This window comes from Zalophus californianus, chromosome 1, assembly GCF_009762305.2.
Source record: "Zalophus californianus isolate mZalCal1 chromosome 1, mZalCal1.pri.v2, whole genome shotgun sequence".
Classification (NCBI taxonomy): Eukaryota; Metazoa; Chordata; class Mammalia; order Carnivora; family Otariidae; genus Zalophus; species Zalophus californianus.
In genome coordinates, this window is record NC_045595.1 from 114,177,800 (window position 1) to 114,321,978 (window position 144,179).

Here is a 144,179-nt window from a genome sequence, read left to right on the forward strand (position 1 = left end):
AATGAGGTATTGTGAAAATCTAGTGGTCAAGTATCTAATATTTCTGAGTCAAGATAAGAGAAAAATTGCCCATTTAATGAAATGTAGGCATTCGTGATTTTTCAAGGGCTTTATAGAATGATGGGGCAAATGAGATTGTAATGGGTTCAGAAGTGAATGGGACTTGAACAATTGGAGGGAGCAAACTTCTCAAGAGAACTTTGGCTTTGACAGGAAAGGGAGGATGGTGTAGTAGCTGGAAGGGGAGTGCTGCACTTCCGTTTTAAGATAGGAAATAACTGAGCCTCTTTAAATGCTGACAGGAAGAATCACATTGAAGAATAGTTGCATAGAGGGGTACCAGGGTGGCTTAGTCGTTAAGTGTCTGCCTTCAGCTCAGGTCATTATCCCACGGTCCTGGGATCGAGTCCCACATGGGGCTCCCTGCTCGGCGGGAAGCCTGCTTCTCCCTCTCCCACTCCCCCTGCTTAGGTTCCTGCTCTCTGAAACAAATAAATAAAATCTTTAAAAAAAAAAAGGAATAGTTGGATAGAAAGAAAAGAAAAGCTGTAATTCATAGTGTGAGATTCCTGAGAAATAGCAAGAAATAGAATTCAAGACAATGGGACTGCCCTGGTTATGAGGAAAAATACCTTCTTAATCAGAGCAGAAAGGAATGGATGAGTTATATACCTGGATTTTTTTTTTTTTTAAGATTTTATTTGAGAGAGAGCGCATGTGAGCAGGGGGAGGGGCAGAGGGAGAGGAGAGAATCCCAAGTGGACTCCACACGCAGCATGGAGCCTTACATGGGGCTTGATCCCATGACCCTGAGATCATGAATTGAGCCAAAATCAAGAGTGAGTTGCTCAACTGACTGAGCCACCCAGGCGCCCCATATGTGGATTTCTAATGTGGAAGTGAGCTGAGGAGTTCCTCCCATATAGTTCTCTTTGATGCCTCTGCCCCCCCAGATAGGAAAGGCCATCTACTAAGAATGAGGGGGAAGAGGGGTCAAGGGTTTGAAAAAAAATTAAATGTGAATAGATGAAGAAAAGTCTGAAGTTGGAGATAAGTGAATCCTGAGATACTAAATCTAAATTTTTTGTGTGCTCCATCAAATGCTGTGATACAATCCCCAAACAGGGGGGTCTAACAAAGGTATCACATACATCTATCACTGTATTTACTGCTTTTTATTTATCCACTTATGACTGTGTCTATCCCCATAAAAAAGAGCAAGTGCTACATTTTAATTGGCTTTGTATCCCAAGCTACTGATTTAATGCCTAATCCAATCAGTTCTCAGATATTTGTCAAATGTAAAGATGAAGATGAATAAAGCTTGTGTTTATTTGCAATAAAACTTAAAGGAAATTTCCCCTACCTGCTGTAAGTGCTTATTATTTACCTAGGACATTCAAAGTGTTTTACATGAATCTTTTTTTTTTTAAAAGATTTATTTATTTGAGAGAGCGAGAATGAGAGAGAGAGTACATGAGATGGGAGGAGGGTCAGAGGGAGAAGCAGGCTTCCCGCTGAGCAGGGAGCCCCATGCGGGGCTCGATCCCAGGACTCTGGGATCATGACCTGAGCCGAGGGCAGCCGCTTAACCAACTGAGCCACCCAGGCGCCCTACATGAATCTTTTAAAAAAGATGTTTTAGGGGCGCCTGGGTGGCTCAGTTGGTTAAGCGGCTGCCCTCGGCTCAGGTCATGATCCCAGAGTCCCGGGATCGAGCCCCGCATCGGGCTCCTTGCTCAGTGGGGAGCCTGCTTCTCCCTCTCTGCCTACTTGTCCTCACTCTCTGCCAAATAAATAAAATCTTTAAAAAATAAAATAAAAAATAAAAAAGATGATTTTTATTCATTCGAGAGTGAGCGAGCATGAGCAGGGGGGAGGGGCAGAGGGAGAGGAAGAAGCAGGCTCCCCGCTGAGCAGGGAGCCTGATGTGGAGCCTGATCCCAGGACCCCCGGATCACAACCTGAGCTGGAAGGCACATGCTTAACGGACACACCCAGGTGCCCGTTTTACATGAACTAAGTCTTTTAAGCTGTAAAATAACCCACTGAGGTAAGCATTATGATTATTTTCCATTTTTCAGATGAAGGAACAGAAGCACACAGATAAAATAACTTTACAAGGTCCCACAAGAATTAAGAGGCAGAGCTGGGATTTGAAGCCAGATTACCAAATGGGCCAAGGTGTGAATTTGTACTGAAGGCCTCTGCAATAGCAGGAAAAGAATGGGTAAACACCACGGTGATTATCAGAATTGTTTAGACTGGGACTAGACAAAATTGAGGGAGTTCCTTGTGCTTGTTCCTAATTATTTCTAGCAACTAAAATTTGTATAATTGCTATTCAGGCAGAAGAAATCTTATGCAATTATTTCAATCAATGAATACTGCAACATCAATAACCAAAATAGCATTCTAATAATTTTGTATGACAGACAGACTAAAACAGCAACCACTCACCTTTATGATTTGGATAGTTTCTTTGTAAAAACACCTACTGAATATGATGCAAAGTTACTTCAATAAAGTACATGTTTAAAAAAATTACATCAATATTAAGATAGTAGGTTGCCTCTGCTTCATAGTATGGAAAACTGATATTTGAAAACCTCAAAAAGATCCATTTCAAGATCTTCTGTGTGTCAGATATCCAGATCTGATATTGGGTAAAACATCAAAATTGAAGAAAAGAAATGACCATGCATTGACAAGGGATGAAATATCTTTCCTTTTGATAGGAAGCATTCTATACCTCAAGTGCAATGAGGCAAATTTTTAAATTCCAAATAGAAGGATGATTTTTAGAAGTAGTCCCCACCATCAGTTTGTCAGAGAGGATGCATCATTATTATTGCAAACCTTTATAGAACTCCAGGCACCTTCATGGGGTTTATGGAGCTTTGTTTATAGGCAGATCTCGCCCTAAGAAGCTTACAATCCAGTGGAAAGATGGAGAAATGCGGATGTGATAAGAGCAATGACTGACAGACTCCACAGACTGAAAGATAACCATAAATGTAAGACACATATTACAAAATAAGTTAATGGGGATGGCAAGGGTAGTATAAAGTACTCGATAAATTCAGCTTCCTGAAGGAGACAAAGATCTGGAAAATTCAAGGTATGAACAGTGGGGTTGAGAAAACCAGGAATGCAAAAAAGACACTCCCTAACTACTGCCTATTTGCAGCTGGGCAGAACTGCAAAACATGGGGATACATGAGGAACCTGGGGATAGAACAGGAAACAACTTTTTGGTTCTCTTTAGCACCTCTGAGCACTAGTTGACTTGGACTGCAACAAGGTTACTAAACTTAAGTACCTTAAGAGCTGTCCTATGGGGCACCTGGGTGGCTCAGTCGTTAAGCATCTGCCTTCGGCTCAGGTCGTGATCCCAGGGTCCTGGGATCGAGCCCCGCATCAGGCCCCCTGCTCTGCGGGAAGCCTGCTTGTCCCTCTCCCACTCCCCCTGCTTGTGTTCCCTCTCTCACTGTCAAATAAATAAAATCTTAAAAAAAAAAAAATCTGTCCTATAACCACCCTAAATGGGTTCAAAGAAGGTGAAAAGGAAGTAACAACCAGTTTTTATAAACCAGTTATGTAGTTACAAACATGGGACACCCTGAAGACTGCACTGGGAGCTAACAGATTTGAGGCAGAATGTTAACTTTTATGGAGAGAGCACAGTGGCAGTACAAAAGGAACTGGTTGGAGGTAGAAAATACCATTAGGTAAGTTTTACCTTAATGAGTTGAACAAGGGGACAACTTGTAAAAAACAACAACAAAAAAAAAGTATGGTATTATGGCAGGAGAAAATAAGCCTATGTTGATTCCTTCCCAATCCCACAATTTATGAGCCAAAATGGGGAGGTTTTTTTTTTTTTTTTGAGATAAGAAAAATACCCTCCTAAGCTGAGTGCAAGAGCTGGAAATAGCACTGATTAGTTTGTGTAAGAGAGTGAAAAGGTTTATGTGTACAAAGGATGGGGGAAAGCTGGCTCACAAGGCTCCAAAGACAGAGGAATGAAGACAGGATGCTGAACAAATTATCCGGAAGGGAGGTAACTGGAGATTGAGAGCATCATAAAAAGGATATAGATTTAAGCAGATTATTAAATATACTTTTTTTGATTAGACATTTGTAACTGTTGTTTAGAGTAAAAATAGATGAGGAAATCTCAGGTAAAGTTAGAGAGTAACCAGGAATCCTTCAGCTATACAAAACAGAAGTACAATCTGGACAGGGAAAAGAGGATTCACGCTTTCTAGAGTAACAGAAAAACGAAAGTGAAAAGATTGTAAAAAAATTCTTCATGAATAAAACTGGAAGAACTGATGGTCTGGAAAAGCTAAGTAATCTGGAGTAGGCAGCGTATTTAGAGCTGTAAGATACAAAATTTTGGAGAGAAGGCAGAAACTGATGCAAAAATATAAGCAATGATAGGGAGTAGTGCAAGGTTCTGGTAAGAGGTAGATCAGAAAGAATCTTTCAGCTGTCCTTATTCACAAGTTACCAACTGTCATTTTTATACACAGTACAACATGGTTATTCTGAGCCAAATTTGTCACCTAAGGAGCCTGAATTTAAAGGGAATATTAAAAATTAACAGAACTGCTAGGTTAAGTCTTAGGGAAAAATACTAAATCTTTCTTGTACATTGTTGCCGTGCTAGTTAGTATGTAATTTGATGCTACAGTCAGTCCAGTTCCTTCTGGTCACACCGAAATAGACTTGACAAATCTTCATTTTTAAAGTCCTCCTTCAATTTAGGAATTTGGATTATAATAAGGCTGTCAATGTGCACCTTGATTTTGCTTAAAGGGATCTAAGTATAACTTTTATTACCCTACTTCTTTTTTTAAAAATCTATTGTGTGCTTACTTTTTTTAAAGGTTTGTAGATAAACTTTTATTTTTAATATTTTAAAGTATGGGTTGTTTATTTTAAAAGGATTTTATCTATTTGTCAGAGAGAGAGAGAGAGAGCACACAAGCAGGGGGAGAGGCAAGGAGCCCAATGAGTGACTTGATCCCAGGACCCCAGGATCATGACCTGAGCCAAAGGCAGAGGCCCAACCGACTGAGCCACCTAGGTATCCCTCATTTTTATAACTAATCTCCACTCCTGATGTGGGGCTTGAACTCATGACCCCAAGTTCAAGAGTCATATGCTCCGCCAACTAAGCCAGCCAGGCAACCCAGTTACTAAAGATAAGGTTATTATCCTTCTATTAAGAAGAAAATCATTTTCTCCGTCAAATGTTCAAAACGTCAAGTTTGTTAGGCATGGATTTGATATTTTGGGAATATGGGAACAAATGTCTGGGCAAATTTTTCTTTCCTAGTCATATTAAATTACTAGCTGACATTTAATGAATTTTGCCAAGGAGTAAAATAATCAAGAAGTAAAAAGGTACAAAAATTTACCAGATACCCTGACCTTCGAAACAGTCAACTACTGAACCTTTATACTTGGGATCCTAACTGAACTTTTATACTTAAGAAGTAAATAATTCACCAAACCTCAGACATTAACAATTGGTAACTGCCTTTGGTTGAAGCTAAACTGGTCTGTTTATAGCTCACCAACTTAATATCTACAACAAAAGATTCAATTTTGAAAACGCAAAAGAAATCAAGTAATTTCAAAGCTCTCAGGCAAGCTTTTACAAAGTGTTAGCCATTCCTGAAAATAGTTAGAAAATCTATCAACACTTTATGAATTGATTCACGAATTTAAATGAATGATTCTAGAACAATAGCTGAAGCCCAGCTTCCAATGGTATGGGAGTTGAGATCTAAGTCCTACCAGTAGCTGTGTGACCCTGGATAAGTCACCTCTTGGCAATCATTTAAAGGGGAGGGTTAATTAAGACAGTTCATTTATACTTGGAAATTCATGGACTCCTGATTCCCTCAAGCTGTTATGCTTAAGCATTTGGGGAGGAAGCTGGTCCAGAGCTTTCATTAAATTCTTATAGGTGGTCCAAAAACAAACTTGCAATATATTAAGGGATCACTTCTAAATTGCTCTAGGGTCTAAAGATTGATACTCCTTTGTGATAGGCAGAACTCTAAGATGGCTCCCAAGATTCCCTGACGCACATGTCCTTTATAATCCCCTTCCCTCAAGTGTCAGCAGGATCTGTGAATATGATAGATATTATAGGTTACAGTATAGGACAAAGGGGAAGGGATTTTGCAAGTGTAATTAAGGTACTAATCAGTTTGGCTTTGAGGTCGTCAAAAGGGAGATTATCCTGAGTCTGATCAGGTGAGCCCTCAAAAAGAGGTGGTTTAGGGCCTTTTCCAAAATCAGATTCTCCTGCAGGCCTTGAAGTGGCAAGCTGCCTTGAATTCTACAGCTGCCAAGAAACTGATTTGCCATATGAGCATGGAAGAGGACCTCGAACTTCTGAGGCTGTGGCTCTGGCTGAAACCTTGACTGCAGCCTTGTGAGGTCTTGAGCCCTGGATCTAGCTAAGCTGTACCTGGGCTCCTGGCCTGTGGAAACTGTGAAATAATAAATATATGTTGGTTTAAGCCATAAATTTGTGGTAATTTGTTATACAGCAACAGAAGACATATCACTTCTTAAATTACAAAGCTTAGCTTAATTTCTCCTGTATCTCAAGGGAAATGAGGTGATGGAGAATCCAAATAGGGTTACTCCACAAATTACATTAATGTTACAATAAAGCCCATCACTTTGTAATGCAATGATACCGTCAAAGAAACAAAAAACCTATGAAAATGCAGTCACCAGGTAAGCCTAAACCAGAAGTTAAAAAGTCTTCCAGATCTATTTTTAATGACTAGTCAATAGTTTTAATTATAGGAATGTTCTGGTTTTGGTCCAAAGAAATGTGGAAAGTACTAGTTCCACCATGACACAAAATAGAAAAAAGTATCTTTAAAGATATATTTTAGACTAGGGCTACTCACACATTTGTAATAGAACATTCTTATTTTTATACAACTTGAGAAGAGCTCAATGCTCCAAAAAAGCAGTTTAAGACATGAAAAGCCAAGAACATTAAGCTTATTAAAGGCTTACTATTCCATTTTTCCCTTCCTCACAAATAATGCACTGTGTTAAAAATGAATGAAGTTTCTTAATCAGTGGAGAATAAAACGAAGAGTTGTGTTTACATCTGCTAAGTATGGTGAACTGTTAACTGTGCTGAAACAAATTTCAGGCAACAAAAGATCCCTCCAAGCATTCTATTACAAAATCAATGTCCTGTAAGAGACCACAGGTAGAAATGAAATATTTAGACCATCAGGTAGCCCTTGTATTCACAGATGTTGGTATCATCCACAACTGGATGTATGATAGGGTTAACTATTTTATAAAATCATTTGGCCTATTATAACCTTACTTTGAGCTAGATCTATTTACTAAGAAACATGGATTATACAAAATACTGTTATGGTCAACTTCTGTTAATTTAAGCCTTCTGTAAAAAAACAAGCTTTGTACGTAATCTGCCACTTGTAGCCATGTGCTGAGGTTATAGTAATATGTAAAATATAGTTCAAGTAGTCTCTCTCAGTCCATTTTGCTAGAAGAATAAAGGAAGGCCAAATCTTGGGCTGGACAGGGAGAAAGCAGAAGCAAAGACAGTGTCACCTGAACAGACTCAGTGGGTTAGAATATTAATATGTCTATACTGAAAGTTCCAAACTTAAGAAATTCCTTCTGTTACATCGGTTCTAGGTCAAAAGCTTAAGGACAATCTAAAATAAGCCATTGATTCATACTCTAACTTTATGTTTATATTTATATATTAAAATCCAAACAGCACACACACACACCCCATGTAAAACATTGCTTTAAGTTTTAATGTTTATTTCCCCAAGACAGCCTAGCCTGCATTCTACTTGGATAAATTTTACAAGCTAGTTTTCTGCTGCTTCTAGTTTTAACTTTAACCATGTTTCTGATGACAAGGAATGCTGCAAAAATACTCTAGTTCAACAAAGAGTTATGATCACAAAATAATTTTTATCCATTCTACAGTGTTTCAGAATTACCAGTTGATTTTAAACACAAAGTAGATATAGATGCTAATGGTGGCTAATCTGGTATGTTTCTTATAGCAAACTGTTGTTCATGCAACACTTGTGCTCAAAGGGGAAGGCACAGGATTTCCTACAATGAGCCACCTTATAAAGAGTTCTTTTTGTACAAATTAATTTATGTCACATTTAATTTAGTGTGCATAACCTCAAAACTGAGGTATTATTCCAATTTATAAAAACCACTTGCATAACTTTTATGCAAGTTTTAAAAATACAAAGTTTTCTCCCTAAAGTGGCTCAAAATAGATTGTTCATGGCTGCCTACATCTAAGATAAAAAGATTCTAAAACAATTGAACAGATTAGGCATATTATTAAAGGTGTTCAAACCATTACTTGATTTGTACATCTACTCAAACCTCTTCATCGGTCTTTATTCAGCAGTACATATGCACCAAATTCCATTTTAGAAGTTTCCATATCATTTTCATAGAAAACAAAGTTTGAAAACAAGTTAACATTTAAACACAGCACGGTATTCTACCACAACTGAAACTTTTTTCTTCTTCTTCTTTACAGGACTCAACAAAATCTAAAAATGAACTATGCTGTAGATTTACCTCATGCAAAGATCTTTATGTTATCTCTGAAAATGAAAAGAATGGCTTTTTAAAGCACATTTTACTGTTTTATACTATTATGGCAACTTGTGTACTGCAACACAGTCTATTTTGAGGGAAATTTATGATTTTTTTTCATGCAAAAATCTACACAAATTAGTTCTGATGATATGGAAAGCTTTTCATAGCATCAAACATTCATCTGGTGCAAATGCACAGGGAAACCTTCCTGAAAAGTTTTCTGACTTGAGAAGCAACTAAAAAGCCATACTAGGTAAAGTAAATAAAAACTAAAAAGAAAAAAAAAGGAGGGGGGTGGGTAAAGGGAAGACGGGGAATAGAAAACACAGGCTGCAGAGTAAACCAATGTCTGCTGCTAAACCGGTCTTTGTTTTCATGTCCAGTGTACATTAACACTTATGATCTCACTTTGATGATTTACTAGGTTTGTTATCAGCCCCCTGAAGGCGAATCAAGCTTGCATGCGTTCACATACAGCACCACAACCATACTCTCGTACACAGTCACTCCAGGACTAGGAGTCTGCTTCATGAGTGAAGAGCCCTAGATTTGAAAGATGAACCTGACTCCCTGTCACTGAGCCAGACATTCATTCAACATTGTCCACTCACACATTGCTTCATAGCAAGGCCTGGGCTCGTTTTCCTTTGACTTATATGGGCATCGCATCCTCTTTTATGCTTACAAGGCTTGAAGATGACAGTACTGCACTCTCCCCTCAATTGATACACAGTAAGTCAATGTTCCTTCTCAGGCACTGAAGATCTGTGACCTGTAGCCCTTTTTACTTTGAACAACCTAAATAAGCATTCATGTAAAGTTTTCGTTACATTTTGCCACTCATTCTCACTCGCACCCACTCGCCATCTTGACCTCATTTGGGCATTTTCTGTGATTCCAAATGAAATCTTCACATTTTCTTTCCCGATTTAATGCAGCAGCAGATCCCATGAGCCAAGCTTGATGGATCAAACCTTTTTATATATATGTATATATATATATATATCTCAGTGCTGCATTGTACCTAACTTCCACAACATCTTTCTAAAACTGGAACCCTTCTGTTGGTACGTTGGCAGATGAATTGAAACCAAATGTTCCACCTTGTATTGCCTCTGGAACAAGGCTAGGATCTTCATCAATCTAAAGGAAAAAAGAAAAAGTGATAATTAGTTTTAAAGATTACATAAATAACATTATAGAAATATTCTCATTTCCATAAAAAAAGTACGAGAGAGATGATGAAAGCCAACACTATCCTACCATCTCTTTACAAAGCTGAAACATTTTGTAAAGGCTTTTTCTTACAGGACACCAAAATGAGAGGAAACGAGAGAATACGCAAGATAGGTATCTTCCAAAAGAGTGATATAGAAGTAACAAATTGGAGATGGTCCTACATCTCAAACTGAGAGGATACTCACTATAATATCCCTTTTACTTGGGCAAATAGATAAAAGTTGATGACATTAAAAAACTTAATGCTGTCACTTTTGGAGAGTAAATGTAGTCTTTAGTTAATTTTTTAACTAGCAACTGGAGACAAATGACATTTGGGCTTAGAACGGTAAAATAATAGCTGTGCTATAATGAATAATATTCTATATACTTTATATCTAGGGGTTCTTTTTTGAAATACCACAAAAATCACTGACCTATATAGTACAGTTCCTATAAATATGCATATCATCTGAATTATTCTTTTCACAATGTAAGAGATTAACAGAGAACTTCATGTTAAGTTATTAGAAATCATAAGGTCTTGTGTATATCTATAGTTGCCAATTAGGACTTCCAAAAATCCAACTTTAGAACATGTGATAAAAGCTACCCTTAAGGTAGTATGTTTTCCTGGATTTTATTTCTGATTGATTTAACTAGCATTATATTCTAAATAGGACTTAGCTTGATCATCTGTAAGTAAACAGGCCACAAATTTTCTTTTCCAGTACTGTCCTTCCCAGGTTAATGTTCAAATCATATACACTTAAGAAAATATTTAATAACATTCCATTCTTTTTTGATAATGTGGAAAAGTTTGGGGTATATGAATTATTTTTTGAAAAGTTGAGAATTATCAAAAAATCCACTGGTGGCTGTATCTAATCATAATTTTCTAAGGAATAATGGCTTTTAGATTTACTTCTCCAAAGAAGCAACATTAAAAATAAGTTAATACTTTAATTTCAACTACCATATACTATGAAGATACTTTTGTATACTACACCTTACCTTATATGGTAACCTATCTTTCTTGATGATTTACTGTTTCCATTTTATGTAATTCAAATTTATTTTTGGTCACCTACTAAAAGTAACAGTGACAATATCTTCAAATATGGATGAACTACTGTCATAAAGGATTTATTATAGAATATACCAGTATCACTGTTTTGTTTATAAATATGCTATTAAAATACAATTTGAGAACTGTAAAGACATCAAGTGAAAATAAACCCTGACTTGTCCAGTGTCAAAAAAATTCTTCTCATAACAGCAAAAAAACAACCCAATTAAAAAATGGGCAGGGGCGCCTGGGTGGCTCAACCGTTAAGCATCTGCCTCCGGCTTGGATCATGATCCCAGGGTCCTGGGACTGAGCCCCGCATCTGGCTCCCTGCTCAGCGGGAAGCCTGCTTCTCCCTCTCCCACTCCCATTGCTTGTGTTCAACCCTTTCTCGCTGTCTCGCTCTCTGTCAAATAAATAAATAAAATCTTAAAAAAAAAAATGGGCAAAAGAGCTGAACAGACATTTCTCCAAAAGATATACAAAGGTGAATAGGTACATGAAAAGATACTCGATATCACTAATAATTAGGGCAATGCAAATTAAAACCACAATGAGGTATTACCTCACACCTGTTAAAATGGCCATCATTAAAAAGACAAGAGTTAACAAATGCTGGTGTGGATATGGAGAAAAGGGAAATCTTGTGCATTGTTAGTGGGACTTTAAATTAGTATACCCACTATGGAAAACAGTATGCAGGATCCTCAAAAAAATTAAAAATATAACTATCATATGATTATTTAACAATTCCACTTCTAGGAATACATTCAAAGGAAATGAAAACACTAATTTGAAAAGACATCTCCACCCCTAGGTTCACAGTAGCATTATTTACAATAGCCAAAGCATGGAAATAACCTAAATGTCCACCAACAGATGAATGGATAAAGAAAATGTGGTATATATACACAGTAGAATATCATAAAGACTAAAAGCAAATCCTGCCATTTGCAACCAACAAGTATAAACACTGAGGGCATTTAATGCTAAGTTAAATAAGTCAGACAGAGAAAGACAAATACTGTATGATCTAACTTACGTGTGGAATCTTTTTTTTTTTTTTTAAAGATTTTATTTATTTATTTGAGAGAGAGAGAATGAGAGATAGCGCGAGAGGGAAGAGGGTCAGAGGGAGAAGCAGACTCCCTGCTGAGCAGGGAGCCGGATGCGGGACTCGATCCTGGGACTCCAGGATCATGACCTGAGCCGAAGGCAGTCGCTTAACCAACTGAGCCACCCAGGCGCCCTTACATGTGGAATCTTAAAAAAGACAAAAAAAGCTCATAGGAAAGATCAAACTTGTGGTTACCATGGGTAGAGGGTGGGGGAAGAGAAAAGTGGAGGAAGGTGGTCAAAAAGTACAAACTTCCAGTTACAAGATAAAAAAAAAAAAAAGCTATTTTACAAGTAAACCTTTCAGCATTCCTGTAAAATAAAAAGTCCTCATTCTATTTTTAACTATTAATGGCAATAAATCTGTAAAAAATAAAAAAAATCCTTATTTTTTGCCCTTAGAAACAGTAACTACTTTTTAAAATGACCTGACAGACTTTAAAATATTAAAATATTTGTTTCTGAAAGTGACATTATTTTAATTCCATTCCAAAAAATGTATGTCCTAGCTTATATTATTTCTAGACTTATGTTTATACATAAAACTAAGAAAACTATAAAATTATTAAATACATCATCTGAAGAGAAGAACTGATCAATGATCTCATAGGCCAATTTGTAGATGTCTTCATTTTCATGATTTTGAAGCTGTTCAATTTTCTCCAGTCCTGCAAGAAATTTTATGAAGTGAAACAATGGTAATATTTAAAATGTAAGAACAAAAAATTTACAATAATCTTGGGACCACATATTCCCAATTTTTGGACTGCAAATCTATGATTTTTGGGACTCTATTCTAAAGGTGAATCTTAAAAAGGTTTTATGCACAAAGATATAGCATTATTTATCTTAAAAAGTTAACAACCTGAGTGTTTAAATGCATATAAATGTTTAAGCAAGCAACAGACCCCTCTCTATTCAGCAGAGTACTATATAACCAACGTTTATAAGGAATAATAACATGGATTACTTTTGTTTGTTACAAGTTAAAAGCAGATTCTTTCTACTTTCTAGCCTCTGCCAAGTTTTTCTAATGAGCATGTATAAAAACAATGAAAATACTGGTAATTAATAAATATGAATGTTAAGACATCTATTAAGTATTATGGGAAATGATCAAGATCAATCACAGTGTTTCAGGGGAAAGGGGAATCGTCCCTATAAACACTGAGCCTATTAAATCATAGGCAGAAACATTAAAAAGAATATATAAATTTAACTGGATATGCAAATTGCATCTTGTTTTGCTTTACAGGAATAATAATTTTAAGGCTTCTGAAGTAAAGTGAAATTGCCCTTTCATGAGTGTTGTTCTTTATCTCTATTCCTTAACATGGGAGAAGTTGTTTTGGGCTCATTTTTCACTCTATACACACTACTTAGTGGGCCCGCCTTAAGTAAAAAAGAATTTAGCTAGGGACTCCTGGCTAGCTTGGTCAGTGGAGTACGTAATTCTTGATCTAGGGGTTGTTTGAGCCCCACGTTGGGTGTGGGGATTGCTTAAAAAGAAAATCTTAAAAGAAAAAAGAATTTAGCCACTATGATAAGGTGAGGACTTGTTCTTTTCTGGGCTTCAGAAACATAAAATTAAAATGCCTGTGTGATAATTTCACCAGATGTTTCATGGGTACTTAAAACTCAAAATGTCCAAACACAATTTGTTACTTGCCTTTCCCTCAAACTATTCGTTCTAATGTATTCTTACTTTGTGATAATAAACAACTTGAAATTGCAGAGAAAGCCTAGTAAGTTCCCCTTTCCCTCAATACTCTATCATCAAATCTCAAAAACCTCAAAGTCTATCTATTTCTTGAATCCTGTCATCATTTATTGTGGCCCAACCGCTATATACTGTCCTAATTGGTTTCCTGCCTCTTGTCTCCAACGGTCTCACTTCCCTGATATCCATGCTCCATTTAAACATACCAATCCCTTAGGTAAAATCTTTCAATGGCTTTCTAACACCCTGGGGCAGAATTCATTGGGGAAGCTTGTAAGATACAGATTCCTAGCCTTACCTCCAGTGATGAGGGCAAGGCTCAGATCTGGATTTTAATTTTAATATATAAAAATAACACTTTTAATAATTAAAATGTTTATGTGGGGAAAAAAAGTAGTAAAAATTTTAAAACTATGTATTTTAAACTATACTTGTTTTAAATTTTCTGGTACTCAACTTCCCAATTAGGTTCTCTATTCTCTATCTCCTGTTCCTAACTTGATCGTTTCATGTTTTCTGTTGCTCTATTTATCACTTTAGTAACTTTAAAAATACTTCTTTCTTTCAAGCCTCCGAACTCTTCACTAAGCAAATTGAAGATATGGTTCTCCAACTCTTATAGTTACTTCTCTTTTCATTTACTTATCCACATACCCTTCCTTTTGTGCTTATCTGGGTTGGTAACATTTACATTTTGTTCCACAGCTACAACTGAGTCTTCCATCTTCTATCTACATGGTAATAACAGCTGAAAGCGAAGCCATGCTGTTTATACTCTGTGTGACTCTGGCACAGAATCAGATTTGGAAACTGCATGACAGAATAAAGAATCTGCTGTGCTACCAAGCTTGTAAGACTGCAGGGGCCTGGCTGGTGGCGGTATCTCCAGCCTCATATTTAGGCAGTTTCTACCCCATACTTTTGTGATTCAGCAACACTGAACTATACTTATAATTTGCTGAATGCTAGGTCTCACCTCAGACTTTGCTCATGGTGTTATCTCTGCCTGGAACACCTCTCATCCCTTTTTACTTTATTAATCCTTATTCATCTCTCAAAATCCAGCTCAGGTGTCACTTCCTGCTTCTTCCAGGTATTTCATTTTGTTGTACATTTCTATTAGGGTAATTAGCACATTAAATCAGTTCATATTTATCTTCATGACTAAACTACATGCCTTGAGGGCAAGGACTGTGTCTTGTTTACCACTGTTTTCCCAGTACCTTAGCACAGTGCCTGTTCAATACATGGCAGCAATTCAGTTACCTAAGCATATGCAAGAAGCTGAGCAGGACTGTACATATAGAATATAGTATTTACTTTATTCTGTTACTTGATAATCTAAGACAGAAAAATACAGAAGTGCTACATTAGTCAGAAAATAAAGGCAGTTACAAAAAGAACATTAAAATGTGAAAGAGCTTATAATAAACTTACCTCCACATTCTTCTATAAGATTGGCTATGGTTTCTGCCTCATCTTCAGCCATTTTTAATATATTACTTAGTCCATCAAGTACTACTTGCACAACTTGTGCATCTTTTACAGTCAGCAAGTTGCAAAAAGGTGGAATAACATTTTGTTGGATTAGATAGGCCACCTGAAGAAGAAAACCACCATGACAAAATAAACAAGAGAATTTTGTTGGTGTACCATATGATCTCACTGAAGTAATTTTGACTTTAAAAGTTTGAATATGGAAACATGACCTCACCTTTCACATTATGTTAGACCACATTAGATTATTTTATTATTTTGTTAGAATTATTTTACTATGAGATTCCTTCTCCTTTTAATGTAGTGTTTTCTTTAACTTAGGAAAAAAACAAGTGAAAATGAAGGAATCACTCAACTTCATATGAAACACCTGCCGTAAGGAGTGCTTTCTTCAAAGGCCCCTTCCTCCCCTTTAAGATTAAAAAATTACAAAATCTGTAAAGAGGATGGATGATTTTTTTTTTTAAAGCTACAACTGTTCAATGTTATAGTATTCAATCCTCAAATACGTGGCCACCTTCAATTCACTGTTCAATTAGTTCTATAATATTTTTGCAGTATTTTTCTATAATTTTTATATTTTGTTATATTGTCATTTCCATGTACTATGTATACATTCTGCTCTGTATTCATATGTAAGTGGATTCATTGCTCACCACCAGTCTATAGCTTATCTGTGACAATTATCAGCTTATTGTTTATCAGCTCTAAATTCACCCTTTTTACCTGTGAAATTTATCTGAAACTTTTAAAACTCATTTTCTTTTGCCAGTTGGCACAACGTTAAGCTTTGTCACCCACACAACTCCAGAATGAGTGCCTCTTTAAACTTTACACCCTATGCTCCTTACATCCCTTTCCCTAATTCCTAGACCCAGTCTTTTGGTTTACATTAGTTCCTTGCTTTGCTGCTGGTAAATTTTTGTTGCTGTTTGTGTTCTTTTTTTTGTTGGTGTTAATTTGTTACGAGAATCTGTGATGTTTCATTCTGCCCTATTATGCTAAAAAGTCCTGTTTTTTCTTAATACCGTTAAATAAATAAATAAATAAACCCCTGACTACGTATGTTTTGATCTTACCATGGATTAGAAAATTTTTGTAGGCCAACATGGTGTTAACACTTCTCATCTATAAAATATAACTAAAGGAAGTCAAGGTGACACTTTTATATTGGGGAAAAAAAAAAAATCACAGAACGCCTGTTATCTTGCTATTATTTTAAGTTCCAATTTACCTGAAATCTAAATCTTAGAATTATCTGTACTGTTATTTTACCAGTTTTGAGAAATAAATAAGAGCTGAACTTACTTGATCTTTCCTCCCACTAATTGTTAAGTTACTTATGGCCCAAGCAGCTTCTTTCTGAGTGCCAAAATCCCCCTGTAAAAAAGCAAAGGATACAAATTGCAATATAGTTTAAATTGGGGAAAAATGTCATCTGAAATGACTTTCAACTGCTTATTTCCCCAGGTTTTTTCTAGCCTTTCTATGTGCATACCTAATTTTTACTTCAGAGAAGCTTTTGAATTCAATTTACCCTCAACAAAACAAAACAACAATTTACTCTAAACAATTGTAGACTCCCTTTTGCAAACTCTCCTGGAAACAAACTGACTTGGTATTACTGTTCAGTGAAATCAGATTAAATGAAGTCAGTGATAAAATAAAAGCAGTAAAAATAAATAAATAAAAAGGAAAACGTACATTTCACTTTAATCAAAGAAATATCCAGTATCCTTTTAAACACAAAACAAGGTTTTAAAAATGATAATGTCCACCATAAATGAGACTATGATATAAAAACACCACCCTCCACAGGGCGCCTGGGTGGCTCAGTTGGTTAAGCGACTGCCTTCGGCTCGGGTCATGATCCTGGAGTCCCTGGATCGAGTCCCACATCCGGCTCCCTGCTCGGCAGGGAGTCTGCTTCTCCCTCTGACCCTCCCCCCATCTCATGTGCTCTCTCTCTCAAATTAACATCTTAAAAAAAAAAAATAAAAAATAAAAACATCACCCTCCTACATTACCTTTCAAATATAAATTGAAAAAAATATACTTAAAAATCATTTAAAAAGTCATATATATGACTTAGTAATATACTTAGTAATACATTTAATAATTATATGAAGTTCTCAAAGGTGAGAATCTCTGAGAACTTACCAAGAAAATAATTTAAAACAAATATGTATCTTTCTAGGTATCATCTTAGTAGCACATACTAGTCAAAAAGTAAAAGCAACCAGAATTCTCAACAACAGTGGAATAAATGACTAATTACAATAAATCTGCTGAATGGAATAATAACCTGTTGTTAAATATAAAGACGACTAGCAACCTGGAAAAATGCTTACAATTAAGAAAAAACCTATATAAATATGAGGAATAAAAATTAATATTGTAGTGGGATATCTTTTTATGTATCAGACTGATAAAATGTAAATATCTATCAGTGAGGCTGGTAGGATTGTAAAATGGTACAATCCTTACAGAGAGGGGATGACATTATACAGCAAAATTTACATATATGCCAAAAAAACCCTAAACAGGGGCACCTGGGTGGCTCAGTCATTAAGTGTCTGCCTTCGGCTTGGGTCATGATCCGGGGATCCCAGGATCAAGCCCTGCATTGGGCTCCCTGCTCAGTGGGAAGCCTGCTTCTCCCTCTCCCACTCCCCCTGCTTGTGTTCCCTCTCTCGCTGTGTCTCTCTGTGTCAAATAAATAAATAAAAATCTTAAAAAAAAACAAAAAACAAAAAATACTAATTTCCCCAAATAAAAAAGAAATAAGTAACGTAACTGTATACATCAAGTTGGTGAGCTAATCACATATAGAAAAATTATTTCAAGTGACAGATCATTTTTAAGTATACCACTGATGGAATACATCCTAAAGACAAAACCCCTCAAGGAAATCTTAAAAGTAGTCAGGTTGTTAGTGGCAATATGATCTTGTTATTTTGATAAATTTTATATATCTCAATATATACTGTAATCTTTTTAGTTCTCATGTTCACAAAATTACTATATATTTTCTACTTTTTTTTTTTTTAAAGTAGGCTCCATGCCCAAGGTGGGGCTTGAACTCATGACCCTGAAGATCAAGAGTCACATGAGGCATCCCTATTTTCTATTTTCTAAAAACAAAACCAAACAAAATCAAACACATTATCACCCATTTTGTTCACTAGGAACAATGACAACCTTGTAGCAATTATCATCCTTAAGCCCTGAACTATGATACTTATATACTGTCTGCTACCTAAAAGGACACCCTGGAAAGTCTAAGTCAGAAAATACATAAAATAAGCTTGAGAACTGTGTCATATGCAAAAGGTAGGAAGCTCTCATCTCAAAAACTACTGGGGTGATGTAAAAAAGACACAGGTGCTAAATTTAAGAGATTCCCATTGGTTAGGGACAATCTGCTAGAAAAAATACCTACAATGGACTAAAACTTACAAAATATATATAAGAATTCATAACGTCCTAATGACACTAAAAACTCCATCCTAGTGTCCTTTTGAGGTTGTTAGGGAACCATGTTATTCTAAAAACTGAGTGAATAATGGGATGCCTGGGTGGCTCAGTGGGTTAAGCATATGATTTTTCATCTCAGTTCAGGTCTTGATCTCAGGGTCGTGAGTTCAAGTCGTGAACGGAGCCTACTTAAACGCACACACTCACCTCCCCCATAACAACAAAACAAAAACTAAGTGATAATGAGAATTTATCTTGCCCTTCTTATATGAAACATATTTCAGAGTAAACCAATAGCTGATAAAGAAAAAAGTTTTTTATTTTTTTTTAAGATTTTATTTATTTAGAGAGAGATAGATAGTGACAGAGATAGGGAGAGGGACCGTAAGCGGGGAGGAGAGGGAGAAGCAGGCTCCCGCCGAGCAGGAATCCTGACATGGGGCTCAATTCCAGGACCCTGGGATCATGATCTGAGCTGAAGGTAGATGCTTAACTGACTGAGCCACCCAGGCGCCATGAAAAAAGCTTTTTATTGAAAAATCAAAGTTAATACATAAAGAACAACAGAATTAGAAAGTCACCATTTTGCAGTTCCTGGTAAAATAAGGGATCCACACAATGATCATTAATGACTACCTGAAAACCACTAGTGAAAGATTGATGGCTAGGTTTATAACAATCAATTGGAGTAGGCTCGTAACACCTGAGCTCACTCATCAATCTGAAGAGGACAGATGTAGGACATTTGGAGATATGGGACAAACAGTATATGTCTTCTGATACAAATCATTAGGAAATACAGAGTAGTGCATTAAGCCTTGCCTAAAAAACTGAACTGGCTCTACCAGTTCATAGGAAACTAAGCCTTTACTACCAGTTTGTAGAAAACATGGAGGGAAAGAACATAGAGTTATTTTCTAATTACTGATTAATATTTAGAAAAAACCCTCATGCTGTGACTATGACATTTTAAATTGTCTCTTTCGCAAACGTTAATGTAAGCATGAGTGATGATACAGCATATGATTAAATAGCACACTTAGTTGCTGTTTGATTTTGGACAATTTATTTGTCTATACCATAGTTTCTTCATCTGTCAAAAGGGGTAATTCTTAAGCTCATGGAGTTGCAGAATTATATGAAATAATACATGTGGAGTGATGAGAACAATACATAAGCATTTATAATCAGCAGTAATAATTATGATTATCAATAGTGTGTTTTTTAAAATAGTAATAATATATTTTTAATAAATCCCAGGATAATGGTAATATTGGTAAAGGAATGATACAGAAGAAGGGTCAGGGGTTCTAAAAAGAAATGTTTTTTATATGTAAAAACTGCTAGGTTCAAAGTTTTCACATTACTACTACTTTACTGTAGTATTCGTGCCACTGTGTAGGTTCTAATCAAACAAACAGAGGTATATAATCACATAATTTGTTAAATTTAAATCCTTTTCCTCTTACTCAGATTATATACAAGATGATTTTCTTACCTTATCCAAAAGGTGTATTATCATTGGTACAAGATTGGCATCAATTACTGCTTGAACCTGCTGCTGATTTCCTGCGGTGATGTTAGAGAGGAACCACACTGCTTCCTGCAGAACAAGACCCCTTCAATATTTCTCATTAAAAATTAAAATCTGCATCTTTACTAAATTCACTACATTTGTTACAATATTCAAATGATTTTATTATGGAATGAGTTCCATAATAAAAATTTCAGGAATCTCAACTCCTCTATCCCCCCACATTCTGTATTTTCTTTAAACAAATTGTTAATGGCCCTAATCCAAGTCATGATGAACTAACCCTTCTGAAAAATTCTTGAAAGCAATGTTTCCAAACGTAAGACTCAAAAGAAGCTTGTCTGAACAAATACTAAGGAATCCATGAGCTGTAATACAGATACAAATCCCAAAACTACTGTAAATGAGACTTAGCATCCCCTTCACACAATGTGCTTTTTCTCTATTCTATTGTGATCAAGAATGTTAGCCAAAGTTGGCAAATCTAAATAGTGGATTGTTTAGTATACTTATTTGTAAGTCATTCACTGCACCACTTCTCTCAAGAGCTAAAGTGGAACCAGATGTTTGATTGCTTCATTGGTCTACCTTAAGGATCTTTTTATGCTACCCTTTACACTTTAGTGGTGCTTACTGCTTTTGCCAAGATGAAGGTAGTCAAGTGTTTCACAAGTTTCATAGATAATAAATGCACACTGAGACCAGTTAGCATGAAATAAAACAAAATATCAACCTCATATCCTATGTAGGATATTACTGTCATTTATCAGACATAATAAATTTATTACATTAATCAATGTAAAGGGAAACATTTTCTCTATTAAAAAAAATTAGTAAACAAATTTTATTCCCGAAACTATTAGTATTAGCTAATGTGAAGTATGCTCTTTTGGAACAGATCACAGGACCATGTTTAATGAACCTGTTAGAGACTGTAGGGTGCTAGGCTACTTAGGTGAGCTGTTCTTGGGTTATAATCATCGGCAATGTTGTAATCAACGGCCCGTGTATTTCTACAACAGCCTCAGATGCACTCCAATATCAGCATCACCAATCAGTGCCCCCTTTCAATAGCCTCCATGAGCGAGGACACACACAAACACACACACACACACTCTATTATCTATAAATATTAAGCTTACTTAACTCACACATTAAAATTTTCCAATCACACAACATTCAACACCCAATTATCTCTATTTCATCATTTCCAAGAGAGCCAAATTTGCATTGTTTACAACTGGTTTTATATACAGAAAATCATAGAAATCCATGTTATAAAGAATAAAATATTCTATCTTCTCTTGATGTCTAAATGACGGTTTATATTAATCATTATAGATACTTCTGAATCCCTAATTTTACAAATGAAAACTGCTGAATATTTTGTGTTACTTATTAAGTAGTATTTAAAAATACTTACTTTATTAATTTTCTCTTTGGGATGTGTCAGAAGTGCTGGGAAGTGTGAAAGAGCATCACAGTTCAAAACTACTTGTGTTTGCTCATCGGTTCCAGTAACAATGTTGCCCACAGCTCGAAGTGCTGCAGTCTAAAACAGAAGATTTAATAAGACGTTCTACTATGAAAGATACACTTTCATTCATGCCAACCTACTGTTTTTGAGCAAGTTGTGTCTGATACCGATTTAGGAACAGAGGAGTGAAGAGGACAGGGTTAAGGAGCTTACTTACATTATTGTAGAAGGCAGTCAAGAAACAAACAAGGATAATTTTTTATAGTAATTAGGGCCATAGAGACAGTAAGTACTTTAGATTTCTGATTCAGTGTTTCAATAAATTACAAACAAAAACAGTGCTCTTCTGGAGAGCAGGAACCTGCTTAGTATGAGATTTCACTATCATATGAATTTGAGTTATCAATTATTTTTTATAGTTGTATTAGGTCTTTTTCTGTCAAGTTAAAGCTTTTTGGGAGGCTAATTTTAACATTTACAAGACAAATGACTCCGTTTCCCCCTCTCAATTGAGATATAATTTATATAACAAAAAATTTACCCTTTTGAAGTGTAAAATTCAGTGGTTCTTATATATTCAAAGTTGTGCAACCATAATAGGTAATTCCAGAACATTTTTATCACATCAAAAAGGGGTATCTGTAACCATCAGTAGTCACTCCCATTTCCCCGCACCCTGGGGTGGGGGAAGACAGCTACTATGCCTGAGACGTCTCTGAATTTGCCTATTCCAGACATTTCATATAATTGGAATCAGACGTAGGTGGCCTTTTTTGTCTGGCTTCCTTCACTTAACATAATGCTTTCAAGGTCCATTCATGTTGTACCATGTATAGATACTTCATTCCTTTTCATGGCCAAATAATATTCCAGTTATACATAAATGGAATATATTTTAACTATTCATCAGTGGATAAACATTTGGTTTTCACTGGCTATTATAAATAATAGTGCCATAAACGTGTGCCAGTTTTTGGGTGAACATGTGCTTTCAGTTCTCTTGGGTTTATATATACCTGGGAGTGGAACACGCAGGATTATACAGTAACTCTGTATCTAACTTTTTGAGGTAGTGTCACACTGTATTCCAAAGATGCTGTACCATTTTATATTTCTATAGGTGTATAAGGATTCCACTTTCTCTTGTCAAAACTTGTTAATGTCTTTTTGATTATACCATCCCGGTGTGTATGAAGCGGTATTTCATTGCAGCTTTGATCTGCATTTCCTTCATGACTAATAATGTTGAACATCTTCTCATGTGCTTACTGACGATTTGTATGTCTTCTCTGGATAACTGTATTTAAATATTTTGCCAATTTGTAATGGGATCATTTGTCTTTTTATTGTTGAGTTGTAAGAATTCTTTATGTATTTTGGATCCAAGTCCCTTTTCAGATATATGATTTGCAAATACTCCCTTCCATTCTGTGGGTTGTCTTTTTACTTCCTTGATGGTCTCCTTAGAAGCACAAGTTTTTAATTTTGGTGAAGTCCAATTTATTTTTCTCCTTGGTTGCTTGTACTTCTCGTATCATATCTAAAAAATTTGCTGCCTAATCCAAGGTCATGAAAATTTATGCCTATGTTTTCTTCTAAGAGATTTGCACTTTTAGCTCTTATATTTAGGTGTTTGATCTATTTTGAGCTAATTTTTACATATAGGGGTCGTCTAATTTCATTTGTTTACATGTATATATTCAGTAGTCTCAGATCCATTTGTTCAAAAGACTATTCTTTGCTAACTGAATTTTCTTGGCATCTTTGTTGAAAATCAATTGATCATAAATGTATGGGTTTGTATCTGGAGTCTTTTTATTTTATTTTATTTGAGAGAGAGAATGAGAGGAGAGAGGGGCAGAAGGAGAAGTAGGCTCCCCACTGAGCAGGGAGTCTGACACAGGACAGGGCTCCATCCTAGGACCCTGGGATCATGACCTGAGCTGAAGGCAGATGCTTAACTGACTGAGCCACCCAGGTGCCCCAACAGGAACTGCATTTAACCTGTAGGTAAATGTGAGGAGCACTGCCAACCTAACAACACTGTCTTCTAATCTATGAACATGGATGTCTTTCCATTTATTTAGGTCTTCTTTAATTTCTTTTAAAAATGTTTTGTAGTGACACAGCTTCTTTAACAAATTTAAAAGGGGAAAGAAAAAATAAAAGAAAATTGTAACATAAAGAAACAAAGACAAAGCTACCAAATGCAATGTGTCAATTAGAGACTGATTTGGTCAAACCGTGAAAAAATATGAAGCAATCAGTAAAATCTGGATACTGACTGGGTTTTAATATTAAAATTTTAAAAATACTCTAACAGTACTGTGGTTGTGTAAAAACACATAGTCTTATTTTTTTAAATTTATTTATTTGACACACAGAGACACAGCGAGAGAGGGAACACAAGCAGGGGGAGTGGGAGAGGGAGAAGCAGGTTTCCCACGGAGCAGGGAGCCCGATGTGGGGCTTGATCCCAGGACGCTGGGATCATGACCTGAGCCGAAGGCAGATGCTTAACGACTGAGCCACCCAGGTGCCCCCATAGCCTTATTTTTTAAGAGAAGCTGTATGAAATTATATGCTATCTGGGATGTGTCAAAATAATTTGGGGGGGAGGGAGTGAGCAGGGATATAGAGGAAATCTACATGGAGGTTCATTACAATTATTCTCTTTTCCTAAATTATGGAGTTAAAGTTGAAAAAAATTTTAAAAACCTCTACTAGATATCATGTAAAGTACAGAACATTGAGAGCTGCTAAAGAAAAATTCCAACCCTATTTCTGAATGAAATCCAATTTAAAACTAATGGTGCATTCTGAAAAAAAACCAAAAACAAATACCCATACCGAGACATAAGTACCATGCTTAAGAAATGCAAACTTAATGATATCTAGTATGAATATTCTGTTAACTTTTTTTTTAAGTTTATTTTTAAGAAATCTCTACACCTAACATGGGGCTTAAACTACTACCCTGAGATCAAGAGTCACATGCTCCTCTGAGCCAGTTAGGTGCCCCTATTAAAATATTTTAAATGAGCCACAAATACACCTAAATGGCAAACTATTCTATTCCTGAATTCAGCTAAATGTTCCCTCTTTCCTTAAACAGCTTTAAATTTTTAAGGTTTGTGTTCTCCATTCCAATTGTCCATGAGTATCATCTGAAGAGCTTTTTATTTATTTATTTTTAAAGATTTTATTTACTTATTTGAGAGAGAGAGAGAATGAGAGCGAGCACAAGAAGGAAGAGGGTCAGAGGGAGAAGCAGATTCCCTGCTGAGCAGGGAGCCCAATGTGGGACTCAATCCCAGGACTCCAGGATCATGACGCGAGCCGAAGGCAGTCGCTTAACCAACTGAGCCACCCAGGCGCCCCTGAAGAGCTTTTTAAAGCCCAGGTTTCTAGGAAATATCCCAGATTTATTAAAACAGAATCTCTAGGGGTCAAGCAAGGGAAATAAATTTTTTTTTTTTTCAAGCTTCACAGCTGATTTTAATGTCCACCCAGGGTTGAGAAATAGTTAATTAGGTTAACGGTTTTCCTTATGCTACTGCTAACAGACTATAAGTCATCATATGATTAAAGCATACTATTTACCTCAAAAGCATAGGAAAGCTTCTCTATCTCCCTTTACCACTGCAGTTTGACAGTTACTACTTGTAATATTTGTGTGAACTTCTCACCCTCTCTCTTTTGGCTTTCTAGATGCAGGATATTTATATGGAAGGATTTAAAAATAATAAAAGGATAACACAAAGTTAAAAAGGATTTTATTTATTTGAGAGAGAGAGAACGGGGGAGGGAGGGTTAGAAGGGGTGGGAGAGGGACAAGCAGACTCCCCACTGAGCAAGGAACTGCCTGGCAGCTTGGTCCCAGGACCCAGGACCCAGAGATCATGACCTGAGATGAAGTCAGATGCTTAACCAACTGAGCCACCCAGGTGCCCCATTAAAAAAAGATTTTAAATAACTAAAAGGAAACAATTTAGGAAGCCCCTAAGCAGCATATTTCAGTATAAAGCCTTTATCAATCACAGTGCCAATGAAACGATGCATTAACTAAGCTCGCCCAGTACAGTATGGAGAGTTAAAAAAAAGGGGGGGGGGGAGAAAAGGAAAAGAGTAGGAAAAATGAAGAAAAATAAAAAGAATAGAAAAAAAAATAAAGTATCAGTACTTATTTCAAATGCCACCCAAGTTAACATACGAATTTCCTAGGTCTGCATTAGTAATCAGTAAACTATAAAGGAGATGCCCTGGGGTGGGGTTTTTGGTGGGGTGTAGGGAAAGGGAAGGGGAGCGGGGGAAGGTTCTTGTTAACCTATAGTGATCTTACCTCACTCTCTCCACCTTTAAAATGTGGATTTAATACCTCACTCTTTTCAAAGATATGTTCTTATTTTATTTCAAAAAGATATATGCACCCCTATGTTTACTGTGGCATTACTTACAATAGCCAAGATATGAAAGCAACCCAAGTGTCCATCGACAGATGAATGGATAAAAACGTGCTATGTGTGCGTGTGTGTGTATACATACACACACACCAATGGAGTATTAACCATAAAGAGAATGAAACCTTACCATGTACAACCACATGGATGGACCTATAGAGTATTATGCTAGGTGAAGTAAATCAGAGAAAGAAAAATACCGTATGATTTCACCTATATGTGGAATCTAAAAAACAAAATGAACAAACAGAAAGCAGAAACAGACCCATAAATACAGAGAACAAATTGATGTTTGCCAGAGAGGAGAGAGGTGGGGGGATAGGCAAAATGGGTGAAGGGGAGTGGGAGATAGAGGCTTCCAGTAATTTGATGATTAAGTCAAGGGATACACAGTACAGCATAGGGAATACAGTCAGTGGTACTGCAATAGCATTATATTGTGACAGATGGTAGCTACACTTGTGATGAGCATAGCATAACTTATAGAGAAGCTGGATCACTATGTTCTATACCTGAAACTAATGTAACATTGTGTGTCAACTATACTTCAATAAAGAAAAAAAGATTTAAAAAAAGATGTGTTATAAGGCTAGAAATATACTTTGAACTAATGCAATTGTCTATTTTTGAATGCCATGCTTAAAGCAAATTAGTGGTAAACAAAACAAAACACCTTGTATTATTATCAACAACAAACTCACCTGAACTTTAACTTCCTGGTGGCTGAGCAGAGGAACCAAGTGAGGGACTATTCCAGAGTCTATTACCATCTGTATCTGTTCATTGCCAGCATCAGTAAGGTAAGAGAGGGCCCAGACTGTATCTACCAATATCTAATGGATAAAATGAAAATTCAAACAACCTTTGAATATTTTGTCACTTTAATAATTCTTAACTATAGTTAACTTAGTTATAGTTAACTAATCTATGATTGTTTCACAACCTTCTTTCTTCTTGTCTCACCTCAATTCACTGAAATCTTAATCTGCTCTATAATACTAAACATCATCATCTATCTCTGAATGTATCAAGTATGTGCATCTTTTAGCCATATTTAGGATGCTTCACTTAAGTATGATCCCAACCACAGGTTAGTATCCAGTCTTAATTCACTAAGATACACACTACACTATACATGAAATAGGAGAAAAAGACATTGTCTTTCTCAAATGCTCACACTGAGGCGTAACAGGTCCAAAGACATGTAGTAAGTACATATAATTGTAAATACTGAATGTAGTCAACATACACAGTGATTCAAAACACTGGGGCTAGATGTATACATTCAAGTTGTTTTCTAGTATCACTGGTATCATGTAGGTATGTCTAAAGCCAGTATTTCAGTATTAGAAGTATAGTAGTTTCATCTTTTCCAACCAGTTTGCTTTGCCTTATAAAACTGGAGGCAACTTCTCATAGTGGAAGCATCCCACAGCTGCAGATCAAGACATTAAAAGCAACCATGGGTCAGTCGTATGATCCATAATAAAAAACGTTCTAGTAAAAAAAAGAAAATGCATAATTTACAGCATCTGCCAAAACTATTTATAAAAAAACCCCACTGCAATTAAATTATACTAAAAATTAAACTATTTTAAATGTTATTTTTATTAACATCAAATGAAATATTGTAATTTTAAAAAATATTTTATTTATTTATTTGACAGAGAGAGACAGCGAGAGATGGAACACAAGCAGGGGGAGTGGGAGAGGGAGAAGCAGGTTTCCCGCCAAGCAGGGAGCCCGATGCGGGGCTCGATCCCAGGACCTTGGGATCATGACCTGAGCTGAAGGCAGATGCTTAACAACTGAGCCACCCAGGTGCCCCAAAATGTTATAATTTTTAATGAACCTTATTGTGAAGTTCAGCAGGCCATTGTGTTTCATCTTTCTTTTGCATTAAATCATAATTAGAAATTATATCCAAGAGGAAGTATGACAACTGTTAAACTGTTGCATAAATAGCACAGTTACTGACAAAGACACAGGAATAATAATTGTGCCTGGAACTTTACTTCTGAAGCCTTTCTGGAATATGAACTATGTATGTATCAAAAGACAAGTCAGAAAGGTCTGAAACCTTTTAAATTCTAAACCAATGTTATGTTTAAAACATCTGAGAATCTCCTAGAAGGAGAAAACAACACTTTGCCATTGTTCCTTTCAAAAACTCAAGAAAGTTCTTTGGCTATTTTTAATCTAAAAAGAAGACACCAAATGAAAGAATTCACACACATAAAGTGGTATCAAAATATGTGAAAGAACTAAATTTCAATTTACAAATGTAAATCTTTTTTCCAGAGTCCCAACATATGCCAAAATTTGTTGATATAGGCAATATATTTCAAGTTACTTCTCCATGACTGTACATAAAATCCAGATATAATTTTTTTAAAGGGCCTAACACTAAACATCATGAATATGCTCACATCAAAATCACAATTTAAATAGACTTGAGCTCACATATACTTCTTGTATCAAAGTTAATATTCTATGGTAAATTTACTAATTATAACTACCACCGTGTAATTTCAGTGTTTCACTATGCTTTGTGGAAGCAGTTTTATTTATTTATTTTTTACTTCTTTTATGGTCTGGTTTAAGAATTTGCTGCTAAGTGTTTACCTAAGAAGACTGTATTTTTAGTAAACATTATTATATAGTAAACTACTTAGTAAATGTGCTACTAAAGAACAATGAGACTGGCTTGAAAAATTCAAGATACATTAAAAGCAAGAAAACCTGAGCTGAAGGCAGATGCAATCTGCCTTCTCTGCAAAAGGCAGAGTTACAATCTCAACTGGATTGGGGTAAACAGGTGGAAAGAACACAATACAATCTCTGAATAAGGTCAACCAAGATGTCTGGTTTTTTGGTAGAGGTATAAAGTTTGAAATTAATCTTCCGTGGAACTTAATTAAAAGTAAAATATTAAAATCTGTAATTTAATAAAAACACTTGGCACTAAGGAGCCAAACCCCAAAATGGCTTATATATATACATATATATATATATATATATATAAAGGATTCTAGACTATCAGGATCTAAAACAAAGTATCTTTAGAGCAAGGATCATGTTCATCTAATGAATTTTATACATTATGTCACTGCTCGATGTAGTATAATTCTAACTTTAATTTGTTCCATATGCTTTAGAGAGATCCTGGAAAAATGGTATTACCCTAGAAACTGAAAAGGAATGAAGCAGCTTATCAAACACTGGTCATCACACCAAGCTGTTTTTAGGGAACCAAAGTTCCTGAATGTTGCTATGCATTGTATTCCTGTGATTTCCTTTACCTGTCATACTCCTAGCTTTTCTAACACAATGATGGCGAAGCTGGTTTTATAAGCAGTCAGTTTTCCACCTCATTTATACTTCCTGAGGTGCTTTTTCCTTTGCCATCTGTGTTGGTGAGAATGAGTAAGGTATATTTATTATGCTTAAAATCTAGTCTGCACTAGTTTTTTTTCTTGTTTGGATATTTATGAGTTCTCTCTATAACATGTGAAACCACTATCAAAGTCATCGTAGATGGAAAAATATAGTAAAAATAAATTAAAGAGCAACTGATGTTCTTGGATTGATGTATGCATATGAATACAAACTCACGCATAAAGGCACAAATATTTCCTTTTATCTTTCAAAAAATGAAATATTATTAGGCCTATGTATTCTCTCACTGGCCACGCCATCAAAATGAGCTTCTATAAAAAGCTCTTGACCAATCAAAAGATATAATTTTAGTGAGAGAGATCACTAACTGGCAACTTTTAAGAACTTCCAAAACGAGTTTTTACTCCCCCCAATTCTCCACATATGCTATTGCCCATACCAAAATATAGTTAGGCTTGATTTCTTCACTGTAAATTATATTTTGTGATATAGGTAAACACAAAGTAAATATAATAATAGCAAGCCATGTTATTACAACTCTTGAAATGGAAAAATCTAATCGAGTACACGAACATTATGTCCAGTATAACATTTTCTTCTCCATGTCATAAGGGCAACCCTAGACATACATATTATACACGTAAAAAATACTCACATTTACGTCTGTGTGATGAATTAAGACACAAAGAGCTGGAAGAATCTGAAGAAAGAAATATATAGATTTAAAAACATATACCTAATGGTATCTAGTTTAGTTAAAAAACAAAAAACAAAACATCTGTTTACCTCCTGAATGGTTTCCATTGGGGGTGGTGGATCTTTGTGACGACATAAGTTGACCATTACCCAAGTAACATTTCTTAAGAATGTTATAGGAATAGATGGACTTATGAAGGAAAGTAAAGGTTTCACAACTCCAAGACTTATGACATAATCTCTACACTGTGGCCCATCACCTGTAGGAAGGAGTGATTAATTCAATAAAATACACTGACAATAAGCAATTCAGAAAACATAAAACACTGGTTCAATATGCTGCTTTCTGTATTTTAACTAGATACACTATTTAGTTTTATACAGAAGTTTTAGACAATAACCAAGTTCTCATTTTAGGTCTCTGAGCCAAGAGAAGCAACATAAAGTAGTTAAGATATTACTCTACACACTAAAAAAAACTATGTCCAAAATAAAATTAAAAAATAAACCATGTCAAAAAAAGGAGGGGATGAACCAATATCCCTAGAGGAGTGATTCCCACAGTAATTTCTGGTCCTATTAAAAAATTTTGGCCCTGTTAAAAAACCTCTGTGGATCCAGAATTCTGGGTTTTAAGAAGCCCTTTCAAATGATTCTGAAAGCAGGCTAAAGTTTGAGAATCGCTGCCTTAGAGAAATGCCAAATGTAATTTCTGTATCTATAGCATCACTGTAATTTCTAGCATTAAAGCCCTGTTAAGTATTACATTCTATAAAAGAAGACCCTTTTCCTTGCACTGTAATATTTGGAGATAAAAATGCCTATTCTTTTGGCATCCATGTATCCTAATTATTCTACAATGTCACTGGAATTAAAAACCAAAGATCAAGATGCTGCATTAATAGTTCTAAATCTAAAATCTGGTATAAAAGCAAAGGGGTGAAGGAATCTGGATACACAAAAGATAGCATTCCTAATAGCAATATACCATATGTGAAGAACAGTTTACAGAGAAATTCTCCCATTTTAAAACTCCTAATTGTGGAACTAACCATCCCCTGCATTCTATCATGGCCCCCAAAGAGTAATATAGAAGAGGTACATGAAAGTAATATCGACTACTTCCATGCAAGAACAATAAACTCTAACATCAAGGGACATTATACAGTTCAGACCCCAGATTTTTTTCCATTCTCCACTCACTGGAGGATAGCTCTTCAAATTTTTGAGTTTGGGTAAAGTTCGTCTCTAGTTTAAAAACAAATCTTGAAATATTAGAATTGTCTTTAATTATAAATTCTTCTTACAATTATGTCAGAGAAAACCTGAAAGGTAGGATAATCATGGTATTCAACATTTAATGACACTGTCTATAAGCTACAAACACCTCCTGTATGATGACCTCATGATGATAATGGATAACATTATTGTATTTTACTGTACTAAAATCCAGGAAAGATAGTAAAAATTTCAATTAAGACTCTTTTTAAGAACTGTCATTATAGAGAAAAATTGTTTTACATTGTGCATCCTCCTTTTTTCTTATTAGTTTCTATGACAATGGAGAGAGTTAGGGAATAAAATGAATCCATCAACATAATAAAGGAGGGAGAGGAGATCTATTATCACATACATATTTCCTAATTATTCAAATAATTAAGAGTTGACTATATACTAAAAAAAAAAGTTGACTATATACAAAAAGATAAGCAACAAAAACATTCATCCTGTTTATTATAGGTTTATACTTAAAACAACTATAATTTCTATAAATTATTTCACAAAAATCCAGTCCTGAAAAAAACTGTTTTTCTTTTTTGACTACTAGTAGTCATTTTTATTACACAGTATATGATAACAATTGTTGAACTAGTATTACAAGTTTTATACAAACCTATGATATTTCCCAGGGCCCACACTGCTTGCTCACAGACGTTTTGATGGGGTGAATGTAGAAGCCTCAGGAAAAGTGGCACGGCATCTGAAGGATGAAAACATAAATTAACATTTAAGTTTAAAGACAGTCTTAGAGGTCAATTACATCTCAATAATATTGAAGAAAAAAAAAAGGACTGAGGATACTATACTCTAAACCAAAAATCAATCTTTTCTTTGCTGAAATCTAAGAAAGGAACCTATCAAAAATATATTTAAAATATATATTTATTAAATGATTTTCACTACAGTAACAGTAGTGGAAAATTTGTGATCAGCAAACCACTTATTCAGCACCAAAATCTGTTTTAACATACAAATATCAAATTGAGCTAGTAAATTTTCATTCATAATTAAACCTAAATAAAATTCCAAATTAAAAATCAATTCCTAAAAATAAATAATTCATTCCTTATAGATTCAAGCATTATTCTCAAACTTAGAAAACAAAAAGGGACTCCCAACTATTGAAGTAAGTTTTAAATACAGAAATTTAAAATAACAGGAGGGTGCAGTTCAAGATGGTGGCTGACCTCACCTACCATGGACACACCAAATCTATAGCTACATATACAATAATGCTTCCTATAGAACTAGCGGAACAGCTCCTCCACAACAAAGGATAAAAAGGTCACACTGAGATGGACAGGAGAGGCAGACTATGCTCCTAACAAAGCCATGCCCTATAACCTAGCAGTGACCCACAAGCAGGAGGGATTTCATAAATATGGAGCATATCCCTGAAGAGCCAGGGGTTAGAGCCCCAAATCAGGCACAAGAACCCTTGAGACCTACACCAGAGACAAACTCCCCAAATGTCTGGCTTTAAAAACCAACAGGGTAGGGGCGCCTGGGTGGCTCAGTTGGTTAGGGGGCTGCCTTCGGCTCAGGTCATGATCCTGGAGTCCCAGAATCGAGTCCCACATTGGGCTCCCCGCTCAGTGGGGAGTCTACTTCTCCCTCTGACCCTCCCCCCTCTCATGCTCCCTCTTCTCGATCTCATTCTCTCTCTCAAGTAAATAAATAAAATCTTTAAAAAAAAGAAAAACCAACAGGGTAATGTCCAAGAGACCCAAAGGGCTGTAAGAAACCAGGACTACGCTCTTAAGAGATTACTTGCCCACATGCCCCAGGATTCAGCACAAAAGCAGTGGGCTGAAAAGTGCCTAGAGCATATGCAAAGGAGGTTCACTGGCTAAGTTTAAAGCAACTGCCTAAGGGATGAGGGTCTGCTGGACCTTTCTCCAGGGATGGAGGTACTGGCAGGCGCCAGTTTTACACACTCTACCTTGCTAATGATACTTGCACCACCCCTGTACTCTCCAGTGCAGAGCACTGCTACAGCTCCACCACACCAAACCCAGTGGGATGGCTCATCCTGGCCTGGCACGCCCCTTTGGCCCTGCCAAAACTGGCAGGAGCACAAAGGCCACATAAGGGACACCCCTTGAATGCCTGGCACTGGTAGCTGGGGGGGGGGACAGGGGGGTCTTTTGCATTTCTGGGCTCCATAGGAGTGAAACAATCTGTGGCAAGCTACCACCCCCAAAGTATAGCACAGACAGCTGACTGAAACACATGCTGTCTTCCTGTGATCATTCAAGACTGGGAGAGGTAGCTGTTTCACCTAGTACGTAAAAACAAACACAGAAAATCAAGTTAAATAAGTAAACTGAAGAAAAGAACAAAACAAAACCCCAGAAAAAACCTTACTGAAATGGAGCTAATTTACCTGATAAGAAGTTCAAAAAAATGGTCATAAAGATGCTCCCCAAACTCGGGAGAAAATGGATGAATGCAGAAAAAATTTCAACAGATAGAAAATATAAGAAAGTACCAAACAAAAGTCACAGAGCTGAAGAACACAATAACTGAACTGAAAGATACAGTAGAGGCATTCAACAACAGATAAGGACAAAGCAGAAGAAAGGATCAGTGACCTGGAAGACAATGCAGTGGAACTCACCTAAACAGAGCAGCGAAACAAAAAAGAATTTTAGAAAGTGAAGATAGCTTAAGGGACCTACAGGACAACATCAAGTGGAACAACGTTCCCATAATGGGGTCCCAGAAAGAGAAGTGAGTCTAGAGAAAGATACAGAAAACTTGTCTGAAGAAATAATGGCTAAAAACTATCTCAACTTGGGGAAGGAAAGAGATACCCAGATCTGGGAAGCCAGGAAAGTTCCAAACACAATGAACCCAAAAAGAGCCACACCAAGACACATTATAATTCAAATGTCAAGAGTTAAAGATAAAGAGAGTATCTTAAAAGTGGCAATAGAACAACAACTTGTTGTGTACAAGACAAGCCCCATAAGACTATCAGAGACTTTTCAGAATAAAGTTTGCAGGCCAGAAAAGAATGGTATGATATATTCAAAGTGCTGAAAGCACTGGCATACACATGACCAACAGACATATGAAAAGATGCTCAACATCACTAATCATCAGGGAAATGCAAATCAAAACCATAATGAGATGCCACCTCACGCCAGTCAGAATGGCTAGAATCAAAAAGACAAGAAATAACAAATGTTGGACAGGATGTGGAAAAAAGGGTACTCTCGTGCACCGCCAGTGGGCATATAAATTGGTGCAGCCACTATGGAAAATAGTATGGAGGCTAATAAAAAAACTAAAAATAGAAGAAACTAATACAGAAACTAAAAATATAGGATCCAGCAATTCCACTTCTGGGTATTTATCTGAAGCAAATGAAAACAAATTTAAGAACAGTTCCCAGTATTTTCACCATAAGCATCTTTGCCGCAAACACTTTCACCCTATAATTTGCCGTATGGCAATTATGCCATAAAAGATAAAATCACAAAAATAAAAGACATCCATTAAAAAGGACATAATGAAATATGAAACATGCATTAACAAAATTAACAAGACTTTATTGCAAAATATAAAACATCTGAATACATTTAAAATGTATGTAGATTCATGCAATTCTATGCAAATAATTGATTTTTATTCTGCAGACTGTACCTAAGCACTTGTCCTCAAAGTTTCCCTTTCATAACATTATATATATATATAATTTTTTGCTTGTTGATTCATCTCTTCATCTGGCATCACGTTTTCATTTTTTGCTAAAATTTCTTTCTTCCATAAGAGAGGTATCAGTTTCTAAATACAAGGATGCGTATTTGTAACAGCTTTGTACTGCAGTGTGAAAGTCTTCTACACTGTTCTCTGTTCTCAGCATATTACCACGTCTACTGACAGATGTTCCAAAGTTCTATGAGAAATGTGGGTTCAAAACTCTATGCCACTGTACAGACTACTACAAGGGCTAAGATTTATTTAATATAAAAATGGGAGTACTGTGTCAATGAAGACATGAAAGCAAACTGTCAGCTAGCTGACGAAACCAAGAAACCATCAAATCAAACTGTCAACCAGTTATTCTTGTATCTTTTATGGCAAAATTGCCTTATGGCCAATTAGTTATGTGAGGAAAAATGCTTTCAGCAAATATGCTTATGGTGAAACCACTTAGAACCTTTGAAGATATATGCACCCTTATGTTCATTACCAAATAATTCACAATAGCCAATATATGGAAACAACCAAAGTGTCCAATGATGGATGGATGGGTAAGATGTGTGTACATACGTACACAGACACAATGGAATACTTCTCAGCCATTACCAAAAAATGAAATACTTGTAATCAGGACATCAATGGACCTTGAGGTACTAAGTGAAATAAGTCAGAAAAGAGAGACAAATAATGTATGATTTCACTAATAAGTGGAATCTAAAAAAACAAAACGAACAAACGAAACAAAAATTCATAGATGCAGAGAACAGATTCATGGTTGACAGAGGGGAGGGCTTTTGCGAGGTGGGTGAAATAGAAGGGGGTTAAGATGTACAAACATCCAATCATAAAACAAGTCATGGGAATGAAATGTAAAGCATGGTGACTGTAGTCAGTAATACTGTACTGCATATTATGTAATTTGATAGGATGATAGGAGAAACTAGACTTACTGTGATCATGTCTTGGTGTATACACTTCAAGTCATTATGTTGTACGTCTAAAACTAATTTAATGCTATATATGTCAATTATACCTCAATTAAAAAAATATAACATCACATGGGTCTTTAGGCAGGCCAGTGATTCCTGTACCACATGAGACCTTCTGAATCAGAAAGTGGTTCTGTGGCTTTACAACATCCTTGCTTTATAACAAGGATGGAAAACACAGAGAAAGGTCTGTATCTGAACAGAATACTACTACAATGAACAAATGATTCTTCTATTTTTTCTTTCTTCTGATAGTACTTTGAAAAATGTTATTTAAGTACATGTAGATCAATCATGCTTTACTCAAAAAATCATTCATATTATATCTGGTAAAACAAGACAGATTGGCAGTGTTAAAACAAATTCTAAGGCTCCTTCTAATCTTGAAAAAGCCACATAAAACAGAAAGGAAAAAGAGTGAGAGCTTAAAACATTGTTTTGAGATTATAAAATTTACTAATCAATTATACAAAATAAAACCAAAAGCCAAAAACAAAACCCATTTAAACCCCAAATTAAGCCAGTTTTATCATGACTTAAGGTAGCATTAATATTCTATGTAATATTACAACAGAAATGTCTACATAATTAAATGTTTACTCGGATAACACCTTTGTTCCCCTTTAAAACCATATAGAAATTAATGCTTAAGATTTTAACAAGCTTACACAAGCATACTGCTTATACATGTGTGAAGAGCACTTTAAAAGTACCTTCTTTAAAATTATTAATTTCTTTGATAGAAGAATTAAATAGTATTCATGAAAACGATACACTCAGGTTATTACTTCCAATAATAATTTCCCACTTACCTCTCTTGGAACATAAAAGAAAAACAATGCTATTATAATAACTATGAAAAAATTTCAAGCCATTTTTCAACAGGACTACTTTATAAAAGATTTCTCCAAAGCATATGATGAAAATTTCATTAAGAGAAGCCAAGAGGTAGTATGGCAATGGGAAAAACACCTTTATTTCTATGATGTCCTATAAATAAAGTGTAACTACAATAATGTAATCTGCTACTATAATTAGGAAATGTTTTCAGATTTAGCATCAAATGAATTTTTGAAAATAGAAAATATCAGTCACTGGAACAACATGATCAAAATAACATACTTAAGTTGGCCTATTTCAACTACCCTGTGATTGGGTAGCTATTATTTTATAATATAAATAGCTTTATTCTTTTAAGAGAATCACTATTTTTTTTTTTTACTAACTTCTTTTTTTATGTTAATCACCAACTTACTGGACTGAACTACTGCTTGAGTCTGTTCCGAGGTTCCAGATGCAATGTTTGTCAGAGCCCATGCAGCTTCAAACTGTAAGGAAGGACTACAAAGAACAAATAACGTTAAACAGTAAGGATTTTTACACTGGCCCAAATCTAGTATCTACCAACCATTTCTCCCTCAAGCATTTTTTAAAGTATTAAATATTTTGTTTCAAAGGTATCTATCTATGCATCCAGCACTTTTTTTAAACCTCCAGTAACGGGCGCCTGGGTGGCTCAGTTGGTTAAGCGACTGCTTTCGGCTCAGGTCATGATCCTGGAGTCCCGGGATCGAGTCCCGCATTGGGCTCCCTGCTCGGAGGGGAGCCTGCTTCTCCCTCTGACCCTCTCCCCTCTCATGCATTCTCTCTCACTCTCACTCTCTCAAATAAATAAATCTTTAAAAAATAAAAATAAAAAAATAAACCTCCAGTGACTATTTACAGTATCTTCTCAGTATAAAAAGCATACAATTTCCTCAGGTGTCCCACCTATTTTTAGTAAAAACTTTTTTTTTTTAATTAAGATTTTATTTCTTCATTTGAGAGAGAGAGAGTGCACAAGAACACGAACAGGACGGGGGTGGGGAGGAGGGGCAGAAGGAGAGGGAGAAGTAGGCTCCCTGCTAAGCAGGGAGCTTGATCCCAGGACCCAGGGATCATGACCTGAGCTGAAGGCAGACGCTTAACCAACTGAGCCATCCAGGCGCCCCAAAAACTCTTTATTTAGATACCTGCATATGACTACCCAAATAGTTTTCTCAAGTACTTATCAGCCAAACTAGTTTTTGCCAATTTTCAGAGCTTAAAAGTTCAATGTATCATTCTTGGGGTGCGTGGGTGGCTCAGTTGTTAAGCATCTGCCGTCAGCTCAGGTCATGATCCCAGGGTCCTGGGATCGAGCCCCGCATTGGGCTCCCTGCTCGGCGGGAGGCCTGCTTCTCCCTCTCCCACTCTCTCTGCTTGTGTTCACTCTCTCGCTGTGTCTCTCTCTCTCTCTCTCTCTCTGTCAAATAAATAAATAAAATCTTTTAAAAAAAAAGTTCAATGTATCATTCTCAAGTTCCTCTTTGGCCTTTATGTTCACCTCTTGGGGTAAACACACCCTGCACTATCACTGGCTTTTCAACTCTTATAGCCCCTTCCTTTTTTCTTTAAAGACCAAACTACTAGAAAATCTTGTCTTCTGCAAAGGATACATTCTAAATTACCTCTTAAAATAATGTACTTACTTGTCATCTCTTTCAAGACAATGGACTAAAATAGGCAATATTCCAGATTTTATTAAGTCATCAATTGGTGGATTTCGATCACTGGACAAAAGCTTCCTATGAGAGATATACATACTCTTGTGAAATTTAATGATATATATAATTAAATTCAAATTCATATTTGACATAGAGATAACACAAGTCCTCACCCATGTGAATACCCTGCACAGCCATGTTTATGAAAGCTTAATCAGATCATTCCCCTATATAAACCAAGGAATGGCTGCATATTTACTACCCAATGAACGTAACCTCCTTGTCCTCCACAAGTTGGCTCCATCTTACCTAACTGACCAATCTCACTCTCTGTAATTCAACAATAGAACAGTTGTCTGTCTTACCATTTCAATCTCATTTCCAGGCTCTTCACATCCTATTCCCCACACTTGGAATACCCTCTTTTCTATCTATTCAAGCTCTATCTATTCAAAGTCCATTTCAGTTTGTAAGTTTTCACTCTATCCTCTCTGAATTCCAAGAACATTTACACAGCATATTTACATTTGCTGTTATCACCCTATTTTTAATATACCTTTGCCTTCTCAATTAGGTTCCAGAGTTCTTACATAGCAAGAATTATACCACATGCTTTTTCACAGTATTTTCCACAGCACATGCCACCGTTCTTAGCACAAAGTAGGAAATAGCCCAGTCTTTCTTAATCTAGGTTCCAGATTTAATAAAAGAACTTGTTTCTACTACATTGAGGACATTCTTAAAGATTTAGAAATGGCCTTCTTTCTTCTGAGTGCACAATGGTGCATACAATATCTACAAAATATAATACAGAACCAGTTTGGTGCCACTGTCTAATTGATTTGCGCTAAGGTACCATCAAGTTTTAGTCACAGTTGCTTTTCCAACATCAGTGTAAATTGTTAACACATTAGAAAAAGGCAAAGTCTTAGTATTATTGTGAAAATGGGTTTGATCTTGTATACCCATAAAGTTGTCTCAGGATCTCCTAAGGATCCAAAGACCATAAAAAAATTCGAGAATATCGGCCTTAGGGGCCTTAAGGCTTTATTTAGAACTGTTGAGAAAAGCTGCTCCAAAACTCAAATAATCAACTCTGAAAATGGGGAGCATAATGTATCAATTTCTTAATCATTTATAAATATTATTTTGCCATTTTAAGATGTGAATACTTCTGTGAATTTTCTTCCTACATAACCAAGTCCTAAGAAGTTCTTTTACCTATAGTAGGCAACACTGCTAACTCTGTAATTTTCTTATCTGTTTTAGGTTATTTAAAATGAATACAAAAAGTAGGAAAACTCTAATAAATTTTTTTTATAAAGGATTCAAATACTAGCTAAGATATTGGATGGACCAGTGAAATCTTCTCCCACTAGGAAATTCTATGAATAGGATCAATTACTTAAGTGTCTGTGTCCTACTAATAATAACACAGAGCATTACTATTATATTTATAAATACAGAAAGCAAAGACTGTATGATACTATGAGACAACCATGCCTTAATACAAAGGTCCCAGAAGTTTCTCTGGTTCCCCCTTTAAAATACAGGAGCATACAACTCGAGAACATAGATTTCACAGCAGAAATATGCAAAATAACTTAATATTCCTACCTGGAAGTACACTGGGAAACTTTATAGCCCTAAATCTTAATGTCTACTTGCCTGTACACTGTGACAGTAAGCTTATAAATCAATTTATGATTTGATTAAAATAGGGATTGTGAAAAGAATTAGCTACCTGGGAAGGAGATAAAAAAATCTTTTTATAAAATTAAACCTGTTAATAAAAAGTGAAGTTTTATGATGTTTTTCTATTAGTTGATAGCAATAACCTATCAAAACAACTCTTCCCTAGCATCTGTACGTGCTACGCAAGCTGAAACTTGTTTATTTGTGAGTTTAGAAAACTGCTACCAATTTTAATACCTAGATCAGAGAAAAAATTTTGCAGTAAACGTAGATGGTCTATGGACTGTTCTTTATTGTTTGTCATCAAAGTCAGTATGAGTGACAGTACTACTATACAGTGGAAACTCAAACAGAACTCCTGGGTAAGTTATAAAATTTAAATATGTCCTCAAAATTTAACTTACCTAGCAGCTTGAACTGCACTTAATTGAATTCCTTGGTTATCACTTGAAGCATTCTATAAAAAATTAAAACGATTTTTGATATAGATACATAATAATTAGAAATACAAATGAAGAGAGGGGGAAAAAACTCAACTTACTTGAACAATAGCTTCTAGAGAGGTATTTTGCTGTGAAAAAAATTGAAGAGAAAACTAAGTTAAAAAGTCACCTTAAAATTCTACACTTATGTAAAATTTTTCACTGGTAGTTTTTAAGTTAACAGAGTAACAATAACTTACCACTCTATAATCGCCATCTATATCAGAATCTTCACAGATATCTTCATGTGGTACATTCCTTCTCTTTAAGAGATGCTCATCTCTTTTATTCTTAAAAAAATATATATATCAAAAAAAGAACTTTAGTTAAAAAAAGCTAAATACTTTCATACAAAGGATAGGCAATCCTGTGCCTACAAACTGAAATGGGAAGTGACTTTTAAAAGTAAAATGCAAAAAATTAAACCAAATTGTGATTCAAACACTTAAGCAACACTAATTTGAGCCCCAAGCCCCAAATATTACATTTTTAATGAACCGTGAACTATGTAAAAGCAAACTAAAAAAAAATTTTTTTTGATTAAAAAAGTGTACAGTTTAAGCCAGAACCAAACATATATATTTGTTTAAAAGTACTAAACCATTTTATACATCATCTGGGAGCTTCTCTTTATCACCTAAAAACAAAGTCAAAGCAAAAGTTGGGCAATTCAAAATCAGACAAAAATCAACAATGCCTTACAAAAATCAACGGTCACTTAAATTTCACTTAAAATGTGTGGAACAAATTTAAAGATATATTCCCAACTTTTTTTTTTTTTTTACACACATGAAATATAACCAATTTTAATACTTGAAAAGTTGATTAAATTTATAAGTAGAACAAGTTCTTTTCAGGGTATAACTACACCTGTAAATAGCAGAACTATTTAGTATAACTGTATAGAAAAGACTTTCACTTTATATAAATTATTAAAGAAAAACACCATATAACTCATTTATCTCCATTTACAGAGAGTGGCCAAGTTGTATCTTGCCAACTTTAATAGCCTGCTTAAGTTTAGTCAAAACCCTTCAGTTTTCAAAAAAAAAAAAAGAAATGGTAGGCACTTGGGATTAACATACATTTAGTATCTTCTATATATCCTGTACTGTTGTTTAGAATTATGCTTGGAAGTACTCAATATTATGCAGACTCACCTTCCTTAATTCAACTACAACTTCATTTCGTTGTCTTCTCATAGTCTACAAGAAATTAAAGAAAAATATTTTTAAAAAATCACCTCAATTTCCATCACCGAAGAAAATGACTATTAACATTTTAATGTATATCCCATAATCTTTTCTTCTAGTCATATGTAAACAGTCATACTTTACTCATAATAAAGATCATATTATAGACATGATTTTCTATATTAGATAAAAATTTTTTAAAACTGTAACATTTATAAGAATCCAAAGATACAAAGAATAAAAGAACCAACCCATAAGCTCACCTCCCATATGAATCATGACACTTAAAGAAGTAATACATGTACAAGGCTAGTAAATTCACCTGCTTAAAAGGAGGGGAAGGTGTCTTCCCATCCATTCATCCTATCCATCCAGTCTTTCTCTAAATACACACTGTTAGATTTTACTGTGTTTCTGACACACTTACCTACTTATTCTGTCTTTACCTTATTTTTGTTTACTTAATTTATAGATTTTTAGAGCCGTTCCATGGTGGTATAATACAGTAGATCTTTTTCATTATTTCTAATGACCACAACATTTTTCTATCACATCCTGTAACCATTCTCTTATTTTTTAACATGTGGTTTTCTCATTTTAAGCTCACCTAACACATGGATACATGCTTACTGTAAAACATTCAGAATTTCAGAAACAATACAAGTTTAAGCTCTATGTGTAAGTTCTTCTCATTCTTTCTAGTGACTGCATATGCCTGGGCAGATGTAGAAATAGCAAGTCACAAAGTAATACTCATATGTCTAACTAAAGATCTCAAACTTATATCCAAAACCAAACTTTTAATTTTTAACAAACATACATAACTCTATCTCATCTCGCATGATTCATGTGTGAGGTGAGACCAAGAGTTCTTATTCTTTGTATCTTTGTATCTTTATTTTTATAAGCCTTATGTTACTGGTTTAAAAAATTTATGACAGGGGCACTTCGGTGGCTTAGTCAGTTAAGTGTCTGGACTCTTGATCTCAAGGTCATGAGATCAAGCCCTGTGATAGGCTCTGCACTCAGTGGGGAGTCTACTTGAGATTCTCTCCCTCTCCCCCAGCTCGTGTGCTCTCTTAAATACATAAATCTTTAAAAAAAAACAAACAAAAATTTATGACATATCCAGCATTATAGATCTACTGATAATTTCAAAGGGATTTTCAGCAAATGGCAGCTCCATACTATGCAGAGACCAAAAACTTTAGAGCCATCCTTGATTCTTTTTCTCTCACATTACACATTCGATCGTACCAAATCCTCCTACTGGTTCAATCTTCAAAACTTATCTGAAATCCAACTACATATCACTACCTTCTCTGCCACTACTCTGGTCCAACTCACCATTAACTCTCACCTAGATTACTGCAAAAGCATCTTAACTTGTACCCCTCTTTCTGCTCTTGCCCTCCTTCTCTGTAGTTCGTTCTTATCACAATAACCAAAGTAACCCTCACAGGGAATCTTAATTTTTGAGTGCTATAGTCTCCTTTGGCAATCTGGTGAAATCAATGAACACCTTCTATATAGTGTTTTTATTTTTTATTTTTTTAAAGATTTATTTATTTATTGAGAGAGAACATGAACAGAGGGAGGGGCGGAGGGAGAGAAAGAGTCTCCAGAAGACTCCACGCAGAGCGCAGAGCCCAACAGAGGGCTCAATCCCACGACATATCTGAAATCAAGAGTCGGTCGCTTAAACCAACTGAGCCACCCAGGCGCCCCCATATAGTTTTTAAAGAGATAAGAAATACATAGGATTACAAAGAAAAACAATTATATTGCTCTATAGTTGTCAAAAATATATAAATATGAAAAATTAAACTGTAATATATGTGCTTCATTATCACATTAAGTGGGATCTAACAGTGAGTGAGTCTAATAACTACCATAATTTCAAAGTAATGTTGACCTTAAATGATATTTCAAGATATCCTGCAACAATAATGTTTTAGTGGTGGTGACAAAAAGTCACAGGTAACTTTAATAACTACTGAAGTTTATTGGCTACATTATTAAATGAAGGAAACACTGTTAGAAGTTAGTGAAAATAAAGATGTGATTTTTTCTAAGTCTCCAGGTCCTCCTGAATTCTACCCAGACTCTGAGGAAGGACTCAGTAAAGAACCCCTTTTTAAGAAGTCAGTCAGATCATGTTACTCGCCTGTTCAAAACTATCAAAGGCTCTCCATTTTGGAGTAAAGCCCAGTCATTAAAATGGTTTAAGTCCACTCAAATCTTCCTAGGTTATCCCTTCTCCAATTACCACCGCTCAGACCTCAGCTCCTATCATTCTCTTGATTCACTCTGCTTTATCTGCACTAACTTTGCTATTCCTCTAACACACTGGAAATTCTCTCTCTTCAGGGCCTTCACTTATACACTATACAGCAACTCCTAAGGATGGACTCCAGAGTCAAACTGCTTGGGTTCAATTTTCAGGCATACTACTTAGTAGCTCTCAGTGCCTCAGTTTTGTCATCTATAAAATGAGGACAGTAAAAATACCTATTTCATAGGATACTATAAAGATTAAGTAAGTTAATATATGTAAAGGAGTTAAATAGCTCCTGGCACATAACAGTATATGTATTAGCTATTATTATTACTGCTACTGCTAATTCCTCAGGCTGTAATGCTCTTCCCTCACTATCTGCAGTGCTTACTCTCATCTTTCAAATGTCACCTCCATGGTAAGGTCTTTCCCTTCCTAGCCATCTAGAAACTCTCCCACTGGGTACTCTCTACTCCTCTTCTCTGTCTTATTTTTTCCATACCACTTATCACATGCTAATATGCTATATAAAATTTAATTGCTACCCTCTCCCCACTAGAACATATATTCAATATGTAAGGAATAACATAATAAATATTATTCCTTCTTAAATTGTATTGGGTAATCTCATATGTCCAGAAATCTTTACCTCAATTTTTGATCAAACCAATTTATTCAATCTCTGTTTAAGTGAACTTTTGATGATCATTTGAGTTTTGGTAGATATATATTTTAAAAATACCCAAAGAATGAAACTGGATGACTTTCTTACACCATAAACAAAAATAAACTCAAAATGGGTTAAAGACCTAAATGTGAGATCTGAAACCATACAACTCCAGGAAGAAAACATAGGCAGTAATTTCTTTGACATGAACCACAGAAACATTTTACTAGATGTGTCCCCTCAGGCATGGGAGGCAAAGGCAAAATTAAACTATTGGGACTACACCAAAATAAAAAGTTTTTGCAGCAAAGGCAATCATCAACAAAACAAAAAGGCAACCTACTGAACAGGAGAAGATAAAATGACATATCCGATAAAGGGTTAATATCCAAAATATATACAAAATGTCATCTACAACTCCACACCAAAAAGAACAAATAATCCAATTAAAAAATGGGCAGGGGAACTGAATGAACATTTTTCCAAAGACATCCAGATGGCCAACAGACACATGAAAAGATGCTCAACATCACTAATCATCAAGGAAATGAAAATTAAAACCACAATGAGATATCACTTTACACCTGTCAGAATGGCTGAAACTGAAACCACAAGAAATAAGAAGTGTTGGTGAGGATGTGGAAAAAGGGGACCCATGTGTACTATTGGTAGACATGCAAACTGGTACAGCCACTGCAGTAAACAGTATGGAGGTTCCTCGAAAACCTAAAGATGGCAATATCACACAATCCAGGAATTCCACTGCTGGATAATTACCCCCCGAAATACAAAACACTAATTCAAAGGGATCCAGGCACCCCTATGTTTACTGGAGCATTACTTTCCAACAGCCAAATTATGAAAACTTCCCAAGTGCCCATCATGTAAATGAATAAAGAAGATGTGATGTATGTGTATGTATATATGTATATATGCATACATACACACACAATGAAATATTAGGCCATAAAAAAAGAATGAAATCTTGCTATTTGCAATGACATGGATGAAGCTAGAGAATATAATGCTAAGTGAAGTAAGTCAGAGAAGACAAATACCATGACTTCACGTATATGTGGAATTTAAGAAAAAAAGAACAAACAAAAAAATACAGAAAACGAACTGTTGGTGGCCAGAGGGAGCTGGGTGAGGGATGCGCAAAACAGGTGAAGGGGATTAAGAGTACACTTATGATGAGCACATTATATTGTACACTTGAAGCTAATAAAACATTGTATGTTAACTGTATCTGAATAAAAAAAATAAACAAAAACCAAAACCCCTGCAAACTGTTTTCCAAATTGGTTGTGTAATTGTCCATCCCAATAACAGTACACGAGAGTTCTAGTCCTTCACATTATCAACATTTGAAATGGTCAATCTTTTTCATGTAGCCATTTTAATAGATATGTAGTGGTTTTTCATTTCCCTAATGATTAATGATATTGAACAACTTTTCATGTGTTTTCATTATTTATTTATTTTAAGTAGGCTTGGGCGTGGAGCCAAACGCAGGGCTTGAACCCACAACCCTGAGATCAAAACCTGAGCCAAGATCAAGAGTTGGGCACTCAACCTACTGAGCCACCCAGGTGCCCCTCATGTATTTTTCTCCTACATTTTCTTTCATAAAGTCTTTTTGAATCTTTCGCCCTTAAAAAAAAAAGAAGACTCAATAAAAAAATACAAATAAGATAGGCTGCAAAATGAATAAAAATATTTAGCCAAGTACTATAATAAAAGTTTCAACATTCACTATCCTTTAACTATTATAGCCTTAAAAGCTTAAAAAAAGGGTTTCTTTTTTTTTTTTTTTTTTTTTTTTTACAAATAAGGGAACTGAGGCCTAGAGAAGTTAAATTATCTGGCCAAGACCACAATGCTGGGAATGGGATAGTGAGGATCAGAATTCAGATGGCCTACAGAGCCAATTAACCAGTAAGCCATATTATCTCCCCCAAGTCTTAAAAGCTCAAGCCAGTCTTATAGCCTATGGTTCATACTAAAGAAAAAGTACTATTATCAAGACAGTGGGCTTTGCACTGTATCACAATACAAAAACACTAAACAACTTTAGTAGCCAACAACAAAAAATTGGGTCCTATGTCTCACACACAGAAAATACAACTTATAAAATGTACTACTTAAAAGATTGTTCAATAAAAGGTAGACTTCTGAGGGACACGTATCTGTAGTCAAAAAAAGGTTTTTATTAGTAACTATTCCACCTAAAGAAGTGGAATTAAGTTATAATGGGTTTTAACTTCTTTTAAATAAAGTAAAATGTTACATAAATATTAAATATGTACATTTACATAAATATTTTATTTACACCCAAAGAATTTTTTCCCATTACAGTGTATCTTACTAAATTTGCAGTTTCTGATAATCTGGAACTATTAATAAAGGATTTATCAAACCAATTTAACATTGTAGTAGTGACATAAGCCTTGGGCTATTCCTACCCACAGAAATTTATTTGCAAAGTAAGAGATCTGACAATCTCTTTATTACGGAGCAAGAAAGCAAGTAAAGAATTTTCTTCTCTTGAGGAAAAGCTATTACCTTCAAGGTAAACAGAAGACTGAATGAACTAGCAGAAAGACATCCTCTGCACCAGCCTGGCAGCATTTACCCATGTTTTTTATTGCAAAAAAGCAAGTCTTAAAAGTGGTATTAGATATTTAGACATTTACCAAGTCACAAGTCCAACTCAAATAGAGGACTTTTATTTCTCTGGGTTCCCACGAAAGGGGTATATAACGTTTATTTTTCTAAGTCTTTACTCATCTTAAAGAGCCAAGTTTTTATATACTACTTGCAAATATAATAGTTGTGAATTCACATGACTTACAATTAGAATTCCAAAAGGCTGCCAAACTGGCCAAAGACTTATTTATAGGCCAAAGAGCTATCTAAAGGACAAAGGCTGTAAATGGGGGGATGGGGAGAGAGGCAGAGAAAGAGACTGAGTAAGGAAGGGGTAGAGTTTAGGCAGATCATCCCGTATTTTTCTATTTCTTTGCTTATAATAAATACAAATACAAAATCCTAAATTCCGCCAAAAGGGAACAAGAAATTATCAAAAAACTCAAACAAGTGAATCTTACAGAATACAATACAGTTTTTTAATTTAACAAATAATTACTGTGTCTATCACTATCCTAAATTCTAGGGATTAAACACTTTACTAAGGACAGTGTTCAGTCCTTCCTTTTCCAATTTATGGCTACTTATTTTCTAACTAGTGGCTACTTAATTTCTAAATCACTTTTTACCAATGTATAGTTTGTCTTTAAAACTCTAAAAACTACTAACATACTGTATGAAATTTAAATATTTTAAAATTTTTTGAGTAAAATATGAGGGTTTGGCTGACAATCTCACTAGAGAAAATTTTGAAAGTTAGTCATACAGAAGATAAGGAATATAATACTTTGATTTTATTTCATACAGCCTATCTCCATCCCCTAGGAATGTTAATATTTAGGTAACAGCACCAAAAAAAAAAAAAAAAAAGAAAAGAAAAGAAAAAAATTTAAAAGACTAATCAGGCATGAGATATTCTGTGGGATGATGGGATATATTCTAAAACTGGATTGTCGCAATGGCTGCATAGCTGAAAATTTACTAAAAATCATTGAATTGTACACTTTAAGAGGGTTTTATGCAACATATATTATATCTCAATAAAATAATTTTTAAAAAGTTATATATATATATATATATACATATATATACAGAAACATACATAACCTTCCCCTCCCCACAACATGGATTACTACTGTATTATTATTTAGAGCTGGCTGGGAAGCATTTACTCAAATATTAATCACCTATTTGTCAAGCACTAGAAATACAAAGGTGGACCAGATATAGCCTATCCGTGGCTTTGAGGAGGTAGTATTTATGACAGAGAAATATAATAAAATAGTAATAAAGACTAACATTTAGCAAACATTTGGTGCCAAACACCATTTATAACACATTACTTGATTTTACTCATCTAATGTGTTATAACATGTATATACTCCTCTTGACAGTAGAAAGACTACAGTAAGTAAAGATGAAATATAAGCTGGATCTTTAAGAATAAATGAAAACTCATCTAGAAACAGGCACTCCAAGTAGAAAATGCAGCATATACAAAAAGAGGGGATTACAAAGACGGTGCATGCAGGATCTGTTGAAGAAGGTCAGAAAGAATAGAAAGGCAGGCAAGGAGCCATACCAATCAATCAATCAGATCATAATCAATCATATAAAGCTAATCTACAGAACAGTTCAGAGAAAAGTTGAGTTACTGGTGTTTTCAACCCAAATGATCACCACATTTTTAAACATACCTGGTAGGTACAATAATTGTTCAACCCAATAAACATGGTAAACCAATAAAAATGCTAAAAGTGTGTAACTACAAAAGTCTGTTTTAGGGTGTCTGGGTGGCTCAGATCATGATCTCAGGGTTGTGGAATTGAGCCCCGAGTCCGGGCTCCATGCCAGTGGGGAGTCTGCTTGAGATTCTCTCTCTCCCTCTCCTTCTGTCCCTCCCCCCACTCGCACACTTGCTCACTCTCTCTCTCAAGTAAATAATCTTTAAAAAAAAAAAAAAAGCCTGTTTTCCCATTCCTTTCCACTTTTCCCTCCTTTCATTTCCACTTGAAGCAGCCATCACAGTGCTTATTCGTGTGTTTGCCAAATATCATGTATGCTGGCAAACTGTATGCGATTAGCAAATACATTCCAACTTTGTTTATGACATTTCCCATTTATGACAATAAAAGGGAAATTTTAAATGCTTAATGTTAAATGCTTACTCTGATGATTTCTCAAGATAGTATTTATTAATAGTAGTAAAGTTCCATATGCACTACTAGTGATGGGCAAGTCTTCATAAGCAGAATCAAACTCTTTATCTCTAACAAGTAAAAAGATTACTCAAGATAGAGTACAAGGTAAGTCTGAAAGTAAATTAAACAGGAGGCGGCCAAATTTAACCGTGGCAAGTTACTGAACAGTTTAAAATACTTCTACTAAACATACTACCACTTTAAAATGATCCTCATCTAAATTATAAGCACTGAAACAATTAGTACATAAATATAATTTAAAAATCACAAAAAATGTAAGAAATCACTAACAACTGTCAACTCCAGGGGCACCTGGGTGGCTCAGTTGGTTGTGTCTGCCTTTGGCTAAGGTCATGATCTCAGGCTCCTGGGATTGGGCCCTGCATCAGGCTCCCCTGCTCAGTAGGAGTTTGCTTCTCCCTCTCCCTCTGCCCCCCTCCACCTGCTTGTGTGCACGCTCTCCCTCTCTCTCAAATAAATAAAATCTTAAGGAAAAAAAAACAGTTGTTAACTCCAAGGAATGGGATTACAACAGAGAAATGTATTAAATTCAGAAGTTATACATATCTCTTTGGAAAAGTTAGGAAATAAATATAAGAACAGAAAAAAGTTCAATTTCCAGTTTCTTATATTTGTCTGTCTTGTACAAGATGTATATATATATACACATACACACACACACACACACACACCTTCAGTGTCATATCCAAGAAATCACTGCCCAATCTAATGTCATGAAGTTTCTGTCCTATTCCTTCTCCTGAGTTTTGTTTTAGGTCTTACATTTAGGTCCTTGATCCATTTTAATTTTTAGTATATGGTGTTAAGTAAGGGTCCAATTTCATTCTTTTGCTCGTGGCCACCAAATTTTCCCAGCCCGTTTTTGAAGACTGTCCTTTACCACTGAATGGTCTTAGCACTCTTGTCAAAAATCTCTGACCATATATGCAAGAGTTTATTTCTAGACTCCCTATTCTATTCCGTAGGTCAATGTTTGGCTTTATGTCAATACCACACTGCTTTGATTACTGTAACTTTCAAGTTTTAAATTAGGAAGTGTGAGACCTCCAACTTTCTCTTCTTTTTCAGGATTGTTTTGGTTATTTAGGGTCCCCTGAGATTCCATATGGACTTTCCCATTAAATCTGTAGATCACTTTAGGTAGTACTAACATTTAAGAATAGGTCTTCCAACTCATGAACATGGGATGCCTTTCCATTTAGTTTTGCTAATTTCTTTCAGCAACATTTTGCAGTTTTCAGTGTGAAAGTCTTTTACCTCATTAGTTAGGTTTATTCCTAAGTATTTTATACCTTCTGATGCTATTGTAACTCAATGTTTCTTAATTTCCTTTTCAAATTTTTCCTTATGAGCAAATGCTGATTTTACATCCTATAACTCTGCTGAATCATTTATTACTTCTTTTTTTTTAGGAGGATCATTAGGGTTTTCTACATATAAGATCAAACTGTCTACAGAGAATTTTACTTCCTCCTTTCCAATGTGGATGTCTTTTACTTCCTTTTCTTGCCTAACTGCTCTGGCTAGGACTTTTAGTACCATGTTGAATAGCACTGGTCAAAGTGGACATCCTTCTCTTTGTTCTTACTCTTATAGGAAAAGCTTTCAATCTTTCACCACTGAGTGTCATCTGCTGGGGCTTCATATTTGGTCTTTATTATATTGAGGTTGTTTCCTTCTATTCTTAGTTTGTTGAGTGTTTTTATCATGAGAGGGCACTGAATTTTGTCAAATGCTTTTTCTGCATCCATGGACATCAATGTGTAGTTTTGCCCTTCATTCCATTAATTTGGTACAGTACACTGATTTTCATATATTGAACCATCCCTTACATTCCAGGATTAAATCCCACTTGGTCAGGGTATACATTCCTTTTAAGATGCTGTTGAATTCAATTTGCTAGTATTTTGAAAATTTCTACATTGTTCATCAAGGATATTGGTCTGCAGTTTTCTTGTAGTGTCTTTGGCTTTGGTACCAGAGTAATGCTGACCTTACAGAATGGATGTGACCTTGTCTTCAGTTTTCTGGAAGAGTTTAAAGGGGATTGGTGTTAATTCTTTAAATGTTTGGTAGAATTCACCAGTGAAGCCATCTGGTCCTGAGCTTTTCTTTGTTGGGAGATTTTTGATTATTGATTCAGTCTCTTTACTAGTTATAGATCTGTTTAGATTTTGTCTCTTTAGGATTCAGTCTTGGTAGATTGTGTGTTTCTAGGAATTTATCCATTTCATCTAGGTTATCCAATTTGTTTGTGTATACATATCCTTTTGCAATACTCTTTTCTACAAAACACATGACAAAAACATTTATCTTATGTGAGGAAATACTAAAATATGGGTACATAAATAACAACTCTAAGAGTTCAATAAAGGAATGATTGATACAAACTGTTGATGAGGGAAAATTTGAATGCCAGGCTCTGTGATGAGAATTAAGAATAGTGTACAAAATAGACAAGGTCCATATTGAACTGAAGCCTCCAATTCCACTGAGGCTTCAGTTCGACCTGGAAATATAAATCAGAAATGGCAAGATAAAGGGAAGATGAGAAGGTGTTTCAAATAGGGACCCATAAAAACAAAGAAAGAAAAGCAAAACTGAGTGTTAAGTTAAGGTGGATTTACCTGCCTGAAGTGGGAGGAGTCTAAGATGAAGTTATAGAGAAAGGGGAATAAGCTAAAAAGGTAAGAATTAATCTGGTCAATATTTAGTGTTCTCCTGTTCCTAGCATTTATGCAGCAAACACTCAAATATCTGCTAAATTCAACTGACAGCCTGAAATAATAAAATTTTTTTTTAAAGATTTTATTTATTTATTTGAGAGAGAGAATGGTAGAGAGAGAGCATGAGAGGGAAGAGGGTCAGAGGGAGCAGCAGACTCCCTGCTGAGCAGGAAGCCCGATGTGGGACTCGATCCCGGGACTCCAGGATCATGACCTGAGCCAAAGGCAGTCGCTTAACCAACTGAGCCACCCAGGCGCCCCTGAAATACCAAAATTTTGACTGACTTTATACCCAACAGGAATCCACTGAAATAATGATGTTTATAGACAACAAGAATCCACTGACATAATGGTGTTCTGGGAAGTTTACTGAACTAAATTCCAATGGTTCTCAGTCTGGGGTGATTTTTGCCACTCGGAACATTTGGCAATTTCTGGAGACAATTTTGGCTTTTACAACTGGGAGGGAGCCTGCTACTGGCATCTTATGGCAGAGACAAGGGATGCTGCTAAAACATTCTACAATGCACAGGATGGTTCCCCACAACAAAAAATTATTTGGCTCACAGTATCAAAAGTGTCAAGGTGGAGAAAGTTGGCTGTATTCTACTATGAGTTATTCTCATAAGAACCCAAATTAAGTTCAAATATATTTGGAAAAAAGTACACAAGAAAAAGTAAACATTCTAAAAAATCTAATAGCAGTATGATTATAGAGGATTACTTTATTTTCCCATTTTTCTAAAAAATTTCTACAACTACCATGCCCTTACCATTTCAAGGACAAAAATTACCTTGATTTAAAAAATTTGATTTAGTCACTAATTCTATTTTTTTTTAAAGATTTTATTTATTTGAGAAAGAGCAAAAGCAAGAAAGATCACAGAAGGAGAGGGAGAAGCAGACTCGCCGCTGAGCAGAGCTGGATATGGGGCCCGATCCCAGGACCCCGAGATCATGATCCAAGCCAAAGGCAGATGCCCAACTGACTGAGCCACTCAGGTGCCCCTAGTCACTAATTCTAATCAGAGTGCACACACACATTTTTTAAAGTTTCATTTAATTCCCTGCCACTGATATGCCAGGCTCGGTAAGGAGAATTAAGACTGGTATACAAAATATATCCAGGTCTGTACTCTCAGGGAGCTTCGAGTCTGATGGGAGAAATTAATACTGAGTAAATACGCTAACAAATTATGCGGTGTTCTTAAGGAAAACAACAAGGGGGGGTGGGGTGAGAGGATGGCATCTCTAAGTAACATTGAGGACTCAAAGGATGAGAGATAACCAAGCAGTGAAAGGGATGAAGGTAAAAAAAGAGGGTGGAGAAAGCATTCAGACAGAACAGCATGTGTGAAGGGCCTAAAAAGAGCTATTGAAGTGTTAGAGTTAGAACAATTAAAAGAAGATGAGAATATAAGTAAGGGAGATAATAAAGTGACAGAGGCAGGAGAAATAGATAGGGATCAGAGCTGGCAAGGCCTTGAATGTCTCAGTAAAGAGTTTGGAAGCTAAGTGTGGTGGGAAGCTACTAAAGCAGAGAAGGGGCATGATTTCATTTTTTAAAAGAACCATGCTAGTTGTTTTATGAATTGGTGAAGAGCAATAGCAGAAATAAGGCAATCACTATGGAGATTAATAATGAGGTAATAATGATGTGCCTCATATTTTAATAGTGAGTAGAAAGTTAACAGAAAAGTAAGAATGGAGTGACATTAACTAAATGTCATACTTACAACCTTGTCTGAAAGAAACTTCTCTTTCCTTGCATTCTTAAAACCTTAATCAAAGCAAGTACTCATTAGGTAGGATTTTAATTTTACAGAAATTGAGGTTACAAAAAATTATTAAGCTTTCCTAATGGCATATATCTAATGAAATGTAATCCTAGGGGTGCCTGGGTGGCTCAGTTGTTAAGCGTCTGCCTTTGGCTAAGGTCCTGATCCCGGGGTCCTGGGATCGAGCCCCACATCAAGTTCCCTGCTCAGCAGGAAGCCTGCTTCTCCCTCTCCCACTCCCCCTGCTTGTGCTCCTTCTCTTGCTTTGTCTCTGTAAAATAAATAAATAAAAATCTTAAAAAAAAAAAACAAAAACGAAATGTAATCCTAGGCGCTCCCACTCTAAAAAATCAGGCTTTTCCACGAATCTCAAGGGAAGAGTTACTGGACAGTAAACATTTAGGATGTCCTTTCCCTTCATGTTTGAGGTATATTATTTATTGTAAATTTGAGTTTAGGAAAGAAAAATAAGAAATCCACCACAACACTAGCTCACAGTGGTTGAATATCCCCACAGGGTCAGTTTAGAGCAAGGATCTGAGAGATCTGGACTTGCTAGAATGTAAACTCCATGAGAATTCAGTCTGTGTTAATTATTGTTCTATCCTCACTGCTTACAACCGGACCTCAGACATACAAACTGAGTATTTGCTGAACAAATGAATCCAATAAAAGGAAGGGTAGACGGAGAAGTCAGTAAAAAAAGAGATAACAAGAGGTGACCCATGACCCTTAGGTAATGGAAAGTTGTCATAGTCCCTATTTCTCTTAAACTTCTTTAAAAAAAAATAAAGCTTTATTGAGATATAATTCACACACCATACAATTCGCCCACTTGAAGTGTACAATTCAGTGGTTTTTAGTATAAAGTTGCACATAAATCACCACCATCTAATTCCAGATCATTGTCTTCACCATAAAAAGTCCATATCCATTAGCAGTCATTCCCCAAGGCCTGGGCAACTACTAATCTACTTTCTGTCTCTATGAATTTGCCTATCCTGGATATTTCACATAACTGAAATTAGAGAATATGTGATCTCTTCTGACTGGCTTCTTTCAGGCAGCAAAATACTCTCAAGGTTCACCATGTTGTAGCATGTAGCAGTACTTCATTCCTTTTTATGGCAGAATAGTATTCCATCATATGTACAGCCAACATTTTGTTTATCCATCATCAGCTGATGGACATTTGGGTTGTCTGGCTTGGCTATTATGGATAATGCTATAAACGTTCATGTACAAGTTTTTGTGCAGACACTTATTTTTAATTCTCTTGGGTTTATACCTAGGGGTGGGATTGCTGGGTCACATGTTCTAACTTCGAGAACTGCCAAACTACAATCCAAGATGGAATGCACCATTTTATATTCCCATCAGCCCCACATAATATCCAAAGTCAAAGTAAGGAACCATTGTACATCTATAGCGAATGGTGCTGCTTTATAATTTTGTCTTCAGTAAATTTTTTCTTCCTTTCTTCTTACTCTATCGTACTCCTCATTCTTGTGGCAAATCTGGGGGTTAAGTGAAAATACCAACATCCCTCTCTATCTAACACACACACAGCTTGCGCTGGCCAATCACAGAACCATATTCCTCTGCCCAAAATGATTAATTCAGGCATAAGTATGCAATCAAATCTTGATCAATCTTCCCTAGACTTTCACGAGAACTCTCACACAATTAATACCAGTTGTAGTCCTGGACTTACTGGGTTATGAAAGCTAATGCTTAAACTAATGTGGGGGGGTTTCTGTTCCCTGAAACATAACTACATAGTATAAAATTCAGGTTTTTCAGCCTAAAGTTATCAGACTTAACTTTTAATACTAATGATCAACATGATGAAGGAAGAGTTTAGGGTATCCTTAAAGCCACTGTTCTAAAGAGAGCCAAAACATACTGGGTTTCATAGTTACTAAAGAACCAAGAATAATGTAACAATTATTTGAAAATATTAAGACTATATTTGCTTGCTTTTCTGGACCAGCAACAGCTGAAAGTGACCACAGAGGACCACCGTAAAGAGGCAGGATGGGTGGCAAAGAGGACAGGGTCATTTAATAAAACCAAGTAGACACTACTTGTAGAAGCTATCAGGATACAACTACCATTAACTAAACAAATTTATGTTAATACCTACATTAAGGAATCACAAAGACATGCTATAAAAACTAAAACAAGTATTAAGAGTAGATACTGAGCAACTAAAATTTTCATAAAAGCACAGGAAACTGAGATAGAATATGACTTGCTTTCTAATATTAAAAAATATGTCTACCACTAAATTATGAAACCCCACAAAATCTTAGGATTCTGACTTTTGTTAATAAAAATGTAGTTAAATTCCAGGTTTTTCAGAACACATTATTGAAAATGTAATTTATGGGACGCCTGGGTGGCTCAGTCGGTTAAGCGGCTGCCTTCGTCTCAGGTCATGGTCCCAGGGTCCTGGGATCGAGCCCCGCATCGGGCTCCTTGCTCAGCAGGGAGCCTGCTTCTCCCTCTGCCTCTCCCCCTGCTTGTGCTCTGTCTCTCTCTGACAAATAAATAAAATCTTAAAATAAAAAAAAAGAAAATATAATTTATGTTAGGTTTAATGTACATTAAATTTAGGGCAAAAGTGACAGCTAATAAAATTTTGGTCTAACAGTAAATAAACAGTAATAGAAAAACCTTAGGTTTTAAGTAGTTAGTAGTTTAAGTAGTTAGCCAGTCTTGTATTACCAGCATGTCTATGACCTTACCTCATTTTTCAACACAGGTACTAAAGAGTGTGAATCAAAACTACGTTCTGGTTAAATTTACAATCTTGTGGAAAAACCATTACAAACTACATAAAATACAACCAGAATTACAGAAATGAAGTCAGAAACTAGTAATTTTGCCACAATTTGGTTGAAGCACATAGGAGAAAGGCTTTTACTTGAGTGCTAATGAACGGAAAAGGAAGCCTTCCCCAATTCATGTGATGTGATCTGAACTATGGTACACAGTGGTACAAAAGGAACAGCAAACAAAATGTTATTCTGACAGGGAACACAAGGGGTTATTTGGATATAATGAATGATAAAGCAGGCTGGAAGAAATAAAATGAGCCTCAATTCACTCTGTATATACTACATGCCAGGCACTATTAAATATTTAAATGGTTGAGAGAGATTTAAAAAATATAAAAAATAAATGGTTTAGAGAGATTAAGTTAACTTCCATAACTATTAAATGGAGGAACCAGGGTTCAAACCCAGGTGTAAGTGACTCAATAGTCCATGTTTTTTAACTGTGATACTATAAAGCCTTTTAAGAGCTTTTATTAAAGTGATGGTCACCTCTTACAGAAGCAACACTAATAAAGACAGTGGTTCTCAAAGCCTGATCAATAGGTCCCTGTGGGGATACTGAAACCTTTTCAGAGGGTCCATAGATCAAAACTATTTTCATATTACTATTAATATTTATTATGGTGCTAATATTTGCACAGCAATGAAATGCAGTGGGTAAACTACTGGTGTTTTAGCATGAATTAAAGCAGTATCATCAGGCTGTATGAGTACTCACTGTATTTCAGGTAAAAACAACAACAAAAGGCCAGTTCACTCCACTTAATGTCCTTGATGAAATAGTAAAAAATTACCTTTATTAAAAACCTGCCTTTTCTTTCTAAAATTTTGTGATAAAATGGGGATTACATATAAACTACTTCTGCAGCATATCCACTTTTGCAGCACGATGACTGTCTCAAGGAAAAAGTTTCTTATGATTGAGTTGCAAATTGAACTACCATTTTCTCATGGAACACCATTTTTACTTGAAAGAATGACTGACAGACAAATTATGGCTATTCAGACAGTGTCTGGCAGATGTTTTCAAAAAATGAGCAAAGTGAGCTTATGGCTTCAAGGGAAACAACTTACGGTGTTTCTTGCTAATGATAAAATTTAAGCTTTCAAGTGAAAATAAGAATTTTGGAAAACCTGTTTTTACCACTGTGAGCTTCACAAATTTCCAATACTTAAGATTTTTCTGATAAACTATTTGATGACACTAATTGCCAATAATTGTGAATTTTCACTGTATAAAAAAGTGTGTCAGCATTTGGAAGATCTGCATTACTCTGTCAACTAATATTTTCCAAATGACCAATACATGCTGTTACAAAATCAGGCAATGGCAAAAGATATATTCCAAGTGCAAGACAGACCTATAAATTTTAACATAACAGAGTATGAAAGGCTCACTGATGTGGCTTAAGAGTCCATATTACAACTTTAAGAAACTACTATTTTGTGGAGTTACGATATAGTATCAAACAAAAATTTCCATAATTATCTGAAAAGGCTATTTAACACCCTCCCTCTCCAACTGCCTGTGTGAAGTTGGATATTCTTCATATACTTCAACCAAAACAGCATTACCATAAAGGACTGAATTCAGAAATAGACAGGATAATCCAACTATCTTTTCTGGCCAAACATAAAAGAGACCTCAAAAAAAATGTTTTCACCAAATTTTTTGGGTTTTAGAAAATAATTTATTTTTCATTAGAAATGTGTTTATATAAAATGGCTTATTATTTTTTTAGTTAATATTTTTTAAATTCTTAGTTTTAACTTCTGAAATGACAAATTTTTTTTGAAATAAGTTTTTTTTTGAAGATTTTATTTATTTATTTGACAGAGAGAGACACAGCCAGAGAGGGAACACAAGCAGGGGGAATAGGGGAGGTCTGGAGAAGCAAGCTTCCCGCCAAGCAGGGAGCCCGATGTGGGGCTCGATCCCAGGACCCCAGAATCATGACCTGAGCCAAAGGCAGAGGCTTAATGACTGAGCCACCCAAGCGCCCCTGAAATGATAAATATTAATAGAAACCCACAAACAACGCTCTTTGAGGGTCCCTAATTTTTAATAGTATAAACAGGTCTTCAGCCCCCAAAGCTTTGAAAACTTCTGAACTAAGGCCCTTAGAAGCACATATATATTGTTCTTATTTAGTAGGTGCCATATAAATATTGTTCTCCCATTAACTGTAAAAAAAAAAGGGAGTCTCCCGTAACCCTGTCTTTTACTAAATCTAAATGGAAAGCCTATAAATGTTTCTCTAGAGTTTAAAGTCCACAAAAGATACACAATTTCCAAAAATCTCTGGGAGAAAAAGGAAACACTTACTGAATACCTATTATACCCCATGGACTATGCTTTCACTATAATCTTTTAAGCAACTTTGAGACCTGCATCAAGGCTGAAAGCAGTTAAAAACAAGTAATATGGTATGGTATAAATATACAGACTTTACTTTGGACACATACCTGAATTAAAATCATTCCTTTAAGTGTGATGCTATTAAGTTACTTAACTCTAGGGATTTTTCTTCTATAAAATGAATAATTCCTATTATTAGACTGAGAGAAATGAGAATACAATTAAAAGCACATACAATATGTGTTTCAGTGATAGTTCTTTGTTCCAAAACTAAACCAGCAAGTACCAAAATCATCATTCAAGATTAGACTGGACAACAAACTCTCGTTTCACCATTACAGTCCTTAAGTAGATGAATTCTGCTCCAGAAAACATTTGAAAATATTTTGAGGGCCCACAGTAACTATCAGATATTAGAGATCAATGCTTAAAAACTACCTACACACTTTTCTAAAGTACTTTCATTCTTTTAAAGCTAAATCACTGCTACAACTCTTCCCAATCTTGTAAATATATTCATTTGACATACTAGAGACTATGAAAAATGGAGACATTTTGATAGCTCAAAGAAAATTATCAATGAGGCAATTCTGAAATTGACTGCCTTGTAAAACCAAGAAAGCCAGCAGGAAAGCACAAAAACAATTATTTAATTCCTAACTATATTTCTATCAGATATTTCATACTGTCACATGCTTAGACTATTATATGAAAAATTAGACTGTAGTTATTTTAAGTATAGTAAATATGTTCCAAGATTTGTGATGAGAGAGGTCAGTGTCTAAAAGTTAACAAGACTTAATAGCTTAACAATGCTTTTCGCTCTGTATAGTAACAAACCACCAAAGCCATTTAACAACAACAAATTAGCTGATCAATTTATTAAATTCTTGCCAACCAAGCAACTGTTTTTTTCCTAAAGTTCAAGCTCACTGCACACTTTATGTTGTGTGGACAATCACAAGTTTCCAGTCATTTAATATTTTATTATTCTTTTATTTTTAGGGTAAGTCTTTTTCTTAAAGTTGTGTTTTTATATCATCTAATTATTTTCCAACAATTTATGCTCTATTAGAACTTGGATACTCTCAGAAGTTCTATAAAAATCAAACAGATTATTGGAAAGTCTACAAAAGAATCCCCCCCTACTTTTAAAACATAAACTAGATGAGCTTTATTTGCTCTATTCTGACAAATATTTTATTTGAAGTTTGGTCACTACCCATTTCCTGTGTTGCATTCAGTGTATCCTTTCTATGGTTACTTTTCTCAAACTAATAATGATGATCCTCTACCACACTACAAGAAAGCAGCCAAGCCTTGAATATCATCTGAGAATGCCCATAAATTATTTTAAATGGATACTGACATATGCCTTCTTTAACGCTTTTGTGTTTCAAGAACTTAGCATGACCACATTTTGGAAGAGCCAGAATGGCAGACTGACAGGTAAGAATGATTACCATTTTGAAAGCTCTGAATCAGTTTCAACTTCTAACACTTAGAAATTACAACTTCCGAAGGGTCAACAGTTCCCTGTGGTCAAACTGCCCTTCAATGAGCAATTACAGAGCTCTATGTTAAAAACTTTCCCCTTCAATTTTAAGTTAAATGTAACTTAAGCTCTGTATGGACACAGAGAAAAAACAAAGAGCCAACTGCAAACAAGGGAGTAAAAGAATCAATTACAATGAATCCTATTTAATGACCCTAACCCCCAAGCAGAAGAGCTAAAAGTGATAAAATGCTCAGAGAACTGCTAGGCATCTTCCTAACATTAACCCATTAATTTTCACAACACTCATGAAGCAGATGTCAAGTATCTCTACTTTAACAGACAAGACTGAGGGACTCTCTCAAGGTCACAAACTTAGAGATCGTTAGATTACACTAAACTCTAGGACTTTGTACTCTATGTTAAATCAAACAATGTTAGATCAAACTGAAAAATGGTACAATTACCTCATTCTATATGTTGTTCTCTAACTGTACTGTCCGATAAGAGAGCCAATACCTTCACGTGCCTATTAAGCAGCTGAAATGTAGCTAGTCCAAACTGAGATATGCTTTAAACATAAAACACAAACTGGATTTTGAAGACTTAATATGAAAACAATATAAAATAACCCAATTTTTTTTACATTGCTGATGTTATATTGGTATTTTGGATGTACTGGGTTAAATAAAGTTCACTGGACAGCAATGGCCCATCCTTTTTTTAAAAGATTTTATTTATTTGAGAGAGAGACACAACAACAGAGAGAACTTGTGGGGAGGAGAGGGAAAAGAAGGCTCCCCACTGAGCAGGGAGCCTGACACGGGGCTCTATCCCAGGATCCTGGGATCATGACCTGAGCCGAAGGCAGACGCTAAACCGACTGAGCCACCCAGGCGCCCCAGGTTCATACTTCTTTACAAAAACCTCCCCATGAAACAGATGTCATCATTAAGACCTAAACCAAAAGCAGTATTTTCTTAGATTCTGTGGTAGCAAAACATAGCAACCATATTTGGAGGGGACGGTTAGGGGCATACTAAGTATTCTGAGGGACACAGCCATATATGTAATTAATAAATAAACAAAATAGGCCATTCTAGTGTTCTCTAAGGATGATGAAAGAAGTTGCTATCTCATTAAGGGTGTATGTGACTTTGAGTAAGTGAGGAGAAAGTACAATTTCCATTAGAGTCATGTCATTTCCTTAAATGAAAACATCCCTATTCTTTTTGTACACCAGGGTTACCAAAGTCACCAAGGATGCCCACAGGCACTATAAACGTTTAAAAAAAAAAATGTGGTGTGTATTTATAGTTATTTTTAAAAATCATTTATTATATTGTTCTAATGTGGTCATCACAATCTTATTTTGAGTAAACTAATAAGGAATTCACACTAAGAGGAAACATCAATTTACCAAAAAAAAAGGGGGGGGGCCCCTTTACAACAGTATGGCAGTCCCAGAAAATGTTACACATAAAGTTACCATATGACCCACTAATTCCACTCCGCAGTATATAACCAAAGAGAAATGAAAACACGTCCACACAAAAATGTGTACATAAATGTCCGTAGTAGCATTACGCATAATAGCTAAAGAGTGGAAACAATGCAAATGTCCATCAACTGATACATGGATAAACAAAATGCGGTATATCCATAGGCTGGAATATTATTCAGTGTTATTTTTCAGCCACAAAAAGGAATGAGGCACTGTTATGTTTTTGTTACGTGTGTGAACCTTGAAAGCATTATGCTACCTAAAAGCAGTCAGTCACAAAAGATCACACATTGTATAACTCCATTTATAGGAAATATCCAGAGTAGGCAAATCTAGACAGAGAGTAATGGGGAATAGAGATTGCTCATGAATTAGGATTTCTTTTCGGAGTGATAAAAAATTTTCTGAGATTGTGCTAATGGTTGCACAATTATGTGAAAACACCAAAAGCCACTTTAAGTAAGTGAATTGTATGGTATATGAATTACAGTTCAATGAAGCTGTTTTTTAAAAAAAAAATGCAGCCAGAAATGTAGGTGGGGGGAAAGGATTTGAAATTTTCAAGCATCTATCTAATTGCTATTTTTGGGGAGTTTGTAATTTGTGTTTTTAAATTTTGTAATTCTTTTCAATCTAAATATCGATATTAGTAAAAATTTTCCTTCATCACATCATTACACAACTAGGTAAATTTAATGAAAAAATCATAAATTGTACATTTAAAGTGATCAAACATTGTTTGATTTGAAATATGGCATATGAATTACCTCAATAAAAATGTTAAAATTTTTTCATTAAAAAAAGGAGCACAGAGTAATGTTTCACATTAACCTTAAAACAATCACAGAATTAAGAACCACAACCCCAGATACTTAATAGATCCTCAAACTATGAAACCCACTAAAAACAACATTAATTACCTTAGAGATTGAATGGCTTTGTGAAAAGCCCAAAAAATAGTTACTATCTCAGTCAAGCAAATGCTCAAAGTTCAGAAACAGGTGATGGAAATTTCAAGATTTTAGGATAAAAAAGGACAGAGGGCCAATATAAAAAATACTACTTGACCACTACTCTTTTAAAAGCTAAACTCCTGATTCAGATACAGGATCCAAGTACTTAAAAAACAAACCCGATTTACCTAGACTCTTAAAACTAAAGGGAAGAAGCCTTCTATCAAAATTCTGTGATTTGTGTGTGTATGTGTTTTACCCACACACCTCATGTAGCCTAACCCGGGAAGAGCTGTATCGAAGATACTGAAGGTTTTTTTTTTCACCCTTTTAAAATAATAAAACGTGATGGTGCCATTCCACAGCCCACCCCATCCCCCACTACCACCACCAGCAGGTGGAGGGAAAGGATACTGTAGACTAGAGGATGACAGCTTTGTATAACCCTGTGGACTTTATATATAAGAATGCAGCTGGTGGTCTCTCAGGAGGGGATAAAGAGATTTGTGAGCAAGCTGAAATAAGGGGTATTCTTTGCCTGGAAGAGGGCACACCGTGAGCCACATCTTGAATCAGCTATATCCAGAGTAAAACACAGGCCGCTGGAAGGCACTGTTAGCATCACCAGGATGGCCTCTCACGCCGGGGGTGTTTTTTTCAACGGAGAAGTTGACTCCTGTAGTTTGGATATTGGGGGGAGGCAGGGGTAAAGCGGGAGTCGGGAAGACCAGAAAAAATGCCTTTAAGTGGAGACGACTCGGACCCAGCAGGGGAAGTTCCGAGCCCCACTCGGTCGCCACACACTCGTCCCCGCACCTCCCACCGCCCTCCTCGCGGCGCCAGACGTCGCGGCCCGGGGGAAAGCCGGAATCGCCGCCGCAGCCCGGCCGGGGCAGCGCGGCACACGCACGCCTCCTCCGCACTCGCCGCGCCCGGCCTCCCCGCCGCGCGGCCCAGCCCCTCGCAACCGCGCCGGGCCAGCTCCCCGGGGCAGGCCTAGGCCGCGTCGGCCGTACCCCAGCACCTCGCTCCCGGGCGGAGGTGGACCAGGCCCGACACAAACTTCCCGGCGCGTTCGCAGAGGCGTCACGGACGGGCCGGCCCCCAGCGCCATTCCCCCGCGGCCCGGCGGCGGCACCCACCCCTACTCCCCACACTCGGGAGTCCCGGTGGAGATCGGCCCGAGGCCCACAGCCCCCACCCCTCCGGCGCCCCCGAGTTTACCTCCAAGTCGCGGCCTTTGTTCTTGAAATTCTTAAGCCGTTGGTTGTCCAGTTTCTCGTTGTCCGCCATGGCCGGGCCGGTGACTCCTTCCCCCGCCCGGGCCCCGCGGGATCCGCCCCAACCACCACGCCGCACCGACACTCCCAGGAACCGGGCCGCCGCCTGAGCTGCAATGCCCGCCGCGCCGCCGCTTCCTTCCTCCTCTCACCTGCCTCCGCCGCGGCCTACTCCTCCTCTCCCCGCCCGCCCCCCCCTGCCCTAACCCCAGCGCGACCGCAGCTCCGGCGAAGACAACTGCGGGGCCGGGCGGCGGCAACGGCGGCGGAATGTGCTGCCGGCTGAGAAGGGGGAGGCAGCCTCGATCTGAGGGCCCCGGAGCCGCGACCACGCCCATCACCGCCAGCCCAGTTCGCCGATTGGCCAACCAGGCTCCGGTGCGCTCGACCAATCAAAAAGGACGATGGAGAGCGGGGGCGGAAGAGAAAACGGAAAGGGGAAGAGAGCAGCGTTGGGAGGAAGGGCCGGAGGACTGGAAGGCTGGGAGGGGCGCGGCGGGGGCAGGGCGGAGAGCGACCACGTGCCTCCCGAGCGACGGGGAGGAAGCGAAAGAGAATTGGACAACTTGAGGGGAGGCGGGGAAGGGGGGAGAGGCCCGGGAACGAGTTGGTTTGCTCTTGTTGCCGCGCCGCCCCAGACCTCTGTGTTCCAGGATGGAAGCGGAGTTAAAGTATTTTTTTTTCTCCGGCGCGCCTTCTCTTCTAGGGCATTGCTTGCGCGCTCCGTTGGCTTTACAGGAAGTAGGAGCTGCACCTTGGCTCAGTCCGGGTCCGGGCACCCCCGCCCCCTCACCCCCAAGGTCCATTCCCAGGCTGGGGGTTCCCGCCGTTTGAGGGCCGGGCCGTGGGGCGGCCCGCAGGGGCGACGTGCGTTCGGGAGTCGCAGCGGAAAGCGAGAGGGACAGTGGGTGGGAAAGGGAAAGGACGCATTAGGCAAATCTGATTCATCCCTTCAGACCACGTCCCCACAACAGGTAGGAACTTGGGAAGCGCCGGTGATATCGTCTTTTAGGTATTTCGTTTTAGAAAGTTAAAGAAGTTACTTGGCCACAAAGTACTAACTTGTGGAAGGCGGGGACTGTGGCACCTGACATAATAATGTAGTATTGTAACTGTTGAGAAAGAAAATGAATTCCCAAGGATATACATTTCTATCAGGAATATTATTACTAGACGCAGAAATAAGCTACGGAGGAACGTGTTCAAATATTTCAGAAAAAGGGGGAAGGAAATGGTTTTAAAAATATATTTATCAATTAATACCTCCTCAAATATGCAGGGAAACGAAGTAGGCAGCAAAAAACTCAGATCGGAAGGAAAGGGGGCGGTATAGGAGCTTTGGGTGTGTTTAAATTTGGCGAGGCATGGGGATTTCTTTCGGGAACTTTTACTCCTCGCCCGCCCCCTTCCCTCCCACTTCCTTGCTGATATATATACCTTCAAAATTCTCAGTACTTTGTATACTTTCAGCCGCCTAGGGAAACAAGCTGTACCTGGAAATAATTCACACTGAAGGTTAACTGGAATGTAAATTCATTGCCAATCTTAAAATATAAATGAAATTCATTCTAGATCCTATTCTCCAAAGAATAATTTAATTGAAGTAACACTGCACACTGCAGCACTGATGTTTTCAAAATAAGTTTAAGAAAATTCAGTTGAAAAGATGGGGAGTGTGTGTGTGTGTGTGTGTGTGTGTGTGTGTGTGTGTGTGTTCCACCATCATGGATTTTTGTTATGAACAGGATTCTAGAAAACAAATTACTGGTGAATTCCCACCCTATGATTAGAAGTTATCCTGTCAACATGCATGTATAGACGAATGTTTTGTACTTCCTGGTATGAATTCCGTGTTAGCTTTCATGATGAAGTTTATAAAATTGTCTGTCATCCTGTGTGATTATTTCTCCCAGCTACAACTGGTTGTCTTTGGTAGTTAAACAAAAACTTGAGTTTCTCTGCAGAATACCCCTAAGAGTAGGGTGTGATCACAGTTACCCAGAGAGAGATGCAGTACAAACAGGAAATAACCACAAAATGATTTAGTTTCTTTTATTATTATCATTTAATGTCTTTCTAAGGTCTTTCTCCCTCTCTAGACAGTAAGTTCTCTGAAGTCAAGGAACATGCTTGTTTTGTTCTCTATCATGTATTCAGCACCTAGTAGTACTTTGCATATGGTATACACTCAGTGACTATTTGTCATAGAACCTGAATCTCAGCTCCTTTGAATATATGTTCCATAAGTTAAAAAACAAGCCAACACTTTTGGATTAAGAATGTGGATTAAGTTGTTACTGCTTTTAATTTACACTGGGTCCCTTCTAAGAATTCTTAATTTTGTATCATGCTTATTCCAGGGGCAAAGTTCAGGGAGTAGATCAGACATAGGCTTCAGGGCAGACCCCCCAATATGTTTAAAAATAGTTGTGACATGCTTCGCAAAGTGGAACAATTATCCTTAATTATAATGCTTAGGTAGTCTGTTTGCTGGCTTAAATTTTTCATTTGAAATTATTACTCCTGTTCTGTACTTCCGGTTCTTCCCAGATAAAACATATATCAGAAGGGTAAAGAAGTTCTTCCGGGAGTTGGTAATAGCTCTATATGCAGATTGGCAACCTAACTGGCAAGATATGGTAGCTCTAACTGTAGTTAGGAGATTGCAGAAATTGAACCTGCTGAACTAAGGAAGTAAATGGCAGCCATCAATACCATTTCAACAGATTTTTTAACAAATGTTTTTTGTGTATATGAAATATAGTTATAATCAAACTATAAAACCTACATATGACACCTGTTTTCAAATAGGATATTCAAGGTTAGGTAACTTCATATCCTGACTTATTACTACTTTAGTATAAGAAAACTCTCTAAAATATGGAGATACTCGCTTTCAATGAATGTGTCATGAAATTCTCCTCTTGGTCACTTTTGGAATAAAGAAACTTTCTTTGCTTTGCAGCAGAGATTTGTGAAAGGATTTGTGAAGCTTTACACAGGTTTTAGTTGATCAAATGTAATTTCAAAAAGAATTATAATTGATAATTCATTCAAGCAGTTTGGAGTATTCTCATGATACATAAATTGAAGACTGGAGTGTTTCTTTAATCTATAATATGGATCTTATAGTTTCTGTTTGGGGAATTATGTATGATTTCTTGAGCAAACTGGGTAGTATATGCTGAAACAGGAAGCAATTTTATATGTTGCTAAATCTTAACTAAAATGTAATTTGTGGGACGCCTGGGTGCCTCAGTTGGTTAAGTGTCTGCCTTCCTCTCAGGTCATGATCCCAGGGTCCTGGGATGGAGTCCCACATTAGGCTCCTTGCTCAGCAGAGCACCTGCTTCTCCCTCTTCCTGCCGTTCCCCCTGCTTATTCTGTCTCTCTGTATCTCTCTCTCTCTCTCTGACAAATAAATAAAATCTTTTAAAAAAAGTAATTTGTGTTTTTTATAGCTGGACTGGTTTGTTTTTTGAGAGAAAAACATTGGACCTTTGGTAGTACACCTTTATTTTCTTAGGAAAACATAGCCGGTCAGAATAGGGGGGCTTCATTTATTCCTCTTTATTGCGAGGACTTTTCTGACTTACAACTTGAGAACTCTGGAAAAAACTACTTCTTTACTTTGACTGAAGTTACTGAATGGTAAAAGATGATGAATTAAAAAGCTAGCTGTGGGTTTTAATTTGATTGAGAGAGATGAGCCACACAGTTTTTCTTTAACTTAGTTTTTTTTTTTTTTTAAGCTCAGTTTTGACTAATTAATGGGAGAAAACTTGTAATTCATGGGTACAAATCACTGATGACTGAGTCATCTCTATTTGTATTGCTACCTGGCAGACATGCCTAGATTTTCTAAATCTTTTTTTACTTGCTTTTTATTTGGGCATAAAATAATGTTTTTAATTTTTAAAACTATAGAAGGAACCATTTAAAAGCCAAATGATCAAGAAGATTGATCATGTGACTTAGAGCAGTTTCAAACAGAGAGTTCCTCAGAACCCCCCAGCATTAGTAAATGTTTGTTTAAAAAAAAAGGTTTTCTTGGTCTAACAATTTTAGGAACTTATAGGTGGTGGTAGTGGGAACTTTAAGACATTAGTGTGAAGCAGAACACTATTTGGAAACTTGAAACCAGTGAGCCCACAATGATCACTATCATTCCTCAATTAAAAATTTTTGTGTTAATAGCATCAACTAAGGATAATGACTTACAAATTGGTAGTATTTCAGAAGTTTGCTTGGAGATTAGTTCTTTGAAATATGTCCATAGGAACGTGGTCATGATTAGCGGGTAGGTGTTCAGGTTAGCCTACAAAGGCTTAGTTAATCTATAAAGGACTTACGTGAAAATCACGGAGCCTAATCACATTATGTGGCAGTATTTACATGCGGAAAATATTTGGATTTGCAATTTTGATCAGGAAGAGCACATCTCTTATCTTTACCTCTATGCACCAGGAATTGTGTTAGGTATTGAAGTTATAAGGATTACGATGTTCCTTACATTAGAATTCCATGCATCAGACATTCTGCAAGTTCATACCTTACCTGGTGTTATGGGTGCCTGGCCTAGCCTCTTACCTGTCAGGCTCCCGTGGTTTCCAGTAGCCTACACTAGTAAAGAGGAAGCTTAGGATTCCAGGACTGGTAAATAGGAACTGGGGGTGGATGAGGTAATAGGCCCAACCTCTTGCCCCAATACTTCTCAGTTCAGGTAAGCTCCCTACTCCTACTTTTTTTTTTTTTACTTTTTATTTCTAAATAATTACAGATTCATAGAGTTAAAGATGTATAAAGAGGCCCTACCTGCCCCTCACTCAGGCCCCTCCAATGGTAGCATCTTGTATAACTATAGTACACTATCCAAACCAGGAAATTGATATTAATATAATACATTACAGCTTATTCAGAGAGGAGGGAAGACATTAGAATGTAAAGAATATATAAAAAGTATCAGGGGGTGCCTATATACTGGAACCTCTTATAACCCTATGCTTTATGAGAAAAAGTTTTTTAATGACAATAATAATATTGAGTACCTACCATATCCTAGGTGTTTTATGTACATGAGATATTTTATTATTGTTTTTATTTGTATTCCTACTATTTTTTTTAAGATTTTTATTTATTTGAGAGAGAGAGCATGGGGGTTGGGGGGGAGGGGCAGAGGGAGAAGCAGACTCCCCACTGAGCAGGAGCCCAATGCACCAACTGAGCCACTCAGGCTGCCCTGTATTTCTACTATTACAAACTGATTATTGTTGAGCAATTCTGTGGCAGGCAGTCTTCTAAGCAATTGATAACATTAAGTCATTAAACCCTTACAACAACACTGTAAGGCAAGTATGTTATTACTCACTTTACAGATGAGAAAATTGAAGAACAGAGATGATTAGTAACTTGTCCAAGGTCACTGAGTAAGTAGAAAAGCTGGCATTTGAACTGGGCCTAACACCAGAACCAGCACTCCTGATTATCATGGAGGCACATAAACTTCATAGTTCTTTTCAAGGTAGACGTTACCATTTCCACTTTTTAAATAAGGAACCTGAAGTTCAGAGAGGCTGAGCAACTTGCTCAAGACCCTACACAACTAAGAAGTGCTGGAGCCCCAGTTTGATTTCAGGTCTGAGTAGCTGTAAAACTCCCACTGTTTCTAGTTGACCATTACTATGGACTGCATGTCTGTGTCCTCCTAAAATACACGTGTGGAAACCTCATCCCCAACATAATGGTGTTTTGAGGTGGGGCTTTTGGGAAGTAATCAGGTCATGAGGGTAAAACCCTCATTAATAGGATTCATACCCTTAGAAAAGAGGCCCCCGAGAGATTCCTTCTGCCAACTGAGGTTAGTGAGAAGATGGGGGCCTATGAGGAAATGTGTTCTCACCAAATTGGCTACTGCCTTGATCTTGGCACTTTCCAGCCTGTAGAACTGGGAGAAATACATTTCTGGGGGTGCTTGGCTGGCTCAGCTGGAAGAGCACGTGACTCCTGATCTTGGGGTTGCGAGTTCCAGCACCACATGGAGTGTAGAGTTTACTTGAAAATAAAATCTTTAAAAAAGAAAGAAAGAAATTGGGGCACCTGGGTGGTTCAGTCGGTTAAGCATCTGCCTTCGGCTCAGGTCACGATCCCAGGGTCCTGGGATTGAGCCCCGCATCAGGCTCCCTGCTCAGCGGGAAGCCTGCTTCTCCTTCTCCCACTCTCCCTGCTTGTGTTCTCTGTCTCGCTGTGTGTCTCTCTCTCTGTCAAATAAAATCTTAAAAAAAAAAAAGAAAAAGAAATTTCTGTTGTTTATAAGCACCCATTTATGGTATTTTGTTACAGCAGCCTGAACAGACAAAACCACCATGCTGCCTCCCTGGCCTATAACACAGATCTCTCCTGGGCCTCTGTGATATTGTGGTTTATATTAGGAAACCATGGTCTTCCTCCATGGTTCCTGGCACATAACTCCTAAAACCTTTGTAATTTCCTACGTAGTAAGAGTTATAGGGGTATCTTTCCTTCTCAGCTTCTGAAATAGATCCAGAATGAAATGGGTATCTTTTATTATTCATAACTAGCCCCTTTCAACCACATCTGAGTTTATGTTAATGCAGTGACTTTTGGAAAGTCCCTAAGGATACTGGGGGTTGGTTGCCAGGGGAACCAACTGTGTGATTAGAGGGTTGGAAATTTCAGTCCTACCCCCACCCTCTGACCTCTGGGGAGGGGAGAGGGACTGGAGGTTGAATCAATGGCCAATGATTTAATCAATCATGCATACTTAATGAAGCCTCCATAAAAACCCAAAAAGGATGGATTGGGAGAGCTTTCAGGTTGGTGGACATGTGGAGGTGCTCCAGAGAGATCTGGAAGCTCTGTGCCCCTTGCCCCATACTTGCCCTATGCATCTCTTCCATCTGACTGTTCTTAAGTTATATCCTTTTATAATAAACTGGTAGTCCAGTACATAAACTGTTTAACTCAGTTATGTGAGCTGCTCTAGCAAATTAATCAAGCCCCCCCCCGGGGGGGGTGTATATAAATCTCTGATTTATAGCTGGTTGGTCAGATGTACAGGTGACAGCTTGAACTTATGATTGGTGTCTGAAGTTGGGGGGGTGCACAGTGCTCAGTCTTGGGGGGCTGAGCCCTTAATCTGTGGGATCTGACACTATCTTCAGGTAGTGTCAAAACTGAGTTAGATTGTAGGACACCCAGCTGGTGTCACAGAATTGTTTGGGGTAGGAAAAAACTACCACACATCGGTAATGAGAAATGAGAATAGTACTGTGAATAGACAGAAAACAGAAGAATATTTTTTTTCTTCCTAAACAGGCTCTAAAGAGGTCTAGTTCTGAAATGCCTAAGGCAGTGGTTGTCAACCTTTAGAGTGCTTTAGAACCAGCTGGAAGACTGAAAACCCAAATTGATGGACTCCATCCCCAGAGTTTCTAATTCAGTAGGTCTAGGATAGCATGTGAGGAACTGAGGTTTTAACAAGTGCACAGGCAATGCTGATGGCACTGCTTCCTGGAACATACTTTGAAAAGTACTAGATCTGGCCTTCTGTCTCACAGATAAGGTGGTTTCAGCCTAAGGTAATGACAATTAAAATAAGGATAAATAGGCTTCACAGGAATATATGTGATATTTCATACAATATGTCAAAATATTACACATGTAAAATAATGATTATATGGCTCTTACTAAAAAAATGTACCAAATAATGTTTCAAGGACAGAATTTACATGCTGGTAATAGCTAGTTCCATTTCACTTTTTAAATAGATTTATGCAATATTTTCCTGGGTTCCTTTCTGCTTTCAAGCTTTTCTCTTGAGTTTTCTCAAATGCCATTTTCTTGATGACATTCTTCTAAAAGACTGGCTCCATTGAGCCCGGGAAGTCTAGTCCAAGTTCCTTGTTAGCTTAAATCTCATATCCTCTGCCACTGCCTTCCTCCTGTGTTTCCGTTCTTGAGTCACTTCCCAAAGAGGCAAAACTTGTCTCTTAACTGTTCTTCCTCTGCTCAATTGCAGCCCATTTGCCAGGCATTCTGGTCTCCCTCTACTAGCTTCCGCCTTAGGGCCATGCCCTCAGAGTTAAGAGTCAGGAGTCGAGTCCCCTGCCACATCTGCACTGATCTCCAGCAACCATCTCTGATACCAACAAAGAAATGCCTAGTTTTCCATGGTTAGTCTCCCTGTTCAGGGTGGATTCCTTCAAAACAATGAAAAAAGAAAAACCTAATGGTGCTAATCTACATGTAGTTTCTTAAACTGAAAATATTAGGTGTTTTTTATTTTTTTATTTTTTTTTCTCCTAGGTTCTATGTTCAAACAGTGGCAACTTGTATTGAATAAACAGAATGTCTTTATGGTGTTTCTCTCATTTGCCTTCTCTCCATTCTCTCTACCATCCTCTGTTTTGTTCAAGAACAGTAAAAATTATTTCGTGTTCATGATGTCTCAGAGTTAGAAGACAGCATACATGTTATTTTAGGCCAACCACCTCGTTTGTGCTTGAATTCTCACTTCAAAGGTTTCATCAAGTGCAACACAGTCATTAATGGGGAGTTCAGTATTTCTTGAATCACAGCCCATTCAGTCTTCAGAGGATATCATTACAAATTCTTCATGTCAAACACGTGTATATATAATATTACTTAAAAAGTCATTGTGATATTTAAGGTTGAACCAGTTAAGTATCTTGGAGAATACAAAGGGCAAGTGCATTAAATAGAGGGACTTTTTCACATTTGTGAAAATGATAGATTTCTACCAACTATAATATCTTGCACCTATGTTATGGGTCCTGTTTTGAATTTTGAGAATAGGAGTGCTAGTCCGACTGATGAAAATCCTCATGAATATGAATGATTTTAATAACTTGAATAAAGACAGAACTGATGCCCTAAAACAGACAACTACCTTGGATTATGACATATGAGGAGGACTCTGATGTATTTATTAGTTGTTTTTATCTATTACTGAGCATAGATTATATATGACATATGGTAGCATGTATACACATATAATTCAGGAAAATGAGCTAAAAAATAATACAAGATAGAAGACTTGTAAGTACAGAAATTAGTCTTGAAATTCACAATACCTAATAGAATTTATCAGCTTTCTATTTCTAGTTCTGTCACTATCTTATACAAAACCCTGAAGTCTGTTGGAGAACACAAACAGCTTCAGCAGATTCTCCAGATGCCTGTAAAGTCAAAGGTCTGTAGCTCCTGGGGTGTTATTTAGACTTTGACCACTGATTACCTTATGATGGACTGCAGAAAAATATTTAACAACAAATCTTTTAATGTTTTTTTCTCACCCCTTCCCCCTTTGGTTGAATCCTGGAAACCTTTGTCCTTTCACTTAGTACTTATCCCAACATCATTAGGCCCTGTTAAAAGTTTTTGTTTTTATGACTAATGAAAATCAGAGCCTGGTAGGTATTAAACCATCTTACTTAGAGCCCATTAGGTATTAAAATGTCTTATTCTCTGGCCTTTTGGCTTCAACCCTAAGATCTGCCTAATCAAACCTTGATGTTCTGCATGGCAGAACATAAGCTACCATGCTGATCCCAAATTAGACCTCCCAGGTTTTTAGTTCTACTTATAAATAGAAACATCAGAGGAAGCATTTAACTTGTAGACAGATCAAGTCAACTAATAACTAATAATATTATTTGGTTACTTCAAGGATATCACAGAACCATTTAGAGGTAGAAAAACATCCATGCGTGGGTGGCCTAGGAGAGCTATTTAATCTAGATATAGGAAATCCCTTTATATTCTTTCTTATTTTTTTTTCTTTTGCTTCTACTTGCCACATGAAAAGAGGGAAAAATTACCCATCATTTATGTGTCCTGATAGTCATTATCACAGAACCTCATTAAAAGTAATTAAAATTTGCCACAGAAATTTCTTTTGAGAGCTACACATCTCTGTCTCATTGAATCTCTGCTAGTCCTCTTGGAGGCACTCTTGTGGCATGCGAAGTGATCCAAAGGGTACACCAGCAAATTGTTAATCTCAGCACCCTTAATATGCTAACTTCTTTTAGGAATAAAATTTAAACACACTTTGGATTGCCCTTATCACAAAGTACTGTTCTTATTACAATACCCAAAATAACAACAGAAGTAGGGTGGGGCAGAGATAGACAACATGTATATCTTTAACCACCTGTTCGTATGTTACCACTAGTGTAGTATATGTCTTAGTGTATATCATACAGTGTAATGTATGGTACAGTGTAGCATATATCGAAGTGTAAAGCAGAGTGTATAGCCAGGGTCAGCTTCAAGGGCATGCTGCTTATAGAGTCTCACAGGGCCCTGCCTGCACTTAGGAGGGCCCCACACTTGGTTTAATGCTCAGTTGTCACCATCTTGAAATTTTTGATTTCTTTACAAGGGACTCCACATTTTCATTTTGCACCAGGCCTTGCAAATTATGTAGTCTGCCACGGATAATGCAGTGTATATTCTTCTAAATACCTCCCTACCCACAACTTTTTAGCATGTATTCCTTCAATCTAAAAAAAAAAATCCTGTAAAATATTTCTATTTCAAATGTAAGTAAGTAATGTAAATATCATAGGACCATCCTATATATTCTAGTTTTGCTTTTTCATTTAATATATTAGGGATATATTGAAGAATACTCTCTTGTATGGATAAACTATAATTTATTTAACTCCCTACTGATGGACACATATGTCTTCTATTCTTTGTTGTGATGGTGAACATCTTTGAATGTACATCTTTGGTCACTTGCCTATTTCCCTAGGATCAATTTCTAAAAGTAGAATTATTGAGTCAAAGGGTATGGACATTTAAAATGTGATACATATTACCTGATTGTTCCTCAGAAGATTATACTAGGTTATATCAATCTAAATCCCACCAAGAGATTATAAGCACCATGGTTGCCCCCCGTTGTTGCCCCCCATGTTAGCATAATAATTCACCTTCACCTCTGCCGATCTGATATTGCTGGTATTTATAATGGCATTAACCTGAGTTATTAGATCACTAGGATATCATTGATTCTGCTACTATGGAATGGAAGTTTATTGAATCAAACATCAATGCACCTATCAAAGTGACTACTCTTTAGGGAGAGATTTGGTAGAGATCTCCCTAGCCACCTATTTGAGGCACTCTAAGCTCCCACCTTTCTTTCAAAATAAGGGTATTGTGTTCCACGTGTAACATTCAAGGATGTTATAAGTGCTCAAACCCTCAGGACACTGACCCTGCTATTTTTCTGCTCTTAACCTCCCTACCTTTTAAAACCTTTTTTTATTTTGAAACAATTTCAGACTTTTGCTCAAGTTGTGAGAGACTAATTCACAGAATTTTCATATACCCTTCACCCAGATTCCCCAAATGTTAACATTTTACTACATTTGCTTTGACATCCTCGTTCTTTCTCTGAACTCTCTCAAAATAAGTTAAAGGCATGATGCCTCTGTACCCCAAATGTTTAAGGTTCATTCTCTTATAATCACAGTGTATTTATCCAAATCAGGAAAACTGATTCAAAATAGTTATTTATACACATTATTTAAATTTCATTAATTTTCCCAATAATTTTCTTTATAGAAAAAGAAGAAAAAAATATTCTGGTTCAGGATTCAAACCAAGATCACACGTTACATTTAGTTGTCATGAGCCCCCAACCACACATATTTTTTTGTTGGCATATTTTCCTAGATAAATACTAGGCTGATGTAAAAAAAAAACTTTTTGGCAACCTGGATTTAAAAAACCTGGTTGGTTAGCTTTTTTTCTATTTACATGTTTTAAAGTAAAGTTGCTTAAAAAGGAAAAATAAGATCCAAAAGTTAAAGAGGTGAGACACTGACTATAAGCAATAGAAATTTGCAGCAGTAAATCATTAACTGTAAAAAATGAAAATTTCAAAATGCTTTTATTGATGCCCTAGGCTTTTGAGAAAAGCCTTCTCAGGGCCTTTCTAAAAAGACTGCCACATTTGCTACTGAGTACTGAGGTACTGAGTACAGGTACTGAGAAGTCCTATTTGATTATATACACATAAAATGACCTCTTAGTTCCTAGAGAGTCTAGGGAGCAAAAAAAAAAAAAAAAAAAGAAGTAGATGTAATGAGAAATGACTAACCTCTGGAGACAAAGTCAGTTGTGTTCTCAGTAGGAAGACACTAAGCAGCTTTCTTTTGATTTTTTTTTTATTAAAATCTAAATAATGTGAGTTATGTTGATTGAGTAAATCAAAGCCTTAACTATGGTTATCACACATGAACAGACTTCCTGAGGCCCTGAGGATTTTGGATAGTTCCCATCAGTTGACCTGAGAGCTTCTACAACTTAAAGGTGAGTTCATAAAGAAAGTGCAGATGGGTATTTTACGTATTAAACATTCAAAAAGTGATCACTGCCTGTTAAATGGTATTTTAACCACCTTGAATGAAAACTTATTAGGCTATTACATTTTCCATTTTACAAATGGGGAAGCAGAGGCATAGAAAGATACAGCAATTTGTCCAAGGTCACACAGCTAGTGGGTGGCTGTGAAACTGAGGATCTCAAGGGAAGGCGTATAGGGACCAGTGTGTTAAGTTTAAAGCCACAAACTCTCAAAACTGACCCATTTGTTTCACCTGGAGGCTCACGGTGAGGAAAAACGGTTGGGTGCACAATCAAAATTCAGCCGGATAGGAACAGTAAAGAAGGAAAAAGAAGGTCCAGACTAATGTGGGAGAGGGAAATACTCAGGAAACCTCGAAAAGCAAACTGCCCTATATTTCACAACCACAGTTATAAATACTATCTGAACCAGTCTTCCTTCTTCAAGTTCAAGAAACCTAAATTCACATAAAAATGAGCAACAGAAAGATACCAAGGTCTGATGGCATTTGAAGTTATAAGAAAAAAGAATAAGGAGTGTAATAACATCCATATAGACAAGAAAAGCGTACCTGAAAGACATATTCGAGAAGGCAGGTCCAAAGCACTATATTAGTTCAAAATGAGGTTAAAATGCATGAAGAAAATTATATAAGAAATGAAAGACCAAAATAAATTAGAATTCAAAAAGGAAGTGAAAAACCTCAAGAAAGAATCCAAAATTAAAGTAGCAGAGTTAAAGTGGCCTCCTCAAAAGCCTGGCTCCAGGGCTCCTGCACTTTGGACCCAGCACAGGCCTCCTGGGGCACCTGCCTCTAGGTTTATTAATAAAGGTGCTAAATCCTTTACTTTTAAAAGTGGCCTTAAAATATTTTTAAATAATGAATGTGGAGTAATTTTAGTAAAGATGTTTATTTTAAATAAAATATGAACATTTTGTTTTATTTCATGGCTGCATCAGTAGAGAATTATAATTTTAATCTTAGGCCCTGTCGGTTCCATCCAAAGACTGTGGCGCCTTCCTATGCTAAATGCAATTCTGTGAAAAGTGAGTAAATTTTTTGGAAGCCAGAACCGTAAAAGTGGAAACAATGTCAATTAATAAATGGCAGCAAATGCCACAATATATTATGGAGACATTATGTAGAAACTCACTTGAAATTTATTTGAGCAATCTTTTGTAACGTTATATTGCATTATTATGAATTGGAATTTTGCCATCATAAAGGTGTGAGGAATATGTTTAGGAAAAGAATGCTGTTAGCAGAAGAACTGAATGGTAAACTTAGAACAATTGTTCTCAGGGTGGGAGACCATGTGCAATTTTAAGACTATGAATATCTCTTTCCTAATAGTTTTTTTTTTTAATTATTTATTTATTTATTTGAGAGAGGGTGAGAACCAGAGAGATCACAGAGGGAGAAGGAGAAGCAGATTCGCCCCTGAGCAGGGAGCCCAATGTGGGGCTTGATCCTGGGACTCCGAGATCATGACCTGAGCCAAAAACAGATGCTTTTCGGCTTACAAGAAAAGTAAGCTTGATAAAATCTGTTCAGTTGGTGGATGAGTTCTACTGTGAGAAGGCACTATAATGGAATAGAGTAAAATCTGACATAATGATATAGACCCTGACGTGTGTGTGTTTGTGTGTGTGTGTGTGTGTAAAGTGAACACCAGAAGTGGATCGGTGCAGACTCACTATATTCAAATCACCATGGTAGATTTTCCAAACTAAGTACACAGGTCAAGCACATCCTGCCCTAACTGAAAACCACAAATATGAAATATTAAGGGGAATTGGAGAGATATGTGGACTATGTGCAGAGGTTATGTATTCTAGTGTAGATAATCCAGGGAAATTTTCCAACCCCTAAATTTTGTTACACAAAACATCAAGTTAAATGCATGTTGAAAAGTCTTAAAGGAAAACCAAAGGCTTTGTCAGCAAGTTGTTTTTAAGTTCCCCATAACTGGTTCCATTACTCTGAACCAGCTGAAGGAGAAAGAAAATGTTTTTACTGGATTTTGATGAACATAGAGGTCCTAGACTCTGATTTGGACTTCTCCAGAATAATTTCAGATCCAATCTTTGGATTCCTGAGTGGGCCTTTCTCACCAATAAAGGAATGAAGGTGAACTAGATCTCTTTGCCCCCTATTCATAATAAGTTAATTTACTAGTACAGCTGAGCCACACATGAGCACAGATGACATTAATCAATTTATCTGGGTTTCATGTCCAGGTTGAATTTGGACCCTGGACTCCAGGTGAGTTGTACCTGCTTTGTTTCCTAGCACCTTAACCTCAGAGCCTAACACAGCCAATTCTTTCTCACCCAGTGGCTGAATCCTTTCAATACTTGTCCAGTTCTCTGCTCTAAAAAAAAAAGAATTGTCACTGCTCATGGCACATTCACTGGAGCTTGGAGGTTAAGAAATGAGACAATTTAACTCAATTTGACTCAGCCCATTTTATTTTTTGTTAGCGGCTTTAACAAAAAGTTTGTTGGGGTGTGATCAAAATATCTGATTAAAATGAAATTTGAATCTTGAAGAGTCCAGTTTATTCTTGATACCATGACCCTGGGAATACAGAAAGTTAACTTGTTCTTATTGACTATGTAGACATTCAGCTTTGTTTTTACATAATACAATAATTTTATAGTAAGAATATTAGGGGGTGCCTGGGTGGCTTGGTCAGTTAAGCATATGCCTTTGGCTCAGGTCATGATCCCAGGGTCCTGGGATCGATCCCTGCCTTGTGTCTGGGCTCCCCGTTCAGTGGGGAGTCTGCTTGTCTCCCTCGCCCTCTGCCCTTCCCTCCTGCTAATGCTTGCTCTCTCACGCACCCTCTCTCTCAAATAAAAAAAAAAATCTTTTTTAAAAAAGGAATATTAGTAAGTTCTAAGGAATTTTGGGGAAAGCACTATCTCTAAGGTGGAAACAAAAACACCCTACTTAGGTAGTTTTTAAAAAATGTAGCTGTGTTTTTTTTTTTTTAAGTTGTGTTTTGTGGTTATTGTAAGGAAATAAATAATGCACGTGGTAAAAAGACATAAAGAAAATCAAACAGTAGGGAGTTACCAAGTAAAAAATAAATCTTCCTCCCAGGTCTGCTCCCTAGTTTCCCTCTGAAAAAGACAACAGTTTCTGAAGCTAAGGTTGATGAGCAGGTGGTGCATTAATCCTTTTGCAACTCAATCTTAGTCTTTCAAAGACTTTAAAAAACCATGTTGGGCTATAAACCTTAGCACTATTGGAAAGAGCCACACAGCACTGGTTTCCTGAGAGTCATAACTGCTGTTGCTTACATGTGAAGTGGATACGATCCACAGTTTACAAATCATTGCAGTAAAAATTAGAATGCCCTGTTGTGGATCGTTGATAGGTACCGTTCAGATTACAATTTAACCATGCTAAAGAAACCAAGCTATGGAAATAAATGGTAATAAGTGAAACATGCATCAGAGATTTGAAACAATTTCATTTTAACTTACGGTTTATGGAATATTCCCCATCCCTCAGTTTTATAGAATCTGTTTAAAGTAATTGTTATCTTTGATAGAATAGGAGTTTTCAAAGAGATAGGTATATTAAAGATAAATCCATTCTCTATTTTTATAAGCCTAATTGTAAATGTTTATCTTTTCATTAACTGCTTTTTGATATATATTTTCTTCACATAAGAAATTCCTTATCTTGGGGTGCCTGGGTAGCTCAGTCGTTAAGCGTCTGCCTTTGGCTCAGGTCATGATCCCAGGGTCCTGGGATCGAGCCCCACATCGGGCTCCCTGCTCGGTGGGAAGCCCACTTCTCCCTCTCCCACTCCCCCTGCTTGTGTTCCCTCTCTTACTGTGTCTCTCTCTGTCAAATTAATAAATAAAATCTTAAAAAAAAAAAGAAATTCCTTATCTTTTCATGGTCAATACCTGCTTGTCTTTGATATCTGAAAACAACATTTCTAAATCATGGTGAATATAGTCTCCCTTTACAGTCATTGCATTAAGCTACAATCCTAGAGAGAACATAGAATAGATATTTTCTGTAAAAAAGTTATGTATGTTCTAGATTATTTTTTTGGTTGTATTTTGATAGCCCAGAACCCAATATTTTGTTAGTATGATCTGAGTTATTTTCTTCCAATGCATTTCTCTTAACACTTATCTATACTGAATTTGCTTGTCCTATTTCTGCATTTTTACAGCTATTATTGATCTTAACTATGTTTTACCATCCACACTATAAACATTCCTTTCTTTATCCAGCAAACATTAATTAAATATCTACCATGGCTCAAAGTTGGATAAGATATAGTGTCGTTTCTTTTTTTTTTTAAGTATTTTAAATTTCTCCCCTCCCCCCCTTTTTAAGATTTTATTTATCTGAGAGAAAGCAAGAGAGAAAGAGAGTGAGCACAAGCAGGAGAAGGGGCAGAGGAAGTGGGAGAAGCAGACTTCCTCCTAAGCAGGAAGCCCGATAAGGGCTTGATCCCAGGATGCTGGGATCAGGACCTGAGCTGAAGGCAGAGGCTTAACCGATAGAGCCACCCAGGCACCCTGACATAGGGCCATTTCTAACAGCCTCACGATGTTTGGCTTGAGAGGCCAACCCTCTCATGGAAAAGCAAAACGCACTTGAATGAATCAATTTTATAAAATGTTAATACAGAAGATACATTCACAATCTGGACACCACCCACCATGGATATCACAGTGAAACGTATTAATAATGTTGTCAGAATAAGCTTTATTCTTGCTTAAGAGAAATAATCACTTGTTATCCTCAGATAATTGGACAAGAGCTTAGGAATGTTCTTCTGGTACATTCAAAAGAGCAATGTTTGGTCATTCATGATTTTAATTTGTGTTCTACAAACTCTGAAAGAATTGTTCGGTCCTAGTTTGAAAAGTTTTACTTTTTGGTGGTTACTACATCAGTAAGAGTAACTGGGGATACTTCACTTGTTTAGTACTAACTTGCTAGAGTTGATTATGGAGAACATTGCCAAACGAAGATGGTGTCATTTGCATTTCCACTCAGAAATAAATTGTAGAAAAAGTCCAAAGGTTGCTCTGTAACATCATGGTCTGCTTCTGTAGCATATATACTCTTACCTCCTGTTAAGTCATATTTTGTATCGAAAAGCAAAAATCATGTGTTTCAACTGCTACCTAATCACTACAATCTTTTAAAATTGGCATAATGGGGTGATGGGCTTTAAGGAGGGCACTTGATGTAATGAGCACTGGGTGTTTTATGCAACTGATGAATCATTAAATTCTACCCTGAAATTAATAATACATGATATGTTAACTAACTTGAATTTAAAGAAAACAAAACAAAACAAAAATATTACCACTACCACCACCACCAGGGGCAAAAGAAAGGAGCATCTTACATCTTTTAACTGAAGCCTCTTGAACTTCTCCACAAACCTATTCCCATTTAGTTGTTCCTTTTATCAGTAAGTGGTAACTCTGTCCATCCAGTTGTTCATGCTAGAAACCAGTTGTCATGCTTGAAAATCCCATCTCTTCACACCCAGTCAGTGACCTTTCTACTTTCAAAATACTTGTTGCATCTGTCTACCTCTCTCCATCTCCATGGTCATTGCCCTAGTCCAAGCCACCAAGTATCTCTCTGGATGATTGTGAAAACCTTCTCACTGGCTGTTCCCTATCCACACTTGCCTCTTCTCCAGTCCAATCCTCAACAGCTATGAGAGTGACAGTTTAAAGAGAGATCACATTATGTTATTTGTCTTGGTCTGTTCTGGCTGCTATAATAAAATACCCCAGACTGGTTAGCTTATAAACAACAGAAATTTATTGCTCACAGTTCTGGAGGCCTCCAAGTCCAAGATCAAGGCCTTCTGGTGAAGGGCTTCTTCCTAGTTTATAGCCGGTATCTTCTCACTGTGCCTTCACATGGTTGAAGGGTTAGGGATCTCTCTGGAGTCTCTTTTCTACAGGTACTAATCCTATTCAGGAGGGTTCACGACCTAATCATCTCCCAAAGTCCCCACCTCCTAATACCATCATCTTTGAGGGTTGGGATTCTATATATGGATTGGGTGGAGGGGTGACCATAGCAATCATTTCTCTGCTTAAAATCTTCAAGTGGCTTCTCATTGCCCTTAAGATAAAAATTTAAAATCCTTAACATGACCTTCCAGGTCCTACATAATTATTAGTCATTTTGACCTCTTTCTCACCATGCCCCAGCCATATAGACCTCCTCCTCCTTCCATACCCCTCAAACTCTTTCCCATCTCAGGACCTTCTTACGTGTTGTTTCTTCTGCTGCCTTGTCCTTTCACCACTTCTTGGTGGGGAAACCCTTCCTCAGGTCTCAGCCTGAATGTCACTTTTCCTTTAATCCTGATTCCACAGACTGGATTGGATTCCCTGTTATACTTCTTTCAAAGTGCTCTGTTCTTGTTCTTTATAACAGTCACCGAAAATAATTATGTGGTTATATGTGTAATTATTCATTCAAGGTCCATCTTTCCCACTATTATAAACTCCATGAAGGCAGAGACCTCACCTGTTTTTTTTTTCACATTTTATTCCAAGTCCCTACAACATTTTCTAGCACAATAACTGTTCAACAAATATTTATTGAAAACAAATGAGGGTTGATACCCAAACACAGTAGAGTTTAGTTTAGGAGTGTTTTAGTATTAAAAATGAATCTATAATCAACTCAATCAGTAAGAAACTAATCAATTAGTTATCTTTTCTGAGCTTTGATAGCCATATATTATGGCCTAGTCAGCTGTGTACACATCAAATACCCCTGTCTTATTGAGTCGAATACAAATGTCTTTTTACATTTCTGTCCTTTTATTTTTATTTTTATTATTTATTTATATACATTTTTTTAGTGAGCGTGCACAAGCAGTGGGGGGGAGGGGCAGAGAGAGAATCATAGGCAGGCTCCATGCCCAGCTGGGCTCGATCTCATGATTCCAAGATTATGACCTGAGCTGAAATCATGAGTCCGTTGCTCAACCTACTGAACCACCCAGGCGCCCCTCTTTCTGTCTCTTTTAAAGTAGTCACAGAGTCTGTCTTGTCTGGCCTTTCATTGGAAAGGTTTTTTGAATCTCTGAGAAACTTCACCATGCACCCACTTCTCTCTTGCTGTGGGTCTGGCCAGCATGTTTTCCTCCACTGATGCTAACCTCTCTGGGCAGCACTACCTGACAACCAGGGAGGGAGGCACCTTGTCTTGCTCTTAGACTCCACCAAGACTGTTCCAATTATTGCTTGTGTCTTGGTTCTCAGATGTAAATCCACATACTGCTTGCCAGTGATGTTGCTACTGCTGCTGCTTGTGATTTCCATTCACCAGTCTTTCTTTACTTGTTCTCAGGGTCATGACATCTCACTATCTGGAAAACTATTTTCATTGGAAATTATTTTTCCTCTCTTCCAGATGATTTGAAACATTAACTAAAATGGTCCTAACATCCTTTGGGCACCACTGTGATACTTCTTCCGTTTTTATCTCTAAGCCAGTTCCCTATTGCATAGGGCAGACTGTAAGGAGACCCCATGATCTCTACCTGCTGGTATTCATGTCCTGTGTAATCCCCTTCCCTTGAGTGTGGGTGGGATCAGTGACTTGCTTCTAACCATCAGAACACAGTAAAGGTGATGGGATGTACTTGGTCACATGGGTATGATTACTTACTAGGGTTGTAACATCTATCTTACTGGAAGACTTTTATTGCAAGCTGCTGTGCTGTGAGCTTCCCTAAGGAGAGAATCATCGAATAAGGAACTGATGGCAGCTTCTAGCCAACAGCTAGCAAGAAATTGAAGATCTCAGTCTGGCATCCTGAAAGGAACTAGATGCTGCCAACAACCACTTAAGTGTAGAAGCAGATCCCTCCCCAGTCAAGTCTCAGGTGAAAATCCAGCTGTAGCCAACATCTTGATTGCATCTTGCAGAGGACCCAGTTAAGCTGTACTCCAATACTAAACTCACAAAACAAAGATAATAAATGTGTGTTAAGACACTAAATTTATAGTAATATTGTTATGCAGCAATAGATCATAGATGTACTAGAATACATCTATCCTTGACTGAAATGCTTTTCTGAAACACTATTTTCCCATCCATTTTTTAATACCTTTCAGCATGGAATTTGGTCATAATGAATTTTCAGAAAACATATTGTAGCTTCCTTTTCCTACATGTAATTATTTACCTACAAAAAAAATGTCTAATCAAGTATGACTTTTGCCTTAAGAATGCTTAGAATTATTCCTTCTGTGCCCAGGGATCACATATATGCACATATTCAGATGTAATACCTTTTATAATTGATTGCATCAGTTCCTGTCTCAAGGAAGTAGGACTGCAGCTACTCCTTCCTTGATAAAACCTCTATCATGAATAGGACAACTCCTACTCTAGCACAGTGTAATCTAACACAATGCCATTTATTGAGTGTACAGTCTAAAGATATTTCTCTGGAAAACTGGTGTCCGAATGTCTGGTTCCATACCATGTATATTATATTAGCAGTATGTCTGAATTAGAATGTATCTGCTCCTAAAAATGGCTAGATGTATAAGGGTAAACTGTAGGTTGTTAGCACCATCCAATAGAAATATAATGCAAGCCACATATTTAATTTTAAGTTTTCTAGGAGCTGCATTTAAAAAGGAAAAAGAAAAAGGTAAGATTGATTTTAATAATATATTTTAAACCCAAGATATCCAAAATAGTATAATTTTAATGTGTAATCAATGTAATAAAATTAATGAGATATTTTGTTTGTTTTTTTAAGTGAGTCTTTGAAATTCCACATGTTTTTTACATTTGTAGCACATCCATCTCTATTTAGACTAGCCATGTTTTACATGCTCAATAAACATATGTATCTTTGGGGCACCTGGGTGGCTCAGTCAGTTAAGCATCCAACTCTTGGTTTCATCTCAGGTCATGATCTCAAGGTCCTGGGATTGAGCCCCTTGAAGGGTTCCGCTCAACACGGAATCTGCTTGAGATTCTTTCCTCCTCCCTTTCCCTCTCCTTCTGGCCCTCCCCTTGCTCTTTCTCATGCTCTCTCTAAAATAAATAAATGAGTAAAATCTTAAGAAAATGTAATACACTAATGAATCGTTGAACACTACATCAAAAACTAATGATGTACTATGTGTTGGCTAAAATAATTAAAAAAACATGGAGTGTGTATTGAACAAGTACAGCTTTAGAGCTCTACATAAGCATGTTAAACCACAGACATAATAACCCACACAAAATTCTGCGTAAGGCAGCTGGATTCTTTTGAATTAAAAATGCATATCCTAGGGGCACCTGGGTGGCACAGTTGGTTGAGCGTCCAACTCTTGGTTGCAGCTCAGGGTGTGATCTCAGGGTCATGGGATTGAGCCCTGCATGGGGCTCTGCGCTCAGCACGGAGTCTGCTTAAGTTTCTCTCCCCCTCTGCTCCTCCCCGCTGTGCTCGCTCTCTAAAATAAATAAATCTTTTTAAAAAATGCATATCCTATGTACACATGTAAATATAACAAGATCTGAGTGGGTAGGCAGGCATGGATCAAAGAAGGGAGTCATAGTAAGTACAATGATTTAATAGTTATACAATGGACCTTGGCATGTGCAGATTTCATACCTGCCCAAGAGTGACTTTTGTGAATTTCCTGTAGTTCTTATAAATTTGCTGTGGTGTGAATCTGAATTGGCCTGACTACAGGAGCAATCCCTTTGCCGGGGTGTAAGCCTGTCCAACCTCCCTTGTCTGTATTTCTCTACTTATCTCAAAAGCACTAATGTTCACTAAAAGCCTGAAGGAGTCAGTTAATTTTTATCATTTATGTTTGTGGCACTTTAGGGGAGGTTTACATATATAGTGGAACATACAGACTTGGGGTCATACCCATGCTAAGACTGAATCCTTTGCCAAAGTCACATCTTGATGGAGCTATGAGGATCTTGTAAGACTAGATTAGGTTCTCCTGTCTGATCCCATTTAAGCAAAGTCCCCATGAAATATCATACTTCATTTATTGAAAGTTTTCTTTATAGCATATTGCAATTTTTCTTTCTTTTCTAGATATTATGCTATCTTAATGATATTCGTTAATATTGCTTAATGAGCCAAAGAGAAAATTCTTACTCTTAATAAATTATTCCTTTGAGAAACTTTCCATTTTAAAGTTCCGTGAAGGAGGAACAAAGGACCTTTACCTGAAGATATTTAAGTACTATTCCATCAGAGACAACTGATTTTTTGTCATAGAGGGCTAGAGTGTTTCTCAAGAATTATCCAGACTTATGGCTCCACCTCTTTCTCCTTGATGTAAATGAACCATATTATGAATATTTCTTAAATTTTAGTAGTAAGTATGTGTGTGTTTATTATATTTTAAATAGCCTTTAAATAGTTTATAATTTTTTTTTTTTAAAGATTTATCTATTTATTTGACAGAGAGAGACACAGCGAGAGAGGGAACACAAGCAGGGGGAGTGGGAGAGGGAGAAGCAGGCTTCCCGCGGAGCAGGGAGCCCGATGCGGGGCTCGATCCCAGGACCCCGGGACCATGACCTGAGCCAAAGGCAGATGCTTAACGACTGAGCCACCCAGGCGCCCCTAAATAGTTTATAATTTTAAGAAATTTTGAGGAAAGATCATTCAACTTGTTCTTTGATCTCTCTCCATTAATACAGGGTTTCTCCACCCTTGGCACTACTGACCTTTGGGCCAGATAAGTCTTTGTTTTTGATGGCTGTCTTATACATTGTAGGATCCTTGGCCTCTGCCCACTAGATGCTAATTTCTTATGTTCAGCCATTTCTGTTCCTACAGTCATTGTTTATTTGGGGCCCTCATCACCTCACCTAGATTCCATTTCAGTCCCTGAACTAGTCCATATATTCAATATCCTACCTTGCTAATATACCCTCCACATTGCCATAAATGAAATAATACCAGGCACCTGGGTGGATCAGTTGGTTAAATGTCCAACTCCTGATTTTGGCTCAGGTCATGGTCTCGAGGGTCGTGGGGTCAAGCCCCAAGTCAGGCTCTGTGCTCAGCAGGGAGTCTGCTTGAGATTCTCCCTCTCCCTCTGCCCCTCCCCTGGCTCACTCTGTGCTCTCTCAAATAAATAAATCTTTAAAATAATTAATAATAATAATAATAATAGTACCTACAATTTATTTAACCTCTGCTATGTGCCATGCAAGTATGCCTTTGCTCATTCATTAACTCTCGTCTGACATGATGAAACTGAGAACAGAGAAGTTAAGTGACTTGCCCCCGATGACACTGCTAGTGAGTAAAAGACAAGATTAAAATTTAGGTCTGCTTAACATCAAAGCCTGTGATTTGTAGGTTATCACACTGCCTAAATATAATGTCTTCCTAAAACATGAGTGAAATTTGTTTCTTCCTTTTCAGAAACTTTCCGTGGCTTCCAGTTCAGGCAACATGACCTGTCTGTTCCTTTAGGCATCCTGCTCCTATAAGTATTTCCATGCACACTGTATTCTTATCTCACTAGACAGTGACCATTTTGCCAAATTTGCCACACATATTGGTGTATTTATGCCTTTGCTCAAGCTGTTTCCTCAACCTGAAATGCATTTTCCATCTCTTTTTCTTCTCTAAAATTCTAATCACTGTTCACAATGTAGCTCAAATATGTGTTGTTGTTTTCTTCCCTGTGAAACCTTTCCCGATATGCCCAGGATGAATTGTTTCTTCTTCACTCCCATAGCACAACATTTGTTACATATAGCTTCTATATCGTCCTGTTCTATTGAGGACTTTCCTACATACCTGTCTGTAAATTCCTGGAAGGTGGGGATCACTCCTTATTTACATGCTGCCCCATCCAAAAAGATTGAGGCGACTAACTAGAGGCTTTCTCTTTGTAGCTCTGTATTTCCTAGAACACATCATATAGGAGTTTTTAGAAAACACTCACACGGCTCGATAAAAATTGGTTGAATACATGGACAAGTGAATGAGTGGATACATGACAAAATATTTATGAGTTCTTTCCCTGACTATGTGCATTATACAAAGTTTAGAAAATACAGGGAAAAAATAAGTAATTCATAGTCACATCACAAAGATTCTGGAAAATATCCTGGTTAGCTGATATTGAGAAATGGCTTAGGAAATCATCTCTGGGTGCCACCTGGTATAGAGTAGACCCAGTGGGCAGAAGGCTGCAGTTGCAGAGATCCCTGTCCTCTCAGAGAAGTAAACTTACATCAGTGAGGCTGGACACACCAAGAGACTGTACAGGTATTTTTATATATAGATCTAAAACTCAAAAGCTGCAAAAGGGTATGGAGTGAAAAGTAAATCTCCCTCCACTCTTGTCTTTCAGCCCCCTAATCCCCTTTCCCAGAGGCAACGATTGTTATCACTTGATTTTACAGATTTTAAAACATGATTATTTCAGATAATACTTACTTTTTATATATTATTCTTATATCTTGGACAAAAGATGCTATTAACAAATATAATATCTAAATAATAACCCTGATTTAGCTAGAATTACTAGTATATTAATTTTGCGAGCTAGCAATTATTTTTAAACGCAGGTGAATGAAGTCTTGAGGTTGCAGTAAACATGCTGTATTTGTCCATTGTGGTGGTTTTGCTTTTAGGGGCAGAGTAGTGCTTCTGGAGAAAAATCACATAACCATGTAGTCTAACATCTTCAAAACTGTCTCCAAGTCATTTCTTTGTTTTCTAAATTGTCTCTCTCTCATGTGTGGGTATTTTAAAACCTTTACATTCTTCAAATCTCTGACTCTGTCACTTTCTTCCCTCAGTTTTAGCAGGTGACTTTGCCTCTTCACAGGGAAAAAGAAATCATCCTCAAGGTTTTCAGATGCATTCATGCAAGTTTTGGAAGGAATGTATCATGGTCTATTTCGTTTGGAAGGACATGTTCTGAGGTGTGGATCTATATTGATTCATGGGAAGAGCTAAGTCAGATCATGGAAAAAACAAGACTGAAAGACTGTAACAAGGAGATATGGGGAAAGAAATGCATAAATGGACATGCTCAGATTGTGCCCAGACTATGAGAATAACTATGTCCCACATGGATGCTTGTCAAGGAATCCTACAGAGGAGATTCTCAATATTCTAAAACTGGCCTTTTCCCAGGCATCTAAGTGTTTGTTCAATAGGCTCATTTAAAAAGTCTTTGTAGTGGCAAAGAAGGAGATTATTCCTAGGTTCAATATTACCTCCCCCACCTCCCACACTGGAACTGACTTGGCTAGTACAACTCCTTAAGTGCCTAACATACCTGCTGTAGCAGCCAACAGCTGGGTCCCGGTCTTGCCCTCAGCCCTGGAATACCAAACCACCATCTAGTGGCACTTTGTTTAACTATGTAGGCTTCTTTCCATCATGGAGAGGGCAGCAATTCTCCTCACTGTAAATACATATTTACTATAAATATAGGTTGAATTTCCCCACATGCCAAAATTTTACCTGCATCATTACCTATAGTCCTATTACCTACCTAATTCGTTGTCATGGTATTTTATTAACCCTTGCTTCTGACCAGAGAATTTGTTTATTGGTGAATGAAATAATGCTGTAGAGGTTCACTGATCTGACCATGTCACCCAAAAGTGGGTGGGCTTTTAGAAAGGTAGGCAGTCCTTTGGGAGACCCAATTAAGGTACCAGCTGTGAGGCTGTAAAGCTGTCAGTCAGGATGCACTAAGGATATATCTCTCATGGCCACAATGCATAGGGTCAGAAAACAATGGATGTGAAGTAAGAGTGATACCTCCCACTAATAAACCTAATGACCCATTCTCAAAATTTTTCTATCCCTACAACTTTCAACTTTGATGGTCTAACAGTTTTACTATCCAAGGGAGGAAGGAGTCCATCAGGAAATGAAAGTGCTTACAGTGAAGTGGAGGTTGAGACTGACACCTGGTCTTTTTGGATTCCTTGTGCTTCGTGAACAGAGTGAGGGGGGATTACATGTATTGGCTGGAGTGTTTGAGATTTTAAAGGGGAAATGGGGTTTCTACCACACAATGAAGGCAAGGGGGAGCAGATCTGGAACCTAGAGTATCCTTTGCCTCCTTCTACTACCATGCCCAGGGGCAAAACCAATGGAAAAAAACTCAGGAATCTATAGGTTGTTGCAATTTGTGGTTTGTAATTTAAATTTGGGGAGAAAGATGAATAGATGCTGAATAGCCAAAGGGATGGAAAGTGGCAAACACTACTACCAACTGTCTCATTCTACACCTTTTCAATCCATTATAGCATGCCTTTCTGGGCTTTAGAAGCTGGAAAGCCAAGGAGTATGTTTTCAAGACTCCCATGAAGTGTAGCAAGAGTTACTCTGCTTTCTGCCAGGCAGAGGTGCCCCTGCCAGGCTTGGCAGGCAGAAGTGAGCATCACAAGGCAGAGGCCACATAGTTCTGGCAAGCACAGATTATAGAGGCTTTTGTTTTTTTGACTGCAGCTGTTGTAGAGATTCCAGTGACCAGATCCTGGTTCATGGGTTCAGGCATCAGGTGGTGACAGCAAGAACATATCTGTTGGAAAGTTCCCACGGTGTGGGTTGGGCTTTTTCCTGGCTGTGTTGTCAGTGACTGTTCAACAACCAGCTTGGTGTCTTGGCCTTCCCAGATATCCTGTAAACTAACGAATACCCTGGAATAAATTTCTTTCTACTTAAACTAGTGAGCATGTACTATGCTGTCTAAAATTAGTAATCTTGTCAATAGCCAGGGGAATAGGATTCCCCAGTTTTGGAGAGGGGTGGATATTTGAGAATCAGACACAATAACCACCTCACCACTTTCAGTCCTCAACCACTGAAATTTGGCAGCTACCTCCTCTGCTGCTACTCCTGTTAAGATCACCAAGATTTCCCTGATGTAATCTCTTGGCAACATTTGACCCTGTTGCCCACCTACCACTTTTTTGGAAAAAATCTCCCTTCCTTTAGCTTCTGTACACATGATCTTCTGGTTTCTTTCTTCTCCTTTTTCCCCCTCAGTATTCTTTGAGGGACCTTCTTTCTCTTTTGCTTATCAGTTAAAGGTAAGTATTCCTTGGTGTTGTATACTGTATCTGTTGATCTTTTTACTCTACATATTATTTAGGGGTGATTTTAGATTGTTTCTCCTTCATGGCTTTAGTTAATCTTTGTACAATGCTGACTTCCAAATTTATGTCTTCAGGACGGTTATGTCTCCTAAGCACCAACTGCATTCTGAATATCTCTCCTTCATTGTCTCATAAGCACTTTAAACACAGGATATACAAAACAGAACTTATTAGCTTCTCCTTCTCACCTCCTCAAAAATCCCTCGAACTAGCAAACCAGCAAAATAATACTCCTTATTATATTCCCTATCCTGGTGAATGGCATCACTGCCAACAGGATTGCTTAAGCCAGAAACTGGGTGTCAGCCTTCACTCATCACTCTTCTTTGCTTAGTCAAACAATCTTCAAGTCCCATTATTTCTACTTCTCTAAATATCTCCCCACTCATCTCTACGGCCTTAGTTTTAGACACCACCATCTCCAGACATTACTGCAACGGGCTCCGAAGCTGTCTCTCTTCCTGCAATCTTGCCCCCCTCTAGTTCATTCTTTACATTGAAGACAGACTAATACATCTAGAACACATGTCAAGTCATGTCTTTTCCCTCTGCTCATAATAAAATCTTTACTCCTTTCACAGGGCTTGTAGGGCCTCCATGGGTTGGCTTATCTTAGCATCCTTTATTGCACTCCTTGCTCCCTCTCCAGCACACTTTGTGTCCAGACATATTGAACTTCTCTCAGGTCCTAGGACATGCCATGCAATCTTTATCTTGTGGAACAGCATGCTATTTCTGCTCTAAAGGAATGAATTTCAGCTTAGATATTATTTTCTTTAGCAAGTCTTTCCCTTCTGGGTTGTTACTGCCTCTGCTTCATTCCCCAATAGCAGGAAGTACATTCTATTTCCCCATAATACATTTGTGCTATGTAATTGTAACTATTTTAAAAAGTATTTAGCTACAAATCTCTTCCTTGCCTCAGCTTGGTGAACGACTGCCATGTCTATTCTAACCCCAGCAGAAGTCTAAGGTTTTATTCTCAGGAGAAATTTCTGAACTGCTGGATACCAGGCACATACCCTCACCCTACACCTAACTCTAACCCATACCCTAGTTGTGAGGTGGGTTCCTGAATACACAATAAGAAATGCTGAGAAGCTGCCGACTTCTTCTAAAGAAGATCCCAAACCCTTAAGAATTTCTAATATTCCTGAAAATGGGTGTGAAGGTAGAGACAAAAACAGAAGGAACAATTGAATATCTATATAAAGCATATTTAGAGCCCTAAATCCCCTCCTTGCTTCATCTCAGTAGATGGCTGACATGTGTATTCACACCCCACATGTGTCTAGGAATTTGTTTTTCAAGTTTTTATTTAAATTCTAGTTAGTTGGGGCGCCTGGGTGGCTCAGTCATTAAGCGTCTGCCTTCGGCTCGGATCATGATCCCAGGGTCCTGGGATTGAGTCCCGCATTGGTCTCCCTGCTCTGCAGGGAGCCTGCTTCTCCCTCTCCCACTCCCCCTGCTTGTGTTCCCTCTCTCGCTGTGTCTCTCTCTGTCAAATAAATAAAGTCTTTAAAAAAAAATTCTAGTTAGTTAACATACAGTGTAATATTAGTTTCAGGTGTAGAATGTAATGATTCATCACTTACATTCAACACCCAGTGCTCATCGCACGTGCCCTCCTTAATCCCCATCACCTATTTAACCCATCCCTCCTCCCACCTACCCTCCAGTAACCCCCAGTTTGTTTTCTAAAGTTAAGAGCCTGTTTCCTGGTTTGCCTCTCTTTATTCCCCCCATGTTCATCTGTTTTGTTTCTTAAATTCCACACATGAGTGAAATCATATGGTATTTGTCTTTCTGTATATATACATACACCACCTCTTGTTTATCCGTTCATCAGTCGATGTTCAGATGGACATTTGGGGGTCTTCCCGTAATTTGGCTATTGTTGATGTTGCTGTAGACATTGGGGTGCATGCATCCCTTTGAATCAGTATTTTTGTATCCTTTGGGTAAATACCTAGTAGTGCAATTGCTGGATAGTAGAGCAGTTCTATTTTTAACTTTTGTTTTGTTTTGTTTTTAAGATTTTATTTATTTATTTGTCGGGTGGGGGAGAGAGAGAGCGAGCACAAACAGGGGGAGCGGCAGGCAGAGGGAGAAGCAGGCTCTCTGCTGAGCAAGGAGCCTGATGCAGGACTCAATCCCAGGATCCTGGGATCATGACCTGAGCTGAAGGCAGACAATTAACTGACTGAGCCACCCAGGTGTTCCTAATTTTTACTTTTTGAGGAACCTCCATACTGTTTTCCATGGTGGCTGCACCAGTTTGCATTCCCACCAACAGTATAAGCGGGTTCCCCTTTCTCTGCATCCTCACCAACACCTGTTGTTTCCTGTGTTGTTAATTTTAGCCATTCTGACTGGTGTGAGGTGGTATCTCATTGTAGTTTTGATTTGTATTTCCCTGATGATGAGTGATGTTGAGCATCTTTTCCATGTGTCTGTTGATAGGTATGGGTATGTCTTCTTAGGAAAAATGTCTATTCATGTCTTCTGCCCATTTTTTAACTGGATTATTTGGTTTTTGAGTGTTCCATTTTATAAGTTCTTTATATATTTTGGATGCTAACTCTTTATGAGATATGTTATTTGCAAATATCTTCTCCCATTCCATAGGTTACCTTTTAGTTTTGTTGATTGTTTCCTTCACTCTGCAGAAGGTTTTTATTTTAATGAAGTCCCAAGAGTTTTATTTTTGCTTTTGTTTCCCTTGCCTCAGAAGACATATCTAGAATGAAGTTGCTATGGCTGATGTCAAAGAAGTTACTGCCTGTGTTCTCCTCTAGGATTTTTATGGTTTTAGATCTCACGTTTAGGTCTTTCATCCAGTTTTAATTTATTTTTATGTATGGTATAAGAAAGTGGTCCAGTTTCATTCTTTTGCATGTTGCTGTCCAGTTTTCCCAACACCATTTATTGAAGAGACTGTCTGTTTTCCATTGGATATTCTTTCCTGCTTTGTCGAAGATTAATTGACCATAGAGTTGTGGGTTCATTTGCAGGTTTTCTATTCTGTTCCATTGATCTATGTGTCTGTTTTTGTGCTAGTACCATACTGTCTTGATCACTACAGCTTTGTGATATAACTTGAAGTCTGGAATTGTGATGCCTCCAGCTTTGCTTTTCTTTTTCAAGAGTACATTGGCTATTTGGGGTCTTTTGTAGTTCCATACAAATTTTAGGATTGTTTGTTCTAGTTCTGTGAAAACTGGTGGCATTTTCGTAGGGATTGCATTAAATGTGTATTGCATTAAATGCTTTGTGTGGTATAGACATTTTAACAATATTTCTTCTTCCAATCCATAGCGTGGAATGTTTTTCCATTTCTTTGTGTCATCTTCAATTCCTTTCATCAGTGTTTTATAGTTTTCAGAGTGCTATCTCTTTGGTTAGATTTATCCCGAGGTATCTTATGGGTTTTGGTACAGTTGTAAATGGGCTCCATTCCTTGAGTTCTCTTTCTGTTTCATTATCGGTGTATAGAAAGGCAACAGATTTCTGTACATTGATTTTGTATCCTGTGACTTTACTGAATTCGTATATCCGTTCTAGCAATTTTTAGTAGGGTCTTTTGGGTTTTCTAAATAGAGTATCATGTCATCTGCAAAGAGTGACAGTTTGACTTCTTCCTTGCTGACCTGGATGCTTTTTATTTATTGTTGTTGTCTGATTGCTGAGGCTAAGACTTCCAGTACTATGTTAAATAAGAGTGGGAAGAGTGGACATCCCTGTCTTGTTCCTGACCATGGAGGAAAAGCTTTCAGTTTTTCCCCATTGAAGATCATATTGGCTGTGGGTTTTTCATATATGGCCTTTATGATGTTGAGGTATGTTCCCTCTATCCTTACTTTCTTGAGGATTTTTTTTTTTTATCATGAATGGATGTTGTACTTTGTCAAATGCTTTTTCTGCATTTATTGAGAGCATCATATGGCTCTTATCCTTTCTTTGTATTAATGTGGTGTATCACATTGATTGATTTGTGAATATTGAACCACCCTTGTAGCCCAGGAATAAATCCCACTTGATCATGGTGAATGATTCTTTTAATGTACTGTTGGATTTGATTTGCTAGTACTTTGTAGAGAATTTTTGCATCTATGTTCATCAGGGATATTGGCCTGTAGTTCTCTCTCTTTTTTTTTTCTTTTCTTTTTCTTTTTTTGCCTGTAGTTCTCTTTTTTAGTGGAGTCTTTTTCTGGTTTTGGAATCAGGGTAACGCTGGCCTCATAGAATGAATGTGGAAGTTTTCCATCCATTTCTATTTTTTGGAATAGTTGGAAAAGAACAGGTATTAACTCTTCTTTAAATGTTTGGTAGAATTATCCTGTGAAGCCATCTGGCCCTGGACTTTTATTTGTTGGGAGATTTTTGATTACTGATTCAATTTCTTTGCTGGTTATCAGTCTTTTCAAGTTTTCTACTTCTTCCTGTTTCAGTTTTGGTAGTTTATGTGTTTCTGGGAATTTATCCATTTCTTCCAGATTGTCCCATTTGTTGGCACAGAATTTTCCTTAATATTCTCTTATAATTGTTTGTATTTCTGTGGAGTTGGTTGTGACTTCTCCTCTCTCATTTGTGATTTTATTTATTTGGGTCCTTTCTCTTTTCTTTTTGATAAGTCTGGCTTATCAATTTTATTCATTTTTTTAAAGAACCAGCTCCTGGTTTCATTGATCTGTTCCACTGTTTTTGTTTTAGTTTCTAGATCATTTATTTCTGCTCTAATCTTCATTATTTTTCTTCTGCTGCTGGCTTTATGTTTCATTTGTTCTTTTTCTAGCTCCCTTAGGTGTAAGGTTAGGTTGTTTATTTGAGATTTTTCTTGCATCTTGAGTTATGTCTGTATTGCTATATACTTTCCTCTTATGACTGCTTTTGCTGCATCCCAAAGGTTTTGGACCATCACGTTTTCATTATCATTTGTTTTCGTGTATTTTTTAATTTCTTCTTTAATTTCTTGGTTGACCCATTCATTCCTTTTTTTTTTTTGGAACTAAATGTTACAATGTATTTCATATTCATTGATTACAGCTATTACAGGGCAGGGTGAGTACACAGGCAAATAAAACAAACTCTTCTCCCATTTAACCAGATGCAGCATTTTGGCAGTTTTATCATAATACAGGTTGGCTTAATTAATTGACTCGGGCTGAAAGCTGGCAACAGCAAATCTTTGCAATTTAGGATCTTCCTCCATTGTTACTCCAAGGATTTTAATTCCTAAATTACACTATGAGCTCTGAAATGGTGTGTACTGCAACATTCTTCAAGCTTTCACATCTTAATCAGAAATCTGACACCTCTTCTTAAGGCAGGGAACTCTTAAAGCTGTCTTCCTCTTGGCTAACACAGTCCACCAGCAATCTTAAAAGTTATTATATAAAAATAAAACTGCTCCTAAGCATTGATTAAAACCATTGTGCTGGGATCCCTTTTCAGAGCATTAGCTCCCTGAGAGAAAAGAATGATCCTAACCAATTGCTTCCATGAATAATAACCCTAGTACAATATACCTAATGTCCTTTGCAGCAAAACTCAAGAGGTCAGGCAACTCTGATCATCCTGACAAGTTTATCAGTATTTACATACAAAGGATATTTAAAGTTGATCCCAGACCAAGTATTGCAACCATAATCCCAAGAAATCACTTAGTTTTAGCACATGGAGTTCCTGCAAAATGCCAGAGCAAGTGAGAAATCATCTCAAAGCAGAGTGATCTTTTATAAATAAGAGGAAATCTAGGAGGAAAGAAAACTTCTCCCTCCTAAACTCCCATCAAATTGATGGCTATTTTCACAGCTTTAATTGACGAAATCCAGTGTCCTCGATTTCCTGACTGGAGGAGTCTATTTTCAAGGTGACTGTCAAGGTCAAGAAGAGCTTTCGGACTTTTCTTTGCCATGGCCTATGAATTCCAGTCCTTCAAAGGGAATCTCCTTCTCCTTTATTGCTTTCTGAATACACTGCTGATAGCGCTTGAAGAGGTCGGTGCACAGGTCTTTGGAGCTGTCCCCCTTGAGGAATTTCTTGGCTAACCAGTGATGGAAGCACTAGTTGAACTTGCACTTCATGTTGGTGCTGGCCTCCCCTACACTATTCACGGCAGTGGCTGACCCATTCATTCTTTAGTAGCATGTTGTTTAACTTCCATGTATTTGTGGTCTTCCCAATTTTTTCTATTGGTTGACTTCAAGTTTCATAGCGTTATGGTCAGAAAATATGCTTGGTATGATCTTTTTGTATTTGCTGAGACCTGATTTGTGACCTAGTATGTGATCTATTCTGGAGAATGTCCCATGTGCACTTGAAAAGAATGTGTACTCTGCTGCTTTAGGATGAAATGCTCTGAATATATCTGTTAAGTCCATCTGGTCCAGTGTGTCATTCAGAGTTTTTATTTCCCTGTTGATTTTCTGCTTAGATGATCCGTCCATTGCTGTAAGTAGGGTGTTAAAGTCCCCTACTATTATTGCAATAATATCAATTAGGGTTTTTTTTAATTTTTTTTTTATTTATTTGACAGAGAGAGAGAGACACGGCGAGAGAGGGAACACAAGCAGCGGGAGTGGGAGAGGGAGAAGCAGGCTTCCTGTGGACCAGGGAGCCCGATGTGGGGCTTGATCCCAGGACCCTGGGATCATGACCTGAGCCGAAGGCAGATGCTTAATGACTGAGCCACCCAAGTGCCCCTCAGTTAGTTCTTTTATGTTATTAACTGTTTGATGTATTTGGGTACTCCTATGTTGGGTGCATAAATATTTATAATTGTTAGATGGTCTTCTTGGATTGTCCCCTTTATTATTATATAGTGTCTGTCTTTGTGTCTTGTTACAGTCTTCTTTTTAAAGTCTATTTTGTCTGATACAAGTATAGTTACTCTTTTCACATCCATTAGCATGATAGATGTCTTTCCATCCCCTCACTTTCAATCTGTAGGTGTCTTTGGGTCTAAAATGAGTCTTTTGTAGGCAGCATATAGACGCTTTTGTTTTGTTTTTGTTTTTTTATCCTTTCTGAGACCCTATGTCTTTTGATTGGAGCATTTATTCCATTTACATTCAGAGTAATTATTGATAGATGTGTAGTTAGTGCCATTTTGTTACATGTTCTGTCATTGTTTCTAGAGATTTTCTCTGTTCCTTTCTAGTCTGTCACTTTTGGTCTTTCCCACTCAGAGTCCCCTTTAATATTTCTTTTTTTTTTTTAAAGATTTTATTTATTTAATTGACAGAGAGAGAGAGAGAGACAGAGAGAGAGGGAACACAAGCAGGGGGAGTGGGAGAGGGAGAAGCAGGCTTCCTGCCGAGCAGGGAGCCCGATGCGGGGCTCGATCCCAGGACTCCAGGATCATGACCTGAGCCGAAGGCAGTCGCTTAACCAACTGAGCCACCCAGGCGCCCCCCCCCCTTTAATATTTCTTGCACGGCTGGTTTAGTAGTCATGAACTCCTTTAGGTTTTGTTTGTATGGGAAACTCGTTATCTCTCCTTCTATTCTGAATGATAGCCTTGCTGGATAGAGTATTCTTAGCTGCAGATTTTTCCCATTCAGCATATTGAATATATCATGCCACTGTCTTCTGGCTTGCCACATTTCTGTGGAGAGACAGCTAGCCTTGTGGGTCTTCCCTTGTAAGTTAGGGACTTCTTTTGTCTTGCTGCTTTTAGGATTTTTTCCTATTACTATATTTTGCAAGTTAAACTACAATATGTCTTGGTGTTGGCCTGCTTTTGTTGATTTTGATGGGAGTTCTCTGTGCCTCCTGGATTTGGATGTCTGTTTCCCTTTTTCTCTCTCTTCTTCTTCCAGGATTCCTATGATATGAATGTTGTCACATTTGATGGAGTCACTGAGTTCCCTAAGTGTATTCTTGTGATGTATAATTCTTCTTTCTCTCTTTTGTTCAACTTCATTATTTTCCATTATTCTATCTTTTATATCACTTATTCATTCCTCTGCTTCTTCCATCCTTGTCGTCATTACATACATCAGTTTTGAATCACAGGTTTTGCATTTTTCATTTCTGTTTTTTTAACTCTTTTATCTCTGCAGTAAGGCTCTCCCTGATGTCTTCCTTACTTATTTCAAGCCAAGCAAGTATCCTTATTATTGTTGCTTTAAATTCTCCATCAGGCATATTACTTATATCTGTTTTGATTAGATCTCTGGCTGTGACCTTTTTCTTGTTCTTTCTTTTGGGATGAATTCCTCCATCTTGGCATTTTGTCTAGGCCTCTGTCTTTCTCTCTGTGTTAGAAAAGCCTGTTATGTTTCCTGCTTTTGAGAGTAATGGCTTTATGAAGAAGAGGTCATACAGTGTCCTGGACCTGGTGCTTCAGGGAGTGTCTCTGGTGTGTGCTGCCTGCACTCTGCTGCTGTGTTTTCATTATTCTATCCCTCAGGTCAGTTGTCTGCAGAGGCTCCCCTTGCCTGCAGTGGGCAGTGTTTGGTCCTTGGTCAGAATGTGGTGAGATTTAACTAGGTGTGTTCTGGTCTGCTTGTTAAATGAGACCTGATGCTACTTGCACTAGAACTGATGCCTTGCAGAACTCTCTGGTGGGTAGACGTGGTGCATGTGGAGGTCTCTGCTGGTCTTCTGTGGAAGGGGCCCACTGCATTGGGCCCTAGGCACACTTACCTAAGAAAAGCAGTACCAGCAGAGTGCAGGGGGGTGGGACTTGGTGTAAGCAGGTTAGGGAGCACTGTGCTGTTTACTGAAGCTGGTTTATGCTGAGGGCTGGGGGAGGGAAATGGTGCCAGCCAGTTCCTTTATACCCAGAGAGGGGTCTCCGTGCTTGCTGCTCTCAGGGAAGCCCTCCCAGAAGAGTGAATAATATCCCCCTCCTAAGTCCCGGGTGTTTCAGACCTCTGTTTTCACACTGTCTTTACCTGCCTGGAGCAGCACAGTGCACTTTGGGCTCTATCCCAGCCAAGCCTTCTGACTTTTAAATCTTCAAATGTGAGGGCTATGCTGCGGTGGGCCCTGTGCTGGTCTTCTAGGGGAGGGTCTGTGCTAGGATGGATACAGGTTTGGCCAAGAAGGGCGCGAGAGTGCAGGGGCATAGGATTTGGAACAAACAGGCTAAACAGCCAGTGTCCGGGTTAGCTGCCCTCAGCAGATGTCTCTGTGCCTATGCTGAGGGGCAGGGGAGGTAATGGGGCCCACTGGCCCTTTTGTCCCCAGAGAGGTGTCTCTGCAAATGCTACCTCTCACAGATGCACTCCAAAAAGAGTGAATGCTCTCTTCCCATGCACCATAGGTGATCCTCAGATCACACCATCTGCCCCGGTGTTGCTTGCCTGCCTTCTCCAGGAGTAGGGCAGACCCCTCAGGTCTCTATCCCAGTCAAGCCCGCCCACCTCTAAAACTCCTGTCTTTGAGCCCTGCTGGTTGCAAAAAGTCACGAAAATCAGTCCCTCGTTTTCCCAGCCAGTGACTTTGGGTAAATGTTCCTGTGCGCATCCCTCTACACGCCACTCTCTCTCCGCAATTTTAACTTCTGATTTACTCTCTATCTTGCCCGATACACCTAGCTCTGTGGAGGTAAAAGCTATGTCTATTTTGTTCATTGTTAATGATCCCATCACCTAGCAGAGCATCTGGCACTTAAATATTTGTGAAATGAGTGAACAATTGACACAGTTAATAAGGTAGTATATGATAGGAGAGTAATAATTAATTATTCATTAATTACTACCTAAGACCATAACTGTCAAAAATTTAGTTAAGATGAAACAGAAATACATAAATCTAAATCATGGTCGAGCTTCTTTTCCTATATCAATGATATCAGCAATGTATTTTGTTATACCATTACCAACTTTAAAAATGTTTTATTGAGATGCAACTTACAATAAGATATGCAAGTCTTAAATCTAAAGCTTGACTAATTTTTGACACATGTACACACCTGTGAAACCCCTACTCAGCTCAATATGTAGAAATTTCCAGTACCCCAGAAAGCTCCCTCTACCCTCTTTTCCAATCAATATTTTTTCAAAGATAATCATTCTTCTGACCTCCATTACCACAGTTTTGTTTGCCTGATTTTGAACTCTAAGTACTGCGATCATGAAGTATGCATTTTACATCTTTGGCTTTTACTCAACATCATGTTGGTGAGATTTGTTCTTTTCACTGCTATATTCATTCTACTGTATGAATATACTTTACTTTTTCCATTCTGCTGTTGAAAGACATTTGGTTTGTTTTCAGTTTGACTATTACCAATAAAGCTATAATGAATATTCTCATATGTATCTTTTGGTGGACATAGCACTAATATATGTTCAGTTTAGCCAGGAGATGATTTGCTGGGTCGTAAGATATGTGTAAGTTTAGCTTACGTGGATATATTATTAAATATTTTACTGAAGTCATTACTTCAGTTTATACTCCCATCAGTAAATGTATGAGAGTTGTAGTTGTTCCACAACCTTGATATTACTTCATATTATCTTTTACTCACTTATAAAAATTTACACAGTCATCTGAGATGAAAATTGAAATTACAAATTACTGTGATACTACAAAACTATTCAAAATAGGCTTCCTGAGGTTGGTTAATTTTCAGGCATAAAATAGTGAGAATGGCTAATATTTACTGAGCATGCACTGCTTGCTAGGATTTTTGGGATACTTTACATAGGCTGCCTCATTTAATCATCACTACACCTCTGTGAAGTAGATATTGTTATCCCCGTATTATGGTGAGAAATTTGTAGCAGAAAGAGACATATCTGGAAGTGCCTGTATAGATCAGTTAATGCAACCACTCGTATTGACAAAGGCAATTTAGAGAGCAGGCTGCGTTGTATGAAAGGAAGATCACCCAGTTTGTTAGAGGTAGAATGTGGATTGACATTCAGATCTCCTAACTTCTTATCTAGCATTGATAACAAATCAGCAGTGTGCAAACTATATAATATTAACAGTCATGAAAACAAACACACCTTGAAAAAGTATTTCATCCCTTCAGAATTAGTTATAATGGTTTTGGTTTGTGGAATAGATCCACCATGTTCTAAAATTATTATAAAGGTTCAGGCAAGGTCATATAAGAAAAGGATTCATGTTTTGTGGTGCCATAAGCTAATACAATTGAGGAGGACTCATTAAGAAAAAGAACATAAAAAAAAAAATCTTACTTTTGCCAATGCGACAAAAAACATGTGAACACATTTACTGGAGCCTGTTGATAGCCAGCCTCATATATGAAGATTCCCACCGCCCACCCGTTATCCCTGTCTCCTGGTATTCACGCCCCAGTGTAACTCCTCTCATACTATATTGGGGCTGGTCTGTGAAACCAATAGAATTTAGTAGAAGTGATGTCTCTTTGGAGGCTAGGTTATAAAGAACATTATGACTTGTACCCCTCTCTCTCAGATCATTGATTCTGGGGGAACTCAGCTACCATGTCATGAGAACCGTCACACAACACTGTGGAGAAGACTATGTAGTGACAAACTGAGGCCTCCAGCCCACACCTTTGTGATTATCATTTCAGGAGTGGATGCTCCAGCCCTGGTCAAGGCTTTGCTGCACCCAAGCCAACTGCATCCTTTTCTGACAGCTTAATATTCTGAGCCAGAGTCACTCAAGAGAAGCTGCTTCTAGATTCCAGACTCTCAGGAATTGTGGGATAATAAGGTTATTGTTTTAAGCTGATAAGTTTTGGAGTAATTTGTTATACAGAAATTGCTAACTCATACAGGCCCCTAACAGAGCTTTGGAAGAAGCCATACAAATGAGAGGCCTAGAAGTTTAAGTTTCCTAAGTTCTATGACAAATTGGTCTCTGCCTGTGTTAATGGTTAAGTCTACTAAATTGTTGTGGCATTGACAGCTAGTTTTCCACCAAAATTTGTTCTTTCTTTCTTCCACAGCAGCTGTAACTAGGTCATGCCTGTCTAGCCACATGCCACGTTGTCTAGCCTCCTTTGCTGTAGTGTTTCATGTGACTAAGCTCTTGCTAATGGAATGCAGCAGATGTTATGTGTGTCCTCCTGGACTGTGCTTTCAAGAGGCGAGGCATTGTGCTCCTTTCCTCCTTCTCATGGGCCAGGATGGTGACAGGCAGAGTGACCTTGGAAGCCAAGATTAAAGATGGCAGAAACTCTGTCTTGCCAAGTTCCTGAATGACTTCATGGAGCTGAACCCTTCCAGGCTGGAATACCTCTCTGAACCATCTTGTTAGAGAGAAATAGGCTTCTGTTGTGTTTGAGTGATTGTATGTTAAGGTCTATGTTTTAAAACGAATAAGACTACTTTAATTAGTTATGTTCTTCAAAAATTAGATACTTTATTTTTTGCCCTGAATCTAGCCTTGATGTTATTTATTTGTTAATTTATTTTTAAAAAAGATTTTACTATTTATTTAAGAGAGAGCGAGAGAGAGAGAGCATTAGCAGGGTGAGGGGCAGAGGGAGAAGCAGACTCCACACTGAGCAGGGAGCCCAATGTGGGGCTGGATTCTGGGACTCTGGGATCATGACCTGAGCTGAAGGCAGGCACTTAACTAACTGAGCCACCCAGGCGCCCCTATTTGTTAATTTATTAACTTTTTGTTCTTCTGAAAATCTTTTTTTTTTTTTTTTAGATTTATCTATTTTAGAGAGAGAGAGAGAGAGAGAGAGAGTGCATGCTTGCCTGCACACGAGTGGGGGCAGGGGCAGAGGCAAAGAATCTCCAAGCAGACAGAGCCCAATGAGGGGCTTGATCTCATGACCCATAATATCAGGACCTGAGCTGAAACCAAGAGTCAGAGGCTTAACCCACTGAGCCACCCAGGTGCCCCTAAACCTTTTTTTGGATGTACTTTGTTTTAAGTCCTGGTTCCATCACTTAGTAGCTATGTGATTAGGATAATTATTTCTCTGAGCTTCAGTTCTTCTCTGAGCTTTATAGTTCCCTCTGTAAAATAGAGAGGATACATTCTTCATAGCCTGTTATGAGAGTTGGTGAGCTCATGTTTACAAAACACTGCCTGGGCCATAGGAAGAACTCAGTAAATAACAGCACTTTTTATTGTAATAATAATAATAATCATTACTATTTAAAGTTATTTATTTATTTATTTATTTATTTAGTAATCTCTGCAGCCAACATGGGGCTCAAATTCATGACACCAAGATCAGGAGTCGCATGCTCTTCAACTGAGCCAGCCAGGCACCCCATTTTTATTGTTAATACTACCTGTGCAGTGTTATACCTTGGACAGAGCATAAGATTTGGAGGTATAAAACCTGAGTTCAAATTCTGTCACTTTTGCATGCTGTGACCTGGGATAAGTTAACTTATCCAGTCTTTGTCCATCTTAGACTCATCACCTATGTTGTTGAACACCTAGGTGCCCTAATTATCTTTCTTTTTTATTCTAAGCCTACCCAGGAGAGTTGTAAGTCAGATACATAGTGAGTTTGGATGAATGGGTTTGTATCCCTGGGACAGGGGAAGGTGTGACTGAATATGACAGCATGTTCAAAACTAGACTGAACGTGGCGGCTGAGCCCACGTGAGCAAGAGACCAGGTTGGGGAAGCTGGGAAATGTTTCTAGTGATTTTTTTCCTTTCTTTTGTCATGACGATCCATGTCACCCTACAAGGGAATGTTGGACTTATTCTGAATTAAATTCCTGGGAAGATATGATAATCACCTCGTTTGGTGTGCTTAGCCTGTCCCTTCTGTTGGGGAACTCCTACCCCACTTCCCATGGCCCTTGAGGTGCTGTCAGTTGCAGCATTCCATTTTACTACATACCCTCTCTCAGAATGACCAGAAATGTCGGTAAAAAGCTTCCCTACCACATGGAAAGAGAACCTGTCAGAACAGGGGAGATGGAGATAGAGACAGGTGGCAGTGAGAGAGAGGCTGATTGGATAGCTTGAGCTCTTGGATTCATCTGTGCCTGAAGCCAGACTACTCCTCAGACTTCCAAGCCACATGAGCCAACACAGTTCCTTTTATTGCTTATACTTATTTGAATTGGGGTTTTGTAACTAAACATGTCCTGGCTAATAATATAGGAACTTTTGCAAAATGCACATGCTCCAAGTCTGGAGTTTCTGATGCAGCTGGGTCTGAAACGGGGCTGAAGCATGTGTGTTCTTTTAAAATTTCTCTAAATTCTACCTCCCTGCCCAAGTTAAGAACCGCTACTTTTTTTTTTTTTTTTTTTAGATTTCAAGTTCATAGGACAGATTTGATCATACTCAGTTCATGGCATGTTATCATTGTTGGTCCATGCAATATCCCTGTCTCATTTTGTTTATTTCATTTTCTTGCCATACTCCACTTCCATTACCACTGCCCACAAAGACCATCATTCTAATGTATTAAATGAGTGTCTTCTCTTTTTATCTGCTTTTGTAAAATGTGTTTTGTTGTTTTCCACCAATGCATTTCTCAGTTACAAAAAGAGCACTTTGTTACATAGCCTATTCTGTTTTTTACTTTGAAGAAATTAATGGACTCTATTTTTTAGAGCAGTTTCAGGTTTACAGAAAAATCAAGCGGGAAGTACAGAAAGGTCCCATATACTCTCCCCCCTCCCAAACCAGTTTCTTCTATTATTAACATCCTGCATTAGTGATTAACTTTTGAACTTCAGCTGTCCTAGAAATGAATAATAGGACAGTACTGGGTAAGGGAACTTTTGACTCCCAATAAATGGCAATACTTTTCTTTTTTTTTTTAAAGATTATTTATTTATTTGAGAGAGAGAGAGAGAATGAGAGAGAGAGAAAGCACATGAGATGGGGGTGGTCAGGGGGAGAAGCAGACTCCCTGCCGAGCAGGGAGCCCGATGCGGGACTCGATCCAGGGACTCAGGATCATGACCTGAGCCGAAGGCAGTTGCTTAACCAACTGAGCCACCCAGGCGCCCCAATGGCAATACTTTTCTATGAATGGAAATAAAGAGATGTCCTAGAATGTGGAGATAAATAACAACAAAACTCCAAAGTCTACTATACAAATAGATGCTAAATCATGTAAAAAATTTTCTTTTCCTTCTGATTTTAAAACTCTTGACTCATCTTTAAAAGGAAAAAGAACAGGGGTCATTAGAAATATCATAGCAAAGTTGTAAGCTCTGTGATTTTATACTTGTGAGAACTAGTTTCAAAGTAAGTTCTCAATTCAATTCTTTGAATTAAATAGGGGAAAACTGCCTATGAGAAGGAGAGTCGGCATCTGGACAGAGATGGCTGAAGTTCTTCTAATGGCGACTACCAAGCGAAGATGTCACCAAGATATCCCCAGGAAAAAGACATTTCTCTCTCTGCTGGTGAGGCTGTGGGCAAACAGGCACACAACATTTCTGGGGAACATTGGTAAACCCCTCCGAGAGGCATTTGGGCAGTATCTGTCAAATTTTCATATGCAGCTACCTTCAGATCCAAGGAAATCTTCTTCAGTTTGGACTCAACTAGAAGTTATTTTTTCCCAAAAGGAACTCAACGGGATGTAAATCTCACTGAAAGCCTCCACGGAGGCAGAGCAGAGATTCTGGTCAGAGATAGACATGAAGCTGTGAGTGTGGAAAAGCTGCTGTTCCCTAGCCGTAAGAAGCTGGTAGCAGGTCAGCACAATGCAGTCAAGGACTGCTACACCCCACGCAGCCAGCATCCAGGGAGCTATCTTAGTAAAATCTCAACTTTGAGTAACTGCAGATGTAGATTTTGAGTATTTTTCATGACTTATAAATGAAGGAGTTTTTCCTGGGCAAACGGGTCTGTAGCAAGAAGAGTGTTACCTGGAGGAAGATCAGTAAAGCCTAGATAATAAGTGAAATACAATTGAGAACAGAAACATTTCCCAGGAGTGGCCGAAGAATTTCTACCACTTCTTTAGCGAAGAGATATTGGAAAGGGGCACACAGAACTCTTTGGCGGGGTATTCATTGTACTCTTTGGTGTGGGCATAATTTGTGAACTGCGTGCATTTTCTTTTATACTGTGATTCAGTCAGTTTCAACTGATCTATATTGTTTTCATAAAGCCCCAAGCTGTAGATAATGACCCAGATGGTGGACCCAGACAACACTTGCAGTCAGTTGCTCCAATGAGGTGACCTGGTACCCCGTGGCCTTGGCAGCACGGTGCCTGAGTGTTCTGTCTGGTGTGCTGCCCCTTACAATGGCACTGGGCAAGAAGTGATGTTCATCATAGTGACTCTGGCCCCACAAGAAAGGAGCACTTTGTGTTTAGCCTGTTCTGTTCCAGAAGGCAAGGAAGTATATCATGTATTATAGAACTAGTGTTATATAGTGAGTAACGTTTAAGTTTTTATGTTCTAAAGCACTGGTTCTCTAAACATTATTGTGCATCAGAATCACCTAGAATGCTATTAAAACACAGATTGCTGGGCCCCACTCTCAGAGATGCTGATTCAGTAGGTCTGGAATGCAGTCCAATAATGTGCATGATAAACTTCCATTATCTAAGATGTTCACATGTTAAATTTCTTATTCCTCATGATGCTGAACTTAGAACTTAAGGTGTTATTGCCAAGTGATGTGGAAAGGAGGATGCTCCTTGCAACTGTCCCTGCTTCCTTTCCTGTACCAAAGGCTTCTGGGACCACTCCGCTGTACTTCCTCCGTCCTCGCCAAACACCCACCTCCAAATTGGAATCTAAAACAGGGATTTCACACTTCTCTGTTATTAATTTCTCTCTTCTCTTTCCTCCAGTTCCTGGTGCTAACATGTAAGAGAATAATGACTAATATATGGCAGTATATAATTGATGAATTGTGTTTTAGGAGTTCAAAGAAAGGGACAATCTAGAAAGACCCATGATGGAATTGAAATGTAAGCTCGACCTTGACAGAAGGATGTCATTTGGCTAGGCAGACAAGAGACAGCATACATTTCAGACCAAGACAGCATCTTGGGCAAAGGTCCAGAAGCAAAACAAGTGGAGAGACAGGTCTCAGAGAGGGTTCTGCACTGGAGAGAACTAAGAAGGAAGACTGAACAGCCACGGTGGGGCTAGAGGGCCAGGCAGAGCTCAGAGTGGATTTTGTAAGACATGAAGGTTTTATAGTGATTAAAAGCTTGTTTCAGGCAGATTAGTTAGGCAACGGAGTGTGCAAGATGGCTTGACAGTGAAGGCCACCTAGCAGGCTGTTCTGGAAATTCAAATCTGTACAAGCCAGCACCAGGTTCCTTCTTACAGCCTAAAATGCATTTAATTCATAATCTAAGACATCCTTAGAGATTACTTCAGTGTGTCTGGGCAAGCTAAGCCACATCATGTTCTGCTGACTTTTTTATATTTAAACTTTCTAAAAATCACTTTTACTTATTTTCAATACTTTATAGTAATTGCTCAAACTGATTTTAAATAAAGCCTTCCCAAGCTTAAAACTCTATTCTTCCCATTTTACATTGTTGGTCATTATTTCCAAACTAGCCTTTAATTTCCTTGCACCACCTCACCTTCTCATCCCTCCAGGCCTTTTCTTTCCAGCCTCAATAACCTTTCTCCTCATTTCAAAATCTAAGTCTAAGTTATCTTTACATTCTTTTTCCACCTGGCCTAGTTTAGAGGTAAGCATTTCCTTTTGCCTAATGATTAGACTCACAAAAATATACAGTGACAGATGGGTTTTTGCTCCAATGTTGCTTCCATTTAATTTATGTCATAGATGATTCATAGATGATCTCAGGATAAAAATGGACTATGTTCCTCATTTGAATGTGGGAATAGGAGCACTGTCCCCTGTTCTATGTGTAGCCACATTTCTCTAGGTCATACTGATGAAACAGCAGCATGTGGCTCAGTCTTTACTAGCAAAATAGGGAGAGCCCCGGCCTCAGATCCTTCACAGAAGCTTTAGGGTGTCTTCTTCAGTGGGTATTTTCCTGGCTCCTATCATCCCCATTTGCCCTTCTGATGTCAGCCCTGTGCTTCCCACTACCCTGACCCCCCCCCCCCCACTCCCAACACAGGCATATTTGTGGTTGCTCCTTAATTCCATTCTTAAGGGCTGCCAGACCACCCTTCTCTCCTGGCCTACCCTCTTCCCGGATGTGCTTTGTGCTCAGGGGCTCTGTTCTTTATTACTGTCCCTTTCTAGGATCAAAGCCGGAGCCAGAGGCTGGGCTGAGCTGCAATCACAGGGACACTCATGGTGCTGCTTCATAGCCATCTTCCCTTTGATCTCCTACAGCGCACCCAGATCAAGCATGTGTGCCCCAGCTCTCCTCTCAGGGAGTAAACAGAATCATGAATTACACTGCAACATTTCTATAGCTGATTTCATAAACTTTGGACAGTTTTATCATGGTTTCTATAAAATTTTGTCCTTGGGTAATTTGGAAATGATGATGAGGTACATTTCTCCACTCTTCCTGTTTCTTATTCCCCTCCCTAGACACTATACACATGGCCTCACTGGGGTCTCTGAGGTTCTCATTTGATAGCCCCCAAATAGCCTCAAAATGTCTAAATTTCCAATGTACACAAATTAGGTCCCATTCATTCACTCAAAATATATTTTTTGAGCATCTACTCTGTGTCAGGCATCATTCTTAGAACTTGGGTGATAGCAGTGAACTAGGCAGGCAAAATCTTTGCTCTCAGAGAGTTTATGTATAAACAAATAACTTCAGAGAGTGATAAGTGCTGTGAAGAAAATAATACAAGGTAATATGATAGACAGTGATGGTGATGGTGAGGGAAGACTTGCTGAGGAGGTGACATTAGCCTGAGACCTCCATGAAAAGGGAGAGGTGGCCATGAGAAGCCCTGGACAAAGAATACTCTACTCAGAGGAGGGAGATTAAGTGAAAAGACTGGAGCTGGAAGTGGGAGGCCAGTGAACCTGGACTATAATGTAAACGGAGGATGGGTTGTGAGGGAAGTGATGGAGGATGAGATAAGAAAGGCAGGTAGGGGTCACATCATGTAGGGCCTTGCAGGACTAGGTAAGGAGGTTCGATTTTATCTGAGTGCCACAGGAAGTCATTGAAGAGTTTAGCCAGTAGAAGATCAAGGTTTTTTTCCCTAACTACTGTGTTTTTTTAAAAATTAAGATATAATTCACATAACAAAAACTTTATCATCTTAACTGTACAGTTTATTGGTTTTAGCATGTCATAATGAGTGCAACCATTACCACTAGTTCTAGAACATTTCTTTTACCCCAAAAAGAAACCTTGTACCTGTTAGCAGTTGGCCCCCCTTTCCCTTTCCTCAGCCCTTGGCAAATAGTAATACTGTTTCACTTGGCTTTTATGAATAATGTTGCTATGAACATTTGTGTAGAAGTTTTTATATGAGTATATGCTTTCATTTCTCTTGGGTATATACCTAGGAGTAGAATTGCTAGGTCATTTGGTAATTCTGTGTGTAATTTTTTGAGGAACTACCAAATTCTTTTCCAAAATGCCTGCTCTGGGAAAGAGCAATTTTATATTCTAACCAGCAATGTATGAGGATTCCAGTTTCCCCACATCCTTGCCAACACTTGTTATTTTATGTTTTTGTGATTATAGCCATCGTAGGGGGTGTGAAGAGGTAGGTATCTTATTGTGGTTTTGATTTGCCACTTCCCTAATGACTAACGATGTTGAGAGTTATTTCATGTGCTTATTGGCTGTTTGTATACTTCTCTGAAGAAACGTCTAAGTCTTTTGCCCATTTTTATATTGAGTTATTAGTCTTTTTATTGTTGAATTGTAGGAGCTCTTTTTATATTCAGGATACTTGGCCCTTATCAGACATATGATTTGCAAAAACATTCTCCCATTCTATGGGTTATCTTTTCACTTTCTTGATAGTATTTTTTGACCTTATATAAGTTTTTTAAAAGATCATTCTGGCTATATGGAAATGGACTATTAGGAAGCAAAAATGGTGATTGGGAACCATTGTAGTGATCTAGGCAAGAGATGACAAAAGCTTGGACGGTGAAAAAAGTTCTGGCTTTAAATCATCATTGTCAGTTCTAGGTAGGAGGTGCTAGATCAGCTGTCTGAAATTTTGTTATACTTTATATTGTTTTGAGCCCAAGAGAGAAAACTATAACACAACTAATATTCATGTGGCTTGTCCGTAGTCTCAAAAATCAGCTCCATCATGTAGCCTCAAGTGGCTCTGGATTTACTACACAAGTCCTGACCATGGTTGTAGATTTTGGAGATCCAAATTGCAAATCTCACCCATAAAAAGATGCTAAACCTTACTAATAAACCCATATACAGGAATGAAAACTCTTAAGGTAAGGAGAATGTGCTATTTTAGGGGTTGAGGTAGAAAAACAACTCAAAGGCCTGTGCCTAGGCCCCCCATCCCTAGCAATGAAGTTTCCTCAGGCAATCAAGGAGAAACTGGGGTGATATGAAAGTTATATTTTATTTTGAATATAAGGGCAAAGGAAGTGGAAGAATGAAATCAAAATAAAGGATGAAAACATGATTAACTGGAGGGAAGGTGAACTTTTTTTTTTTAAGATTATTTATTTTAGAGAGAGAGCAGAGGGAGGGGTAGAGGGCAAGGGAGAGAATCCTTAAGCAGACTCCACACTGAGTGTGGAGCCCGACTTGAGGCTTAATCCCAGGACCCTGAGATCATGACCTGAGCCAAAACCAAGAGTTGGATCCTTAACTGACGTACGCCACCCAGGCGCCCCAGGAGGGTGAACTTTTTAAAGGAAACTCTCTTAGTCTGTTCAGGCTGCTATAACAAAATGCCATTGACTGGGTGGCTTATAAAAACAGAAATTTACAGTTCTGGAAGCTGAGAAGTCCAATATCAAGGCACTGGCAAATCTGGTGTCTTGGTTCATAAATTGCCATCTTCTCACTCTGATCTCACCTGGTGGAAGGGAACTCTCTGGGGCCTCTTTTGTAAGGGCACTAAGCTCAAATGAGCACCTAGTGGACAGACTAGACATATAGGAAGATCAACATGAGCTCTTGGCAGTAAGGATGGATATATACAAAAGGAATAGGAGGTGTACTGGGCTCTATTTGTTCAGAAAAGGGGTATTAGAAAAAGTAAAGATGTTTTTAATTATTATTAGTTCAGGAGTAGTGACTGGGCCCATTAAAAAACGAAAGAGGTAAGATCTCTGATTCCCTACTCACAAGAAACCAAATTCATGAATGAACTCAGAGGCTCCTCTGAAAAGAGCAGATGAAGAATCCATAGTAAAAGCATTGAAGAACAACCTTTTGAAGACTGGGGTAGTTCTACCAAGTGGTCACAAAGAATTTGAATAGAGTTGAGAGGGGAAGACCAGGAAGAAAAGCACATTATACTGGAATCATTATTATATGGGTTTGATTCAGAGACAGACAGTTAGTGCAGGTGGCAAGTAGATCTTGCCTGTACCTTGAGGACACATTATAGAGAAATTTATGGAATTGGCATTCTAAGGGAAGGTACATCAGAGACGAGAAATAAAAATAGAAAGCCAGACAGAAATAATGATGGAGTCCAGGCCCAGATTGGATGTTGGTTTGATGGCAAAATATCCTCCAGGTGGGACTATCCAACATGGGTAGGAGAAGGTGGTCAAGATTTGTTTAAACAGTGTAGCTTTTGGTAGCCTTAAAAATTATTGATTTCATATTCTTCACTAAGGTAGGCCTATACACATCAAATGCTAGAGAAATATACTAGAAAAACTATTTTTTGGGTCCTCAGGCAAAGAGAAGATGAAGGCAAAGAGAAAACGAAGGAAGGCCCTCGATTCTAGCCCTGTGTGTGTTAGAAAAGGAAAGGAATCAATTTAAGAAGTAGGTTAGGGGCGCCTGCGTGGCTCAGTCGGTTGGGCGACTGCCTTTGGCTCAGGTCATGGCCCTGGAGTCCCGGGATCGAGTCCCGCATCGGGCTCCCTGCTCAGCAGGAAGTCTGCTTCTCCCTCTGACCCTCCCCCTCTCGTGCTCTCTGTCTCTCATTGTCTCACTCTCAAAAAAATAAATAAAAATCTTTAAAAAAAAAAAAAGAAGTAGGTTAACCTTTTAGAAATACAACTGGAGTCTCTGTGGAAGTAGCAGGGTAATGGCAGAGGGGAATGAAGCAGTATAGGCATATACTAGTACATCAGTTAAAGGTGTCCTAGACACAAATGCTCTTCAAGGCCTGGAATATACAAAAGTTGACAAAACAGTGAATCAAGGAACCCATTGGAGAAGAACTGATTCACATAGACCACGAGAAACATAAGCTCTGAAGCATCAACAGTAATATAGTTTAGGAATCTGCTAAGAGTGATTCTTTAGCTGAATCAAATATGACAACTAGGCAAAAATCTCTTTCCTAGACAGATTTTATAGTCCTAAGCAATTTAATAGCAAGAAGCTATAGGAGCACCTTCTATAGTCTAGGATCAAAAAGGCCTGCTCATTGGTTGTTGATGAGGCCCACAATTACTTCACCATCAGGATGCCAGAAACATGAGCTAAAGGGAGAATGCAAAATTAGAGATTATGACTGTGTAGAAAGGCAGGAGCACGTCAAATAAAACAGTGATTTTATTTGCACGTTTCTAACTTGGTAAGATTGTAATGTCCAAAAAAAAAGATTGTAATGTCCCAAATGTTACTATCTTAGAAAGAAGACTATGGCCAGAGCCCCAGCATCCCTCCCATATGAAGATACATAGTGTCAAAATTAACTACCAGATAGGAGACTGACCCTGATCCAGTATAAATTCAGAGACTGTGGACCTCAGATAACCAGCCTAGACTCACTGGAATCATGAAGAGGTTAAACCAAGATATTTTCTTGATCTCACTTCCTTTTGTCCAATACTACTGAATCTCTGTTAGGGTCTTTGTTGACACTAACTCTGGGCTCTGGAAACATAATTTTACTTAAGATAACAAGATTGAGTTGTTTTTCTAGATTTGGCGGATTGGGGGCCAGTGTTGTGATGGTCTTTGGTGTTCTGTTAAGTCTTGGAGCCTCTAAACACAGGACATCCCAGACACGCAGTCACTATGCACCCTAAAGGATCTATATCCATTCCACAGAAGACAGCGTAGGTCGGAGCTGCGAAAGACACCCCAGCTCACTTGGCAGCAAAGACCTTTCTAGCTGAGAGTAGGCAGAAAAAGAAATTGGAAAAGATGAAGTCTGGACTTTAATTTCTTTGGATATTTAACTTGCAAGTGTAAGAGAATGTGATTTTGCACTTTAATTCTTTTGACCTCTGAAATCTTTGGACTAATTTGCATGGAATTTAATTTTTAACTTCAATTTCCTCCCAGGAAAATCCATAAGAAAAGGCAGTTAAGATTACATTTGGGGGATGCCTGGGTGGCTCAGTCGGTTAAGCGTCTGCCTTCAGCTCAGATCGTGATCCCAGGGTCCTGGGATCGAGTCCCACATTGGGCTCCTCACTCAGTGGGGAGTCTGCTTCTCCCTCTGTCTGCCACACCCCTGCTTGTGCTCTCTCGCTGACAAATAAATAAATAAAACTGTTTAAAAAAAAAAGATTACATTTGGGAATTCATATGTTGATGACATTTTTATGATTTAAATGTATTTGTTATTTTACCACATTGCCAAACCTTTGATGAATTACATTGGACAATGTAGCTGGACATATTTTGGGAAGGGAAACAGAATATAGAATTTTTAGCCTTGGATGCAGGTTTTAGAATTAATTTAATTAAGGTGTTATTCTGACCCATTTCAGAGCCTCCCAGACTTAAAAATAAAACACTGCCCACCAGCATCCCAGAACTACAGCTGGTGCTTGGGGAATAGTCTTTTGAAAGTGGGGGACCAGGACTGCCCAGGTAGATTGTTAACTTTGTCTCCAGGGGCAGCCACACCGCTAGCTAATGGTTAAGCTTAATGGAGCAAGAGAAGAAAAATCTGGAGAATGTTGGAAGAGGGTAATCTTCTTTCCTGTGACTTCTTGATAACCTTCCTGGTCTTTCCTCCTCATCACTCGCTCCTCGCAGAACTTGTCAGACTTACTGCCAGCACAAGCAGTGCTGCAGGCTCTCCCCTGACTCCCTCCTCCTCATCATGGAGGTCGGCCTGCCCCCTGCACACGTGTTCCACCCTGTTCTTCCATGCTGCGTGTATTCCAGTAGCCGCACTCTGCCCTGAGCAGGGGCTCCGCGGTGACCCACAGAGCCTATGATTTGCGTAGGAAGCCTGTCTAGCTGTGGGTTCACAATTTTAGGATGCATTCACCTGCAGGTAGCATGAGCCATCAATATTAGCTCTCTTACTGATAAAGGTCATCATTTGATTGCCACTTGTGTGACTTCTGTATTTGCCTTTCAGTTGGTTCTTAACTTGGGCTCGGGACCTAAGTATCATTTTAACTCTTTATCTCTGTTAGAATTACTGTAAATTTTAGGAGGTAGAACTGACAGGGCTTGCTTATTAATTAGGTATGGAGTATGAAGGAAAATGACAGATCAAAGATGATTCCTAGGTTTCCGGCTTGTGTGAGTAGGTAAATAGTGGGGCTATTTCATGATACAGAAGCCCTAATTCTGAGATTAGAGGTATGCATGAGCTGAGAATGACTAGTGTGTGAGAGGGAGGCTGTACCCAAGGTGAGGGATTTGGGGGAGGCTGGGTTGGCACTATCCATACAGTGAGAATGACTTAGGGTGGGATGGCTTGGTGGCTGGGAGAATGAGTAGGAGGCCATTGATTTAGTTCAGGTAAGAGACAAGGTCTTCAAATAGGGTATTGGAATAGAAAGGGGGATTAATGTAGGAGACATTTAGGAGGTAGACTCAATGGAACTTGGTGACCAGCTGGATGTGGATAGAGGGATGAGGGGAGTTGGAGACATTCCAAGGTTTTCAGTTTATGAACTTGCCCATCCAAGTTAAACATCTGGTAGTGACAAATGTTGATTTGATAGATTCTGTCATTTTAAATATGATAACTCTTCTAACTACAATGAAGGCATGCAGGATATAGGGAAAGAAAAATGAAAGATAAACTTCTCAAAAGTGTAAATCTCCTATTCAAACAAGAAAAGAAGAAACTATCCAAACCCCTTAAATCAGCCTCAAGAGTAATCTTTTAGGTTGAGACAGTCTTCCTTTTAGATGTGATACACTATATTGGGGGTTGGCAAACTTTTCTAGAAGAAACCAGATAGTAAATATTTTAGGCTTTGCAGACCATGTGGTCACTGCTGTAACTAATCAACTTCGCTGCTGTAGAACAAAAGCAGTCTTAAACAATAGGTAAATTAATGGGCATGTCTGTGTCCAATAAAACTTTATTTATAAAACAGGCCATGGGCTGGATGTGGCTTACAGGTCATAAGCCACAGTTTGTTGACTTCTGCAACTTACATAATACCTTACACATGTGGTAAGGTTACCTTGCCTTCAACCCTTACAAGAGGGCAAATGGTGGGGCACCTGGGTGGCTCAGTTGGTTAAACATCCCACTCTTGATTTTAGCTCAGGTCATGATCTCAGGGTCATGAGACTGAGCCCTGCATCAGGCTGTGGGCTGAGTGTGGAGCCTACTTAAGATTCTCTATCCCTCTCCATCTGCCCCTTCCCCTGACCACTCTGCTGTTGCGCATGCACGCTCATTCTCTCTCTCTCTCTCTCTCTCTCAAGAAAGAAAGAAAGAAAGAAAGAAAGAAAGAAAGAAAGAAAGAAAGAAAGAGAAAGAAAGAAAGAGGGCTATGGCTAGTCCCGAGACTAGTTAATAAGAGAGGGTCGTGCAATGTTATATGAAGTTGGAAGAAAAGGAGTGCTCTTTTGACTAATAAGGTCCTAAGTTACAGTAGTAAGGGGAATATGACTCCCATATACGAATGTGTTGAGAGCCATTGGAAGAAGATTCACAATCCGATGCAAGATGTCTGAATTTTTAAACGAGATGGCCAAAGCAGAGAGGGGGAAAAAAGAGATAGAAAACAAATCTCACCAGCCCATGTCCTTCTGACCACATCTCTACCATCAGGATATAAACCTTCCCTCTTCTCCCATCTGGTGGCAGGAACAACTAGAACAAAGAAAGGTTGTGACTCATGCTTATGGCAGGGACTGACTTTGGCCTTGTCCTAGGACAAGGACAAAGGCTTGCTAGGGTTGGCGAAGGGCCCCTGCTGTAGAGGGAAGGTGGGGACCACAGAGAGTGAGAAACAAAGTGAAAGCATAATAGGAGTAGGGGAGAAGTAGGAGGTCTGATGACAGACAAGGCATCTCTGAGAACACTTCCCATCGCTAAGGGAACATCCATGGAGGAACGATCTCAAAGGCTGGTCAGTGAAGCTTATGCTCATGGACCATGCTCAGAGATGCATCAGTTTGATAAGGAGGGCAATGGTGAACTTCTTTCCTCTACCAGAGTCATACAGTTTGGAATCTGTCTGTGGGAATGCTTGAGATAAGAATTATTTGACTGCCCTTCTGTGGTGTACATGTGTGTGTTCACTTGGCCAGAGAAGGGGCATAGATCATCCCCCAGTAATACCAGTCAATGGAAAATATGAGAGACAATGAATGATGTAAATGAAAACAAGAGAAGCCAAGAGAATTCTGCTATGCTATTAGTTTTATGATCATAAAACCACAGAACTAGAAAGCACTGTGGAAGAGTATCTGACCTAGTCTTCCGCCTTTAAGAAAAGTTAGTCTTTCTTAATGATGTGCCTGACAAAAGACCAGGCATTCCCCCTCAATAATCCATTCCAGTTTTTTTTTTTTTCATTCTGGCAGTCTGGAAATTCTTTATGTCCAATAGAAACCTCTCCTACTTTAATCCCATCTTCTCTTATTTGATCTTCTGTGCTATACACAAAACAAAAACCCTTTACCATTTTTAAGACACAGTAGAGTATCATTTATTAGGGTGTCTGAACACTAGGAATATTCACACCACAGAATTGTGATGATGATTCTGCCAGTGTGTTGGCTCAGTGGCTCAGATCACTTGGTGCAGACAGGCTGGTGTAGATTATAATGGACAAATAAAAAACCTTGTCAGTGGCTATTCAGGTGAAAGAATATCATATGTTTTATGAAATAAAGGTCATTTACTACTGCATAGAAAAAACTAGTGTTGTACAGTCCAAATAGACATTTGAAAAGGAAAAGGGCTGCAAAAGCAAGCAGACATTGATGAATCTGTTCAAGTGAGAGTAGCATTCACGTCTCCTTTAGTTGTGCTGGAAGCAATTTCAACAAATCCTGTTAGCAATTTTCTCATACTCCTTTCTGCAGACAATCAAGAATTTCACAATAAGTAAATATGGTTTGCCTTTTTATTATTGCATATGGCTTTTTTGGAGGATTATTTTAAGGAAATATGTATCACAAATTATACTTTTTATAGTGTGAGAATTGAAAAGCATAACCTATTTGTTGTTTTTAAAATCATTAACTATTTAGGGTTTCTCATAATGTGTTACATTTTTATCATTGTTGCTTTCAGGTAAACCCAGATATCTTTACTTGAGGCAAAATGACAACACATCCTGAATCCATTCTTTATTTGATGTAGCTTTATTAGATAAAATGTTCTCTAATTGTACAAAGCTTTTATATTTATATTTATTTATTTAGATTATTAAACACATCCCATTTTAGATACCATTAGGTTATTTATCAGGCTAGGCTAGGCTATGCCGTGGTAACAAATTAACTCCCAAATCTCAGTGGCCTAACATAACAGAGGTTTATTTCTTGCTCACATCACATGTCCTATTTGGATCAATGGGGAGCTCTCTTCTACAGTCTTTTCAAATGTTAAAGATCTTTTGTTTGATCACAACGTTCTTTGGAAGTTCAGAGTGATCTTCTCATTATTTGTGTCATCCCTCATTCATCTTTTCTTAGGTGAATTCCAGTTTTGTTAGCCTTTCCATCTGCTAGCATTCTCAGGTGTAGACAAAAGAATCAACTCTAGGTCATTCAAATGAGAAGGGATTAATTAAGGGAAATTAGAAAGTCCAGGTAACCACTGGAAAGGGTAGAGGAACAGGTTCTAACCTGAGTTACCATCAATCCCAGAACTTTGTTGCAATGCGGAAGCTACTATTCCCACTTTTGTCCCCAGCACAATGACATCGAAGCCTCCTGTGCTGGCAGAATGGATATCTGGATCCTGTCTGTTCTTCAGGTAATTTCTGATAAATGCAACCGAGAGCTAGAAATTAAGTTCTAGAAACTCACCCTAGACTCAGAGGCTAGGGAGATTAGGAAATATTTAATTTTAGAATTTACTTTGGGAAGACAGAATTCACAATGTGGGAAACTATCAAAATGTGGGGTGGTTTTTCAAAAGATATGGGACTGCCACAAATAACAGATGATTACTATATTTCTTTTATAGAACTCATTTTCTTTGTACTTGTAAATTTCTTTTTCTGTTACAGGAGTAATATAACTAGGGATAAGAAAGAAGCATTCATATTGCCACCACCCTAACACAGCTGTTATTATTTTGGTATATTTTCTTTTTGTCCCTTTTCTGTGCAGAATTCTCTTCTATAAAATTGTGTAACAGTGAATACTGATTTCCTAGTGAAATATTAAAACACAAACATTTTTCCTCGTGTTGCCACATTATCTTCAAGAGCATGAATTTTAGAGGCTGTGCAGTATTGCAACAGTTGGAATGGCTTTACTGTGTACATTTACCATGTAAATATAATATTGTGATACAAGTCCATAGGTATAACTTTTCTGATTACAGTTGTATGCTTATTTCTTCATTTATTCTGTGATTACATCAACATCTTGATGGTTACCTTATTTTCCAGTTTTCATCAAGATGTGTGACCTCACAGAGACATAGTCCAAGACTCAATGTAGATAGGCAAAGAAGTATGAAATTTTCAGGCAACTGTTTTCACTAAGTACAAAAACATAATGTTCACTCTTTAGAATAAGGGGCTTTTAGTATGTATCATCCATGCTGGCAGCCAGTCTTCCTTTATAAGATGCCAGATAATTTAAAAAATTCCAGATAACTGTTCCATTATTCATTTGCTTATGTCATCATAAACTTAATGTAATTTGTAACCATTATATACAGCAAAATCCAATTTTGTTGAACTATACTCCCCAAAAGAAAAAGTCACACACACTAAAGCCTTAAGAAAAATCCACTAATTCATTTGAAATATTTGTAGTGTGCACTCACTATTCCAAAGAATTCTGCTAACCCCCGTGTGAACACAACGATAACATATGAGTTCTGCCAAGGAGACATGTAAAGTGTCTGATCAGAAACTTTTTTTTTTTTCAAAAAGCAGCAATATGTTACATTGCTTTAAAGTTTTAATTAAGGCACAAAAAGAACATTGGACTGGTAGAATTTTCACAATTCTAGCACTATGTGACTTTGGACAAGTTACCCAAACTCTCTGGGCCTCAGTTTTCTCATCTGTGAAGAAACGTTGTTAGACTGCTGAGAGCTCAGATTTCTCATCTCTGAAATTCTGAAAATGAGGAAGTATTCCACAGGCTGTCAGTGGCTCTCTACCACAAAAGAATATTAAACATATATATATGTATTATATGTATGTCTATTTACACACAGACAGACACACACATATAAAAGATCCTGCTTTAGAAAACTTAAAAAATGGATATCCCATGTAAGATTCATGAAGTACTAATAGAACCTTAGAATCTATCATGAAAAGGACAATGTCCCTTAAGAGTTATCAATAGTGCTTGTAGTAAGAGAAGTCTTAATCTGCTTCAATTCTGTGAAAATGTCAATCAACTGCTGGACAGGGTTCTCTCAAATGGGATCATTTAGGCTCCTGTAGGTACAGTATGCAGTTAAAAGAGAATAGTCAACATTTTTAAGTGACTAATGGACAGCCAGACTCTGAATAAGGTACTTTTCAAATGTAATCTCATTTAATCCTTACAGCAGCCCAGTGAGGGTGGTGTATTATTCATTGTTTCACAGGCAAGAAAACTGAGACCCAGGAGGTAAAGTGATTTGTCCAAAATGGCAGAGCCGTTTTCTTACCCAGGTCTGTCCGACTCCAAAGTCCATGCTACTCCCGTCCCAACCTATTTTGTAGAGCTCTCTCACTGGACTTAATTAATATTGATATTCCTCTTATGCAATTATCTGAACTAATTTCTCATATCCTGATGTGGTCAAAAAGAGGAAAGTCACTTAGAGAATAGAGGCAATTTTCAGAATAAAGTTTTAAAATATAACCTTACCTAAAATTTAGTCATACACACACACACACACACACACACACACACACACACACACACGCACGCACGCACTGGCATCAGAAGGCATCATTAATTAGGGCATAAATAATTCCCTTTATATTCTGTTTTTCCCATGTATCTTTCTGAAATGAGGTAAAGAAGAACTTTCTCTCCTGAATCCATAGCTGCTCAAGATTGGAGCCAGTTTCTTTCTGAGTCCCAATCATTCCCAAGTGAACCCCAAAGTAGTTTCCTTTTTTCTCTAAGCTTCTTTTGAAGGAGCCTCATTTGTAATCATTATTATTAACATGCAACTAGTACATCGGGCTTGTAAAGTCTTTTATGATTATTATTGAATACATTTTTCTAGCCTGGGAGACCAACATTTTACAGAAAAACAAAATGAGATGTAGATGTTCATTTCCTTGGCCAGAGTGACAGAGTGACTTTCTGCAGATACAGCCAAAGGAAAGCTGAAGCAGTCTTGGATTTTTAGGACAGAAACTCTGCTCCTTGAATGATAACATTTAACAGTTGCACTGAACCTATGAATGCAGAAAACCCACTTCACTTTGCAAACTAATCAGTGACAGAAGTGCCTTAAAAAAAAAAAAAAAAAAAAGAACAACAACAAACCCAGAGTTCCAATTTATCACTCAGATTTGATACACCTTATTTTTCTGGTTACTCTTCAAGTGTTTGCCCTTGAATTAATTGATAAAAAGCTGCTGTAGCTCTTCATTCTTATCTTTAATTTGTGCACTGATTTCAAAATGAGAGATGCAAGGTTATTTTATGTACAACAGACCTCCTTGCCACTGTTTTGGTTTGCTCTTTTAAATTCGGAATTAACGTAAGACTTGATGCTAAATAAATGGAGAGAGAAGTTGCAGCTCTCTCCAGAAACAGAAGTCCTCCTGTATTTGACTTCTAGCCAGATCCATCTCAACATAGGTCCCTGTTTTTAAATCGATATTTTAAAATTCGCTTTAATGCTCACTCTTGGCAAGAGGAGCTTCTGTCTTTTAACCTTTATGATGACTAAGCTGAATGTGTCTTTAATTTGGATGAAAAATTATACAGCTAAAAGAAGGTAGTAAATCTTTGCTGTATGGCTAATAAATAAGACCACGGCATTTTATATTAGATTTCATGATGTTTTGGATTTGTAGTTAATAAGCAGACTCTCCAGCACATTATAAATGAAATGCCAACTTTATTTAAAATTTTATATTAGGTCATATGATAATTTGACAATAATTTTGATAGCTACAAAGGAAATGAAACACCAGCAGAATTTATTTAAGAAGCTGTGTCATCCTGTACATTTAGGATCAGAAAAATAAAACTCCAGTAACAGAAGCATTAGTATGTTTTATAGGTAAAATCTGAGCAATAATCTTTAGGTTGATTTATAGGTAATTTTACAGATGAGATATTCGCTAATTTCTCTGAAGTATAATTTAGAAAATTCAGAACACAGATAATTTCATTACTTGGCAAATATTGGCAGTCCTCCTTGCAACTGATTTTTCTCTGAACTGCCCTTTAAGGATGTTTTCTTAAAGTTAATTAAGATGATATTTTACAACTAGTTTTATTTAATCTTTTGAATTAAATTACCTCTTTAAAAATATTTACATAAGGTCAGATTTCTTGAGAAATCTGGAATAAGTGGAAATAAATTTATGAAGCCAAGAAAAAACACATATATCTGAAGTATACATAAACATAACTTCACTCATTTCTGTTTGATGGCTCTAGTGTGATGGACTTTAGTCTTTATAGAATTAGGAAAAAATTGAACTAGTAAAATGATGTTTCTTTCACCAGATTAGTTAACTGACTCATTTCTGGGCAGAGGGAGTAAGGCTGTCCATATGCAGTAGTCACTGGACTGGGGTTCCAGAATGAGTGGGTCCAAACCTGGCTCTCTTGATGAGCCACTAATGTCTGTGTGTCAGATCCTCACCAATATAATGTCATAATGATATTTGTAGATGTAGGTGGATGGTGAAGAATATTTTTATCAAGTAACTACAACATGCTTTGAAGGTTGCAAGTCCTGAATATTATTAGATCATAACATACAGAGTAGATATTTATATAAAAAACTGCTCACTCATTACTGTCATGTTTGAATGGATTTCCTGGGATTGAGAAACTTACTTAGCTAAATATAGAGCCCAGTTGCTGGTGTTGGAGGAAAACTGCTATGCTAGACTCCCTGAGCAATAGTATGTCAGTCTCTAATGTAGCCTGGATGTAGAATTACATACTCTACTTGACTTTCCTCATTTTGGTGTCTTTCAAAATGGTCCTCTGGAGAGTTCATAATTTTAACTTTGAATTATTTATTTTAATATTACTTTTGGTCCCATCCAATCCTAACAGACAAGGAAATATTTGCTTGAATGCAAACACGGAAACATAAATGGTTCCACTACATATTGGTCTAGCTATGACTCTTTTATTACCAATGCTGATTATTCTGTCACTGACTGCTGGGAGCTCCAGTTTTGTGGCTGACTTGGTTATGTGAATTTGACTGTCTTCCCAACAGATGACAGTCCTGGGAATGACTTTTCCTCTCTAAACCACCCGTTACAGAAATGCTTTCATTAATAGCACTTCTGAGAATCTCCAATGTAAAACAAACAAAAAGTTTCAAAATCCTGAATATTAGCATGCACATATAATTACATGATTATTAAAGTATCTTCTAGTCCAAGTTCTACAATTTAAAGGGAAAAAAAAGCTCTCCCAGCAGTTTCTACTTATCCCACCCAGTGGATGGTACCCAGGATTGACCTGCAGCTGTGTGGCAATTTTCTCATTGTTCCAGGAGACTGGGTGTTTGGGAGAGACCTGAAAACTGAGGTGTTAACAAGGCAGCCCACAAAGACAGACTACAGGAGAGTCCAGGCACTATCAGTTGTTTGATTTCCAGGCAGTAGAAAGTGACAGGGCCTCAGCTAGGGTGAGGCAGCGAAGCACCTGGGATGCAAAATTTAAGATGCCTACTCTCAAGGGCAGCCAAAGAGTGAGTGCCTCCTTGAATTTGGTACCCCAGGAGTCTGGCCCTAGGAAAAGATCTTACTAAGGTCTGTGCCAGGGAGAAAACCAGCCACAAACCTGGGAATCTTGAAGCTAGGAGTGTAAGTTTGAGAAGCCAATCAAATCAAAGGAAGAGCTAGACAGAGAAATTCTCTGTGTTCTGTTGTATACTATCTCTACCAAATTCTAGCAGTTTCATAGCCTAATGTTGCCCGCTAATCCCTTGTTCTCCCAGGAGCACCCTCAAAAAGCAAGAGACAATTCCAGAAGTCAATAGAAATAGATGTGGAAAGGAAAAAAAAAGGGGCCAGGTCAAAATGAATTATGTACACAAAAGCTTGGCCATAGCGTTCCTCCTAGGCCAACATTCCCTCTGCTGGGCTGGGCATGGGTCTTCACAAAGGCCTTCTTTAAAGCTATTGGTTGTGCTTTGAGGAACCATTTGACCCTCCTGGTAGTTACTCTTCTCTTTGCACGGAGTCTAGGGTAGCTAAGACCAGTTTTATTTCACAAAACTGAACTTAAAAACTTACAATTGAATTTAAATTTCTATTTCAAGCTTCCATTCTGCTTGATAGCAGAAATACAGTTCAGTAGATTGCAGATAAGGTTATTTCCGGTTTCTTTTATCATTTCTGGTAAACTCCATGAATTCAGAATTTCCCCTTTCCTTTCTCTGTCCCCAGAGTGGCATCTATGTCTATGGACATGGGGTGAAGTGTTGGGTTCTTGGCCACCGATGCCCTCCAGGCTGGCATTCATAGCTATGTCTATGACATGCCTATCATCTTTGATTCTGGAAACCTGTAGCTCCCTGACTGTGATGACTCTCCCAGAGCCATGTCCTCACCCCTCTTAGGGATTGGGAAATTGTTGGATGCTCTCCTGTGCCATTCTGGAGACCCTAGGGGCTGTGGAAGACTTGGGGGCGGGAACTGTGTTAGACATATCTGGTTGCCACTTCTACCCTTTCCTGTTTACCCTGGCCCCACCTAAGAAGTGAACACAGGTCCCTCTGCTCTCAGATTCCCAAAATTTAGCTGGGAATTCTATCAGTCATTGTGACTCTCTCAATTCCTCTTGGGACCTCAGCCATATCTTGGAGACTCTCTCTCTTGCTCTTTTATCTGACCTCTCTCTTCAGCTTAGAGAATTGTCTAATGCTACATGGTCCAATATAATAGCCAATAGTCACATGTGCTGAACTCTTGAAATGTGGCTAGTCCAAAATGAGATGTACTGAAAGTGAAAATGCACACCAATTTCAAAGACTCAGTATGAAGAAAAGATCATAAAATATCTCCTTATAGTTTACACATTGAAATGGTAATATTTTGGATATGCTGAATGAAATGAAAAATAGTGTTACAATTAATTTCACTTGTTTCTGTTTACTTTTTTTAAAAAATGTGGCTACTAGAAAAATTTTGATTACATTATATTTGTTTTGGACAGAGCTCATCTAACAAGTTTAAGGAAGTGTTAGGAACTGAACTGTGTGCGCCTCAGCCTTCACCCCAGTTTAATCTGTTGAAGCTCTAATCCCCAATGTGACTGTATCTGGAGATAGGACCTTTAGGGAGGTAATTACTGTTTACTGAAGTCATGAGGGTAGGGCCCTAATCCAATAAGACTGGTGTCCATATTAGACTAAGAAGAAGAGGCACAAGGAAGGTGCAAGCACAGAAGAAAGGCAATGCAAGGACACACAGAGAAGGGATCAGTCTGTAAACCAGGAAAAGAGGACTCATCAGAAACCAACCCTGCCAGCACTCTGATCTTGGATGTCCAGCTTCCAACTGTGAGAAAACAGATTTCTGTTGTTTAAGCCACCCAGTCCGTGGTATTCTGTTATGGCAGCCCTAGCAGACTAATACAGGAAGGAAAACTATTCTGATATCATGTATCCTTCCAAAATGAAGTATTTATGGCATTCATTTTAGCTTTTAAGCCTCAAAACCCTTTCTTTTCTAGGCTATTGTTTGTGCCAGGAATTTTTTAAAGTCTTAATTTGAAACTCAAATGGACTCTTTTGTTGTGTTGTCTGTTTGTGACCTTCTTTCTCCAAAGCCATAGAAGCATCTACCCTCTGCTGCCTGAAGTTGAGGAAAAGGTCACAGAGCAAAAGCAAAATATAGAAAATGAAAAATACATTGGTCAGTATCAAAATATCAGTATTCCTTACCCAATGCCTACCATGTAAGAGGTGCATAATAAAAGTTTTTGAAATGAAACAAAATGAATTCATGAATCCTACAAGTTCTGCCATCAGATCCTCACTTCAGGCTTTCTCTTACCTCTTTTCTCTTCTGGCCTAGACACAGGTCAAGCATCCTCCTCCAGCCCCTTTAATCTTAACCAACCTCTCCTTTCTTTATAAAAACAAATTCTTTTAAAAAATTGTTTAATTACCCAAGTACTACATGAAGATATCCTCAGTGTAACATGGTAAAATAAGGGCGCCTGTGTGGCTCAGATGGTTAAGCATCTGCCTTCGGCTCAGGTCATGATCCCAGGGTCCTGGGATCGAGTCCCACATCGGGCTCCCTGCTCCTTTGGAGCCTGCTTCTCCCTCTGCTTCTCTCTCTCTCTCTCTCTCTCTCCTCCTCTGTCTCTCATGAATAAATAAATAAAATCTTTAAAAAAAAAAACATGGTAAAATAATACAAAGAAAATTTAAACACCCATTACCCCTCCATGGCAATCCCCTCCGTTGGGTAGTGCTGTGGGAATAACTTTCTAAACCTTTTCCCATGCATTTTTAAATATATGCAATGTGTATCTACTAAAATAGACATATTTACCATTTGCAACGACGTGGATGGAACTAGAGGGTATTATGCTAAGCAAAATCAATCAATCAGAGAAAGACAATTATATGATTTCACTCATATGTGGAATTTAAGAAACAAAACAGAGGATCATAGGGGAAGGGCTGGAAAAATAAAATATGACAAAATCAGAGAGGGAGACAAACCATAAGAGGCTCTTTATAGGAAACAAACTGTGGGTTGCTGGAGGGGAGGTGGGTGGGTGGATGGGGTAACTGGGTGATAGGTATTAAGGAGGGCACTTGATTTAATGAGCACCGGATGTTTTATGCAACTGATGAAATCATTAAATTCTACCTCTGAAACTAATAATATACTATATGTTAATTAATTGAATTTAAATAAAAATAAAATAAAATAGATACATATGTGTGTTTGTTAATATATTAATGCTAATAGGTATAATATATTAATACATATATTTAGTCTAAATGATTTTATGCTGTTGTATACTATTTTGCAACTTGCTTTTTTTTTCACTTAATAACATGCTGTCCTTTTATATCACTATACATACATGTCCCTCATTCTTTTTTTAGTTGCTGCAAAGTATTCCATAGTACAGACAAACCAAAATGCATTTAAAATATATTTAATCTTTTCTCTGTTGATCATCATATAGGCTGTTGGCAGTTTTTCACTGTCATAAACAATGAGGCAATGAACATCAACTTCTTAGGACACATCAGCAAATGTTTTTCTATGATAGATTTTTAGAGGATTACTTGCTGGGTTAAAGGTATATGTAGGTGCTAGAGACAATCCTGAGGAAGAGGCTTTCTTGGCCATTTGCCATACAATTACTTGTAAACCAAATCGACTTACTAAACTGTACCAGGGTGGAATGGCACAGAACAACTTAGGCTGTTCCAGTCCAAGGGTATAATTTATGTAAATTATGTGGCCACAGACAGACTCTTATGATGTCCTTTAACATCCCGTAGCAATCTTCCTCCATTGCATAGCAGTATGGAAAGCGATCTAAGTCCTTTCCCATACATTTGCATTGTATCTTAAGGATTTCTGCATGCCTGCTACTTTGTAATACTTCCATTAATGAATGGAGGAAGCTGCCTTCAGTACTCCAAATGAGGAAGGAAATGTTATTGGATGTCATTACTGTCTATCACTTGTTCCAAAGGGGGTAAGTGAGTCATTTCAAGAGAATGAGTCACCAAGTCATAGCCAAGGTGATAAAGATTTGAATCAAGATCTGAATCTATCTGTTCCATGGACACAGTTCAACAGTTAATAAGGAAAACCTTACCACCTGAGTGGTGAGAAACCAGAGTGGGTACTACCTGAACACTTAATGTTATCTTGAGAAAAAAAAAATAAAGTGACATTCCAAAAAAATTTTCTGCTGTCTCCTGAAGTTCAGAACTTTTTTACTCACTGACATATAAAAAAAACAACAACAATTAATTACTGTAGTTTTGGCAGGAGGATGAATATATACTCTAACCACTGAACCAAAATTCCCTGAAATATTATATTTTAAATTTTGACAGATATATTGCCAAATTACCCTTCAACAAACCTCTATCAATTTGTACTCCCACTGATATTGAATGTTTCTAACATATTATCAATCTTTTAAAGTGTCATCTGATGGGTGAAAAATGGTATCTTACAAGTTAATATGCATTTCTCTGATGACCAGTCACATTCAGCCTAATTTTACATAATTTTTAGGCATCTGTGTATCCTCCTCTCTGAATTATCTGTTCATATCCATTGCTTATTTTCTAATTGATTCTGTAGGTCTTCTTTATTGACTTGTATGAGTTAATTATATATTATATATATGGATCTTTCATCATACACGGTTAATATTTTCTTCTAGCTTCTTTTGGTCTTTTGATTTTGTTTCAGATGTTGTTTTCATACAAAAATTTTAAATTCTTACACAGTTAAATATATTAATCAATATTAATTCTTTATAGGATTTACAATTTTTTGCAGTTTTAGCTTAAGAAGGCCATCTATAAGTTATTAACACATTCTTCAATATTTTCTTCTAATATTTTGTTTTAAATGTATTTTTAACTAAAGTTCTAAAATAAAATTTAACTGAAAATTAATTTCTGGTAATATAATGAAGTAGGTGTTAAGTAAAACTCTTCCCAGTATAGGGAAGTATGTAAAAATACAGTATAAAATATTAGAGCAAACAAACAAAAACCCAATAAATATTTTTCGTATGTTTGTCTGAGGCTGAGCCAGTGAGAAATTAAGGGAATTTTTCAGAGGTCAGGAAAAAAGGAGAAAATGACAATCTGTAGAGTCAGGAAGCCCTGAGTGTTTATGTGATCCCTACTGGCCACCAGCCGAAGTTTTAATGGGTTCATTGTACCAGGGCTGAAGATAAAGCCTGGGCCCCAACCAAGGTGGGAACTAGAATGAACTAGAACTTCAAGGATGACTCAGTGGCTAAACTAGAAAAATTCCACCCATCAGAGGGCATTAATGGTGATATATGCCAATCTTTTTATGTTTTTGTTTTTTAGAGAGAGAGCAGGGTGCATGTGGCAGTGGGGAGGGGCAGAGGGAGAGAGAGAATCTTAAGCAGGCTCCATGCTGAGCCCCACATGGGGCTTGATCTCATGACCCTGAGATCATGACCTGAGTCAAAATCATGAGTCAGACGCTTAACCGACTGAGCCACCCAGGCACTCCTGTATTTGCCAATCTTATCTGGGCTCTGAGCAGAGCTGTACAAAGAGGAAAAAGGCTTAATCACAAGTCTACTTTAACATGTGTTTAGAACCCAAATTCATATTAACCATACATTTCTCAAAGCCCTAAGTCAGAAATGTAGTTGGTGGCATTCCACCGATAGCTAGAGGAAATAAATCCAAATCCTCTTCAAAAGAATGGTCATTAAATTCAACCCTACATACACATTTTCAATATATACGAGGAAATAGCAGAACTAACACACTGCAGAGTGAGACATTAAAATCTTCAAATAATGGAATGATCTGGTACAGAATAAAATATAAGCATGTTTAATATATTTAAAGAAAAATTTTTAAATATTGGAAGAATGCCAAACTATAAACTGTCAGAGTTGACCACACAGGCTTGAAAAACAACCAACAGAAGTCCTACATATTAAAAATGTAATAATTAAAATTAGAAATTCAGGTGTAGATAAAGCATAGTTGAAGAGACAATTCATGATGAATAGGAGGAAATTATAACAAATTCAGAAAAAGACAACAAAGAGGATGAAATTATAAAAGAAATATTAAGAGATATGGAGGACACAGAAGTAAAATTCCAACATATATTTAACTGGAGTTCCAGGAGGTGATAACAAAGATGAAGGGAGAAATAATACTATTAAAGAGATAATGGCTGAAAATTTCTTGAATTCTGAGGAGAGAATTTCTTTGTATCTGGTGATGAGAAACACCAACATACAGATTCAGAAAACAAAACTGCAAACAGAAAAAATAAAAAGAAATCACCTAGACACGTTATAGTGAAATTTCAGAATGCTAAAAGTCAGGAGACTGTATTAGAAGCATTTAGAGAAAGAGACAATGTTATCTATTAAGGAACTATATTTAAACTGACAGGAGATTTTGCCACAGCAACAAAGGAAGCCAGAAGACGGTGGAATGGTGCATTTAATGTACTGAGGGAAGATAAATGTCAAACTATTCTATTATCCAGCAGAATAATCTTTCAAACATGAGGTTAAAATACAGTTATTTTCTGAGTAAAAAAATTGAGAGCTTTTATTACAGCAAACCCTTTTTTAAAGATCTAGAGACTATACTTCACGATGAGGGTAAATAAACACTAGAGAAAGTCTGAATATAAGAAGAAATGGTGAGCAATGAATGTAAACTTGTGGAAAATGCTAAGCAAGCATTTACTGAATAAACCAACGATGAAAATGTTTACTTTGAGGGTTAAATAAGTCAAGCTAGATAAACACAGCCAACAATAGAATGTATAATGAAAGAGTGGTAAAAAGGAGTTAAAACACTCTAAGGTCCTTGTATTTTCCTAAACATGGGTATTGATATTATCTTCAGACATTAAGTTAAATATGAATGTTAAGATTTCTAAGGCAATTATATTCATTTTCTATTGCTACACAGCAAATTCCTGTAAATTAAGCAGCTTAAAGTAACATACATTTCTATTTCACAGTTTCTATGGGTCTGTGGTCAGAAGTCCAGGCATGGCATAGCTGAATCCTCTGCTCAGTGTCGTTCACAAGGACTGCTGACCAGGCTGGGATTCTCATCTGGAGGTCAGTGTCCTCTTCTAAGCTCATTCAGGTTATTAGCAGGATTCAGTTTCTTGTGGTTGTAGGACGGAGGGCTCAGTTACTAGAGGCTACCCCTCTTCACAGGCCATTAACAACATGACTGCTTTCTTCCAGGCCAGGAGGACAAATCTAATGCTTCAAATTTCCCTTTTCAGGAAGGGCCCAGTCCCTTTTAAGGTTCTCCTGATTAGGCCAGGCCTACCCAGGATAATCTCCCTTTTGATCAACTCAAAGTCAACCAACATGAGACCTTAATATCTTAAAAATGTCATCACCTTTGTCATATAATTTAATGAGGGGAGTAACCTCCATCACATTAACAGGCACATCTACAATCATAGAAAGGGAATTATAAGCCACAGGATGGGAATTTTGGAGGCTCTCTGAATGCTGCCTACCATGGTTGAATTAGATTCCATAATTTCCAAATCAGTGGAGGTGAAAAAAAGGAAGGGAAGAAAAATTATAGTCAACTGAAACAAAGATTAAGGGCGAAAACACTGAAGAAACAGAAAATATAAAACAAAATGATAAATAAATACAATGTCAAGAAACTATGTTCTCCAGATGTAGACTAAGAATGTCAAACAGAATTTGAAAAAAAAAAAAAGTTTAACTCTATATTATTAACAAGAAATATATCTCACCATAAGAACACAGAAAGGTTGAAAGGTAGGACAAGCAAACACTAACCAAAAGGAAATTGAGATGGTTATATTAGAAACAGGCCAACTCAAGAGAAAAAAATACTACTAGAGATCAAATGGGTCATTGCTATTGAGAAAAAGGTCAATCTACCAGCAAGATCTGACAATTCTAAACTTGTCAGTACTTAATGTAATTGCTTCAGCATATAGGATGCAAAAATTATCAAAGGTATGAGAAGAAATGAACATATCACCGTTAGTTGGCAAGGTTTTACCATTCCTCCCTCTTTGGTCAATAAATCAAGCAGACAAGATCTGAATGAACAATGCTCAAACTTGGCCTAAGAGATACAGAATAGTGTACTTAAATACGAAAGAATATACATGTTTTTCAAACATATGTGGAACATTTACAAAAAGTGACTACATACTAGGACATAAAGCATCTCAATAAATGTCCAAGAATCAGTATTTTTGACCACAGTGAAATTAAGTTAGAAATAAATTTTAAGAAGAATTTAAAACTGCTATCCTGTGCAAAGTTAGAAAAATACTTCTAAATAATTGATGGATCAAAGGAAAAATGTGTAATGGAAATTAGAAAATACTTGAAAAAAAACAATGAGTAAAAAAATGTGTGGCATGCAGATAAAATGATACTTTGGGAAAATTTACAGACTTAATGCTTATATGGAAAAGAAAAAACTGATAATGAGACTGAGAATAAATGAGAATTCACCATAAGCTATTATTATAAACCAACAAACAACAAAAGCAACAGGAGACAAAGCAGAGAAAGTAGGATGTGGAAAATAATAGAGATAAAAGCAGAAATTAATGAAGTAGAAAATAAAGTAAATAATATACTATTTAGTTATATATGTTTCCCTTACATATTAGTAATATATTACTTAGATCTTTTTATTCAGTAAATATTACTTAAGTAATATTGCTTAGAAGTATATAATAAATACTACTTATTATATATTACTTATATATTATTTTCTATAGAAACTAAAGACTAAAACCAAAAACAAGGAATGAGTAACATTATTTCAGGTTAAAGGTTATTTCTCTGGGGAAGGAGAGAAATGTAATCATTTAGGGGCATGCCGAGGTCTTCAGTGATATTGGTGATGTTCTATTTCCCTAGCTGGGTGGGAGAGACATTATGACCCTTTAAAATTTTACTTCTGTTCGTCTTTAAAATGCACATATGTATTACATAATCCTTCATATTGTGATGTTTCACATTTTTTAAAATAAAAAAAAATTTAAATAAGATAAAACAAAAATCTTTTAACCAGGCCTGCTCCAAAGGAGAATAAACTCATTGGTTTTATGTGTATCTTTCTGAATTATTTTCTATGCACTGACATGTATATATCTGAGAAACATGTAGTTTGTTATTTTGTGGGGCAGGGTTAACATAAGTGATATTATACCAACTGTACTATTTTAGAATTTGTTTTTTCCCCTTAATACCTTTTAGCAAGCTCTTCCTGTAAGTATATGGACACAATACTGCTACACAGTATTATGTAGTTTGGGGACATTCTTTATTTACCGTCTCCTTGTATCAACCAGCAAGCGAGGCTGTGCAATAGTAATAAACAAACTTAGAATCTTGGTAGCTCGGGGCGCATGGGTGGCTCAGTCGTTAAGCGTCTGCCTTCAGCTCAGGTCATGATCCCAGGGTCTGGGATCCAGCCCCACATCCGGCTCCCTGCTCAGCGGGAAGCCGGCTTCTCCCTCTCCCACTCCCCCTGCTTGTGTTCCCTCTCTCGCTGTCTCTTTCTCTGTCAAATAAATAAATAAAATTAAAAAAAAAAAAAAAGAATCTTGGTAGCTCAAGAACAGTTTCATTTCATCCTCATGACACCTGTCCACTATGAGTTGACTGTCATCCTGTGTAGCTGAGATAGAGAAGGTATGAAGATTCTGTCCCAGGCCCTTTCTGCCCAAACCCTTTAGGGAAGCAGCACTCCATAGAAGGAATACTTTGATGGAAGAGAAAGCTGTGGTTTCCATGATAGGCCCCCGCAATCTGGACTCTCCAAGAAAGGCGCAAATCTTCCTGGAGGATAATGGGTTATTCTTTGTCGCTAACCAGCATGACTCAGTGGGCCTTAGATTCAGCACCATACAGCTGCCCTGGGGAGGCTCCCTTGACGTAGGACTGAGTCATAGATTGTTCCACTAAGCTTCTTAGAAGCCTCTGTGCCCACTACCCCTCATACCTGGCACAGTGCTTGGCACAGGACAATTAATAAATATTTGTCTAATTGCTGGCAAAAGGATATTTTCTGAATAAATATATTTGATTTCTGTAAACCCATGAAATTAAAAAAATAAAAATTTTCCATACTGAATTCAAGAGAAAGCCACATCATATCATCTGTGAACTTGAGGTCTTCCTTACTTTCAGGTATTTACATTTCATACTGAGATTTCTATAAATGTTTTCATGCAAACTTAGGTGTATCTTTTTGACTTGGCAAGTATTCAGTAACGGGTTGGTGGAGCAAGATGTCCCAACATGTAGTTGGATAGAAAACTGATGGAGAATATGGAGTGGGCAGTAATGAGAAGCCTATATTCAACAACAAAGATGTTTTCAATGGTTAAAAAGGGCTTTATCCAGAAAGTTAGATTTCAAGCGTTAAGGATGCTAGCTTAGGAAAGAGTATGGCAAATGTGAGTCAGGGAACCTATTTTAGGAAGGGACTGGAGTACAAGAAACTGAGTTACCAGACTTGAATTCAACAGCTGGGACTAGGACTTATTTAAAAAGGCAAAGAATAAAAATACAAATAAAATTTAAAAAGGTAGGGGCACCTGGGTGGCTCAGTCGGTTAAGCGGCTCCTTTGGCTCAGGTCATGATCCTGGGGTCCTGGGATGGAGCCCCACATCCGGCTCCCTGCTCAGCGGGGAGTCTGCTTCTCCCTCTGCCTGCCGCTCTGCTTACTTGTGCTCTCTCTCTGTCAAATAAATAAATAAAATCTTTAAAAAAAATAAATAAAAAGTAAAATTTAAAAAGGTAATTGTTTAGTTGTTAAAATTAAGATACCATGTTATGACTAAGTTAGTGGTTAGGAAAACTCTATGCTGGGTTTTAGAAAGGAGGATTGGAGCTGCTTAAGTACTTGATGTCTCAGATAGGGATTGAGACAATTAGATTCTAAAAGAGGATCAAGTGGGGCGCCTGAGTGGCTCAGTCGGTTAAGCGTCTGGCTTCGGCTCAGGTCATGATCTTGGGGTCCTGGGATTGAGCCCCACGGTGGGCTCCCCACTCAGCGGGGGGATCTGCTTATTCCTCACCCTCTCCCTCTGCCCCTCTGCCCAACTCATGCCCTCTCTTTCTCTCAAATAAATAAATCTTTAAAAAAGTAAAAGAGGATCAAGTGGCCTCAACTATGGGGACAAGGGATTGCAGTTGTTGTGCCTGATAGCAGCAACCGAGAACGGTAAATAGGATAAATAGGGCACTATGCCCCTCTTACTCATAATAGTCTGTATTAGTCAGGGTTCTGCAGAGAAGTGAACACATACAGATATGGATATGTAGAAAGAGATTTATTATGAGAAACTGACTCATGTGGTAGAGGATAAGTCCCATGATCTGCAGTCTGCAGGCTGGAGGCCCAGGAAAGCAGGGGGTAAAAGTCCAGTCCAAACCCAAAGGCTGGAGAACCATGGGAGCCAATGGTGGAAGTCCTACTCTGAGTCGGAAGGCCTGGGAACCAGGAGGACTGATGCCTGAGGGCCAGAGAAGATGGACGTCCCCTATCACACAGAGAGCAAATTCACCTTTCCCTCGAATTTTTCTTCTATCAGGCCTTCAGAGGATTGGATGATGACCAATGGTGTGGCTGAGGATAACCTTCTTTACTCAGTTTATGGATTCAAATGCCAATCTCGTCCAGAAATACTTTTACAAACACACCAAGAGTAATGTTTTGCTGCTTTCTAGGCACGCCTTAGCCCAGTCAAGTTGACACATAAGATTAACCATCCCACAGACATTTGTAATGGAGGACAGTACTCTTTCCCACAGAGCCAAGATACAATTTTATACTCCCTCTCAAAAAAGTTATTAACTGTAAATCTCATTTGGCCAGCAAATATAAACCTATCTGCTATCCTTTTGATTAGTAATAAAATAATAACAGATACCATTTAATGAGTGTGTACCATGTGTCATGTACTAGGCTGTCTTATATCTCATTTATTACTTAAAATAACCCTGAGAGGTAGATAAGATTATTTTCCAACTTACAGAGAAAGAAATTAAGGTGAGAAGTAACTTGCTCAGATTTATACAGAAAAAAAAAAGGTACAGTTGTGACTCTGACTGGAAGCCAGGTCTGTCTGATTTCAGAGTCTGTGCTAAACTAATTAAATTTAGATAGTATTAACGCTTCAAGCCTGTACCCAGCTAAATACTCTGATGTGCTTCTACAGTATTTAATCTGTACCCTGACATTTCTCATTCTGGAGTTAATTTTAGCTATGTCCTTGAACCAGCTGTTTGCCCTAGGTTGCATTATTTGAGGTAAGAGGGCTATCAGTGGAAAGCAAAGTCTAATGAAAATAATTTTGTCTCATCTGACCTTGGTGGGCTTCCTGGAAAGCCAACCCTGGAGCAATAGAACAGGGCCTGGGAAAACTTGAGGGGCTGCCCTAACTCTTGGGGGCCTTTTAAATAGCTTGTCACTTTAAATCTGATAACATTTCCCTTTTTTATCCCAACATTCCTTTTACCTGCTTACACAAAAGTTCCCTTTGGAATTTTTTACAAAAACTATCATCTGGACCCTAAAGACTCCACCAAAAAACTACTAGACTGTTAAATGAATTGAGTAAGGTCTCAGGATACAAAAACCAATGTACAGAAATCTGTTGCATTTCTATACACCAATAATGAAACATCAGAAAGAGAAATTAAGAAAATAGTCCACTTATAATCTCACCAAAAACTGTAAGATACCCAGGAATAAACTTTACCAAAGAGGTGGAAGACCTGTACTCTGAAAACTGTAAAACACTGATGAAAGCAATTGAAGATGACACAAAGAAATGGAAAGACATTCCATGCTCATGGATTGGAAGAACAAATATTGTTAAAATGTCTATACTACCCAAAGCAATCTATACATTTAATGCAATCCCTATCAAAATACCAGCAGCATTTTTCACAGAACTAGAACAATCTTAAAATTTATATGGAACCAAAAAATACCCAAAATAGCCAGTGTACTCTTGAAAAAGAAAAGCAAAGCTGGCGGCATCACAATTCCAGACTTCAAGTTGTATTACAAAGCTGTAGTGATCAAAACAGTATGGTACTGCCACAAAAGCAGACACACAGATCAATGGAACAGAATAGAAAACCCAGAAATGAACCCAACTCTATGGTCAATTAATCCTTGACAAAGCAGGAAAGAATATCCAATGGAAAACAGACAGTCTCTTCAATAAATGGTGTTGGGAAAACTGGACAGCAACATAAGAAAAAGAAACTGGACCACTTTCTTATACCATACACAAAAATAAATTCAAAATGGATTAAAGACCTAAGTGTGAGACTAAAACCATAAAAATCTTAGAGGAGGACACAGGCAGTAACTTCTTTGACATCAACTGTAGCAACTTCCTACTAGATATGTCTCTTGAGGCAGGGAAACAAAAGCAAAAATAAACTATTGGGACTTCATCAAAATAAAAAGCTTCTACACAGCAAAGGAAACAACAAAACTAAAAGACATCTATTGAATGGGAGAAGATATTTGCAAATGACATATTTGATGAAGGGTTAGTATCCAAAATATATAAAGAGCTTGTAAAATGGAACACCCCAAAACCAAATAATCCAGTTAAAAAATGGGCAGAAGAAACGAACAGACATTTTTCCAAAGAAGACATACAGATGGCTAACAGACACATGAAAAAATGCTCAATATCACTTATCATCAGGGAAGTGCAAATCAAAACCCCAATGAGATACCACCTCACACCTGTCAGAATGGCTAAAATTAACAAGTCAGGAAACAACAGGTATTGGTGAAGATGCAGAGAAAGGGGAACCCTCTTACACTGTTGGTGGGAATGCAAACTGGGGCAGCCACTGTGGAAAACAGTATGGAGGTTTCTCAGAAAGTTAAAAATAGATTTATCCTATAATCCAGCAATCACACTACTGGGTATTTACTCAAAGAATACAAAAACACGGGCAACCCTCTCAGGTCCCCTCCCTCTTTGGGAGCTTTGTACTATCACTTTGCTATTGCTCAATAAACCTTGCTTTGCTGCCCACCACTCTGTCTTCATTCTTTGAAGCAGTGTGACCAAGGACCATGTGTACCGACAGAGAAAAAAATACTGTACCATTTACCCATTTACGGGGGCTTGTCAGGGATCTCCACCATTGTTAAGGACAACTAACCAATAAAGGTCCTCAAACTCCAAATGGTGGTTCAGATGGAGCCTCACATGGAGGTCAAACCAGACATCTACAAGGGACCCCTTGATAGATTGGGATGATAGGAACCTTGGCTGCCACCCCATCCAACGCCCCTGACCAGAAAGAAGTAGCAATGATCAGTCGTTGCCCTTCTTCCCTAACAGCAGTTAGGGTTACCTCTTCAGAGGGGAGAACGATGTATAGTTGGAAGGCAGGCACGCAGGCAGGGACAAGGGGCTCCCGCCCGAAGAGGAAGCCACCCTTAAAAGGATTTTACACCACCCTGGAAGGAGTCCTCCACCCTTTCCCAGATGATAGACAAATATCTGATTGGATGACAGGTGTAGGGAGGGTTAATCAGATTAAAACAGCCCAACAAGCCCATAAAAACCCCTAGACTTAGAAACTTCGGTGGCAACCCTCTTGGGTCCCCTCCCTCCTCGGGAGCTTTGTACTATCACTTTATCATTGCTCAGTAAACCTTGCTTTGCTGCCCCCCCCAGAAAACCCCACTAATGCAAAGGGATACATGCACCCCTATATTTATAACAGCATTATTTATAATAGCCAAGATATGGATGTAGCCCAAGTGTCCATCAATTGGTGAATGGAAAAAGAAGATGTGATACACACACACACACACACACACACACACACACACACACACACACACACACACACAGGAATATTATTCAGCCATAAAAAAGAATGAAATCTTGCTATTTGCAAAGACATGGATGGAGCTAGAGAGTATAATGCTAAGAGAAATAAGTCAGTCAGAGAAAGACAAATACCATATGATTTCACTCGTATGTGGAATTTAAGAAACAAAACAAAGGAGCAAAGGGGGGAAAAAGAGAGACAAATTAAACAGACTCTTTTTTAAAATTTTTTTAAATTAACATATAATGTATTATTTGTTTCAGGGGTACAGATCTGTGATTCATCAGTCTTACACAATTCACAGCACTTACCACAGTACCTACCCTCCCCAATGTCCATCACCCAGTTACCCCAACCCTTGCACCCCGCCCCCACTCCAGCAGCCCTCAGTTTGTTTCCTGAGATTAAGAGTCTCTTATGGTTTGTCGCCCTCTCCGGTTTCGTCTTGTTTCATTTCCCCCCCTCTTCCCCTATGATCCTCTGTCTTGTTTCTCAAATTCCTCATATCAGTGAGATCAAATGATACTTGTCTTTCTCTGACAGACTTATTTCGCTTAGCATAATACCCTCTAGTTCCATCCACGTCATTGCAAATGGTAAGATTTCATTTTTTGATGGCTGCATAATATTCCATGTGTATATATAGTACATCTTCTTGATCCATTCATCTGTTGATGGACATCTAGGCTCTTTCCATAGTTTGGCTACTGTGGACATTGGGGTGCATGTGTCCCTTCAGATCACTACATTTGTATCTTTGGGGTAAATATCCAGTAATGCAATTGCTGGATCGTATGGTAGCTCTATTTTCAACTTTTTGAGGAACCTCCATACTGTTTTCCAGAGTGGCTGCACCAGCTTGCATTCCCACCAACAGTGTAGGAGGGTCCCCCTAGGAAACGGACTCTTAACTATAGAGAACATAGTGATGGTTACCAGAGGGGAGGGGGGAGGGATATATCCTCTGCCCCACCCCCTGCATGCCCTCTCTCTCAAATAAATAAAATCTTTAAAAATAAATAAATAAAATGTCTGGATTGATCCTCTACATCTCTTTCTTTTTCATATTTTCTATCTTCTATTTTCTGAAAGATTTTCTTCCAACCTATTATTGATCTGTTCAAATTTTGGAAATCATGTATTTATTTTTCAAGAGTTCTATTTTGTTTTTTGAGTAGCCTTTTGAATAGCATCTTTGTCTTGTTTTATGGATGCAGTACCTTTTCAAATCTCTTTGGAAATATTTAAAACTTATTGAAAATTTTCTTTTGTTCCCTGCATTACCCCTGTTTAAGCTTCTATAAAGCCTTATTTTTATCTTGGTCTTTCTCTCATTATATTGAAGGCATGCCATGTATTAAGTATGGGAACCTCTGTGCATTGAAAAGCTGATTGGGCATTCTGTGTACATGAGCAATGTTTGCCAACTGTCAGGTTGGATAAAGTTAATTAAATGTTGAGTTGGGCATTACGATGTGGAAACTCCCAACTGTCCAAACCTGGAGGTCTTTTTTCTGATATCATTCAATTTCTTTAAATTTTTTTTTTCCTGGAATAACATCTTGTTGCTGAATGGTCAGTCAGCAGAAGTGTGTATGCGTGTGGTTTTATTTATTTATCTATCTTGGGAGTCTTCATTTGGACATTTAACCCCCCTCTATTTTTAGTCCCTCATTTCATCCCTTCCATCTGTATCCTGTGCATCAAGACTCCAAGCTTTGGCTTTATCCTGCTGCATCAGTTACCACTGTTAAAAAGAAAACCACAGGCCCAAAATGGCATCACTTGGGCCAGGCTGAGTCACCAAACTGGGGCTTAAAACCTAACCTAACTGCAGATTCAACCTCCCCCAGAAATAGAACTTAACCTGTCAATCAGAAATTTTCTGAACAGCACCAATGATATAATTTGTCACATGGGCCCTCTCCATTCCCCCAAAAAGGAAGATGAAGTAATCCATCTAAAAAGATCCCCTGCCCTTCTCCCTAAGGGAGGGTGACTTTGCCTGAAACAATCCTTTCTTTTCTTTTGCTTGCCCCATTCTCCTTTCTTTTTATTTTTTTTAATGAAATATAGTTAATACACAATGTTACATGAGTTTCAGGTGTACAACATAGTGAATCAACAATTCTAACCATTATACTATGCTCACAAGTGTGGCTACCATCTATCATCATACAATGCTACTGCAATATCACTGACTATATTCTTTATGCTGTGCCTTTTATTCCTGTAACTTATTCATTCCAGAATAGGGAGCCTGTATCTCCCATTCCCTATACCCATTTTGCCCATCTCCTACCCCATCCTCCTTTCTATAGAAAGCTTCCATTTCGTACAACTTCTTGAAACTCCCCTTTACTTGCTAGATGGGATGCTGCCCAATTCATGAATCACTTAATAAAGCCAATCAGATCTTCAAATTTACTCAGTTGAATTTTGTTAATACCACTCATCCTCCATCTATATTCCACCTTGCAGAATTTTGTTGAAATCTCTCACCCTCTGACGGGTTCTCCTGCTCTTGTTATAGGTTTATATGTTCTTTTTATTCCTTCACCATCATTTTGGTGGAGTGTTGAGGAAAGTAGATAAAAACACATATTCAATTTACCACCTTGAATCAGACTGCTTAATTTCAAAAGTATTTGTGTTACAAACTGCCCTCCTATCCTTGTATATTTGGTCTTGTGAACAGTATAAATTTTCTAGAAGAATAAAGAAGTGTCTCTGTATATTATGGGAGTAAGGTTCACATAACCTTGGGTGGTTTAAAGTATCCTACTGAGTGATCTGGACAAGGGGAAGTACTAAAGATACTTATGGCACTGTGAGATAAACTCTCTCTTCATGACTTCAGAAGCCTGGTTACTCATTTACAACTGGGATAAGAGAAATGTTCAAATAACTAGAGAAGTTCTATAAAACACTTGTTAAGTTTTTATTCTACTACCGAACCGTGTTCCCATTAACCTCTGGTTACCTCTAAATTTCCAACATCTGGAAGAGAACAAGCTCTGGCATCACCCAGCCAGCCCCTCCTACATCCTACTCACTCAAAGAATTTCCCCTTTGAGCGATTATAACATTGGCTGCTTACTCACACCAGATTCCTTAGGATTGGCCGGGACTGCAAATAAAACGTTGTTTGCCTATAATGAGGTCGATAAGCTGCTACGTAAATGCACACAAGCTCCCAGTCTTAAAACAGGACACGAAGCATTTGCTATCTTCTTTCCTTTTATTATTTTCATGTGAAAGCTGGAGAGTAAACATTCTCCCTGGCCAAAAGAAAAGGTCTTTGAAGGAAGGAAAAAAAAACAGACCCTAAAATGGGTCTACTGAGTTCTAAAAACCGCGAGACCAAGCAAGCCCAGATTCTTCTTTTGGGACTTGACTCAGCTGGGAAGTCTACCCTCCTTTACAAATTAAAGCTTGCTAAGGGTATTACGACCATCCCAACAGTAGGTTTCAACGTGGAGATGATCGAGTTGGAAAAGAGTCTTTCACTCACGGTCTGGGATGTTGGAGGACAGGAGAAAATGAGA

The 144,179-nt window shown here is 37.7% G+C and overlaps 2 protein-coding genes, 1 long non-coding RNA gene, 1 other non-coding gene and 1 pseudogene across 6 annotated transcripts in view; 2 read left to right on the top strand and 3 right to left on the bottom strand.

Annotated features, from left to right (window-relative positions):
- Positions 1-7,807: 7,807 nt before the first annotated feature.
- KPNA4 (karyopherin subunit alpha 4) lies at positions 7,808-65,244 on the bottom strand. 3 transcript variants are annotated; one of them, XM_027585237.2, is made up of 18 exons: positions 64,905-65,244; positions 64,219-64,356; positions 42,174-42,218; positions 41,214-41,303; positions 41,073-41,102; positions 40,936-40,988; positions 38,822-38,917; positions 37,567-37,652; positions 32,225-32,311; positions 30,421-30,590; positions 30,290-30,334; positions 26,937-27,068; positions 21,722-21,850; positions 20,263-20,367; positions 16,596-16,667; positions 15,228-15,390; positions 12,644-12,738; positions 7,808-9,810 (listed from the first exon to the last, which is right to left on the bottom strand). In XM_027585237.2, the coding sequence occupies exons 2-18, from the start codon at positions 64,300-64,302 to the stop codon at positions 9,712-9,714; spliced, it is 1,581 nt and encodes a 526-aa protein (XP_027441038.1). In that variant the 5' UTR covers positions 64,303-64,356; positions 64,905-65,244; the 3' UTR covers positions 7,808-9,711. The 3 variants fall into 3 exon arrangements, with proteins under 3 accessions (XP_027441038.1, XP_027441040.1, XP_027441039.1); XM_027585239.2 differs by having other exon boundaries at positions 64,235-64,356; positions 64,905-65,243; XM_027585238.2 differs by lacking the exon at positions 64,219-64,356 and having other exon boundaries at positions 64,905-65,241.
- On the bottom strand, positions 21,188-21,511 carry LOC113919132. The gene has a single exon (XR_003518859.2).
- A 632-nt stretch (positions 65,245-65,876) lies between the features above and the next one.
- Positions 65,877-85,203, top strand: LOC113917971. The gene is made up of 3 exons (XR_003518400.1): positions 65,877-65,934; positions 77,262-77,329; positions 85,089-85,203. It is a non-coding gene; the product is annotated as an uncharacterized LOC113917971 (long non-coding RNA).
- A 13,193-nt stretch (positions 85,204-98,396) lies between these two features.
- LOC113915963 lies at positions 98,397-98,648 on the bottom strand (annotated as a pseudogene).
- Positions 98,649-143,838: 45,190 nt separating this feature from the next.
- Positions 143,839-144,179, top strand: part of ARL14 (ADP ribosylation factor like GTPase 14) — a 938-nt gene continuing 597 nt past the window's right edge. The window contains exon 1 of the mRNA XM_027586662.1: positions 143,839-144,179. This exon is cut by the window's right edge and continues 597 nt beyond it. Coding sequence (XP_027442463.1) covers positions 143,964-144,179 — 216 coding nt within the window. The 5' untranslated portion in view covers positions 143,839-143,963.

What these genes read in the sequence shown, in the direction of transcription:
- KPNA4 (XM_027585237.2), bottom strand. Translation starts at nt 64,302, where the DNA reads ATGCTAACAGTGCCTTCCAGCGGCCTGTGTTTTACTCTGGATATAGCT. An exon ending in TTGTAGTTGAATTAAGGAAG is followed by an intron (nt 41,304 to 42,173) that starts GTGAGTCTGCAT and finishes TATTTTTTTAAG; the next exon opens with AATAAAAGAGATGAGCATCT. An exon ending in TTCATCACACAGACGTAAAT is followed by an intron (nt 27,069 to 30,289) that starts GTGAGTATTTTT and finishes TTTATCCATTAG; the next exon opens with ATATTGGTAGATACAGTCTG.